Here is a 121,896-nt window from a genome sequence, read left to right as displayed (position 1 = left end):
GCTTGAGTATATTATCAGACAAAAGCATGGATATGTCAGTGTCAACTGGAAGCTTGAGTGGATTAACAGAAAAAAAGATACACATGTCAGTATGAACTGGAAGCTGGAGTAGATTATCAGATAAAAGCAACCATATGTCAGTATGAACTGGAAGCTTGAGTAGATTATGAGACACAAACATGCATGTGTCAGTGTGAACTGGAAGCTTGAGCAGATTATCAGCCAAAAGCATGCATGTGTCAGTATGAACAGGAAGCTTGAGTAGATTAACAGACAAAAGCAAGCATATGTCAGTATGAACTGGAAGCATGAGTAGATTATCAGATAAAAACATGCCTATGTCCGTATGAACTGAAAGCTTGAGTAGAATATCAGCCAAAAGCATGCATATGTCAGAATGAAGTGGAAGCTTGAGTAGATTATCAGCCAAAAGCATGCATATGTCAGTATGAACTGGAAGCTTGAGTAGATTACACTGGTCAACAGTGAAATCATTACTGACTTGAAAAGGCCCTAATCTGTAGTATTTTGGTGTGCCGAACACGAATATAACCGTGAAAAATTTGTATTGGCTCTCGTTTTGAAGATATTCATATACCTCATTTTCTATGTTTCACTGTGTAAATTTCTCCAGTAGGACTGCAGCAACATCCGGAATAATGATGTAACATTGCATAATACCATCATGCTCACATCATCCACAGTTGATTGCATCATTTTCTGATGCAATGCAATACTAATGCCATGCGGCTGCTGAAGTAAGTTGACGTCAGCAGTGTACTATACATGTGTAGGCCTATTATACTAATGCCAGGCGGCTGCTGAAGCTGACGTAAGCAGTGTACTATATAAAGCCCAATCAGATAGGTTCAGCATTTAAAATATTTTAGACGTTGTGCGAGACAGTTCAAGCTACTGTTACATAAAACTTATTATTTTATCCATTTACGTACAATAAAGAACAGTAATGCCTCGAAAGTGTGTTAATACCGCGGACAATTTTTGCTATATTTGTGGGGAAGTGACATTTGCCAACCAGAAGAAAAGTATCAATTCTCAAGTGAAGAAGGCATATCATCTTTACTTCGGATGCAAGGTTGGTGACCAAGACAAGCCTTGGGCTCCGCATATATGCTGTGCTACATGTACAACACAGCTTTCACAGTGGTTGAATTGCAAAAGGTCATCAATGCCGTTTGCAGTCCCAATGGTGTGGAGAGAGCCAAGCAACCACCTAAATGACTGTTACTTCTGCTTGGTTCCTCCTCTTTCCGGCGGAATAACGAAGCGAAAGAAGTCGAGAATAGTCTACCCAAACATTCCGTCTGCATTGAGACCAGTTCCACATGGTGAGGGACTTCCTATTCCAGAACCTCCAGCAGAATATTCTCTTGATTCATCTGACGAAGACAAAGGTGAGTCGACCTGTTCTTCTCCTGGTCCATCAGCATGCAGTGATCCAGATTTTCACTGTGGTGCATCATCAACCCCACACAGAATAACACAGGAAGAACTAAATGACCTGATTCGTGATTTGGACTTATCAAAGAACAAGGCAGAATTGCTAGGATCAAGACTCCAACAATGGAATCTTCTAGAAGAAGATGTCACAATTACTGCATATCGAAAGCGCCACCAGCAATTGGAGCCTTTCTTCAGAAAGGAAAGTAATCTGATATTCTGTTCCGATATTGAGGGCCTCATGAATGCTTTAAAAATCACTCATGACCCACAAGAATGGAGACTATTTGTGGACTCTTCGAAACTGAGTCTCAAGGCTGTGCTTTTGCACAATGGAAACATTCTTCCATCTATTCCAGTAGCGTATGCTGTCCACATGAAAGAGACATACGATAACTTAAGGCAGCTACTGAATTCCATTGAGTATAACAAGTACAGCTGGCACCTCTGTGGTGATTTGAAGGTAGTTGCCCTTTTAATGGGACTGCAGCAAGGATATACAAAATACATGTGTTTCTTATGCGAGTGGGATAGCCGAGCAAGGGAAATGCACTACATGAGGAAGGAATGGACTCACAGGCAGAATGTAGCCATTGGAGAGAAGAATATCCAACACCCAGCTCTGGTTGAGGCTCAGAAAATCTTGCTACCACCCCTTCACATCAAACTAGGTTTGATGAAGAACTTCGTGAAAGCCATTGACTGGACTTTGCCAGCATTCCGATACCTGCATGAAAAATTCCCTCGACTCAGCGAAGCAAAGATTAAAGAGGGAGTTTTTGTGGGTCCTCAGATTCGAGAGCTTTTCAAAGATGACCGGTTCAACAACTTGCTGGAAGGTGACGCGAAACAAGCATGGAATGCTTTTCGCCTAGTTTCTACAAACTTCCTCGGAAATGTTAGGGCAGAAAACTATAAGGAACTAGTAGAAGACATGTTGATGAAGTATAAGAAACTTGGCTGCAATATGTCTCTAAAGATTCACTTCCTTCATTCCCATTTGGATTTCTTTCCTAGCAACTGTGGTATTGTTAGTGATGAACACGGCGAACGTTTTCATCAAGATAACGCAACAATGGAACAAAGATACCAGGGAAAATGGTCCACTACAATGCTGGCTGACTACTGCTGGATACTCCTCAGAGATGCTCCCGAACAGCTGTACAAGAGACAGGCGAAGAAATCTAAGATGTAGTCAATGACTTGCTTTTTATAGGTAGGCTATTACAGTTGACCTTTTACTATTGGAATGCATTTCGTTATGTAAACATTAATTTCTTGCAGATTACAAAAAAAACTAGAGCCAATTTTGCAATTTGACTGTCATATTCGTGTTCAGCACATAAAAATTGATAAGAATTGACTAATTTTATTTCAGTAACATGACTTTTGTAAAAATTTGTTGTCCAGTGTTATCAGAAAATAGCTTGCATATGTCAGTGTGAACTGGAAGCTTGAGTAGATTATCAGACGTATGCATGCATATGTCAGTATGAACTGGAAGCTTGAGCAGATCATCAGCCAAAAGCATGCAAATGTCAGTATGAAATGGAAGCTTGAGTAGATCATCAGCCAAAAGCATGGATATGTCAGTATGAATTGGAAGCTTGAGTAGATTATCAGACACAAGCATGCATATGTCAGTGTGAACTGGAAGCTGCAGTAGATTATCAGATAAAAGCATGCATATGTCAGTATGAACTGGAAGCTTGAGTAGATTATCAGACACAAGCATGCATGTGTCAGTATGAACTGGAAGCTTGAGTAAATTATCAGCCAAAAGCATGCATGTGTCAGTATGAACAGGAAGCTTGAGTAGATTAACAGACAAAAGCAAGCATATGTCAGTATGAACTGGAAACCTGAGTAGATTATCAGATAAAAACATGCCTATGTCCGTATGAACTGAAAGCTTGAGTAGATTATCAGCCAAAAGCAAGCATATGTCAGAATGAACTGGAAGCTTGAGTAGATTATCAGCCAAAAGCATGAATATGTAAGTGTGAACTGGAAGCTTGAGGAGATTATCAGCCAAAAGCATGCATATGTCAGAATGAACTGGAAGCTTGAGTAGATTATCAGCCAAAAGCATGCAGATGTCAGTGTGAACTGGAAGCTTGAGTAGATTATCAGACATAAGCATGCATGTGTCAGTATGAACTGGAAGCTTGAGTAGATTATCAGCCAAAAGCATGCATATGTCAGTATGAACTGGAAGCTTGAGTAGATTATCAGCCAAAAGCATGCATATGTCAGTATGAACTGGAAGCTTGAGTAGATTATCAGCCAAAAGCATGTATATGTCAGTATGAACTGGAATCTTGAGTAGATCATCAGCCAAAAGCATGAATATGTCAGTGTGAACTGGAAGCTTGAGTACATCAACAGACGAAAGCATGCATATATCAGTGTGAACTGGAAGTTTGTGTAGATTAACAGATAAATTCATGCATATGTCAGTATGAACTGGAAGCTTGAGTAGATTAGCAGCCAATAGCATGCATATGTGAGTATGAATTGGAATCTTGAGTAGAATATCAGACGTATGTATGCATATGTCAGTATGAACTGGAAGCTTGAGTAGATTATCAGACAAAAGCATACATATGTCAGTATGAACTGGAAGCTTGAGTAGATTATCACCCAAAAGCATGCATATGTCAGTATGAACTTGAAGCTTGAGTAGATTATCAGAAAAAAGCTTGCACATGTCAGTGTGAACTGGAAGCTTGAGTAGATTATCAGACGTATGCATGCATATGACAGTATGAACTGGAAGCTTGAATAGATAATCAGCCAAAAGCATGCAAATGTCAGTATGAAATGGAAGCTTGAGTAGATCATCAGCCAAAAGCATGGATATGTCAGTATGAACTGGAGGCTTGAGTAGATTATCAGACACAAGCATGCATCTGTCAGTGTGAACTGGAAGCTTGAGTTGATCATAAGCCAAAAGCAAGTATATGTCAGTATCAACTGGAAGCTTGAGTAGATCATCAGCCAAAAGCATGGATATGTCAGTATGAACTGGAAGCTTGAATAGATTATCAGCCAAAGGCATGCATATGTCAGTATGAACTGGAAGCTTGAGTTGATCATAAGCCAAAAGCATGTATATGTCAGTATGAACAGGAAGCTTGAGTAGATTATCAGCCAAAAGCATGAATATGTCAGTGTGAACTGGAAGCTTGAGTAGATTATCAGCCAAAAGCATGCATATCTCAATATGAACTGGAGTCATGAGTAGATTATCAGCCAAAAGCATGCATATGTCAGTATGAACTGGAAGCTTGAGTAGATTATCAGTCAAAAGCATGAATACGTCAGTGTGAACTGGAAGCTTGAGTAGATTATCAGCCAAAAGCATGCATATGTCAGTATGAACTGGAAGCTTGAGTAGATTATCAGCCAGAAGCATGCATACGTCAGTATGACTTGGAAGCTTGAATAGATTATCAGCCAAAAGCATGCATATGTCAGTATGAACTGGAAGCTTGAGTAGATTATCAGAAAAAAGCTTGCATATGTCAGTGTGAAGTGGAAGCTTGAGTAGATTATCAGACGTATGCATGCATATGTAAGTATGAACTGGAAGCTTGAGTAGATCATCAGCCAAAAGCATGGATATGTCAGTATGAACTGGAAGCTTGAGTTGATTATCAGACAGAAGCATGCATATGACAGTGTGAACTGGAAGCTTGAGTTGATCATAAGCCAAAAGCATGTATATGTCAGTATCAACTGGAAGCTTGAGTAGATTAACAGAAAAAATGATGCATATGTCCGTATGAACTGAAAGCTTGAGTAGATTATCATCCAAAAGCATGCATATGTCAGAATGAACTGGAAGCTTGAGTTGATTATCAGCCAAAAGCATGAATATGTCAGTGTGAACTGGAAGCTTGAGTAGATTATCAGCCAAAAGCATGCATATGTCAGAATGAACTGGAAGCTTGAGTAGATTATCAGCCAAAAGCATGCATATATCAGTGTGAACTGAAAGCTTGAGTAGATTATCAGCCAAAGACATGCAGAAGTCAGTGTGAATTGGACGCTTGAGTAGATTATCAGACATAAGCATGCATGTGTCAGTATGAACTGGAAGCTTGAGTAGATTATCAGCCAAAAGCATGCATATGTCAGTATGAACAGGAATCTTGAGTAGATTGTCAGCCAAAAGCATGTATATGTCAGTATGAACTGGAAGCCTGAGTAGATCATCAGCCAAAAGCATGAATATGTCAATGTGAACTGGAAGCTTGAGTACATCAACAGACAAAAGCATGCATATATCAGTGTGAACTGGAAGCTTGAGTAGATTAACAGAGAAATTCATGCATATGTCAGTATGAACTGGAAGCTTGAGTAGATTAGCAGCCAATAGCATGCATATGTGAGTATGAATTGGAATCTTGAGTAGATTATCAGACGTATGTATGCATATGTCAGTATGAACTGGAAGCTTGAGTAGATTATCAGCCAAAAGCATACATATGTCAGTATGAACTGGAAGCTTGAGTAGATTATCAGCCAAAAGCATGCATATGTCAGTATGACTTAGAAGCTTGAGAAGATTATCAACCAAAAGCATGCATATGTCAGTATGAACTGGAAGCTTGAGTAGATTATCAGAAAAAAGCTTGCATATGTCAGTGTGAACTGGAAGCTTGAGTAGATCATCAGCCAAAAGCATGCAAATGTCAGTATGAACTGGAAGCTTGAGTAGATCATCAGCCAAAGTCATGGATATGTCTTTTGAACTAGAATCTTGAGTAGATTATCAGACACAAGCATGCATATGTCAGTGTGAACTGGAAGCTTGAGTAGATTATCACACGTATGGATGCATATGTCAGTATGAACTTGAAGCTTGAGTAGATCATCAGCCAAAAGCATGCAAATGTCACTATGAACTGGAAGCTTGAGTAGATCACCAGCCAAAGGCATGGATATGTCTTTTGAACTAGAATCTTGAGTAGATTATCAGACACAAGCATGCATATGTCAGTGTGAACTGGAAGCTTGAGTTGATTATAAGCCAAAAGCATGTATATGTCAGTATGAACTGGAAGCATGAGTAGATCATCAGCCAAAAGTATGGATATCAGTATGAACTGGAAGCTTGAGTAGATTATCAGCCAAAAGCAAGCATATGTCAGTATGAACTGGAAGCTTGAGTTGATCATAAGCCAAAGGCATGTATATGTCAGTATGAACTGGAAGCTTGAGTAGATTATCAGACCTAAGCATGCATGTGTCAATATGAACTATAAGCTTGAGTAGATTATCAGCCAAAAGCATGCATATATCAGTATGAACTGGAAGCTTGAGTAGATTATCAGACAAAAGCATGCATATGTCAGTATGAACAGGAAGCTTGAGTAGATTATCAGCCAAAAGCATGCATATGTGAGTATGAACTGGAAGCTTGAGTAAATTAACAGCCAAAAGCATCCATATGTCAGTATGAACTGGAAGCTTGAGTAGATTATCAGCCAAAAGCATGAATACGTCAGTGTGAACTGGAAGCTTGAGTAGATTATCAGCCAAAGGCATGCATATGTCAGTGTGAACTGGAAGCTTGAGTAGATCATCAGCCAAAAGCATGCAAATGTCTTTATGAACTGGAAGCTTGAGTTGATTATCAGACACAAGCATGCATATGTCAGTGTGAACTGGAAGGTCGAGTAGATTATCAGCCAAAAGCATGAATATGTAAGTGTGAACTGGAAGCTTGAGTAGATTATCAGCCAAAAGTATGGATATGTCAGTATGAACTGGAAGCTTGAGTTGATGATGAGCCAAAAGCATGCATATGTCAGTATGAACTGGAAGCTTGAGTAGATTATCAGACCTAAGCATGCATATGTCTGTATGAACTGGAAGCTTGAGTAGTTTATCAAACAAAAGCATGTATATGTCAGTGTGAACTGGAAGCTTGAGTAGATTATCAGACAAAAGCATGCATATGTCAGTGTGAACTGGAAGCTTGAGTAGATTATCAGCCAAAAGCATGAATACTTCAGTGTGAACTGGAAGCTTGAGTAGATCATCAGCCAAAAGCATGCATATGTCAGTATGAACTGGAAGGTTGAGTAGATTATCAGCCAAAAGCATGCACATATCAGTATGAACTGGAAGCTTCCGTGGATTATCAGCCAAAAGCATGAATACGTCAGTGTGAACTGGAAGCTTGAGCAGATCATCAGCCAAAAGCATGCATCTGTCAGTATGAACATGAAGCTTGAGTAGATTATCAGCCAAAAGCATGCATATGTCAGTATGAACTGGAATCTTGAGTAGATCATCAGCCAAGAGCATGCATAAGTCAGTATCAGCTGGAAGCTTGAGTAGATTATCAGCCGAAGGCATGTATATGTCAGTATGAACTGGAAGCTTGAGTAGATTATCAGCCAAAAGCATGAATACGTCAGTGTGAACTGGAAGCTTGAGTAGATTATCAGCCAAAAGCATGCATATGTCAGTATGAACTGGAAGCTGGAGTAGATTATCAGCTAAAAGCATGCATATGTTAGTATGAACAGGAAGCTTGAGTAGATTATCAGCCAAAAGCATGCATATGTCAGTATCAACTGGAAGCTTGAGTAGATTATTGTTCTGGAGGATTAAGAGGATATCATTGTATAGTTTACATTCAAAGAAACAGTGGTAGGCTTTCTAACTTAATCCCGAGTAACTAAGCAACGGATTTGTCAACTATTTTGTAAAAGACAAAAGGGCACTTCAGAATTTAAACTGTTTCTTGAAGGACATCTCTGGACCTCATTGTGGGCAACAGCTGATGGAATAATGCTATTTAAAAAGACCGGTGTCCTGTGATTGACCATTTTAAAAACGGTTGAAATCGGATGTCCATCAGCTTATGTACTGTTGAATTGTTCGCTAGAAACCCTGGCTGATAAGTAAGTTTGTTTTCCGTAAAAAAATGAAAGAAATGCGTAAATAAAATGTTTTCAAAAATCTTTCTCTCGCAACGAATAAACACCAATCTCCATTCTTGAAAATAGGTATTGCACTTACATTTTCCATATGGTAGCTAATCAAATTTGAAGAGCTAGTAAAGGGAAGTATAAGGGGTTTAATTATGGAATTTGAGACTCTCACGAGTAGTCCTTGACTGATAAGATCTGGCCCGGCTGCCTTAACAAGTGGCATTGACATGATAACGTCATATATCTCTTATTCTCTAATTTGTACATAGTCAAACGTTCTGTAAGTACAATACAGTTGTGAAGGTAGGACAAAGTCTTGTTATCAGTGGTTAGTGCTAAATAGAGCAGGGAGAGAACGCAATAACAAAGTAAGAGAACAATGAAGTGTGCAACAAAGTAAGGGAAGTAGCAAAAAAAAAAAAAAAAAAAAATACAAAACAAAGGAACTCCGTTCCCAGAGCACTACACTCCTGCATGTCATCAGTGATGGAGTCTGATGCAAAGTAGTCATTCAGATAGGTTGCTTTTACAAGATCCTCTAAATTCAATTGGTGTGAACCATTTACTTTTTATACAAGCTGAGCATAATCGAAAATTGTAATTTATTCCTTTATTCATAAATATAAAACTATTCTTGTATTGTTTCGATTTTGAAGAAGTAAAGTTTAAAGTTTCAATCTTCTATGGAGCTTTTTCTTTTTCTTTCTTTTTAACATTATTCACTTCATTTCTTAGTTATTCTGAATATATATATATATATATATATATATATATATATATATATATATATATATATATATTATATATATGTATATGTATATGTATATATATATATATATATATATATATATATATATATATATATATATATATATATATATATATATATATATATGTATATATATGTATGTATGCATATATATATATATATATATATATATATATATATATATATATATATATATATATATATATATATATATATATATATATATATATATATATATATATATATATATATATATTATAACATAGCATTTCAATTCGTCACTATAAATCTTCGTCACTATAAATCGACAAAGGTTGTGGTTTAGCGTTAATTTTCCTTTGTACCCCAAGCGAGGAAAACATGGTCGCCTAATGTTAAATTCCTGTTTAGTCCTATTGTGCGCAGGCACTTTTGACACATGATTCCCCCGTCATGCCCCACTACACTACTTAGGACATTGGAAGGGTTTCAGGTGTGTTCATGAACATATGTATAGACAACTGAGGTTAAGAAAGTACGATTAATTTGCTAAAAGAATGAACGAACAGTGGACATTACAAAATACACTGAACTGATACTCGTCTGGCTAAGGGGCGGAGGACAATATGCACAAATACACCATAAAAACAAAATAAAAGACGTAAAGAAGAGACTATATTTCATTAAAATGAACACGAACTTGATTTATTGAAGCATGAAGTGTAGTTGGTTTCTCTGAGAAAAAGTGCATTCAAAAAGTTCAGTTTTAAAGGAAAATAAGTGTTTCCGATAATGATATGATCTTTTTGACACTATTTCTATGTATACATGTCTCACCATATTTATATTACATCTACACCAATGGGTTTTTAGTTGATATGTGTTCAAAATTTTAAGTATTTAGACGTGTCCCTTTGAAAAATTGTCATGTCGAGAGGTGTGTTTGTTTCCAAAATTGATTGTTACAAATATAAAAAGTTATAAAAACGAACATTTAAAAAATAAAATGCCTACATTTAGTAAATGCAGACATAATGACAATAAAGATGTATGTATCAAAATCATATGTCATCATTCTGAAAGTACCAGGTCTGTTTCCAATAGCTGATTGCACTTGGTTTATTAATCGTACCGCCAACGAGTTTCATTTACATTCCTCTATCTATAGTGTACCGTCTGCACGTTTATAGTGTATGCAAATCACGTGACTCTGCGCTGCGGCTTAGTTACAACTTCATTAGCTGCTTGGATTGCAAACAAGACATAAGCTTGAATATAAACAACTAACAAAATAGCGGATACAGCAAGATTATTCTATAATAGGTAAGTGTATCAGCGTGGTATTATGATACTTTAGTTTTGAAAACATATCTGCTAACCCATTATTTTCCTTGTCTAGGTGTCGAATATAGGACATTGTTGTTGTTGCTGCTGCTGTTGTAGGGTTTGACGACATTTTTCAGCACAAGATGGGATATACATGTCGGCCAGTATCAGTGGTGGAGGAAGAACCCGGGAAAGAACGACCGACCCACGAGAAGCTACTGGCAAGCTATCTCATGTATTAAACCAGGGACGACATTGCAAATTTTTAACGGGGGGTGGGTGGGTTTCGAAACTTGATTGGGGGGAAACAAAATTTGAAGGGGTGGGGGGACAAAACTTGACGGGCTTGTTAATTTTCGTATATAAGCAACAGCAATTTTACCTTTTACTGCTCCCCCAATGACGTCCCTGGTACCCACATTGGCCGAGCAGGAGACTCAAACCCACGCAGACAGAGTTGAGACGGCAGTTTTCCGTAACGGTAAGCGCTTTAGATCACTCGGCCACTCGGCCCCCCCCCCCCCAAGTAGTACTTCGTACTATTCTGCGTAACGATGCGTAATTGCGATAAACGAAATCGTTTTCATAGGTCAATTCATTTCAAGAAAGTTTACCAGCTTTGAGTTTAGGAAGTTATATTTTTACAGTGTAGACAATACTCCATATTTCTGTTCTTAATGACCTGAATATGTGTCATCATAAAGGTTTGCCATCTGACCTTCAGGTTGTGACCCAGACTCGCTAACGTACGTCCCCCATTACTTAAAATCTACAGGGTGTTTAGTATTTATATATTAAAATTATACAAAGAGATATATACCGTAGAATTATACTCCATAATGCAATTTTCCAATTTTGCAAAAGTTGTCCCTAAATGCACCTGGTTGCCAACTTGTCAACTTTCATAATAAACTATTTCTTTACGATTGTGATCTTTGTTGATCATAGCTGAATACTACCTAACATATTAGTGGGTCATTTCTAAGTGAACGTATATACATAACTCCTGGAGGAATTATTCTTGTATTGTTTTTTTAACACAGTGTACGCAGACCTCCATAAGTATCGTAAAACGAATAATGAGTTGGTATAGAACGATTCACATGATCAGGTGTGAATCATTCGCTTTAAAGTAATTTTACTGCGTTATACGTTATTAACAAACAAACTTCATTATATGTTATTAACAAAACAATAAACAACCTTAACAACATTATGTTTGCCAAAAAAAGTCAAACAATCAGTTGTTCTCGGATAATAATACTAGCCTAAATGTGGCGGTTAATTTACGACAAGGACAGCCAATATGAAATCACAACGGGCACGTAGAAGAACAGCAATACCTATATGGCTGCTACGGTTACTGGCACGTGTAGTAGTTTCAAAGCATGTAATGTTTATCGAAATGAAAATAAATTTGACAGATACCCACGTTCCACTAAAATACAACCAGGATTCGACGTCGTCGCTGCCAAAAATATACAGTGTATGACAGGAATCAGAACACAATTAATTTTGCTATATATTCTCCATATTTGTTTCTCAGTCCTGAACTTTCCTTTGTGTCCAAATGATAATAAATCAAATCCCATTCTAAAGCACATTCAAAGATGAACTCATGGTGAAAGTTCTTGTCGTAGATTATCCGGCACTTTTATGAGAGGCACGACAATAAACACAGCACCGTACAATGGGTGTCAGATTTCACTACCGGATCATCATCAGAGGCTCATTACTCACTGTGCACTGTCGCCAAAATACAAACAGACAATCACACCATAATCTTCAAATTCTAAAGAATCAACAATTACTTTTCAATCAACAGCAAAATATGCCTAAATCTAACTCTTGCATCACCACCAAAAGAAGACAGGAAAAATGCTCTAAAATAGACTGGGAGTACATTCATGGGTATTGATCCGGAACTAATAATTGTGATCTGATTCCATCAGCTCTCCTCAGCACACAGATCAGTTAGGCCAGGACCTCCAACAAATAAATATTATGATAAATGAATCCATAACGCTACATGCCAGAGATATTCTGATGCCTTCAAATCGACACCGAGTCCTTCACAGAGTAATTATATGACATCCGTGAGAAATGATGACAAACAGAAAAGGCTTCTCTCCTCAACAAAATACGAATGAAATTAGTGCACAGGAGCTTAGTAACTTTGTCCAAGGTATCATATGGTATGCGAAACATAAATACAAAGGACCATAATAAATTGAGAATGGAAAAAAAATCACAACCGTTCTTGTAATGGAAACTTCTTATAAAGTAAACAAAAGCCAATACAAAAAGATAGTCATAACTTGTTAGGATTATATTATCTCATTAAAATAGAAACAAATTATCAATGGTTTTCCAATTACGAATAAATAACAAAGAAGCAGAATCATCAAAGTTCTTTTATATATAAAAAACATCAATTTAATTCTCTAAGATATAAAATAAGAACTTAAAAGCAGACGTCTAAAAGACGAGGTCAGCGGGCCGCACGCGGACCGTGGAGTTATTTCCCGCGACCATCAACGACACCAGGAATTTTGTAGAATAATTAATAATGCAATCAGTTTTCTTTACAGTAAGCCAGTCTTGATAAAACTTTGATTGTTACATCGTTTACGTCTCGTTTCCAACATTCAACAAATGTCAGTGATGCAGCCCTCGGGCCAGTGTACTGGTCGTCACGTGGCCCATGTGGTTATTTGAGACTGAGACTACTGCTTAAGAGGAACATACCTTATTGTGAATTAAAACCAAATGATTAAATCTTATGTCACAAGTACAAAAGTGTAGAGTGTTTTGAGATAATTCCAGTATTGAATGTGCTATTGTGTCAGTAGTCTCGTATTTGCTGACGTGCCAACAATCTTGTTGTTACAACAATATTGAAATCTAATGGACATGGATTAAGTGAAAATACCGAACACAATGTGAATGAGTAAAAAATGTTTGTTTTTTTTAATAGTAGCTTTAACAATTTTCAGTCATATCGCTACGATATCTGCAGTGTAACAGTTTATAGTGATATCTAGCACTGGAACATCATGTCGAAGACATGTAGCATGATGTCCCACCCAGTCACATTATCGTGACACCAGGCCGACCTGTCCTAACACTAACATCTTAATGCTGAGCACTAAGCCTTAGGTATAAATCGGCCGGGTTCGAACATCAGATTCAGACTCTCTAACCACTAGACTACCGGTGCGGTCACAATGTTAAGAACATAAAGTTATAATAATGAAGAACGAGTCTCAAAATTCAACATACATATTAATGCAACATTTAAATGGAAAATATCATAATTAAAACAACAAACACGAATGCCATAAAAATGTATTGCCTTACACACAATAACACTAACACAAAACATGAAATTAGACCCTGCCATTCACGAAATGATATAATATTAACGTTGTCATACCTAGTTAATGCGTTCTGTATTCACCATGCCGTGATCACGTTATAAATGAAAGATAAGTGTGGTTCATGACGATGTTCGTTCATCGTTGTCGATGAGGACCATTCAGTGTCATCGATTCACTGAGAAGAGTCTGTTGCTGTGGGGACATAGATGTTCAAGCTGCTGACTGGGAGTTGCCGAACTGCTGTTCCTGGATTTGCGCAGATCACGTTTCTCATCTGCGTCCACCCTACTTTCTGCTCAAAGGCTATCGCACTGGCACTGACTGGACTGCGCCAAGCAGATCAGTTAGCAGCGACATTCTCCCAGCTGTCAGGATCAATGCCTAAGTTCTTCAGCGAGGCCTTGAGGGTGTCCTTGTACCTCTTTTTTGACCACCGTGAGATCTCTTGCCTTACTGTAGCTCTCCGTTGAAGACTGTCTTAGGTATGCGTTCTACCGGAATGCGAACATAATGGCCAGCCCATCGGAGTTGTGCCTTGCATAGCATGGTGTGGATGCTTGTATTGCCGGCTTGAGTGAGCACCTCTGTGTTCGGTACCTTGTCCTGCCATCTGATTTTCAGTAGTTTTCTTAGTGAGTCATATGGAACTGGCTCAGTTATTTATCATTGCGGCTATGCAAAGTCCAGATCTCACAAACATTGAAGAGGGTGGCGAGAACAACAACTGTGTATACTTTGTGTTTGGTGACAAGCTTGATGCCTCTCCTATCCCAGACATTTGAGCGGAGTCTGCCAATTGATACGCTGGCTTTGGCAATCCTGGTGTTGACTTCATCGTCTATGTGGACTGCTTGTGAGACGGTGCTCCCGACGTATGTGAACCTGTCTACATTTTGTAGCTTTTAGCCATTGACAGTGATGGGTGGTTTCGGGTAATCTTCTCCAGGAGCTGGCTGATGCAGACCTCGGTTTTGCTGGTAGAGATGCTGAGTCCAAAGTTGGTGCACGCTGTGGTTAAAAGATCCATGTGCATGCCTGCCTCAATGCTTGAGTTGGGGCACAGTCGAGGGCACATATAATCATGTGTGATTCATGTAAGCATATACATTGACAACATTCTAAATTCACAGTTCAAGATTTTAAATGCAAATTTCAAACTTCACATCCTTTGAACGAACTCCTACGTCCGAATTCCGGTTACTTCGCAGCGTTGTTTCGTTGCCAAGCTATTTGCTTTGCTGCTTAATATGTAGCCATGTTGCCCTGTTGCTATCCATGTTGCTTCGTTTCTATATATGAGGCAATGCGGCCATTCATGTTGCCATTTTGCAAGATCAAAATTATATATAGAATAGGAGACAACACTGTCTTTTTAATACTGCCTTTAAGGTGGCCTCAGCATGTTTTGCTAAAAGGATTAAAAATATTACCTTATTTAGTTACCGATGATCAAGCTGGTTTTATGACTGGTAGATCTATTTGTGAAAATACAAGAGTAGTGTACGATGTAATATTTTACAATGACAAACATAACGTACCAGGTATGCTACAACATATTGAATTCGAAAAGGCTTAACATTCTCTTGAATGGGAACTTTTATCTAAAGTACTATTTTTTTAAAACTTCCCTAATTCAATTATATAATGGGTTCAATCATTTTATCACAATATAAAATCGTGTGTAACTGTTTATGTGTATATATCATCTTGGTTTTATATATAGAGAGGATACCGAGAAGGCGATCCCCTTTCACCTATTTTCCTTTTACTTTGTGCAAATATACTGTCATTTGTGTATAGTGTATACATTATGGTGGACAGATGATAACTTCCCAATATTAGGCATTATCTTCTTCCCAGATTTAAGTCACATGATAAATATTAATTATAATAGGAAATTAAATGACATCAAAATACTATTGACTCACTAGTCGAAGAGAATACTTACTCCCTATGGGAAAATTATTATGATAAAACCACTTGCTTTATAAAAATTAAATCATCCTGAATAGTTCATTGAAAAATTAAATAGTTAAATCTACAAGTATCTGTGACAAATGTCAGTTGACAAGATCAAAAGAAAAGTAATAAATACAGGTTATTAAGAGGGTTGACTTTGCAATGATTGATTTAAAAAGTTTCATGTGCTTTATAAACATTCTAAAAACATTCTGGTTCGGAAGAATACTTACCAAAAGTACAAAATGGAACAAACTAATGTGTCACTGTTTTAATCTTTTGTAGGAATTTAACACGTTTTGTATCAATTATACAGAAATGAAGATATAAAATGTTGATAATATACTTTAGAAGGATGCTTTTATTTCTTATATCGAATACTCTAAAAAGTTTATTCCAAAGACTTTTCGGATTTTTACACTGAAGCTCTAATGTATAATGAAAATATTAAGGTCGGAGGGTCCTTATTTTTGTAGCAAAAGTATTTTAGGAAGGTCTACGCAACTTATTCTACCAAACCAGATGGATTGGACAATGTATTTTGCCTTAACATTCAAAATTACAAAATATTATGGTCTATTTGGTTTCATAATAAATTACTGCATATAGTTGCAACCACACTTTTCTAGAAACAATTGGAATAGTAAATAATTGTTCATTTTGTATGGATTCACACAAAATATTCATCTCTTTGGGGACAGTACAACTATAAAACAGTTTTGGAATGATTTAAGCATGTGGATTAAAAACAACATCAGTTTCCTGCATACCTTTGTCGATTACAAGAATATATGTCAGTATGCTGGAAGCAGACAATTTAATCTAATGTCATATTGCTGATATCTAATAAATAATATATAATATGCGCCATGAAAGGAAACCTCCATCGCAACCTTTTTCTTTTAAAAAAGATACTACATTTGTGAGATGGAATTAGACAAAAGAAACAACCAGCTGGAATGATTTGAAACTGAATGGCACAGATGTATTATCTAAGTAGTATAACACAGTCTGTTTCTGTCTATTGTTTGAAATCTTTAAGATATGTGTATGACAATCAGTCTATGCATCTACAATCTTGAACTATATCTTGGTTATACATTTGTACATATCTTCTGAAACTAGTTTTATAAGATTTCTATTTATACATATGATATAGCCCTGTTTCTTAATCTTGTCTGCTTCACACTTTTTTTTCTTTTCTTTCGTACATCGTATCGTGTTTTCTTTCTTCAAGCTATCCTTGTTTCTTCTTTTACATTGTCCCCTTTTAATAGCTCAAAATCTAGCTGTTTGAAGCCATTTTACAGGAGACAAGACATATGTAGAAAAAGTGTTATGAAATGTTTTTTGATCATTGCCTAAGAAAAGGTGTCAATCCTAACGATGTTGATAAGTCTACATTCTTGGGGAGACTGAACGAGAGGTAACGGGAGCGATTAACCCTTATTTTTCTTGGTATGCATCAGTGCTTTAATCATGCCCATTCATGGGATCGCATCTTTGCTGATGACTGCCCCTTAAAACCTGTAAGAAGGAAAGACAGAGCTTTCTGTTTCTGGATGAACGAATTCTAGTTTTTATAGTATATATATATATATATATATATATATATATATATATATATATATATATATATATATATATATATATATATATATATATATATATAATACTACATTCTAGAGATGCATATATACAGCCTTTGTATTTCAAATACACGTAATACATATAATATTACACTTTTCCTTCTAACTTACCAACTTCAAACATTTGTATACTTTCAAATTTTAGAATACAATACAGATAATTAGATCTTGACTGTATTCCTGATAGACAAAGAATATACAATTCAAAAGTTGCAATATAATGCAACAATCGTTTTGAAGAAATGTAATTTACTAAAATTAAAAGTAGAATACTAATTTGTAATAGGTTACTAAGACGTTATTCTCTATTATTTAAATAATATTTTATTTCCACATTAAATCTAAACATGAAGTTGGAAGGGAATTCGCCTTTTCCAATAATACGTACCATAAATACCAATGTATATAAATTACTTGAAACAATTAATCATTCGATTACAATATAAAATATGAAACGCGTGAATCATCTAGCTTATTTATCCATTAGGAATTTAGGAACTTGCCTGTTCAGCAGCTTCCCACCAAACCACTGACCTTTGGATTCAAGAGAAATGTATTTGATGGGTTTTTGCACTTGCTCGTAAAGCGTAATCTTTATTAAAATAGTATGCAGTTGTAGTACAGAAATATATGAAATTAATCTCAGTACATTTAGTGGAAAATTACTTTCAGTATAATTTAATGAAAATAAACTTTGAATACAATATGTAGAAAATTTCAATCTTATTACTTTTACTAAAAGGTTCTGTCCCAATAATACCCACTTGGTCATTTGAGCCGAGTGCTCGAGGCTGGATAGAGGAAAAATTACATTCATAAAATAAGGTAAAAGGTGAACGATAAAAAATACAATGATAATAACATTGTTAAGATAGTCATTAAAATTCAGAAATGCCATGAATAAAACCCAAACATTTCGAGACATTCAGTATAGCTGGAAAAAATAATACAACGATCAAAATGTTTTAAGATATATAATAAAATTCTACGTAATCCAATTCAACGAATAGTCTTGTCAAATAATTATAACACAAATATCAGGATGCAGTTCTTGTTATCTTTAGTTTTCTTTTTGTATGTTCGTTTACTCTATGTTTATGTTGATATAACATCAGCAGAACATATTTACGGGTGACTACGGTTATTATTTTGCTTCAGCATGTGTGGTGATATGAATTCTCATTCTTCAGAACAGAATTGGTAAGCCGATATTGAGTTTATCTACATATTGCCTACATAATATCAACACAGAAATACCAGTAACATCGAAGTAAAAATGTTTATGAAGAAAATGGCATTATAATTTAGTATGAGTCAAAAGTAAGGAAAGTAAATATTTTAATGTTGGACTAGTCATACTCTAATAACCACGACTCTGTTCACTTGTAATGAAACCTTGACCTGTGCGTGTATGAAATAGAAATCGTATTTAAACTAACCCAAGAGCATTACGTGAAATACCATTATCATGGTGCAACCGTGAAATGGGCGTGTATTACTGACGTTACCTATGACTTATGAAAGAGAAGGTATCGCCGTATTCATTTCAAACACATATGACTCAGAAGTTGGTCGTATGTTGGCCAGTAGATGTTGATGTCTTATGAGAGCCAGGAAACATTCAGAAATCTCGGTGTTGAGCAATTACTCCGACACTCTGACTATCTTATCATTTCGGCATACATATATAATGGACAACACGACAACATTGATGGATGTTGCCAAACCAGGGAAGGAAGCACCTCCTCTGACTTGTTTGAAGGCATTAGAGCCGTTTCTATGGCGTTATCGCCGAGACACAGTACCATAAGGTACATGTTCATATGACTCATATGAAACACGCGAGAGAAAAACCTCATTGAAATTATCGAACCCCATTGGGCTGACAAAATAAAACAGCATCTGCGTCAATATGTTTGAGACAACTATGCTGAAATTACAATTCTAAGATAAGTAAATAAGGTAAGACTTTGTTAAAGGTAGCGAAACATACATATGCTGGTTTCAAACATCAGTAAGAACAATTTTGATGAAATGTTCAGTCTATGGAATGCTAATTAAAGTCAGTAAGTTCATTCACACTCTCTGTAGTATAAACCTTAGCAACTGCAATGAATGTTACTGTAGTTGGTATATACAAAGTTATTGTTACTAAATATAACAAACAACAGAAATTAGAATAGTTTTTTATTACAAATTTTGAAATTGACGCACTGTTTAATTTTGTATTTCAAGAAATAAAATAAGGTATAACAAAACTTACCTGTGTGAAAATTACCACAATCCAGAAATATTCATCCTATGAAACGAATTGTATATTAAATAATAAACAATACACGTATTGTCTGTAATACTGAAAGAGTTTAGAATGTATAAAGTTCAAGTCGCTATCACTGGAAAGTAAACTGTCAATGCGGCTGTCGTTCACTTTGGGCCTGGAGGAGATGTCGCTGTTAGACCCGTGGAAATCTCTGTTTATGGAATTGATAGATGTATTTTCAGCCTGGGTTACAGGTAGCTCGAATTCAGGACTTGGCTAGGTACTGTATGCATTTGACATATCAGTGATTTAAGTGTTACTGCAAGAAGAATTCTCACCGGCAGTGTATACGCTTTATGCAGGAAATTCTCTCAGATGTAATTGTATTCGTTCTCGTTGTGATATTCCTGATGCTGATGTTTCAGAACAGACCTTTCTTGTGGGGGAAAAGTACGAAAGTCAGAGAAGAGTTGTTTTGTCTTTATGGAGTGGCAACTTTATTCACGATATATTCGTCCACCAATTATTATGAAATGCGGTACTTCTTATGAGGAAATGTTTTTCTCATAACCTAAGAACAGGTGTCAGTCCTAACGGTGTAGCTAAGTCTACATTCTTAGAGAGACTGAACGAGAGTTAACGGGAGCGATTGAACTCTTATTTTTCTTGGTATGCATCCGTGCTTTAATCGTGCCTGATCACGGGATCGCATCTTTGCTGACGACTGCCTCTTATACGTGTAAGGAAAGACAGAGCCTTCTGATTCTCGATGGAAGAATTTTATTAAACTTATATATATATATATATATATATATATATATATATATATATATATATATATATATATATATATATATATAATAAACAACACCAACACGTAGAATGTGTGACCGGTTTCGCTTTAATGCTTCATCAGACTTAGTCTATGTGTTGGTGTTGTTTATTTTATAATTTATCAAGAAAACCTTGACAACACCATGGCATCAACATATGATCCACGAATTAGCAATAGAACGACTTATTTAAAAACGACAATGGAAAAATTAGCGGAGAGACAGATGAAAAATGGATTACACGCACACTTTCTTGAAAATTGTCTGGAAGACAATCTTGTGCGAAAGGAATTGCGTTTGAAATTAAAAGTTCAAATTGGGAATGATACAGCATCAAAGAAGTTCCAAGAATCTATTGACTCCCTTTTGGAAAAGGTCTCTTTGGAAATATGTGAGAGACTAAAAGAAGAACATCAGAGGAGAGTGATCAAGATAGGCAAGGAACTAGAAGAACATAGGGATGAACTAAAAACTTTGATAAAAGGAAATACAGGCATTTTTGATGAAGAACTTTTAAAAAAAACTGAATCCAAAAAAGACGAACTTTTATCAAATCAACTTAAAAAGTTACAAATTTACAGAGAGAAAAAACAATTTTCCTGGACAATGAGAAACATCGGCATCGAAAATAACGAGAGGAAAATCAAAAAGAGATAATCAACAACCTACACAACAACCAAATAAATCAGCAGATGAAATTGACTTCATCAATGTAAAAAAGAAACGTGTAGTAACTAAAAATCACACACGGAATAACCAACAACCAAGACATGAAAAGGAAATGAAACAAGCATCACCAAGAGCAAGAATTACCTATCAACCAAATCACATTGAAAAAATAATAGATCCATTCGAAATAATTGCAAAAATGATCAAGCAAAAAACTTAACAGCCCCAGGCACACAAAAGGCGACCTATGCAGATGCAGTAAAAAATGGGGCGAAGAAAACTACACAAGAATCCAACAGAACCGTTATTGCAACAATACAAAGTCTAATGGAAACCCTCAAGGATCTGTTGAAAACTACAAAAACAGAAGAAAGAATAGGAGATTCATTAGAATACAAAACAAGAACAGATGGAGGAAAGAAAAGAAAAGAAAAAAGGAAATCGAAAGAGGAAAAGAAACTGTGTTAAACCTTTCTAAACGAATTCTAACTAATAGTGATTACATTCTTCTAGGTAAGGGATTATCATATTGTCCGAGAACCAAAGTGCATGATAATATTAATTTAGCAGAAACATTTTTCAAATACACAAGATCGTTAAAATTAAAAGAATTTTTCTCACAATCATGTACATCTTGACAATATGAAAATAGTTTTCATCTACAAAATAAGCCCTTTTACAATAAAAAAGAATCAACATTTACACCTTCTAGTGGACGAGATATTTATCTCGATTTTTATATTGAAGCAACTAAACAAGAAATTTTAAATAGCAGTCCTAAAAGAAAACATTTTACAAACATATCTAAAGAAGAACTAAATTCTTTACGTAGCTTATCGCAAGATGAAAGTATTATTATTAAAAAAGCGGATAAGTCTAGCACCATAGTAATAAAGAATAAGGAGGATTATATTAAAGAAGTAGAAAGACAATTAAATGAAGAAGAATATTACACAAAACTTTCCCATAATCCTTCTGAAGAAACGAAAGAAAAAAGAAGCCAATGAATTAATCAAATCTCTGTACACAATTGTTCCATATATGATGAACTAGATATCTTCCCAAATAAAATACGCACACCTCAGTTTTATATTTTACAAAAAATACATAAAACGGTTGATAAGTCACTACCTTTAGGATATCCAGGTAGACCCATTATTTCTACATACAACTCAATTACAAATAATATATCGCAATATATTGATCACATTTTACAACCACTAATGAAATCACTACCTTCATACGTCAAAGGTACTTTTGATTTCATTACCAAATTGAAATCTTTACCGAAACTAACTGAAAATTCATTCCTTGTTACACTTGATGTGGTTTCACTCAAAAAGAAAATACCACATAATGATGGTATCGAAACGTGTAAATATTATCTTGAAGAAAACGAATATACATATAAACTATCAAAAGAACATATTTGTGATTTGAAAAAACTTGTGCTCGAAAATAACATTTTTCAATTTGGTAATACAAACTATCTCCAAAAAATGGGAACAGCAATGGGTAGTCCTATGGCACCTGCTTATGCATCTTTATTTATGGGATAATTAGAAAATGATTTTCTAAATAAATGCCTCTTAAAACCGGATGTATGGTTAAGGCTTTTAGACGATATCTTTATGATTTGGAGTTATTCATTAGAAGACCTTTATTACTTTATAGACTATATATATATATATATATATATATATATATATATATATATATATATATATATATATATATATATATATATATATATATATATATATATATATATATATATATGTATATTCTAGAGAGACATGCATAAAGCCTTTGCATTTCAAATACACGAACATGTAAGATTACACTTTTCCTTCGAGCTTACCAACTTCTTAGATTTGTATAATTGCTGCCATTTAGAATATAATGCAGATAATTAGATCTCGACTAAATTCATAATAACCAAAGATTAAAAAATTAGTTGCGATATAATGGAATAGTCGTTTTGAAGAAATGTATTTTACTAAAATTAAAAAATAGGATACTAATTTGGAATAGGTAACGAAGACATTTTTCTTCATTACTTGAAGAAATTTTATTTCCAAATTAAATCTTAAATAAGACTGGTATCGAATTCGGATTTTCCAATAAAATATAACGTAAATACAAATGGATATACAATCTTTGAAACAATTAAATATTCCATTACAATATAAAATATGAAGAACTCACACAAATTTTGCAAAAATATAAAGTCTAGATTGAACATTACCGTGGTAAAAATATCAATATGAAAAAGTCCTTATAGTTTAAAGAAGGTTACGAACACAGACAATTCTTACCAGTAAGGAATGACATAGTCTTTTGATTTTCGATGAGAGATTTAATTTTGAGCAAGCTTGCTCTCAATTTAAACGTAGTACTTGTATTCGCTCATTTAGAATCAGAACAAGTTTCTCGTCATTTAAATTTGGTGGGAAACGCGTGAATCATTATGCTTACTCATCCATTAGCGAATTAGGAATTTACCTGTTCAGCAGCTTCCCACCAAATTTAAATTGCTGACCTTTGGATACAAGAGATATGTATTTTATATGTTTTTTTGCATTTGCTTGTAAAGTACAATCTTTATTAAAATAATATATATATATATATATATATATATATATATATATATATATATATATATATATATATATATATATATATATATATATATATATATATATATAATTAATCTCAATATAGTTTAATGGAAAATTACACTCAGTATAATTTAATGAAAAATTACTTTTAACACAATATGGAGAAAATTTGAATCTTAATACTTTAACTTATAAAAATATGTCTTAATAAAAGGATTTGTAAGGCAGTCCGTAGGATGTCACCCCCCCCACCCATGGCACGGGAAATATTAAAAAATCCTGATATTATCAACGAGCTGTACAGTTATAAGGCAGCATTAGCTTAATTTGTTGCTGAGAGCACTAGTGTATCCCATTTACAATATCTAATTCGTTCATGGCCGTGTCCATAGTGTAGAACATATACACATGCAACATTGATGCAAAAGTCATGAATTATGGGTCCGGTAAATACGATCCCATTCATGATTGTGTAATATTCTGATATAATCAATGCAGTTGATATTTATTAAGAAACAATGGCTCAGTAGCCTGTTCTAATATGTAATCTACGTTTTACAATATTAGTTGTTCAAGGCCTAAAACCACAGCTCCACAAGAACATTGATCCATAAGTCATGCATAAGGAATCTGTTAGAAACGACCTAGTATGGGATATAATTGTGTTACTATCACATCTACCTTGTATTTTCAAGTTATTCTGACTTGTGCTATATAATGCAATGTTAAAGTCTGTTTTCTAGTTACGGTATGTAACTTAACAGAACGATTATATTCGCGATAATGTTGTATGTATTAAGGAAGAGAAGGTGTTACGTCAAGTACTCTTAGATTCTTGTCAGATACAAACTCACTTCTGAACCTGATTATCGCCTTGCACAGTAGTCCAGATACTATAATTTGTATAAAATAATCAACTCAGTTTTATAGTACATAACGTCATTACGTGCTGTTTATACATGACCGTGCCATTTGTGGTATACGGATTCGGATATTATATTTTCAGCTGACTGATTGTGACTGATAGGTGATTAATTGAATGGTGACTGGTGAAAGCTGAGTGTAGTGCTGAAGGAGTGAAGGAGGGGCGGAGAGATAGCTATGCTGTTTCTCCGTATATGCACCGTATTGTAGGTGGTTTTTATTATAGCCGTGGTACTAATTTGGGTTGCGTTATACCCAATGTGCTGCTGTCGCGGGTTGACGTTGGCCCCGAAGAAGATAACGGCCAACACGTGGCGAAGAACCAAAGCTTCTAGACCAATGGGGTCTACAGAGAACAAGAGATTATACGGATCTTTAGGCAGACCAGGAGGGGCAGACATTTTACGGTGGCTTCTCGACCATTCGATAGAGCGTTGGGGCTGAACAGACCTTCCGGATTCGTGTTTGACTCCGCAAAATATATGTCCCTGTGTTTCATATCGTTTTTCACTATTGGAGTGTCATATTTCATTATCTGAGTGAACTATATCATTTTCGTGTGGAAATTGTCAATGTTTGCGTGAATCATTCTTTTATCTTCTATAGTTTGTGTGGAATTACTTTGAATCATTAGTTATTGTATCTTTTTACTATTTAAGATATTTTCTTGCATTTCAGTTCACATTTCATTTAAATCGCAAAACATTATCAGGTTCGTGCATATTTTGTTACATATCCAATTTTTGGATTTTGATGGCGAACGAATCAAACGGTCTTTTTCATTAAATCTTTTCATAAATAACATTGTATTATTGTCACCATCAACATTATTCTATTATAATCCGCACCAGACCCGGTTATTTTGTTTCACTTGCAATCATTTTCAAGTTATCGAAATCAGTTATGTTCCGTTTTACGAATATCACATGAACTTTGCATATGCTGTTCGTTTATTCGTTTCTATCTCTCAAATTTAATTCGTGTTAAACATAATTCTGGAGAAATTATGCCTGGAATATTTTATGTTTTAACTTCGACAGAAAAAAATTAAAGTGTTAAAGACCCTATACCTGTGAAGAACATTCATCCTCCTACCACTGGACATAATGGTAGAAGTTGTCTCCCTTCTCAACGCCCTGCTTTACGGGTTTATAGTGGTACTGCTGTGGAGGTTCATTCGGGCTTTGATTGAGTACAAGCGCGTGCTAGACGTAACCAGGAACATTCCAAAACTGAAGTGCCATCATCCATTATGGGGAGACATCATTATGGTGAGTTTTTAAACACATCCTGTTGGGTGGACTTAAAATTATTACCAATTAAATTTTTCAATCTTTCATGATGGATTATGAAGTTACAGATATGCTAATTTCAATATCACACTCGCTGAAGTTTTATTCAAGCACTAAAATTCTGCAAGGGATCAAAATTGTAACGTTGATTATACTGGTCATAATACAGATAATTTTCAATAAATCAAAGAAAAAATCGAACTAAAAAAAAATAATATGAAGAAAGGCAATCATGACTATTGCCATCAAATAGGATGGAAGAAGGTTGAAATAAAAATTTAATTCTGAAGAAAATATGTTTGATTTTATGTTTTCTTCCACTTAGTTTATTCCAATAGTTTAATTGATTCATTTTCTGACTTCAAAGCTGACTACCAATAGTATTTTTATTGCATGAGATTTCAAGGGGTTGGTCCGCTGAAGTTTTGTTTAATCTGTCATGTTTTGTTTTATGTCACTGACAATGATAATGAAATAGGTAATCAATAAATTGTATAAAAACATATATTTTAAACAGAAACAACAACAGCGGTGAAAATAACTGTCATTTATTTGCATTTTGCCAGATGAAAGATATGCGTGATTATCACAATTGGCTGATGGAGGACGTGCAGAGGACTGGGGTCAAATGGCACGTGCTGTGGGTGTTATTCGTTTATCCGGTCTACAGCGTAGCACACCCTGACACCATAAAGGCAATTTTGAAATCCTCCACCTCAAAGACCAAGGGGACTGGTGGCGCATACACAATTCTGGAGCCATGGCTGGGTAAGAATAACGTTCACACTCATACTGACTGTAGAATTTAGCGAAATTGCTATCCTTACTGTTCTCGTGATGCAACCCTAATCTCGCGTAGCTTGTATCGGGATGCTCGTGACAAGCACGTGGTAACCGGATTCAGCAATTTGCCATTCATGTAATTGACGTGCCACAGTTTAGATTAATGATGACTATTTCACGAAAATGAAGTATCAATCATTAATAATTATTTTTAAAAAATATTTGGTTAATTTATAACAAAAAACGTTAAGCGAATGGGTGAAAAAATGAAATGGAAACAAGAAAATCTTTGTCGACATTATTTGTCTTTTTGTTGGAGGAAGAACGCGAGAAGACCATGGGAAAAACCACCGACCCACGGGAGCTACTGGCAAGCTTTCTGGATTTCCAGCGTTAGTCTGTTCCAGGCTCAAATTCACGAGGGCAGATGCGTGATGTATGAGTGAGCTGTAAATGGTCAGCACCTTAGATCAGTCTCCCCACCCGAAAAAGTCTGAGTTTTAGAGTTGCATTGCTTGTCTTTTGCTCTGATGAGTCTCGCTAAAAATAAAGGAAAAATGGATTCTCTGGACTGTTATTTCCTTTTCTCAGTGTGAATCCCAGACTTAGTTCTGTTTTCTTACAAAGGCTTGTTGGTACGCATGTCTTTCTTTGTTAGTTTAGCTCTTCGATATTTCGATCACGGCTGAGGCTGATACAGTATTATCAACATCTGATACCATGTTAAAAGTTTAAATAGTTTGGTAAAAATTAACCTCCAGACAAACTAGCAATCACATGTATCAGTCAAGTTTGAATTTTATTCTCTGGTTGGTTTTCCGTTTCCAGTCTAATGACATCTGTTATCACATGGATGCTACGCGTAACATACCGGGTAACTACATACAGTGTAATATTTTTTTATATGTCAATGTGTTAACATGTCTCTGATTGGTCCAAATTGTTTTAGAAGTGTGCATCTTGTTTTCACGCGTACGAATAGAAAGGCGCCTCATCTGAGCCGGAATTTAATAAATGTCGAAATTCATATCTTCTTATTTCTATCCAAAGTCTTTTCACTAAAAGTAAAAACTTTGTTATAAACAGAATTTCAAATGGGTGATGATTCAATATTGAATTTATATAACTCTTTGAACAATTTCCAGCCTTTGTTCGCCAGGGCTTACAAAAGATGGAAATTATTAAACTCATTTCATCGATTCAATATTAAATCAGTATCAGTTGGGGATCCTTTAGGTTTGATCTCATCTATACAGTTGCATTTCCATGTAAACTTCATTGATTTTACTCTATGGTCAGTGTAAATTTTAATTATTTTACTCATTGGTCCGTGTAAATCTGAATAATCGATAGTCTGATCTCTACAATACTGTTGGTTCGTCGTGTAAACTAATAATGTTATTTAGTTAGAAGCTGGTAGGTCAATTATTAAGCTACATTTTTCACCAAGAATGTGCGCATCATATTTTAGTTATTCCATCCCAATCGGCACCTTCAACTAGTGCAATAATTATATACAGACGTCAAATTGAATGTTTACCATTAATTTAGGAAGAACAAGAGATTTATTTCAATCACTGTTCAGATTGTCACCGTCAGGCAACTCAATCAAAACGTGGAGGACAAAATAATGTTTTCTTAATCAGCAATCCAAATTTTAATGATCTTAACTTGAATTATTTGAATACACAGTATATCATATGAATGCATGAGTAATGTTGCTATGTGTATCCTGAATATAGATGTTGTGTTGTGACGATGCGATGTGTATCCTGAATATAGATGTTGTGTTGTGACGATGCGATGTGTATCCTGAATATAGATGTTGTGTTGTGACAATGCGATGTGTATCCTGAATATAGAGATTGTGTTGTGACGATGCTGTGTGTATCCTGAATATAGATGTTGTGTTGTGACGGTGCGATGTGTATCCTGAATATAGATGTTGTGTTGTGACGATGCGATGTGTATCCTGAATATAGATGTTGTGTTGTGACGGTGCGATGTGTATCCTGAATATAGATGTTGTGTTGTGACGATGCGATGTGTATCCTGAATATAGATGTTGTGTTGTGACGATGCGATGTGTATCCTGAATATAGATGTTGTGTTGTGACGATGCGATGTGTATCCTGAATATAGATATTGTGTTGTGACGATGCGATGTGTATCCTGAATATAGATGTTGTGTTGTGACGATGCTGTGTGTATCCTGAATATAGATGTTGTGTTGTGACGGTGCGATGTGTATCCTGAATATAGATGTGTTGTGACGGTGCGATGTGTATCCTGAATATAGATGTTGTGTTGTGACGGTGCGATGTGTATCCTGAATATAGATGTTGTGTTGTGACGATGCGATGTGTATCCTGAATACAGATATTGTGTTGTGACGATGCGATGTGTATCCTGAATATAGATGTTGTGTTGTGACGAGGCGATGTGTATCCTGAATATAAATGTTGTCTTGTGACGATGCGATGTGTATCCTGAATACAGATATTGTGTTGTATTCACGTTTTCTACAAAATATAGATATTTTGATTGAACATCGTTGTGTTTATTTACGGGATGAAATCGCACGTATCCAAACAAATCGGTTAGGAAAAAATATGATGCTAACGCGATCTCGCGATAGATAATGTTAAACGTTTATTGTAACCAACATGCATGTTGACGAACATTTCCTCATGTTCGTAGCGACTTTTGATGGCTAGTTTTACGTTGAAGTTTGAGGACCGCTCCAGTGGCCTAATGTTTGCAGTGTCCACCTCGGATGTGGGAGGTCATGGGTTCATGCCCATGCCGAGTCTTAGCAAAGATTGGTACAACAGCGGCCTCTTTAGGCACGCAGCATTAAAAGGTTAGTGTTAGGATTTGTCGGCCTGGTGTTAGGATAATGTAACTGGGTGGGACATCATGCTACACGTCTGCGGCATGATGCCTCAGTGCTAGACATCACTATAAACTGCCACACTGCAGACATGGTATCGATATGACTGAAACATCGCTAAAGCTACGTTAAAAATTCAAATCATACACACACGTTGAACTTTGGATAACAAACAGATATACATGTTTGTCTTGAAGGGCAACACATTGTGTCGTCTCGTATATAAAGTGTTTTTGCTGCTGAGTAACAGTAATTTATTCAGTTAAAATGTGGATATGTTCGATTACGAGTACAGATGAGTGTCTGATCTTGAAACAATGTACGTTTGGTAGTAATGTCCTGATTCGTTTTCGTTTCCAAGGCAATGGACTTATAACGATTCTCGGAGGTCCAAAGTGGGAGCGGAACAGACGTTTGTTGACTCCTGCCTTCCATTTTGACATTCTGCGGCCTTATGTAATTGAATACAACCATGTGGCGGATATCTTACTGGTAATGCAAACGATTAGTCGGTGGTGATTGATGATTAAGATGATGATAATGAGGATGGTGATGATCATGGTGATGATGATGGTTGTGATATTTTTGATGAATATGTGATGTTCCTTTTCCTCCTTCTACACATCTTGTACATCTTTTGCTTCTTCATTGTGTAATATTTATTCCATCCTACTTGATAAAAATGAACAACTAAACTGAGCCTTTATCAGCTGCTTCTTAGCATAACTAGTGACGGGCGATGTTTTAACAGGCCCTATAATAAATAAAATTTGTGACATGCGATATTTTTCTCGTCGTACAAGAATCACGAATGGTGTTGGGCGATATTTTTTCCCCCTGTACTATAAAAATCGAAGCAAATGCTCATCTTACGGTAAGTTAGAATGAAAAGAGCAAAGGTATCTTGAACCTATCAGGAACCGCTCCGGTGGCCTAGTGGTTAGAGCGTTCACGTCTGGAGGTCGCGGGTACGAATCCCGGCCGAGTCTTACCAAAGACTTAATTAAATTATACTAACAGCTGCCTCGCTAGGCGCTCAGCATGAATAAGCTGGTGTTAGGACTGGTCGGCCTGGTGTCAGGATAATGCGACTGGGTGGGACATCATACTACATGTCTGTGGCAAGATGACCCAGTGTCAGACATCACTATAAACTGTAACAATGTAGACATGGTAGCGATATGACTGAAACATTGTTAAAATTACTTTAAAAATCCAAAGTACACACACACACACACACACACGCACGCACGCACGTACACACACACACACACACACACACACACACACACACACACACACACACACACACACTGTAAAGGGTCTTGTAGACTACCTTAGGTTGGGGTGGGGTTCTCCCAGTATTATCTTTAATTATTACAGAAGACCCACCCTGGCTCGTTTCTGTTAGAAATTGAAGTAGTGATATAGATGCAAAGCTCCGTGCCCCCAGTCAGCGATGCCGACAGTTAAATTACTGAATACACAAAAGGTGAAATTCAAATAAACAACAAATGTAATGACATTCAATTACAGATAGCCCTTCCTCAAATGAAGTTCAATATTCAAAACCCTATCACTCGTCTTTCATTCGACCAAGTGACGGCCTATTTCATCATCTGACTTAGTGTGATAGATTTTCCTCTTGTCCTGTGTTTCTACTCATCAGTATTATTTCTTGACTGGTACCCAGTACCCTTTCAGTCCAACAACCACGTCTTTCACCCTTCCACTTCCTCCACTTCCGTTATCTCCTTTTCTTGTCTCACAGAGACTCGGGATCAACTGTACCAGGGTATTTCCCTTCTCTGTCTCCTACAGCTCATCCTGTCCCTAAAAGCTTCCTGTCCGAAGCTCCTTTGTAATTCCCAGAATAACAATGTTTCCCGCCAATTTCGAATGACGTCGGAGTAGCTTATAACTTACTTATGTAATTCCCGCAAGATGGTTTAGCGACTACTGACGTTTAGTTTCAAGACACTAGATTTAAAGTAGCGATTCCAATGGTGGCCACGCCTTGCTGAATTCCGAGTGGATGTCGATTCACCCATGTTCTACACAATTAGCAAACATTGCCCCTCCCCGGCAGTCTGTCAAGGGTGGATTTACGACCCTCACTTGATGTTCCTTTGAGCCCAACATCGGCAATGCATACCACTTACCTGTGAATCACACGCAACATAATAAGGCGCCAGTAACAAATTCCTATGGCCATGTTATATACAATTGGCTTCCCATCCGTCTTTTTGATGTCGGCTTACACTCGCAACATTTATGCAGCGAATAATTAGCCCCAGGGTCTAGCATATATTTGTTGCAATCTGGCTATTGTTCCTCACTTATAACGTGACACACACACACACACACACACACACACACACACACACACATTCATCCTGTTAGTTCTTATGACCTTTTTGTTTTGAGAATGAGAGATACATTAATTCATAACTTGCTGTCTCCCTCGCTGTGTGTGTTTGTGTGTGTACGAAATGCATACATTGTATCATTAATTGTTCTAGTCTAATGGTAATTAATAAACAAGTAGCTTAATCTCCGGCTAAACATAAACAACAGCATTATCAAGAAGGGCCGTAGACATGGAACGATTGAACCATAGACCCACTAGGACACGAGTATCGTCATTGACGTAAATCAATGAAGCTGGCTTGTAGCTACGGCATCATTTGAAAATCATCTCTGATTCAAAGTCTTTTGCAAATAGAAATACATTTTAAAATTATTTTAGCAACGGTTTGTTGCCATATTGGTGGTAATTTTTTTTAGATTCTATTGCCTTTGGTCTAACCGAAAATTATGTTCGTTTCAGAACAAACTTGCAAGTGCTTGTAAAACAGGACAAAGCATAGAGATATGTAGTCATGTGACACTTGCAACATTGGATACGTTACTTCGCTGCGCTCTTTCTTATGAAGGGAATATTCAGGATCAAGGGTAACAGTTAATTTGTTTTACAATTTTTTAACAAAAAATCATTTTGATTCTACACATTTCAAGTATACAGTTTTAAGTTTTGCAGGTCACATACCAGAAATTCTTATCTGATGGTCTGTCGAAAATCATACTGACAAGCGTTTACAGGTCACAGACCAGAAATACTTATGTCGTCTGTCCTACTTATTTTAGCACAAGTTTGATATTGATGCTCCTCCTACTCTGAAGATTAACTTGAAACTTTATTTACATATTTACCACATTGCTAAGTTGGTCCTAAATGAAAATGGTACTTCTCGGAACGCCGAAACGATCGACATATCAGCCATCTTGAAAATCTTGTTTAACCTATTTCAGTAGTGAAGGTGGACGATATAGCCTTAATATAAAATACAATACAGACCCATCTGGAACTATACAGCCTCAGCCTTTTGAGCACACTCTGAGACGATATAGCCTCAATGAGAAAAGGCTGGGTTTTGTATATGGACAATATGAATGGAACACGTGGGTGACGTCACGGTACTGGACATTGGCAACAATGTTGCAAGGGTCTGACTTGAATAAACGCTACTCCAGGTAGAGACAAATGCATTAGAGATCTATATATATATATATATATATATATATATATATATATATATATATATATATATATATATATATATATATATATATATATATGGATTGGTGAACATCAGTCTATCACATCTTTGATATAAAATCGACTAAAAACTGTTTTAGGCAAGAGAGCAATTTTTGAGGCAAAGATAAAATATAAAATCGACTAAAACAAAGTTTGTAGGCAAGAAATAAAATCTTTCCGAGGCAATGGACTAGCCCTGAAAAGGGCCTTTGGTATTTTTGTTAACATCATTCCGTTACCATAGAGGGTATCGCATTGGTCTTCTCTTCCTCAAACTTCTTCTGACTTTTGGACCGTAACTGAGGACTCTCTTCAGACAGCCTTGTCTCTCCACACAGATCCTTCTTTTCCAAACGCTCGTATCGGTGATCTTGATGATTGTCCATGGTGATTTGACATACATGGGTAAGTCCGTGCGGAACAGCATCGACGATACGAGGGTAGATGATTCAGCGTTAGTCCACATCTTGTGACGAGAACATGTGAATAGAATGAAGTGAAGCGGGGTTATTTGTAGTGGAAGAGCGGATCGAAACGGATTGAGTTTTTTCACTAATCCAAACGCGCGTTACAAAATTCAGTCACAATGCGGAGTCTTTCTTGTAACCCAAGAGAAAAAGATCTTCCTGAGCCAAACAACACAACCCTATGCCTTGGCCGTGGCAAATGTTTAAGGCAGTTAAAGCTGATTACGTCCCGTTCCTGAGTTATTTTTGTGTGGAAAAAACAAGCACCCAACGGTCCTTTCCAGGGCCAACCACTTCTCTCGAAAAGAGTATTTCAATTGCCAAAATCAATCAAAACTCAAAATCCCTTTTTTGCCCCATGGTGAACGTGTGTGAATGCGTGAGTGTAGGTCCTTTTTCTAAAAATTCAAAACCAAGAGACATTTACGTTTTCTATCAATTCTGTTATGGTATAAATATTGCAATCCAATTCACAACACAACACTTCAAAAAGTTCATTGACTTCTTCTTTGTTTTATTGTTCACTCTCTGTGTTTTTTGAAGTTCTTCACTTTTACAGGTTTTTCCTCCTCTTCACTTTCGTGTCGTATCCTTTTCTTCTCTCTCTCTTCTTTCTGGGACAGTCTGGGTTATTTCTTTTTGGAGGATACCTCTTCTTCCTGTTCGGAACCCTTCTCTTCCTCTTGTTCCTGTTGTTTCTTAGGGCAGTCTGAAGACCAATGTCCTTTCTCTTAACAATGATTACAGGTATCTTCACTTTTGTAACTTTTGACACCTGTCTTGCTTTTTTGACAGTCTGGACATCCTGTAGCCCAATCCCATTTCTTTTGACAGATATAGTCAGTATCTTGATTTTTATCTCTAAAGGAGGGTGAGTAGTCAGTCGTCTTGTCTGAAGAAATCTTTCGTATGACACATCGCAAAGTTCTGATCAGAAGGTCGATCTGTCCAGGCTCTTCCATCTTTCTGGTCGGTTTGAGAGTGAAATGAATACTGAGAGGGAATACACTGACCATTTATACAGGGATGACACTGGCCTGACATTGATATAGGGACCCATAGCGTTTAAAATGTAGTCATTTGACTTCTTGCTGTCTAAATGAAACGATCGCATCATTTCGTGGAGAAAGGAGAAGAAAGTAAAAAACAGAAACGTGACGTATCACCTCGCACAGTAGTTGAAGTCTTGGCTCAAATGCATTTCAGCGATTTTGAAGATGTCATGAAAAGGCTCATAATCCAGACCCAGAGAGACTACATCAAACTAAAGTTCACCACCACTAGTAAACCCGGAAAAGTACTACCACATTCGAGAAAATTTAGAACTACGACTTATATTTTCATGGTGAAGTTTCATGATTTCAAGTCCGACATACCGCTGGAGAAAGCAGAGGGGTTCATCACCGATGTATGTGGAAAGTTTCAAGCTGGTGGACCAACTGAACCCACGGGACAGTTTATACGAAAGATGAAAGAGTGTCACCTGTTTATTGTACCACGCCGACGAGTAGATTGGGGAAGAAATCAAGTACTTGGACTTATTTTCGCTGTATTCTTACGTGTGCAAATATTTTCACTTTTCTGCATGGCACCCTCAATTGATGACTGAACACATCAACCTGGACAACATTCGGCAACAGGAAGGATTGATTAAGTGCAAAATCGTGCCTCTCAACGACTTGTACCATCCAGTTTTATCTGACCATAGCCAAGGAAAACTGATGTTTACCTTATGCCGTACTTGTGCCGAAACGTGCAACCAAGACCGATCTTGTCAGCACACTCAGGAAGAACGTGCCTTGGCGGGAATGTAGGTCAGCGTGGAATTGTGTAAAGCTCTGGCTCTGGACCTGGATTACCAGTGTTTAGAAGTGGAATTTACCACATTCCTTAGACAGAAAAATACTACAAGGGTGACCAAGCTCAGAAAAGCATTTTTTGTAGACTACGTGGATGCTTTTTTGAAACTAAAACAAGAAGCCAGTGGCTAACCGTCCTGGTGCCACACTCCCGAAGACCAAAGGAAATTCAAAGATAAATACTGTGAGCAGGAAGGCATCATTTTAAACCACGTGCAAAGAAACGAAGGAAGGGGATCGTTTTGTAAAGTGATGTTAAATTGCTTGTGGGGCAAAATGACACAACGATCGTGTTTACCCAAGACAGATTATTTGTCCAAACCTTCCCGCTACGTCCACATGATTCATGACAAAACCAAATACACGAAACACGTGTACGTCCTTATTTAGGACCAATCTTAGTGAATTACGAAGAAGAACTGCGGCTTTCGTGACAGCCTTTGCTCGCTTAAAATTGTGCGAAGTTTTAGAACTGTTAGGAGATCGTGTGCTGTATTTTGTCACGGACAGTTGCATCTACATTGATCGCCTGGGTCAACGTTACCCTAAAATTGAGGAGACCATTTGGAAGCCTGTACGGACGCGCACCCCGATGATAAGATTCAAAGGTTTTGCTAAATGTGGTCCTAAAAATTACGGCTTCAAATATAGGGACAAACAAGAAGTGCACGCCGAGTGTAAATTGAAAGGTTTGACTCTCAATTATCGCACCAGTCGAATGGTAACATTTGGTATGCTAAAAGAAGCCTTTCATTCGGCAGAGGATGAAAACTTTAAAATAACCACCTACGAACCGCACAAGATTATACATTTGCCCACACACCAAATCGTCAGTTGGCCTTTAGAAAAAGTCCATCAAGTCGTGTACCAGAAGCGAGTGAGGCTTCCCAATCACTTCACTTTCCCGTATGGATATGCCGGTATAAAATAATGGTTCCAAGAGGATAGCCACCAACAAGAAGGGTGACTTCGACAGAGCAGGAATCGAGTGAAAGACCCACTGAGAACTCCAAGCTCAAACCATTCCATTTTCCTGTCTGAGTATTGTGATTATGCCTGTCGATTGGAAACGTTAAAAAAGAGGCTATTCAAATTGCCAATTGATGTATATGTGGAGTAGTGTAATTATAAACACTCAATCATTTCCTGATACGTGTGTATGTGTATGTGTGTGTGTGTGTGTGTGTGTGTTTGCGTTCGCATACATTTGTGTGGATAATAGAGTTTGTGTTTGTATGCGTTCGAATACGTTTGTGTGGATATTATATTTGGGGTTTGCTTTGTTTCCTTCCCGTGTGTGGATAATATATTTGTTTTTTCCTCTTCTCGTTTGTGGATAGTATATTTGTTCTTTTATCCTTCCCGTTGTGGATAGTAGATTTGGGGGTTTGTATGCGTGTGCTTATGTCGTGTGGATAGTAGATTTTGGGTTAGTTTTGTCTCCTTCCCGTTTGTGGATAGTTTATTTAGGGTTTGTATACGTGCGCGTACGTTGTGTGGATATTATAGTTGTTTTTTTTCTCCTTTTCCCGTGTGTGGATAGTATATTTGTTTTTTTTTCTTCTCCCGTGTGTGAATAGTGAATTGGGATTTGTATACTTGCGCGTACATTGTGTTGATGGTAAATATTGTGGTTTATTCCCTTCTGTTCTTTGTGGATAGAAGATAATATGTGAAGTTATTGTAAAGGATGTTTTTGTTTAGGTCCGTGCTTGACACAGTCATATAAAGTCGAGCGGTAGTCATTCGCGCCATTCAACATTGAACCACATTGAATAGATGCAGAAGTTACAAGACGTTCTCGACAGTTTGGGGATTATAGAGGAAATGTTGATAAAACTGAACGTTTATTACTATTACACTATTACATTCCTCATTGAGTTAAGATGGAGATAAACAGCTTGAGGAAGTGTAATGATATGTTAAGAGATCTTCTTAAAGAAGAAAACGAGAAAGACGATGAAGATGACAAAAAGAGGATGAGAGAATGGAATAATAAAAAAGAAGGCAATGAATGGAAGAAAGAAGAGGAGAAGAAAAATAGAATGAGAAAAAAAGAAAAAGAAAAAGTAAACAGCGGTAACAAAACTTAGATGGTGGAGGGAAAGAAGAAACTAGAAGAACAAGAAGAAGAAGAACCCCAAAGACCCTTTTCAGGGCCACTTAATTGCCTCGAAAAGATTTTATTTCTTGCTAAAAATGTTTTTAGTCGATTTTATAATTCTTTTATCTTTGCCTTCAAAACATTTTCTCTCTTGTCTAATTTTTTAAAAGTCGATTTTATATTTTAGGTATGAGCATCAATCTATGTCAATGTGTAATAGATGTACATGTCTATAGCTCTGCTGTATTTGTCTCTACAAGAGTAGCGTGTATTCGGGTCAGACCCTTGCAACCCTGTTGCCAATGTTCAGTACGGTGACGTCACCCACCTGTTGCATTCCCGTTATCCATATACAAAACCCAACCTTTTGCCACTGAGGCTATATAGTCCCAAGGTGTGCTAAAAGATGCTGAGGCTGGTGGGGGGGAATCTGTAATGTATTTTCCCACGGAGGCTATATCATCCCCTTCACTATTTCTATATCCTAACTCTATGGTCATATAAACATGGAGTTTCACTAAAACAGTGCTTGAGCAGCAGGGCGGGCGAATCCTACAACTTTTAGAAGCCCCCAAATGCCGAAATAAGCCCTTTAAAAAATCGCGAGGACGCTTCATTGTCGCCGTCGTTTGCTGACTTTTGTTGTCTTTGCCCCCCCCCCGCTGCTATGAATGAAAAATTTTGTCTAACCCGACTCGATACCGTGTTCGAGGATCATGCAAATTAAAAATTACTATACCAAATAATGGTACATGCGGAATCTTACACAGCTAGACTATCTAGAGAGCTAGAAGAGGCACTTAAGAAATATATTCCTGTAAAGGAGAAGTTTAAAAAAGATGTGCAATCGCAACAGGAAGCACAAGTTGAGTTTGCAACTGAAGCAAAAAAATTATTTAAACCTGTCACTGCGATTACTGAAAAGGTTTTAGCTGCTATTAGGGGACCAGAGGAAGAAGGAGAAAGTCTTATTCAAGCATTAAGAAAACCCACTGCCACTGTTAAAAAACCTCTTACAAAAAATATAAAGATTAGAGAAAGATTTACTGAAGCAGCAGCAGAGGGGGCGAATCGGACATTTTGTCCAAACGTTATTTTGCTTAATTATTACTTTCTGCACTCAGCGGATCCGGTGTCGTCAGCGCCTGGTAAAAAAAAAACGACGTCGTCGTCGAGGGGATCGTCCGGACGTCATTTGGTTTAATTAATACCTTCTGCGCGCCGATCCCAGCGTCGTCAGCGCCTGGTAAGCACAGCGACGACCGCGTCGATGTCATCGCCCCCTCTGCTGCTATGATCTTACAAACAGAGTGATCACTAACTCCTCCTCTTGTAGGTCAATTAGGTTATTTGACTGATCGGTAATTCTAAAATTAATTCTCGTTAAAAACCGATCATGGCATCGCATATAGACCGGATTAATCGGACTCTCAATGATCAAAAATCCCGGAGGGGCTGTTGGTGAAAATGAATAAAGGATATACCCCTGTTGAGCCTGATCTGATTGCTTGGTATCCACCTGGTAACTCCCTTCGATAACATCGCACACTAGATTAATCGCTATCACCGATGCAATATTTACGTTGTATGGAGCAATATGCCTACCACCATCTCCGTTATCGTATCTGAGGATAGTTGATGGGGGGGCGTCCGCGGGTGGATTCTTAGGCCATCCTAGTATGGTTCTTATTGAACTGTTATAAATATCAACCATATACCCAGGTGTGCTTATTTCAATCGTCGACGATAACGTCGGTTCATGAACCGTAATAGCGATTTTTGATTCTTTTCCTGTGATCGATTTTATCCTGCGTTGAAATTCCTTATTGATTTGTTCTATTTGGTATGACCCAGTTGGTATTGTAACCTCCTCCCAGTCTGGGGTCCCATCGGGTTTATTTGTCCGTGCAAAAACCAGCGAGTTATTAGGTTGTTGTCCGTTAAATGCGTCCGCTCGAATATTAGGCCAACTGTGATATACTCGCAATTTTGCCAGCGCTATTTCCTTCACTGGAACCGGCGACGGGAAGTTCACACTGAATTCTGGCTTCGTTGACGTTATTGATATCATATTTGTTTGTACCGGAGTGGTGTTCTCCGCGATCCGCTGAAGTAATTGAGACCCTTCGGGGTTCAGCGACATTATTATTATTCGTTGTCTTTAGTGTCTAATTTCAACAACCAGGTGGTTCCGGCTTCCAGTTGAAAATCCTCGATTTTTGACATCGCGGAGCTATACAACTGGACCATCGTGGAGAATTCAACATCGGATACGAACAAATTATCAATCGATAACGAGATCAACCCGGATAATTTCGAGTACGCGTCGGATATTATTTGATGTTTTACTGTATACTCGTTGAGTTTTTTCTGAAAACACGATGATATCTTTCTAGTGATTGCGTTGGCGACTTCAGCAACTGTTGTCATCGCGGAGATAGCGATTGGAACAGCGATCGGGGCTATCGTGGTCACCGTGGATAAAATAACACCGGCGCCAGCTACTATACCCGACACCGAGTACACGACCGCGTCGATGGTGGTTATTTTTCTGCGGTATTTTTTTATTTTTGCGCGGTATTGTTCGGAAAGCGTTTTCAAATTCGCGGAGAATTCTTTTGCGGTATCGAATCGATATTGATGTGACGTCGGTGATACCTCTGATTCAATTACCCTGGTGGTCATTTTATTCTAATAGAGCTAGTGTTTTTAATTACTTAAATTCGCTACAAATTCCACATACCATGTGATGTTTGCCCGGGCTAAATTTCCATCAACGGCATAAATTGTAAACTGTTCAGTTGCGTTCTTGTCTATAATTGTTGATATTGTATTGTTAAACCCGGATGAACTCGACGATAATATATTAAACTGCATCATTGAAACCAGTGTCAATCGATAAATGCCCTTAACAGTTGCGGTAGTATTTACTGTATTCTGTGTAGGAGTCCAATCGAATGATCCATGCCGAATTGTGTATACTGTGTTGATGATGTTCTCATGAGGGATTTTTATTTTTTCGAATTGCTCTGCTACTCTCGGTAGTCCGTCTTTAATCGCTTCAACATCAGTTCCGATTATTTCTATTCTCCGCAAATTCGCGTCTATATTATTCTTGTTCGCTGCAACCCTAGTAATGAGTATATCTATTTCCTGTATATGCGCGTCCACATTTTTTTTGTTCGCTGCAACCTTAGTAATGAGTGTATCTATTTCCCGTGTATGCGCGTCCACATCTTTTTTGTTCGCTGCAACCTTAGTAATGAGTGTATCTATTTCCCGTGTATGCGCGTCCACATCTTTTTTGTTCGCTGCAACATCAGTTTTGACTGTTTCTATTCTCCATTCATGCGCGTCTATATTATTCTTGTTCGCCACAATATCAGTTTTGATCGTTCCTATTCTCTGTTCATGCACGTCTATACCTTTTTTATTCGCTACAATATCAGTTTTGATTGTTTCTATTTCCCCTGTATGCGCGTCTATATTTCTTTTGTTCGCTGCAACATCAAGTTCGATTGTTTCTATTTCCCCTGTATGCGCGTCTATATTCCTTTTGTTCGCTGCAACATCAGTTTTGATTGTTTTTATTTCCTGTCCATACACGTCTATATTTCTTTTGCTCGTTGCAACATCAGTTTTGATCGTTCCTATTTCCCCTCTATACACGTCTACACCCTTTTTGTTCGCTTCAATATCAGCTCTGATTGTCATTATGTCCTGTGTATGCGCGTCTATATTCCTTTTGTTCGCTACAATATCAGTTTTGATCGTTCCTATTTCCCCTGTATGCGAGTCTACATTATTTATGATCGTTGCAACATTAGCGCCGATTATTTCTATTTCCCGTTCATGCACGTCTACACTCCCTTTGTTCGCTGCAACATCAGTTTTGATTGTTTTTATTTCCTGTCCATACGCAGTGATATCATTTATAGTTGTTGTGATTTCATCCAGCTTGGTATTTTTTTTACCAAAGAATTTATCAAAGTTGTCATCGATCCTGTTAACATTTTTTCGTAACGTGTAAAATTGGCCCGACAGCGTTGTAAACTCCGAAATAGTATTTTTTATTGTTGCAAGATTCGGTTCGGTTACCGTCGGGGTCCCGAAAAAACTAGCGGTAGTGAGTTGTATATTGGTGACAGATTTTTTCACCTGCGCGTCAAGTTCGGTCACCGATCTATTCAACCTTATAAAACCGTCTTTGACTAATGTTATCGTCGACAGATGTTCACCCGGCTTGAGTCGTCCGTCGCTGGTATACAGCGCGATAGTGTCCTCGGCGGCATCACGCCGTCGTGTTAAAACGTCATCCAGCGACACATTACTGGATTTCAATTTACCCTGGCGGTCTTGAAATACAACTATTTCACCTGGGTCAACACTTGTTAAATTCAACGTATCAGCGATTTCATCCTCGATTAGTTTTTTTATGTCATCGGTGGCGGGCGTTTCCATGGATCCTTTCAGCGCCGAAATAGGTCGTCCCCAAATATCAATCATCGTTATTGTAAAAAAAAACAGCGTTTCTAATTAACCCGCCGGGCCTCTACGACCCCACTAGTGTATTCGTTTACAACCACATGAGGTGTTTTTCGCGATGATGAAATCGCCGCGAGTACGTTCAATACCTCACGGCCGCATATCGGCGGGTCGCTTAACTGCTGTGTTGGCAGCGTGGAATAAAAAACCCGGGCTGAACACGCCCGGATATACCGCATGAACTCTTTCGGCGGAGCTAACCCGTATGAATCAAAATAGACGATCGCACGCGGATCAATCGCGTACGCAACCCAATGAGTTCCCGCTCCGGAGGACCCATCGAGGTTAATTATGCCGGTTTCAATATTCCTTGGTGCCGCCGGTAATTGATCCCTCATAAAAACACCTCTGAAGTTTTTTATCGCTAGCGCGTTTGCGGCGTCTATTAAATCAAAATTAGACATGGGAGTCATTGACTCCTGAGTCAATAAACGGTTCCCGGTAGTCTTAGACCCTTTCCCGAGTACCATGAATACGGGGTCCCCGGTAGTCTTAGACCCTTTCCGGCTACGGGTCGTTTTTTTTTATAGCCTTTCCCGGTTGCCTTCTTCAATGCCATTCCCGCCGCGGTACCAACGGCCCCCAACGCCGCCGCCTTAGCCACTGCTGGTGCGGCCGCGGCAATCAACGCTGGAATCGCAGCTAACAGCGGAAATATCCCACCGGTCTTTTCCATGTTTTTAATCGCTGCGGCTGAGAAGGTTACTTGAACACCCTTTTTATTCTTCATCGCATCATTGAAATGTTTTATTTGACGCGCCGTCAACGATATCTTATGATTACCACCCGCCATCTGTGACGGCTTCAGCGTTATTGTGGTCCCGCATTGTTTAGCCGACTTTGATCGTAATTTCTTGACTTGACCATCAGTCAACTCTACACTGACGACACTATACGACATTTTATTGTAAACGTGTTTGTGCTTTCAATTACATGTTTTCCACTGGCGCATCAACGATTCTCATTCGTCCACCAACGCCTTCTAGCAGCATTGATTTATCGCTGAGAATGACAGCAACCGCTCTATAATTAACACCACCCGGGGCTATACGAGCTCGGAAGTGTATATCAACGACGGATTGTCTCGTTAAATCAAGATGTTCCAACGAAAAATAATAAATCGGATACAGCTTTTTAAAATCAAGTTGCGATATTTGCAAACCGGTGTCGACGTTTTGATCACGACCCATATATGACAGCAATCGATGGTACACACGTGCGACATGGTTGTCGCCGTAATTAAGCTGTATATCCTCGGATGGTTCCTGTTGTCCGTTTATTCTCAGCGAAACATCCCTGACTCCTAATTGATCAAATATCATATGGCTGCGTTCTTGATTACCCAATCGTTCCCTATTCTGTAGCGCTATGAATATATGACGCGGGGCTGAAACACCCTGTTTTGATGCCAAGTGCCATGTAAACGTATCGGCGACGTTATCCTCTTTAGCATCAGTTGTTACCGCTAGCCAACTCAACAACGATTTTCCTCCCTGTTCCATAAATGCTAACAATCGTGCTTCCGTGGTAACTGATGGAGTCAGCACCGGCATCCACAATGCCATTTTAGTTAAAATGACTTTACCGGCAGCGACGCCAGCAGCACGCCATATTGCATTGTTATCATCGCCCCTTCGCGTTAGCGCGATTGTATGCTTGGCCCCATAGATAACCCTCCTGACATTTCTGCAGAATCCAAATATGTGATGGAGTGGAATCACGCATGAAAACTGCCGGCGTGGTCTTTTTAGCATCGACATTCGTGCTGCGAATCCCATATTGTAATTATCGTTAAGACTTTTTATAACAGTGAAATCAGCGTCCGGTTTTGCTCTGCGGTCTGGATTGGCTGCTTCAGCCTGATCACCTGCGATATCTTTTTTCGTCAGCACGTTAACGTACTGAAAATGATCAGCGTTATCGGCGGAGTCCTTTGCGAACATCATAGATGGGCCCGCCGATCTTGTATAATCATCCGAGTATCTCGCTAACCCAATTATCGTTGTTGCAACATCAACCTCGCGTTCTATTGATTCAATTTCTCGCCCGTCAATAAGATATCTGGCGCTCTCAAATAACGCCATGATACCGTTGTTGACGAAACCAACTCGAACATGATTGTCATCTGCGTATGGTGCATTATCGGCGGCATTTGTCACGAGTTCTCCCTCAATTTCGATAAACGCTTCACATGGCAGAAAGTATCTACTGGTATCTTGGACTTGAAGTTCAATTCGCGATCGTAGGTCAGGTTGCGCTGCATAATAAGAATAATATTGATAATCGCGGACAGAATCATCCCTGCGCACTGGGGCATCCATATCAAACGCGGGATCAGCGGTTCGCGCAAACATTTCTATTATTTATCATGTTGATGTTTTCAATTGCGATTTTTTCGTCGTAAATTCTTTGAATTCTGTTTAAGACCACTCTCCCGCTATTGCGTTTATGGGCGCGTTGGTGGATGACTGAGCCGCCAACGACTCTAATTTTTCTTCCACGGCGTTATTTATTACTTTACTGACATTCGCAGGCATCACTGTCGTTGATGGCATCACCGGTGGTTTCTGTTTTTTTCTCCTCACCAACGACATTAGTTTGTCCTTTGCTGCAGAAAGCGCCTTTCCGGCAACGTCTCCAATAGCACTAACACCCTTATCACGAATAACATCAATAGCCTTCATTCCTAATTGTTTGGTTAACGGCGCTACTTTTGGAGCCATTCTTGTAAATAACCCCGCAATGGTGCTACCGAGACCATCTCCATAGTACGCGCGGTAAACAGGCAATCGCGAGTTTACCACGTAGACGAGTACTGGTTTATCGTGGTTGTAGTGTATGATCATCTTTATTATAAAACACCGGTTTTTCAATTAGTGATTGTGATCACCAGTGATTGTGATCACCACCCCCTTCCCACCGCCGTGTGGAAAACCGGAATAAATTTTATCAAAATTTCCTTGGGTTTTTGCCCTCGATAAAAATCCGGTTTTTTTCCGGTTTTTTCTTGATTTCTAGTCATTTTTGGTTGCCTATAGTCGTTTTTTTTCGATTTTTTAGCAAAAACATCGATTTTCTCTAAATGATTTCCTGGGGTTTTTGCCCTCGAAAAATGGCAAAAAACGGTCAAAAAATGGCAAAAAATGGCAAAAAACGGTCAAAAAATGGCAAAAAACGGCCAGAATTAACAAAAACGTTTTAATCATCCACGAGTTCGTCTATGAGCGTTCGATACGCACTAACGTCCATGATACCGCCCGTAAATAACCGCTTGCAAATATCAGCGGCCTCATTGATTATTTCCGGAGAGTTATTTCCGGCTCGTTTTCCTCCGATTAGTACCTCTAGCCGTGATATATCACTGAGAACACTGTTAGGACAGGTAACGCCGTAGGATTCTTTACCAACAGAGTATCCTTTTCCTTTTTTTGGTATTCTACTTTTTACTTTATTGTGGAATGCGTCGTAATCGGGGCCATCACCACGTAGTAATGCACTCTTGTGTTTATTCGCTAAATACACCATTCTTGTCCAATCCCTTAACGACTTTATATTTTTCTCGTAGCCGCTATTGATATGCCTATCTCGTAAATTCTTAGCAAAATTGTTGGCGGCAAAATCAATTAATTCTTCATCGCTGAAGGCCCTGATTTGATCTATTATGCCCTTCTTGAGTATATTACTGGGTATATTCCTCTCTCTCTCTTTTTCTTCCGGTATTTCTTCCGATGTTTCTTCCGGTATTTCTTCTTCTGGTTCTCTTGCGGTAGCACCTAGTTCTTCTTCGTCGGCCATTGTAACATAAGGTTCTTGTGGTTCGGTTATAGCGAGTGGTGGTGGCCTCCGTGTTGTGGCAGTCGCTATTTTTGCAGGGAGTGTTTCTAAAGACCTTTTTGTTTGTTCGGTCTGAGCCGCTATCTTTTCAAGCGCATCGAGGACGGGTACAGTTGCCGCCGTAACATCTTTGGTCGCTTTAGTTACCGGGGCAAAGAGTTGTTCGCTTCCAACAGTAAAATCGGTTTGTAGTTGCTGCCGCGTTTGAAGTTGTTCTCGGACCCTGTCTCGTAACGGTATGAACTTTTTAAGCGCCGCTAGTCGCTCTCTGGCTAGCCGAGTAGTAAGTGATTCGCCTACCATTATTGCAATTGCGAAGCAATTTCTAATTTCTCGCCGGAGTTTTCGTCTATAATCCTTCTAATGTTTTTGATCTTACTAGAAATCTCCCGGCGTCGTTCATAAACACGTCCGAGTTTTTTTCGTATTATTTCAACGGCAGTGAATAGTCCAATGAATGCATTTGCGTCATTGTGGTACAAGTTTTCATTGATCGTATGTTGTAATCGTTTTATAAAAAAGTACTCGCGGGCCAGGGTAAAACGCCCCCGTTTCGATTGTTCGTTAATAATCTCATAATCGGATAATATTTTTTCACTGTCGAGACCATCAGATAATTCAATTCCTTGATTTTTTAATTTTGAAATCTCGGCTAATATATTATTGATGTCTTCGATATTCATTATTCCTATAAAACATCTTGTTTTTAAATAAAAAAAATGAAACCCCCGCGTATCAATTCCGAAGGTGTTTAATAATTCGTTTTCTTCCGGAATGGACAATTTATTGTCATGGCGACTTCGTCAGCGCCATAGGCGCCGGTGACTTCGTATCTACATATGAAAATCGAATTCTATGCCCGGTCTTTTTTGAGATTGCTGTTTGATATACTCGTTCTGCTACTTTTCGTATTGAGGCGATACAAATGCCAAAGTATCTACTGGCTTCATTCATCGACTGAAATATTTTTTCCTCGTGAGTTGTTGTATCAAATGACTTTACGGGTTTTGCTTTCTTTGGGTATTTACCGGATTGGCCTTTTTTGGTATTTTGACTCTGCGAGACAGCTTGCAAGTTTATAAGAGAATTATCAGTCTTATTAATATGATCAATCACAAGTCCATTTTCGATTAATCCGTTGAATACCTCAAATACCGCCCTATGAACATGGTACTTCTTCTTTCCGGCACCAAACATCAGATACCCCTGATTACTTACGGTACCAACCGGCTTCTTCAGTTTGCGGTTTCTAACAATGCCGTCGCGAGATGCCTCGTAATTGACGAGCACAGGATGCGGCTGAAATTCTTGGTCCATTTGTATAATAATACTATTTGTCTAATTTATTATTTGGTTTAATTATAAATCTTTCAACGTAGTCTTGGGGGGTTTTGATGACGAAGTCAGCGGTAGGGTCAATGACGGCGTTTTTAATTCGCTTGTCATAATAGCGTTTTAGTTCCCTGTATCGCTTTCCGCCACAATTGATACACAACTGCGATTTTCCTCTTACACCGACGTGGCAAACCAAGCACGGTAGGGGGCCAAGAGAGCCATTACGAACGCTTTGTAAATGATATCCGCAGAATTCACCTCTACATGATTTATTGCACGGGGTTGTCGACCCAATCATGAACCATTTGCATTTATTCATTATACTATATTCTTTCATTTAAATACTTGTTTTAATTATATGGATGAGTTCGAGAGATTAGCAGTAATTAAGCCCCGGAAAAATATTAAGTTCAATCTCGATAGAGTCCTCAAGGACACACCAAAAGCGTTAATAAACGATAGAACCCTGTTGAATAAAATACGCGATTGTATCAATGAATTCAAGCGTGATGGTGCATCTCATAGTTGGTCAACATTTCGAATTGATGGCGTTGTTGATGCTACCATGAACGACAACCGCGCAGCAACGATAATATCACAACTTGACGGTAAAAGGTATTTCTTCAGAGCAAAATTCATTGTCCGGGTGGAATCAGGCGATTGGATCATACGTGATAAATTTGAACCAGTTCTCAGCGACAAGAAAACAGTCATTGTCAGCCGCGACTCCAAGCCGGGGTTGTTAACCGGAATTGACAGACCATACTATGAACGAGCGTATCCTGAAACAGCAGTTGTTTATGGAATATACCCGTTAAATAAGAAACCTGATATCGGAAAACTGAAACCAATGAAACAGTCAACTGGGATAAATTGTGTAGCAGAACGAATAATAGAGCATTTTACAAATGCATGTCGAGGAAACAAATTGACTGATTTACGACGTAGCAAAATCAACCAGTGGGAACTAACCGTAAAAGAGCGTGGAGCAACCATCAGCGACATAGCGAGATTAGAAACGTCGTTGAGATTTCCAATAACCGTTACAACAATAACCGGTGAAGTATTATACGAATCGAAGTATAAATCGAAGGGAGCCCCAATCAAAATTATTGATCATAACGAACACGCATGGACGCCCGCGATCACGATATTTCCACGGGATAGAACAGTAAAGTATATACCCGAAGAATTCCTGGGAGAACAATTCTCCAAGGACGGTTTTCTCGCGGAGAGGAAACTATTTGATGCTATTGCCTACTTGTGTAAAAACGACCCTGTATCAGTGTGGTTACTTCGCAGCGCTGAAAACGATGCGGATACCTTTGATCAGTTTGTAAGACCAAACGGCGAATTATATCGCACTGAAGCATTTCACAACAAGATGAAAAAAACCGCCATAGAATTTGAGGAGCATGATGAACAACTGCTAACAAATTGTTTTACGATTCCATCGGTTGTAGCTCATGTTGCAGCAAGGAAAAATGCGTGGAGACCAACGCGCAAGGAATTTCTGCCGGATGTACAATCCAGTTGTTTGGAATACTATCACGGTGGACTATGGAACACTGAATACAACCGCGACGCTATGATCTCGGTTGATATGGTTGCCTGTTATCCAGCGAGTTTTCTCGGGTATGGATCCGCCGCTGAGTATTTCAAACGATTTGGACACCCCAGACATGAAATGACTCGTGTTGCTATTAATGGACCACTGCCTGATTTTGATTTAACCGGATTCGCTCGCATAGTATCATTTGAATTCGCGGCAGGACTTCATCGCTGTTGCTATATTTGGATCGGTAGACACATGGCTGAAAAGAAGTGGCTGCCAATAGCGCTGCTACGGTATATGATTGATTGTAAAATGCTAATTTCGTTGATTGTCAGTGACGCGATTATATCATACCGAGCGCAAACTGAAGTCTGGTTACCAGAACCGGAGCGTCTAGATAGCATAATTGACGAGTCCAGAAAGCACATTGATGCCGACGAGGAATATATCATCGAATGGTCCAGGAGGGTATTCAACCAACGAAACCACGAGGCAAAAGATCTCGGTAGAAGAATAATTGGTAAGTTCACACAAGGTGGAAAAAACTGCGATTACAAACGATATTGCTCACGGCTGATTATAGATGACGCAGAATATGATTTCGTAATCAAGGACGCAGTGGCAAAAAATAAATACGTGAATTGCAAAACAGCTTTCTTGTCCAATGGAACAAAGTTGGGTACAGTTGTTACTTACAGCGATGGAGACAGCCCGGCATACCCGCATTTGAGGGCGTCTATGCTGGGTTATGCCGCTATTAATTTATTCTCGATGATAAATAGATTTCCTGACACCGCGGTTAGAGTAGCCGTTGATTCGTTTTATGTTGACGTAGCGTATAAGGAAAACGTAGCTGGGTTTACTAGTCCGGACGAGAGTTGGGGTACATGGAGAATTAAAAATGAAATACGACGCGATTATTCCCCGTCAGCAGATGTCACCGTTGAAAACAATTACCTACGCGGTGATAAATTATCAGAATGGTCCGATGCACCACCGTGTTCTGATCCAATTTGTAGACACAAAACAGTTTATTTAAGCGGCTGTGGCGGGTCAGGAAAGACGACTCGGGCAATTGAATTATTCCGAACGCGGGTAAGTATGATCGTGCTTACACCGACCCATAGACTAGCGCGAGAAATAAAACAACGAAATGTTGACGCCGTTACTTATCATAGCTTTTTTCGATACAGCGGTGGTGAGTGGACTCCTGATCGAATGGGTGAAAAATTTATTCCCGACATTATCATCTGGGATGAGATATGTACTGTTTCGTTAGATACTTTACAAATGTTTCTTGAGTGGTTGCTGCGCGCGAATACAGCGGTAATCATGTGTGGCGACCATGGTCAACCACCACCATTTGTCGGCGAGGGTCCACATGATTGGTTGAGCGGGTTCGTGGACTATTATGAAGAAACCGATACTGATTACCGAGCACTTGATGAACAACTGCGCGGGGTTAAAAAATTAATCAGATTACAGCCGGATAGAATTCAATGTGAAATAATCCGCGAGGTGATTCCGGAAACGCCGTTGAATGAATTCTGGGAAACATGGAGACCAAACGATTTGATTGTAGCGAGTAGAAAGATAGTCAGAGACACACTTCAGCGGAAGTTGTTTACGTTGCATAAGGAAAAGTTTCCAACGCGTCCAGTGCCGTTATGTTATAGACCCGCGGACACACGGCGGCAAAATATTGAAGTTGAAATTCCAGGCCGGACAGAAAAACAAATTCTCGTGCTGAATGATATCGTGCTCGTTGATATCAGCGTCGTCGAGGACGCGCTACGTGCTGATAAATCCCCGTGGACGCTAGGATACGCAACAACAATACATTCCTCGCAGGGACTAACCATCACTGACACAATTGTTTGGATGGTTGATAATCGCATCGAATGGTCGAATCTAGTCTATCTTGCAGTTTCCCGAGTACGGAGAATAAATCAACTTCGAAGAATTGTTATTGACGAAGCCACCGACGAAGCCGGCGACAAAGTCACCATCGATGCAAGCGTCATTGATAGAAAACTCTCGGGTTACCGCCAACAGGATAAAAAAAAACAGCGGCGTTTTGATATTGATGCCGAATTAATAATCTCGCTACGACAACAACAGAATAATCACTGCGCGAGTTGCAATTGTATAATGAGTTGGCGTTATTCGGATAAAGACGCTCGCCAATTTACCGTGGATAGGATCGATAACAGTCTCGGTCATGTCAAAAACAATGTGAGGTTGACCTGTCTTGAGTGCAATAGACGCAACGGCGCTAGTTAAGACCACGTGGGGGCAATTGAGTATCGTTAGGTATCACTTGTAGTTGCTCGCGTGTAAATCCGCGCTGAGGAGCAGTTGAATCCAGTCTATAGATCGGTGGTCTACCAGTTGATCGTGTTATCGTTGATATGTTATGTGTGGTAACACTCCAAATAGGATCAGTAGCTCTTTTTTTACCGCCTTCAAGCTCTCCTGGTTCATATAGATATCTAACAGTGACATCGCCAAGAATCGGCTTGGAAACGCTATTTATTTTTGATTTTCCGGGTATATACTCGTATTTAATCGCGTCGCTGGGTTTTATGTTGATTGCTCGGGTAATCTCGTTATTTAACGCTGCAATTACACCTGGCAACCTTTTAACCCATTCACGAGATCGTTTTTCTTGGATGAATTCCTTCGCGTATTGATATCCAAATAACCGTTCAGCGAGAGTCCGATTGAATCGTTCAACAATTGCCTGATCACGATGTAGCGCAGTATGACCTCGTCGTATCGCGACGCTATGATGTTTCAGCGTTGATAAAACAGCGCCGCGAAATTCACTACCAGGATCAACTTGTAATAGATTTGGCCAGCGCAGAGGGCCTCTTCGATAAATTCTTTCAAACGCAGCGGCTACTTCAGTTGCTGACTTTGTTTTTAACGGCTCCGCTTGTTTGTATCGACTCGCAACATCAACTACGGTTAGCGCGTATTTGTAACCGTTGTCATGCGGCAAAAATAGTATATCAGTCTGATGAACCTCATTAGGTACGCTGACATCAAAGCGCGAGAAGTTGATTTGTTTAGGCGGTGGTAGATAGATTTGCCATATAGCCTGTTTGGATAACCAATTAGCCGCAGTGGTCTTTGTTACCTTTGCAGCGCTTGCAAGCTTACCAATTGCGGCCTTCCCCTTCCAGTATCCTCTCGGAGAATAATAGATGGATTCCATGTTGTTATTATAAACGCTATCGTTTTCAATTACCAGCGCCAGAAGCTCCGCTTCCAATCATTAATTTACCTTTCATAGCCGATTTTACCAACCATGAGGCCAATTTTTCTTTGACGGATTTGTCAGGAATAGCATTTAACGCGTGAATTAATTTTACGTCCGCGATATGACGCTGTTGCAGATCGCTACTTTTGTAGTAGGCAACATCATGAGCATGACACGCCTTATCGATAGCGTTTATTGGATACTCACCGGGTTTGGGCTGATTTTGATCATCGAGTCTGATATCTAATCGTGTTCCGGGGCCACAGTAGCTATATCCTGGGAGGTGTTTTTCTCCTGGATACTTTGCCCACGGTGTTCCGGGGAGTTTTGCCAATTTGGCTGCGATGTCACCTCCTCGCTTTTTTTTAAAACATCTCCCGGTCTAATAGAAATAAATCTAAATTTCTTTGTACCGCATTGTACACACTTGCCAGTAAGGGCCGATCTGTTATTTCTTGTCGTAGCGGTTGTCATATCATTTGTGCCAGTACGTACTCTACACTTCACACAATATAGATCCATAATTTATGTATAGAGATATGAATATAATTGATTTTTCGGCGACTAAAACAAGAGAACCAGTTAAGCATGTTGCAGCGTTACCAAACTCGATCCGAATGATTATCATCGGACCATCTGGATCCGGCAAGACGCAATTGTTACTTAATTTAATAATGAGATGGATGAAGTGGGATAAGTTGTATTTGGTTGCTCCTAGCGTAGATGATCAACGATGCTACGAGGTGTTGAAAGATTTCAACGAGAATGCATCAGCGATCGCTAAAAAAAATGTTATTGAGTTTATTACGGATATCAATGATGCACCGGGTATTGATGATATTGATGGCGACGTTAACAATCTAGTCGTGTACGATGATGTTATGTTAGACAATCAAAAAAACCCAGCTAGGATATTTTCCAGAGGCAGGCATAAAAACACTGACGTGATATATGTCACTCAACGATACACTCAGATTCCAAAAGTAATTAGAGACAACTGTAATATTCTTGCTGTGTTCAACGGCGTTGATACACACACGCTACGAAATATTTGGCAGACATGGTGTGGCGGTGACATGGACTTTAATGGTTTTCGAAACTTTTTTAGTCATGCTCAGTCGACCCCACATGGATTTGTAACGATAAATTTACATGATCCTCGGACACGATATCGTATCGGACTTGACCAAATATTCGGTTAGTTGTAAATAATTTTCATTGTAAATAACCACTTAGCAGCAGAGGGGGCGATGACATCGACGCGGTCGTCGCTGTGCTTACCAGGCGCTGACGACGCTGGGATCGGCGCGCAGAAGGTATTAATTAAACCAAATGACGTCCGGACGATCCCCTCGACGACGACGTCGTTTTTTTTTTACCAGGCGCTGACGACACCGGATCCGCTGAGTGCAGAAAGTAATAATTAAGCAAAATAACGTTTGGACAAAATGTCCGATTCGCCCCCTCTGCTGCTGAAGCGGGTATAGAAGAAATTAGAAAATATAACACAGAATCTGCCCCTGATGCAATTTTCTTTGGTGAATTCGCCGCCGATAATTATCAGCGCAAAGATTTATTTTTAAAACCCGAATTTGTTAAAAGTGTAAACCGTAGTACGTGGAGTGATTGGTTGTATAAAATAAGGATGTTGAAAAGATAGATAAAAAGTTTTGATTATCGAATTTATTTACGTGCGGTGGACAAATATAATACTGATTTAAAGACACGACAAGAACAGCAAAAAACACAACGACAACAGCAAATAGCGGAGAGAAAAGAACAACAAAAAATAACACGAGAACAAAAACAAAAAGAAAAGGCTGAAAAAAACCACCAAAGAAAAACATCAGAAAGATCCTCCGCCGTTGCAAGAAGTTGAGGAATCTCCTCCGCCAAAACGTAGACGCAGATCTTTCACTTCCTCCGCCTCTGCAACAGATAGAAGAAGAAACACGAGTAAAAAGAACTGAGAGGATGCGAGACTCAAACCTTGCGTCTCCAGAGGGAGAAGTAGCTGTTGTGTCACCTGCAGACATCTTTACTGATAATACTCTTACAAGTTTTGCTGACGAGGATAAATTAGTTGATATAGCTGCATATGGTTATGACTCAAGGAAAAATTATGTAAAACCTAAATATGTTGAATTCGTGGGAAAAAAAAAGATTGGATTCCTTTGGTATATTTTGCTTCCAAAAACGCACCAATTAATCATGATGATTCCAAATATATAGATTTTAAAACGCGAGTTTTCTCCCGCATTTCAAGTAGGCGTTCTATAAGTAAGTTAAAAAAAGATTCTACCTTTACTGGCAGTAGTTTGGGAATTACTTGCCCTAATAATATTTTTAATGACGTTTCGCGGTTAGAAGTTCTCATAGGAGGAAGACGCGCTGGAAACAACTCACCAGAGATAATTAATGAAGCCGCTGATATTTTTCGGCGATTATTTCAAGGTGGTGTCATGGATGCTAGTATTTACCAAGAACTCATTGATGAACTCGTTGACGATTACAGCGATTAAACAGTAGTAAATAACGTAATATGGTCATATACAACAGACACTATATACCCGTGCAGGTCAGAGCAGTAAACTCACGGTTACCAGTATATAGAGCAACTTATGGAGACGGACTTGGCGATGTGGTTCAGGGTTTATTTGCGGGATTAGCACCAAAAATTGGTCCTCTTGCAAAACAGTTATCAATGAAAGCCATTAATGTTATTGGTGAAAACGCTCCTGATGCAATTGTTAGTGCTGATGGTAAGGTACTCTCGGCAATCAAAGAAAGACTAACGCGACTAATGCGTAAACCTCAAAGAGGTTCACCACCACCGGTGAAATTACCAATCACCAAAATTATGGCCGCGGATGTCAGCAAGGTGATAAATCAAGCTGCAAATCAGAAACTAGCGGCGTTGATAGATCAGGAATCTGACGAGAAATATCACAGCAAATTTGATAGCAGGAAGTGGACTTCGTGTGCGACGAAGATAATTACCATTTGGAAAAATACGCAATAGTATAAAATGGTCAAGCGCATATCCGACCCAGCATTTAATATGGATGAGCCGGTTCAAAAAGATAACTCAGTGCGTGATTATCAATTTTATTCCTATGACGCACGAGAACCAAATCAACGAGGGCGTATCGAACTTCAAGTTCATGATACAAGTGGATATTTCCTGCCAGCTGAGGCGTTTATTGAAGTAGAAGGTGAACTTGTAAAAGCGGATAATATTGCATACGATCCCAATTTACGAGTTGGGTTTGTCAATAATGGAATTATGGCACTGTTTAGTAGCGCCACATATATGATTGATGGAAAAAATATCGAATCGATTCAAAATGATGATGTTGCCACGACAATAATTGGTTTCGCGAGATATTTTGACGACTATACAAGATCAGCTGGTCCGTCAATGATTTTGCTAAAGATATTACCGACAGCGCCGATCATATTCAATATATTATAGGAACACCCAAAAAAAACTCTAACGCTGCTAATGACGCAGATATGGAGCAGGTAGTTATGAGTGCTAACGCGACTTACAACTTAGGATTTGCATCACGCCAAGCAATGTTGTCAGGAGCAAGAAGAAATTTTTCGTGCGCGATTCCACTCTCTCACATCTTCGGATTTTGCAGAGATGTTAGAAAGGTTATCTTTGGAGTTAAACACACAGTTGTGCTTGTAAGAAAAACTGATGACAATGATGCGATCTGGCGAGGAGCTGGTGTTGTTGCTGATGGTGGTGGTGATGCTGCTCTTGCTGGTATGGTAAAAATAACAAAACTTTCACTGTGGATACCGGTATTAGCTCCATTGGTCACAGAAGAAGCGCGATTACTCTCTTTTATGAATCAAGGTGGTAAATTATTGCTGTCGTGGCTTATAGTAACCACAGACGCTAACCAAAGTTCCGTCAGAGGTTTATTTACTTGGCATATAGCATCACAACAGGGTGTTTCTGCGCCACGACATATTTTTATTGCGCTGCAAAATAAAACCCGATTGAGCAATCAGAAACAATCTCATATGATATTTGACAAACTCGACGTTACCGATGTTTCGTTGAGAATAAACGGACATACAACAAGAACCGTCCGAAGATATACCATTATGTTTTACACATAATCATGTGGCGCGCATATAATCGCTGGCTGACCTTTCTGGCGCGTAATATAAATATAGATACTGGGACGCAAATATCACAGTTTGATTTTACAAATTTGTATCCGATTTATTACTTTTCGTTGGAGCATCTTGATTTATCCAAACAATCTGTCGTTGATATACACTTCCGAGCTCATATTAATGACCCGCCAGCTGGTGCCGACGCTGGTTACAGAGCAATCGCGGTCATTCTCAGTGACAAAGCAATGTTACTTGAAGGCACTAGTGGTCGAATGAGTCATTGATGCACCAGTAGAAAACATGTAACATTGTTAAAACAATGTGTAACAATTAGATCAATCTCGTATTAAGTAAAATGTCATACAGTCATGTTAATGTCACTCTGATTCCTGGTCAGGTAAGAAATTACAATCAAAAAACGCGAGCACATGTGGGGTAACGATAACACTAAAAAATGATCAAATTACTGGCGGTGTAAACAAATTATTGCTGACTAAAACACAACTTAATCATTTCAATAAAGCAAAGCAAGCAAAAACTGGGGTTCAACTTAGTTTTGCTCCAAGAGCCGTCAAGGACATGATTAAAACCGGTGGTATATTTCCCCTTCTCGCCGTGATACCAGCACTGATAGCTGCTGCTGCCCCAGCTGTCGCTAAGGCCGCCGCGTTAGGAGCTGTTGGAACAGCTGCCGAAATGGCACCGAAGAAAGCAACTGGAAAAGGATACAAAAAAAGTACGCGGGTTAAGACTTCCAGGAACTCCACCATCATGGTACCCAAAACGGTTTTAAAAGCACAAAGTGTTTTCGCACCGATGTCAAATTTTGATTTACTCGATGCTGTTAAACAATTAAATATAAAAAATTTCAGAGTCGTCTTCATGCGAAATCAGTTACCACAACAACCAAACAATCCTGAAACCGGAATTATTAATCTCGATAACAGTAACGGTCCAGGAACTCATTGGGATGCTTACGCGATATATCCACGTGGAATTATCTATTTTGATTCGTACGGGTTAGCACCGCCAGTTGAATTCCTCAATTATACAAAAGACATCCCCCTGTCAAAGACAGGGACAAAAGTTTGGTATTCAACGCTACCAACACAAACACTAACCGATCCACCAATATGTGGTCAACAAGTATTAAATGTTCTCACCGCGATATCAAAATCAATCAAACCACCTCACAAAGTCGTGCACGAGTATACCACGGGTCAATTTAAACAGTTTCCTATCAAATAATGGTTGATATTTACGGAAGATGTCTTCTCAACAGAAAAGTGTAGCGCACCAATATAGATTTATCAAAATAGGCGACCAAGGATGAAATCGATAATCTTTTAAGTCTGACCGGGATTGATCCAGATGAGATTGTCATTTTTCAGGACCGACACGGAAAACTAAAAAACTAGCGATATCAAATGGCATGAAATAATTCGTAGGGTTATTGGAGCTACTTCGGGTAACATCCCTGCGTTCACTGATAGCGGAAAAATCAGAGATTCGCTGATATCAATTGCGGCACTAAGAGATGATACACAGAAAGCTGCAGGGGAACGCGTAAAAAAGACCGGCGACACAACGACAGGTTAACTCAGCATGAACGGTAACAAAATAGTGGTTTTAAGAGATCCAACATCCCCGAAAGATGCCGCAAACAAACAATATGTTGACGCGCTATTTGCAACCGTCGGAGACATACTCGCTACTCGTTTAAGAAATACCGGCGACACAATGAAAGGTGAACTCAATCTCAACGGAAATAAAATAACCGTGTTAGCGGATCCAACATCTGACAAAGATGCCGCGATGAAAAAGTTTGTTGACGCCATTGATGGTAAATTATCCATGTTGCGGGCTGAATATGATGTTCACATAAACCCGTTTTCAAGACTTCGTAGAAACTTTCAAAAAACTGATGAGACCATAGATAAATTCTTTGGCTTCCCGCTCGCCGTTGACATGAAACTTTCTGATAACAAAACTAACACTGACACCATCAAACAAACACAACAGAATATCGTAGCGGCGATTCCTGAGATCGTTAACAAAACCAGTTTGATTAAAGTCCCCACTGGAGTTACTCCCGGGCATATTGCCAACATAGTATACTCGATATCATCTGGATTTGCAACATGGTCTAAACAAAATAATACTATCAAATATACAGCAACAGTCACTGGAGTGTATAGACTGTCTGTGTTCAGTGCCGCTAAATTTGAAATCTTCACAACATATCCCTGGAGACATTCCACCGACAAGTTTTCCGGGGTTGTGACTATCATATTAAACAAGGGAGCCGAAGAAACATGTATACTGGAATCCGCCGACAAGAAATTAACCGCAACATCTTACTGGTGATGTTTGGAATTTGTAGCTGAAACGCCTCAATTGGTTACTGCGTAAAATAATAACATGGCATTAATGAAGTCAACAATGGCGGCATCAACGACAACACTGCATGCTCAGCAATATAGATATGATCAAGTACGCGAATGGCAGAGTTAAAAAATACCATTAACGAATGCACAGCAAAGGTAAAAAAATACAAACGGCGTGTAATCATCCTAGACACAATAGTGTATTCAGTATCAGCGTTAGTTGTATCCACAGGAGTATTATTATCAGCGCTAACAACAGTGACAACTGCAATCGCAATCACAGTTACAGTTTCATCATCAACCGCCATCGCAGGTGTTTTTAATATAATCGCGAAAAAAAAAATCCTCATGTGCGAGCACAAAATTGCACGATTATATCATACAACTAAACACATCCACGAGCGCCTACTCGAAATTGTCATCGCTGATATCATCAAGCCTAAACGACGAAACAATATCAGATTCCGAATTCGCGCTAATGGCTAGCGCATACGAAGACTATACTAAACATTTAAAAACAACAAAGATAAATAACAATGTCGGAATTACTTCATCGAGCTCTGCTCGATATAGCCACAAAAACAAGCCAAAAACGAAATTCTTTGATAACAGTAACCTCGACTAAACCAGATTTCAGTATTAATTTTCCAACTGCAATTCCAGTAAACGAAATCGCGTTAGCACAATTACGAACATATCACAGCTGGCCCAATATCAGATCAAAATCGTTCGGTGGATTACCAGCAAATAATTCGCTTGTGTTTGCAAATAAAAATAAAGAAGATGGTACACCAGACTGGAATGTCATTGGGTTACCAACCGGGTCTTATCAAATCGAAGAAATCAATGAAGAGTTACAACGTCGAATAAAAAATATCACAGGAAAAGAATCCAAAATAACAATAACTGTTCATGAGCCAACGCTGTCTTCTGCCATCGAAATAAGCACCCCACACTACGCCGTGGATATATATCAGAGTTCGATCAGAACAGTGTTAGGATGGCCTGAAATTCCACCACCGGCACCACCAATACCACCAGCGCCTGTAAAGTCTGATTATGTCACTGACAATAAGTCATATCACGAAATCGCCCCGGTGTACTTAAATTTTATAAATGCTCTAATACAAGGACCGGCATTACGTGCCCATCTTCAGGTTTTACCCGAAATTTTTGAAATCAGATGGGAATTTTTTATCTCAGAAGAGGGGCCTGCACATATAACTTTATCTATGATTAATAATGCTTTTAAATTTATTGATCAAGAACATGAAAAACAAGTACAGCTGCTACGACAACTTTTTCAAGAACATCTTTTTGACACATCGCTACGCAGTGAAATTATCGCGCGTATAGAAGTATTAAATCAGCTCGCATTCGATATGGAATATTTCAATCAGCGATTAATTGAAGTGGTAGTAGATTAAGTTGACAAATCTCAACAAGAATTTTTAAGCTTTTTTAAAATAACAGAGGCAAATCTACCAAATTTTAAACTTCTCTGGTATAAAGTACCCGAGCTAAAAAAATCCGTCAATGATCTAATTAATGAGTTCTTTGATGACATACTTGCACAACACAGACGAACACTACCGGATCCAACTATTCTCCGGAACAACAATGACCCCGAAGGGCAAGGCCGACATGTATCTCCGGGCATCGTAAATATAACCGAAGTGGTCGCCGTCAACCTTGCATATGATGTAATCGATGGTAGCTACAGCACCGACCCGACATTATCAAATCAAGTCCAGCTAGGATTTGTCCTTTATTCATTAACCCCGAAAGATGTACCACCTGGATTTCTAATCGTGCAAGAGCCAATCAATCCAGTCTATCTACGATGTCATAATCCGTGGCTGACCAGAATAAATTTCAAACTAACAGATCAGTCTGGCCACCTTCTTGATTTTCGAAATGAAACACTACATATTAATTTACTTGTGAAATCGTAAAAATCTTACGATTATTCAGTCTTAGAACAGTAAAAATATTTTATTTATATATATTTCATACACATCGACTAATTTCTCAATTCTGATAGGATATTTAGTAGTAAAAATCATAGAAATCGACCGATTTGTTAATTCTGATAGGATGTTTACCAGTAAAAAACATAGAAATCGTCGGATTTGCTAATTCTGATAGGGTGTTTGCTAGTAAAAATCATAGAAATCGACTGAAATTCACAAGCAAGTATAATAATTTTATTTTTGTGCAAGCAACAGTAAAATATTTTATTTATATATATTTTGTACACATCGAGCGATTTGCTAATTTTGATAGGGTAATTAGGGTAATTACTAGTAAAAATCATGAAAATCGACCAATTTCTCAATTCTGATAGGGTAATTACTAGTAAAAATCATGAAAATTGACCAATTTGCTAATTTTGATAGGGTGTTTACTAGTAAAAATCATGCGAATTCAGCAAAAAGTATATATATATATATATATATATATATATATATATATATATATATATATATATATATATATATATATATATATATATATATATATATATATATATATATATTACTGACAATTAATCAAGCGAGTAACTATATAATGTACCAACATGTGAAGGTTTTTATACACGACAAGCAAGTACTTGAAAACTACATCAAAAAACATATTCACACAGTTTCTAGTCGGCCCAGTTGATTTAGTTATTGATGTGTACGGTAACGAAGACTTCTTATTGACCCAATCACAGCTGGATAAACTACAGCAAGAACGTATTTGTATGATCAGGTGTAATAAAGATCAAATTCTAAATTACGCGTACTCTTGCATTCAATCCGATCGACTAAGGGAAATATTATTGAACTGACGAGGAAGTAAAAACACTTCGTCACCTTGACAAGGAAGTAAAAAAATAATTATCACTTTTTTTTACTTCCTTATCAAAGCGATTTCATTTCCAAGTACTTGATTTTATCAAAGCGAGGTATTTACTTCCTTGACTTCGTTACTCATACGATTTTTAGCAGTCTTACACGGGTATTTATAACCTTCTTTGTTTCATATTCTTGGGCTAATTCCAACCTAATTTTTTTCAATTGCACAAGATAACGGAACAAATTCATTTAATTGTGCTTCTTCTACTGTAGCCAGCGACTTATATAAATTCGTCTGGATCATCTTTATTAATCGGTACTGAGCAGGCAAAATATAACGCCCCATATTCAGCTTCATGTAGTGTTTCAAAATCAGACATGATTTTTTCAGGATTTAGTTCATCGGATATATTAAATCCGCGCTCTTCTAATTTTTTAATAGCAACAATCACATCATTGATATTTTCGTAATTCATATATATATATATATATATATATATATATATATATATATATATATATATATATATATATATATATATATATATATATATATATATATATATATATATAAAAGAAAAAATAAACAGTAACTATTGATGAGCGGTTATCAATCATAGTTCTTGCACTGGCCTATGTGTTTCACGAGGTCCTTTCAGACTTGAGATTTTTTATCTTTGAGATATTTATCTCAGTCTTACAGAACCTTTCTGATGGTTTCTCGGCATCCTCGTAATTTTATTTTTGGCCTCATTCTTTCTGACCCATGTGACGTAGAGCTTTCTGCATCCAATGTTACTGTTTATTTTTGGAGGTCTGTGTACATACCCCCGAAGATCAAAATCCCAGGGGTGAAAAACACACCCCCACGATTCGACGTGAGGAGATATTTACACGAGGGCCCTGCTGGAGCCCCTCAGAATTATTATAAAACCCTAAATGGGCACCGTCGACAGTGTGTCCGTGACGAGACTCGAACCGCTGACATTTGATAAAGTCGGGACGAGAGTAAAACGCTTTACAACTGCACCACGGTCTCATCTAATAATACAGGATTTAAAAATTATCATATAGGTAACTATTGACAAACAGTTAACTGCTTAATTTAAATTTAAATTCTGAAATCCAGTTGGATCTAAATTTTAACACATCTTATGAAAAATAACACTTACCTGTACTGACAATTGTTGATTTTATCAAACGCGGAAGTGTTAATGCGAAAATAGACTGTGGCGCAGAAGTGTATACAATTGACTGTAAAAAAAACAACTGTGTACAGTTCTGCCCGCTGGATAAATTTACCTGTATTGCACAGTCTCAGGGACAATCACCTTGACAAAGTCACCTTGACTTTATCAAGGGGGGATAATTGTATCATTGACTTTTGCACAGTCGCTGTAGAGTTATCTCCGTTATCTGCATCTACATAAGAAAATATGATCCAGCTATCAAAATGAAAATGATGATTTGATTATATTTTCTGCAACACGTTGGACCGAACGCGGATCAAAACCGAAATACTTGCCAGCCGCGTACATTGACTTAAATATTTTCTCTTCACGGGCACTTATGTTGAAAGATCTGACAACTTTCCTTGTAACGCTCCTAAATTTACCGGTACCTCCTCGTGCAGAATTCTCGCGTTGTGTGATGGCTTGTAGATTAGATAGTTCATTATTAAGTTTCTGTCCATCAACGTGATCAATCACAAGACCGCCTTTGATCTCTCCAAAGAAACACTCGAACACGAAACGATGACAGAGATAGTTTTTATTCCCAGCGTTGAAACTTAGATAACCAGAACTATTAACAACACCAACTGGTTTTTTCAATCTACAATTTCTGACTATTCCACTACTTGACGCTTCGTAATTATTGATGATGGGGTGTGGGACAAATTCTTGATTCACTGTACAATAGTAATGTCATTTGTCTCATTTATAATTTGTCTAATTTATAATTTGTCTGAGAACTTAGTTAAATAATCGCGCTCACTTTTTAACGCATCATCGTTATTTTTTTGGTTATAATATCTTTTAAGTTCACAGTATCTCTTTCCCTCGCAACTTGCACATAACTGTGTTTTATCTCTGACCCCAACACCACATCGCAGACATGGTATTGGTCCTAAACTCCCTCTTCGGATGCTTTGGGAATGTTCCCCGCAGAATTCTTTTCTGCAGGATTTATTACAAGGAGTTACAGATCCAACATTAAGCCATTTGCACTGATTCATTATATATATATATATATATATATATATATATATATATATATATATATATATATATATATATATATATATATATATATATATATATATATATATATATATATATATATATATAATATTTCTTATTTAAATGTTTGTCTTAAATATAATATGGAGGAGTTTGAAAGATCATCTGCAATCAAACCCTGGAAAGCTTCTAGATTCGATCTTGACAGACTAACCCCTGACTCGCGGAGACGATCCCTGACTGATCTGTTTGATATTATCAGGAATGCCAAAAAAGAATTTCCTAATGATGGAGCATCTCACATATGGTCTACATTCAAAATTATACGCGACATTGACGTCGTCGACGAAGTCATTGATGCTACAATTAATGATGCACGGGCAAAAACAATTATCGATTACCTTAATCAGAAATATTTTTTCAGAATAAAGTTTGTTGTGCAAGCAGATTCCGATACGTGGATTATCCGTGATAAAAATGACCCTGTCCTTGCTAACGGAAAAACCGTTCTGTTAAGTAAAGATTCCAAACCAGGAATGTTGACTGGGATTGATAAGCCATATTACGCTCGAGCGTATCCTGTAACAGCGGTCATTTATGGAATCTATCCGATAAAAACATCAAAAATGAATAAACTTGCCCCAATGAGATTTTCATCCTTGACAAAGCTAAATTGTGTAGCCGAGCGAGTAATGGAACATTTCGAAAATGCGATGCGCGGAAACGGTCTAACTGATCTAAGACGTTCCAAGATAGCAGCGTGGGCTGAAAAAGTCAAGGATACAGGAGCATCAATAAACGATGTTGCCGAGCTAGAAAAAGCACTAAGATTTCCCATAACCATAACAACGATAACAGAGGGAGTATTATACAAATCGAAATATAATCGGAACGGAGCTCCAATAAATATCATTGATCATAACGCTCACGCTTGGACTAACGCAGTTACGATATTTCCGTGGGATCGTGTTGTGAAATATTACCCGCCAGCTGGTAAAAATATGTTTGATTTTATTAAACAGATAAGCAAAAACGACCCTGTGTCGATGTGGTTGTTTAAAAGTTCCGAATATGGCGAGTATGATCAATTTGAAAGATCTAACGGTGAATTATACCGGACAGAATCTCTGTAACAAGAAATGAAAAAACTCGCAGAGAAATATTCAGAAAACACTGAGCAGTTATTAACTAATTGTTTTACAGTTCCATCAGTTGCTGCCCATGCTGCCAGAGGGAGAAATTCATGGAAGCCAACCCGAAGTGAGTTTCTTGAAGATATACAATTGAGTTGTGTCGAGTATGGACATGGCGGTTTGTGGAATACCAAGTATGACCGCAGCGAGATGATTTCTGTAGACATGATTGAGTGTTATCCGGGAAGCTTTCTTGGGATGGACGAGTGTAGTGGATATTTTAAAAGATTTGGACATCCCACGAACTCGATGACGCGAGTTGCTATAAATGGTCCTTTACCCGATTTTGACTTGACAGGACTTGCTCGTGTAACGTCCTTTGCGCTAGCTGAAAAACTTCATCCGTGCTGTTATATTTGCTTTGACAGACACTAAGGTGAAAGCGCTGGGCACCAATAGTGTTATTGCGATATATGCTTGACAGCCGAATACTGGTATCGTTGACTGTCAGTGAAGCGATTATATCATATCGACCGCAGTCTTTGGTTTGGTTACCAACAACCGAGCGTATCAGTCTCAATGAAGTCATTCAGGAATATGCACGAGAGTGTCCAAATACTCCTGCTGATGTCATTAACAATAACGCTCCTAATATTCTTAAGATTAAACTCAGCAATAGTGAAAAAAACAGCAAAAGATCTCGGTAGAAGAATAATCGGTAAGTTTACTCAAGGTGGCGCATATGATCATAAACGACATCACTTACGATTGATTATGAATGATGCTGAATTAAATTTTATAATTGCTGATGCCGCTGCGAGAAATATATTTTGTAATCGGGATGACGCTTACTTGTCTGACGGAACACGGTTGGGCATAATTGTTAGTTTCATTAATGGAGAATCACTTCAGTACACACATTTAAGATCTTCGATGCTGGCTTATGTTTCTATAAATTTGCTATCAATGATAAATAGATTTCCCGACACTGCAGTTAGAGTTGCAACGGATTCATTTTACTTGAATAAAAGATACTCAGAATTATTGGCTCGTTTTACAAGCAATGATGAATCGTGGAGTTCGTGGAGAATAAAAAAGGAAATGTTACATTGTTATTGTGAATCCGCTGATGTTGCGGTTAAGGATAATTATTGCAAATCAGAATTATCAGAAATGTCTTCTGCATCGTCTGTGAATGATCCAATCACTAGACACAAAACCGTTTATTTGAACCGTCCGGGAATTTGTGGTAAGACAACTCGAGCGATTGAATTATTTCGGAATTCTGATTTAATTGTGCTAACACCTACACACAGACTCGCCAGGGAAATGAAACAACGAGGAGTAAATTCTTGTACTTATCACAGCTTTTTCAAATACAGCGCTGGTGTGTGGACTCCAGATCGAATGGGAACAAAATACATTCCGCGGATTATTATTTGGGATGAAGTGTGCACAGTGCCGTTAGAAACATTAAAATTGTTCCTGGATTGGCTGCTAACAAAAAATACTGCAGTAGTTATGTGCGGCGATCACGGTCAGCCACCTCCTTTTGTTGGTCGATCTCCGCATTTGTGATTAAAAGATTTCGTTGATTGTTATGAAGAAGTGTCTGATGATTATAGATCTCTTGATGCAACGTTGAAGGAATTTAAAACATTAATCAGATTACAACCGAATAAAATTCAACGTGAAATTATGCGTAAAATAATTTCAGAGACTTCAATGAGCGACTTTCTGCAAACGTGGAGACCAAACGATTTGATAGTGGCAAGTAGAAAGATAGTCAGAGACACACTTCAACAGCAGTTATTTCAATTACAACGGGAGAAATTTCCAATGTTGCCAGTGCCATTGTGTTATAGACCAGGTGATACGCGGTTACAAAATATCGACGTTGATATTCCTGGGAAAACAAAGAAACAGAATTTAGTATTAAATGATGTTGTTGCAGTTGATATCAATGTTGTTGAAGATGCACTAAAAATGAACAAATCCCCGTGGACGCTAGGATACGCAATGACAATTCATTCGTCTCAAGGATTGACTATTCTGATACAGTTGTTTGGATCGTTGATGATCGCATCGAATGGTCAAATTTAGTTTACTTAGCTGTGTCCAGAGTCAGAAGAATATCTCTATTGCGGAGAATTGTCTTGGAAGAGTCAGTAGCTGATGACAAAAGTCAAGTCGATATAATAAGAAAAAGATTAACTGGTTATAAACAGAGTGACAAAAAAAGTAATCGCGATTTTGATCTCGATGTTGAATTTATCATGACACTGAAACAACAATAGAATAATCACTGTGCGAGCTGTAATTGTATAATGTTGTGGTGTTACACTAATAAAAATCCAAGACAATTCACCTTAGATAGAAAAGATAATGGTCGCGGTCATACACGACAAAATGTGATGCTGACATGTCTTGAGTGTAATCGAAGTCGTGGTGCTGGCTAGTTAAGTGATTTGGGCGGCAATTGTGTGTCTTCGGGAATTACTTGTAATTGTTCACGTGTGAATCCACGTTGAGGAGCAGTTGAATCCAGCCTGTAGATTGCTGGTCTACCAGTAGATCCAGTTATGTTAGATATCTTGTGTGTGGTGATTTCTCCAGATAGGATCAATCGTTCTTTTTTACCACCGTCAAGTTCACCTGGTTCATATCAATATCTCACAGTGACATTGCCCAGTATTGGTTGTGCTGAAAAATCACGTCGTACGGGTATATGCTTTTTGGTAATTGCGCTAATAGGTTTCTTGTTGGTTATTCGAGTTATTTCATTATTTAATGCAGCTATCACGCTTGGTAATCTTGCAACCCATTCACGCGATCTCTTGTCCTGAATGAATTCCTTCGCGTATTGATATCCAAATAACCGCTCAGCAAGTGTTCGATTAAATCGTTCAACAATTGCCTGATCACGGTGAATTTCAGTATGTCCTCGTCTAATGTTGACATTATGTTGCTTCATCAGCGATGATACTGCACCCTGAAATTCTTTGCCAGGATCAACTTGTAACAACTGTGGCCATTGTAGAGATCCTCGTTGATAAATTTGTTCAAAAGCAGAAGCAACCTCAGACGCTGTTTTAGTTGTTAACGGTTCTGCATCTTTGTATCTACTTGCAACATCAACTACAGTTAACGCGTATTGATATGTTATTTGACGTCTTCGGATTTTAATATTATCATGTGTCAGAAATAATATATCAGCCTGATGAACTTCATTTGTCACACTAACATCAAAATGTGCAAAGTGAATTTGTTTAGGCGGTGGTTGGTAAATTTGCCATATTGCCTGTTTGGATATCCACTTTTTAGCAGTATCACGTGTGACTTTTGCTGCACTGGCAAGTTTACTAATTGTTGCGCTACCCCTCCAGTATCCTCTTGGGGAATAATAAGTCGACTCCATTATAATTAATTACCAGCACCTAATACAAGCTTAGATTTCATTGCCTATTTTATTAACCAACTAGATAACCTCTCCTTGAAAGATTTGTCAGTAATAGAATTTAACGCATGAATTAATTTCACATCCGCGAGATGCCTATCTTGTAGATATTTACTTTTATAAGCTACATCATGCGCATGACACGCTTTATCGATAGCATTTATCGGATACTCACCTGGTTTTGGTCGATCTTGGTCATCAAGTCTGATATCAAGTCTGGTTCCAGGACCACAATAATTATACCCTGGTAGATGTTTTTCTTCTGCGTATTTAGCCCACGGAGCCCCTGGTAATTTTCCTAACTTGGCGGCAATATCACCTCCTCGTTTTTTTTTTTACTTGGCGCTGACGGAGTCAGGGAGATAAATCTGAACTTTTTTATACCGCCTCGCTCACACTTGCCCGTAACCGCGGATCTATTATTTTTTGTTGTAATAGTTGTTAGATCACTTGTTGGCGTGCGCGCCCTGCATTTCACACAATACAAATCCATATTTATTTTATATTATATCTAATGGAAATTACTGATTTTTCTGCAACAAGGAAACGAGAACCAGTTAAGCATCACGCATCGCTACCAAATTCTGTTCGTATGATTATAATTGGACCATCTGGGAGTGGTAAGACACAGTTGTTACTTAATTTAATAATGAAGTAGATGAAGTGGGACAAGTTGTATTTGGTAGCACCAAGTGTAGACGATCAACGATGCTACGAAGTGTTAAGAGATTTTAATGAAAGCGCAAAATCATTAAATGAAAACGAAGATGATATTGTTGAATTTATAACTGACATTAATGAAGCGCCAAGTATTGATGGTATTGATGGATTTATTAATAATTTAGTCGTGTATGATGATGTGATGTTGGATAAACAGTCAAATCCTGCCAGGATATATTCCAGAGGCAGGCACAAAAACACAGATGTGATTTATGTAACCCAGCGATATACACAAATTCCTAAAGTGATCAGAGATAACTGTAATATTCTTGCTGTGTTTAACGGAGTTGATACACACACATTACGAAATATTCATCAGACTTGGTGCAGTGGTGATATGGATATCAATAAGTTTAGAAATTTATTTAGTCATGCCTAGTCAACACCGCACGGATTTATCACGATAAATTTACATGATCCTCGAACACGGTATCGAGTCGGGTTAGATACGATTTTTGGATAATTTTTCGTACCTCGATAAGGATCTTAATTTTCGAAAAAGGACGCAGGAAGCAGCAGGGCGGGCAACGACAACAAAGGGCAGCAACGACGGCGACAATTGCGTTTACAATGAAGCGTCATCGCGGTTTTATAAAGGGCTTATTTCGGCATTTGGGGGCTTCTAAACGTTGTAGGATTCGCCCGCCCTGCTGCTGCTTGTGATGTTCAGTCCATCTACTGTCTAAAATGGCCGTCACAAAGGCAATCTTCAAGATCTTGTTTTCGCTTCTTTTCCAGAACGGAAATTCATATTGACAGGGGATTGAAGACAGACGACTTATTATGATGCTAATTGGTCATAATGTTATCAATTTAATTTCCAATATAGTCGGAAAAGCAGCCATATTGAAAGTTTTGTTATTGCTCTCCTCCCGAATTAATGGTTGAATCAAAATAGGGTTTCAGTAAAAGACTTATTATGATGTCTAATTGGTCCTTAATGAAAATTGGGTTAATCTGATATAAAATTTGGCCGCCACATTGGTCATTTAATTTTTATTGTTATAACAACAGCTCCTGAATAATATGTAATATTTCCTTGGAATGTTTGCCAGAAGACTTCGTATGATGTCTAGTTGGTCCTGAATGAAAATGTGGTACCCTTATGTTATCCTATATGGCTACCACAGCGGCCATCTTGAAAATCTTGTCATTGTTGATCCTCCTTAATTAAAACTAATACTGCCGTGTGGCTTCACCAGAAAACTTCTTATGATGTTTAGTTCGTACGAAATTAAAATGGCGCGGATCTGATGTCCATTGACCCGTGTACAATTACTTTTACCATTACTCCTCCTGAATGGATAGTCGTATCAATATGCTGTGTTACTAAGCAACGTTTTGTGCTGTATAATTGGTCCTAACGGTACCATTCAAACGTTTAGTATGAATGCAACGGTGACTATCTTGGAATATTGTTATCACAAGTTCTCCGTGGATGAAAGTTTATATCGGTATAGATTCTTTCACTCAGTCACTTTCTAGTTGGAAGTTATAGAAAATGGTGCAAATCTGATCTATAAGGTGGCAGCCAAACTGGTCATCTTGAAAATCTTGTTATCGCTACTTCTCCTGGATAGCAGGTTTTATCGACATTGTACTTTCACTAAAGACTTCCTATGATGTTTAGTTAGCACTAAATGGTGCCAACTCGATATAGAATATGGCCACCATGGCATCTGTCTTGAAAGTCTTGTTATCGCTGCTTCTCCCAGACGGCTGGTTTTATCAACATTTTACTTTAAATAAACACTTCCTGTGATGTTTAGTTAGCACTAAATAGAAATGGTGCCAACCCGATATAGAATAAGGCCACCATGGCATCCTTCCTGAAAATCTTGTTGGTGCTCCTTTGAAAAAGAAGTCCACATCAACATTGGGTTTCCACTAGAAGACTTCTTATCATGGCATATCTTTTTTCTATAAACTGTAGCATTACTTTTTAATTATCACAGATTACGTTCCTATATATTGTTGTGAATCTGACCGATCATGTTCCTATATATTGTTGTGTATTTGTGACAGATTATTTCCTATATATTGTTGTGTATTTGTGACAGATCATGTTCCTATATATTGATGTGTATTTGTGACAGATCATGTTCCTATATATTGTTGTGTATTTGTGACAGATCATGTTCCTATATATTGTTGTGTATTTGTGACAGATTATTTCCTATATATTGTTGTGTATTTGTGACAGATCATGTTCCTATATATTGATGTGTATTTGTGACAGATCATGTTCCTATATAATTTTGTGTATTTGTGACAGATTATGTTCCTATATATTGTTGTGTATTTGTGACAGCTCATGTTCCTATATATTGATATGTATTTGTGACAGATCATGTTCCTATGAAGTGTATTTATGACAGATTATGTTCCTATATATTGTAGGGATGACCATCCTTACGTCTCTGCAGTGAAAACGCTATCAATTCTTTCGGTTGAGAGATTTTTGTAAGTATCTAACATCGTTTTTCCCAAACTTAGTATCGTGTACACAATAATAGCATTAATAACATTTGCTTCCCACAACACTTGCAAGGTAATTATTTATAGCGTCTTTTCTATTTCATTGAATCTTAGCTCTCATTAAGTCTTTATAACGATTTACCTCAACCCCACACAAACCCAGCAACGTCAAATTTATTCTGCATTATGTTTCTCCTTAAAAACTTGTTGTTGTTCCTATTGTTATTATTATTGTTATTATTATTATTATTATTATTATTATTATTATTATTATTATAATTAGTATTATTATTGTTGTTGTTGCTGTTGTTCATATTATTATTATTATTATTGTTATTATTATTATTATTATTATTATTATTATTATTATTATTATTATTATTATTATTATAGGAACCCTTTTGTATATCCTGACTTTGTGTATTACTGGACGAAAAACGGGAAGACATTTCAGGAGTTATGTGACTACGTCCATGAATTTGCACAGAAGATAATACAATCTCGCAGAAAAGCACTGGTAATTTTAAACTGTTTTTTTCTTTCTTTCAGGATAGTAAGATCACTGAAAAAATGAAATAATTTCCATAATTTCATATGTATTTGTAGATAATATGTGTTTAAGAATAATCTATATTTTCAGTGTTCTCTGGCGTTCTCATCAAATTTGTTGCAGGTTGATCTGGTTCAGTTCTACCCTTACAAATTCGTGCGAATCAACTAAAGCGTTTCCAATGTAAGTTATCTTCATAGTTAGATGATTTAGAATGGAGGCGCTTCTATGAAATGTTTTAGATTTTTATCCTGTTTCTTTCCTCTGATTGAGTTACAAAAAATAATTTCGAATGGTCTGATCAATAAAATAAAATATGATACAGATTTTCTGACTTGTTTGTATGAGACCGCTCCGGTGGTCTAAGTGGTCGGAGCATCCGGCTTGGATGCGGGAGCTCGCGGGTTCGAACTCCCGCCGAGTCATACCAAAGACTTATAAAAAATTGTTCTATTCAGCATTAAGAGGTTAGTGTTAGGACTGGTCGGCCTGGCATCATGATAATGTGCCTTGGTGGGTGGGACATGATGTTACATGTCTGCGGTATGATGCCCCAGTGATAGACATCACTATGAACTGTCACACTGCAGACATCGTAGCGATGGGACTTTTGAAAAATTGTTAAATCAACGTTAAAAATCCACTTTATACATACATACATACATACATACATACATACATACATACATACATACATACATACATACATACATACATACATACATACATACATACGTACATCCATCCATCCATCCATCCATCCATCCATACATACATACATACATCATACATACATACATACATACATACATACATACATACATATACACACCAGAATATTGGAAATCTGGGACGAACAAAATACAAGGTAATGATTTGTTAAAGCTACATTACAAATCCAATTCAGACCGCGTCGGTGGCCTAGTGGCTAGAGCGTCCGCCTCGGAAGCGGGAGGTCGTGGGTTCGAACCCCGGCCGAGTCATACCAAAAACTTACAAAAATTGTACTAGGCGCTCAGCATTAAAATGTTAGTGTTTGTACTGGTGCCTGGTTAAAAGTGTACATGACTATTTCTACAGGAATGAAAGCTTGATAACCAAATCCAGAGAATTAAGTCGAAGAGGACTAGAAAAATACAACCATGCACAAATAAAATCATATTTTTGCAGACGGCACAATTTCTTTCAGATAATTATCAAAATTTGAATTTTAGTCACCCAGTAGCCTATATTTACTACTGTAACAATGAAATATCCGGGATATAATTTGCGCTTACTGAAATTTACATAAAAAAAACAGATGGCTATATGGCTCATCGATTTCTAGGACAGTCTTGGCATCCGTCCGTCTACGGGAGACGATGGCGTAGCTCCAAAGTAAACTGTTGTTTATCCTTCTTTCTAGCTCTCTTTTCAGCTTGTTTTATCTTTTATAATCAATGGAGAGTGAGCTAGAGATGTTAGACCCGAGGTATGTGAAGTTCTCGACAACTTCCAAGTTGTACCCATCGATGGTGACAGAGGGAGGGGAGTCTGCGTCCTGCGCCATGACATTAGTTTTCTTCAAACTGATGGTCAGTCCAAATTCCTTACAAGCATGGGAGAGGCGGCATACCAGCTGTTGAAGTCCATCTTCCGTGTGTGACGTCAAGGCTGCATCGTCGGCGAAGAGCAACTCACGGATGAGTACCTCTGTGACTTTAGTCTTAGCACGGAGACGGGCGATGTTGAACAGCTTGCCGTCAGCCTTGTTATGGATGTACACTCCCTCGCTGCAGTCCTTGAATGCATACTGGAGACGCATGGAGAAGAAGATGGCAAAGAGCGTCGGCGCAAGGACACAGCCTTGTTTGACTCCGCTGATGGCTGGGAATGCTTCAGATGTTGCGCCATTGAAACAGACTGTGCTGTGCATGTGCATGTTCTCGTGCATGATGACAGCAAGCAGACGTGGAGGGCAGCCAATCTTCTGCAGGAGTCTGAAGAGTTCACTCCGACTAACCAGATCAAACGCCTTCGTCAGGTCTATGACGGCAATGTAGAGGGGCATCTGCTGCTCGCGACACTTTCCCTGCAGCTGACGTAGTGAGAAGATCATGTCTACAGTTGACCTGCCGGCTCGAAATCCACACTGGGACTTTGAGTAGACGCGGGAGGCTAGGATCTGCAAGCGCGCCAAGGCAACACGGGTGAAAGATTTTCCGACGATGCTGAGGAGGGAGATGTCCCGGTAGTTGTTGCAGTTGCTAAGGTCTCCTTTGTTTTTGTACAAAGTGACGATGTTGGCGTCACGCATGTCCTGCGGGATGTATCCCTGTTCCTAGCAAAGGCAGAGGAGTATGTGTAGGGGCTGGAGCAGTGCTGGTTTTCCGCTCTTGAGGACTTCAGAGGGAATGCCGTCGCTTCCAGGAGCCTTACCACAGGCAAGGCAGTCGATGGCTTTTCCGAGCTGTGTGTGGGCTGTGTGTCTAGCTCCTCCATGACAGGCAGGGCTGGAATGGCATCCAGGGCAGTTCCAGTGACATTGTTTTGGGTTGCATATAGCTCGAGAAAGTGCTCAACCCATCGCTGCAGTTGTTTCCTTTGGTCTGTGATGACTTCGCCCGTCTTGGACTTGAGGTGGGGGGGGGCGGTCTTGTAGCTGGGGGGCCTGTCGCCTTTTTGATACCCTCGTACATTCCTCTTGCATCCCCGGTGTTAGCAGCTGTCTGTATACTGTTGCAAAGGTTCAGGCAGTAGGTGATGGCATAGCGGCGGTCGGTCTTCTGGGCGTTGTTCCTTGCAATCCTGAGGACTTGTAGTGTTCTGGGGCTAGCTGCAGCCTTGTATGCCAGGAGGGCTTTCCTCTTTGTTTCAGTCACGGGCTCCATCTCCCCCTAGTTTGCCTCATACCAGTCGACATTCTTTCGCTCCCTCTTCCTGCAAGCTGTGATGTTTGAATTGTACACAGAGTCACGGATATGGGACCACTTGGAGTTAATGGTGTCATCACGTGTCACTTTGGTGAGGACTTCCTTTAGTTTGCTGATGAACTGATGTGTTTTCTCTGGGTCGCTTGCACAGCCGGTGTTGTTGCGTGGGTGACCCTTCTTCTTGGCGTGGTGCAGCTTCTTAGGTAATATTCGCACCTTGCTGGCCACGAGGGAATGGTCCGTGTTGCAATCGGCACTGTGGTATCTGCGGGTGAGGAGGACACTGGCCAGTTGTGCACGCCTGGTGATGACGAGGTCTAACTGGTGCCAGTGGCGTGAACGTGGGTGTCTCCACGACACATGGTGGATCTCCTTGCATTTGAAGAAAGTGTTGGTCACACATAGGCTGTGGGAGCAGCACATCTCCAGCAGTCGCTGACCATTCTCGTTGATCTTGCCCCTTCCGTAAAAGCCGAGACAGGTGGACCAGGCCTCATGGTCAGCTCCCACTCTAGCATTGAAGTCTCCTAGTAAGTAAAGGCTTTCATTGTTGGGGATGCTGGATATTGCCTGATCCAGAGCCTCATAAAACTTGTCTTTCTCCTCGTGAGTGGAGCAGAGGGTTGGGGTGTACACGCTAAAGATGTTGACCGGGCCTAAGGATGTTGACAGCCGGAGGGCAAGGATTCTCTCAGTACCTGATGATGGAGGTTCAATGAAGGCGATTAGTGTGTTCTTTACGGCAAAGCCTGCACCATGCTGCCTAGGTTCATCCGAGGGTTTTCCCTGCCAAAAGAACGTGTAATTGGCTTCCCTGATGGTGCCGCTGTCAGCCAGTCGGGTGTCCTAGAGGCAGGCAATGTCGATGTTCAGTCGTGAGAGTTCTGTCAATAACGGCAGTCTTTCGTGCATCGTCGATCTGCTGTAGGTCAGGTTCAATGAAGGCGATTAGCGTGTTCTTTACGGCAAAGCCTACACCATGCTGCCTAGGTTCATCCGAGGGTTTTCCCTGCCAAAAGAACGTGTAATTGGCTTCCCTGATGGTGCCGCTGTCAGCCAGTCGGGTCTCCTGGAGGCAGGTAATGTCGATGTTCAGTTGTGAGAGTTCTCTGTCAATGACGGCAGTCTTTCGTGCGTCGTCGATCTGCTGTAGGTCAACGGCCAATCCAGGACACATGGTCCTGATGTTCCAGGTTGCAAAACGAAGAGTTGGAATTTTCTTCTTTCTTTTTTTAGTCTTTCCTGGTGCGGAGTTTTGTGGCCCACTTGTCGAGATGGTTCTCTAAGCTCCACACACCCAGTGAAGCAGGCAGGCCATGGCGGACAGCACCTTACTGACCGGGAGATGCCCAGCTTGAGGCGGGCGGTAGCTGTCCAGTGAGACCTGGTGATCTCTCCCACCGTCAAAAGTAACCCCTGGCGCCAAGCTCTACGCCAATCGAGCTTTGACTTAGAACCGGTAAACTGCTACTTCTCGTGTTGTGCTGAAGCCGTACGACGACGCTGGAGTGTCCTCTCCAGTGGAGCTATGAAGCCTGGGCGGTGTGGTATGGAGAATCAGCTGATGTCCATGCAGCAGATCCCCCCTCTGCACGCAGCTGGTGGGCCCAAGGGAACGACGAATGCCGATACACCTTGGCACCAACGGCGTCTCAGGATTTGCCGGAATGACGTTGAAGTCAATGTCAGACCGCCGTAGGGACTCCGTCTCCAGATTTTCTGTCGGGGTTTACTCCCTTAGCCTTTCCCATGAGTGGGTATAGCCACAAGGCAGCAGATGTTTGGAATCGGTGTTTTCCTTCTCCTTCTAGGACAATACATAGTTCACATTACTTTCGCCTGTGAGCTGAACTAGTTTCCGGTCGCCATTTTGTGGGTCAATCTCATCAAGTTGAAGACTTGCGGCCAAGCCTAACGATGAAATCTGATTTAATTTTCAAGGAATCAGTTCTTAAATAGAGATGGCTTGAAAGTCAAGCTAAAGTACAAAGATGGACTGGAAAAACTAGTGTTGGAAAGATAAGAATCAAAGCTAAGCTTAATGGGTGGAATTGGTCCGTATGAAATGGACGAAGGAAAAATGACGAGTGACGTCCAGTGCCTTCCGGAGATAACCTATATTGACATTTTAAATTATTTGGTAAACACGAAATGTGCTTACACGTTAGAAGATTTTAAAGCTTAGAAATCACTTGAAGCTTACAACCAGTTTGTCAATTGTTGGGTCAAAGACGTCCTTGCAGTCTAAGTGAGCAACAAGGCGTTGGTAACTGCGAAGGTGAGTTTATATTCATTATTTGTTACTTCATACCATTTCGTATAGAGCATTACAAAAGTAGTTATTGTTATATCTATTTTATGGGGTCAATTTATGAAGTATTAAATTTCATTCTATCACTGACTCATAATAAGTGATTGTCATCCTTGTATATCTGGTAAATTTAGGGGTATTTTTTATCCATTGGGGTGGGTTTCTAGGGTTGGCAACGAAAAACATGGATTGAGGGGAGACCGTAAACACATATTTTTTTCTTATGCAGATGTTGCAAAAGTTTACATATGCACATATTTCATTTAGAAATGCTCAAAATAACCAAAGAACTGACTAAATTTCTCTCTGCATTTTTAGGTATGACATTCACAGCGTCTTAATGACACATCATTAAAGCCATGGATAATTGCAGCCAAAACGGGTATTGTTGAGGCACCCATTGTAATTGTATGGCTGGCCTTGGAGAGGCATGCAGTCATATCGGTACACTACTTTTCTACATTCAGCAGCTGTGCGCCTATAAAATGCAAAGCCAGTTACTCAGGAGAAAGCATACTGGTTACTACAGTCAAGCATTAACAAGGTCGGCTATGCAGAAATTTCTCAAACTGATTTCACGTCAGCTGAAAGTAAGAAAAGGAACCTGGAAAATGACATCTGTGGAACCACACATAACAAGGAACAAAATAATCCGAAGCCAACTGTCCCATATGTTCCTGCATCAACATATGCTGCATTCGATGAATTCACATCAAAGTTATTTTCGACCAAAACCAAACCTGTAGTGGTTTCAATCATGCCCAAGTATGCTAAACATTTTATTCCTACAGTAGCATGAACTAATCTTCCAAAGCCTCTCCGTGAACTCACAGATGTCATTAATGTTACTGCAGAACAGACAAAACATGCATAGAGGCTCACTCGTGGACAAGCTGAGTGTAAAAATTGGCACCGGCTAAGAACGGGAAGAATAACAGCATCAAGAATGAAAGTCGTGTGCACATCTTCCATTGATAAGCCATCGATTTCCACCATAAGAGACATATGCTACCTAGTGAAATTTTATAATAAGGCAACAAAGTAGGGATGCCAGCATAAAAAAGGCGCAGTTAATGCCTACACGAGCAAATTAGGGCCTCTCCATGATTTGGATTTGGATTATTAACATAGCTTTAACCGTTTTTCATTCATATCGCTGCAATGTGGCAGTTTATAGTGATGTCTAGCACTGGGGCATCATGCTGCAGACATGTAGCATGATGTCCCACCCGGTCACATTATCCTGACACCAAACCGACCAGACCTAACACTAACCTCTTAATGCTGAGCACCAAGCGAGGCAGCTGTTAGTGCCATTTTTGTAAGTCTTTGGTATGACTCGGCCGGGGTTCGATCCCACTACCTATCGCATCCGAAGAGGATGCTCTAACCACAAGGCCACCGGAGCGGTTCCTCTCCATGAAAGTCTCACAGTTATTGAATGTGGCCTCATAATCTACCGTGAACTACCTCATATCGGAGCATCTCCCGATGCTCTTGTTTCGTGTAATTGTTGCGGAGAGGGAATAGTGGAAGTGAAATGTTCATATTGTGTGAGAGATACTCAGATTAAAAATGTAAATATTTCATACCAGGTGCTAACACAAATCATTTTAAGTAATAAGAAATTTTGTGACTTTGTTATTTGGACAAAGAAGGACATATATGTGGAAAGGATTCTGCCAAACGCTGAACTATGGCAAGATATATAAGTAAGGTCAGTAGCATTCTTTGTTCACGTTTTACTGTCTGAACTGACAGGAAAATTATTCACCCGACCACAGTCCGCAGGCACTGAACCTATTGCACAAATGGAAAGGAAGCTGCATGCATCTATGTTGCAACCCTGTCACCAGCAATGATGGACAGACTGTGTCTGGAAATAACACTGACCTAATTTGTTTATGTCAAGTGCCCTGTGAAAACTGCAGATTGAAATGGCTTCACATTAGGTGCATTAAAATGACCAGAGCACCAAAAGGATCATATTATTGTCCAGAATGTCGTCCAGTGTATGGCAGTAAAGCAAACAAGCCTAAAACGTGTTAGAATACCATTTTCAGGACATTTGCATGTAAAAAAAACCCATGATTTAATATACAAGCACATTGTGTTTCTTGTACAGTATGACAGTGTCATTGGGGGTGGTAGATATTGTGTTGAGTGTACAGTGCTATCTAGCACCTTTTTTAATTTTCATGCATGCTTATATATTAATTAAAAGCGAGTAACTCATTCCTCTGTACAAATGTGCTTTCTATTCTATTTGTATTCTATATATCTTGCTTATTCTATAGCACACATTACAGAGTAGTCATAACAAGATTTTCATGACGACTTCTGTGACAACCATATTGGCTGTCCGAGAAGCAATGTTTCATGAGAACCAATCAGTCCATTGAATGAATATGTGCCTAACATTCAGTGACAATCCCACAGCTTGTTTAGGACGAGTGGCATAAACCAACTAATGGTAACAGATTGATTGACTATCCATAAGATCTTCTCATCTATAACCAGCAAAACTAAACTAAAGAGTTATTGACAAATATTTAATGTTGACATAATTTTGTAAGAATGTTTCACATACAATAACAAATACTAAACGTCATATACATGTAATAACTCTATGATTATTTCACAGATCCTAACTGTTCTAATGGAACAACTGACTCGCACATATTTGTAAGGTAACATGCAACACTAACAATTTTGTCGGCAATTGGAAATTCTCCTTTGTCATTCATGAGGAAATCGATTGGGCACTTTCATTAAAAAATGGTAAACGTATTTCGTAGCAGGCCAAATACACGTTCCACATGAATTCGCAAGTGTGCAATTTTTCTACTATTTTCTATATTAATAGGAGACAATTGTGATTTCCCCTTTGTACAACATGGGGTAATAACTTTAGCACAGTACATTCCAATACTGTCTGAAATATTAAATCCCCTGTCTGCTAACATAATATCCAGGCAATAACTTAGATAAAAATCCAGTTTTCATTTATGTGTCACTTGCCCTACCGCCTCATGCTTTTAAAAGAATAGAAATAGATCTCTGAGGTGTTGTGCTTGTATGATGACCAAGTCTGAGCTCGCCCCATTAGGCTTTTAGGTCTCTACACAAATTTCAAAACAGTCAATAATGACGGCCACTTTTCGACAAAAGTCTTTCCTAAATTCTATGGGCATGGTAAGCTGAAGCTGCTCCCTCTCAGGCCAATACAGAAGAGGTTTTAATGTAATATATAAAACATGAATAACATTTAAAAATGTCCTTGACACGTTTGATGTTGATAGCTGAAATCTATATGCAATATCTTGCAATGTCCTTGACACGGTTGATGTTGATAGCTGAAATCTATATGCAATATCTTGCAAGGGAGGGTTGAGCTTAAGTCTCATTAGTGTCATTATCATTTTTTCAAACTCCCCAACTTCTAGTCCTCTACTGGTTATAATGTATGGAGTAACAAATTCAACCAGGGTCATGTAGCTCTGAATTCCAGTGTAATATTTAACTTTATCTTCATTATCACAAAATGATTCCTGATTCATTTTGTAGCTGTTTAATTTATCTTTCAGCAATGTATTTTCAGTAATCAGGTGTTACATTTCACTGTCAACTACACTCTGGCTAACGGAGTTAGTCTTTGGTGTTAGATCTTGATCAGGTTCCATCTTTCCCTTGACTGTAAAAGAACAAATAGAATTGACCCTGTGATCAGCAGATTCATCCCCTTCCTGGGCAAGATATGTTTCATGAAAATGCTGCAAATCCAGCAACACTTTAGCTATGTCATATTCTTCGCTGGTCTACTGTCTGTGTTGCATTCGGTTTTACCTGTAATTTACCTGTAATTTAGAAATGTTTAAGCCTGAAGCTCTATCAAATAGAATATATGAGATTACAACCAGGGGCGTATTGCGGTGGGAAGGGCGTTCCCTTCTCACTCTAGAATTACACCACTGATTCTACAACATATCAACTTTTTTTTAAATACACATTTAAGGAAATTATAGGAAAGGCAGCTGTTTGTTTTATAAAGGAGTAGTATGGTATTTTAAATATTAACAACGTAATTATTATGAGAAAAGTAAAACCTTAGTAAATACATATTATGAAAAATATTTCTTATTCGGATATGAATATAATGTACTTTATTAAACTGAGTGACATTGGTCAAACTGAGGAAATGATACAATATATAAACTATGTTGACATGCTAATGACTGATCAGTTTGATCATATCTGTTTCCACTATTTTCATTTTCTTCTTGGGTTTCAAGTCACCAAGTTTAAGGGTGGGAGGCCAATCTGGATCTGATGGATTATACGAGTCTGCAGGTTTTCCTGAAAAGAAAACGAAACAAAACTTAGTAAATAATTCAAAGTGACTAGATACATTATATGTGGTATTGGTTAAAACTTAGTTGGAATCGTGAATACACATTTGAATTATCAGCATAAATTTTGTTAGAACAACACTGGTAAGAACTGTAGTTCACATGCACTTCAAGATTTAAAACAAAGCGAAACCGGACACAAATTACTACGTTTCTGTGATATATATATATATATATATATATATATATATATATATATATATATATATATATATATATATATATATATATATATATATATATATATATATATATATATATATATATATATTATTACTACTGATATTAATAATGATACTAATATGTACAACATACCATGAAAGTACCTTTAATAAAGTGGTCTGAGCAGATTTTTTAATGCTTCGAAGGTAGGTCGTTTCTGTTTATGTTGGCCAACCATGTCCGTCGTCGCCCATCACTTAAAGCCTTAAAATTTCCTCACAACAGGTATAGTGTAAAAACTACGTTTCACAGAATCATCTGCACGGTTTGTACAACCTTTAACCCAGCATGTATTAACCATTGTACGACTGCAAATTCTATTCAGTGATGAACAGCCACGCAAAACAAAATCATTGACCCACAAAATGGAGGATGACCTTACATCTGCATCAAGTTGAAGTAAACTAGTTGAAATATACAAAACGTTTAAGCTTTTATTCCTGTAGAAAAAGTAATTTAATATTTTGTAACCTCATAAATTTTTCTGGTTTTTTGTGTGTCTTGTCTCTGTTTTGTGTTTGCCTTTAAAAAAAGACTTATTTTGCATCGAAGGCACTCAGGCTAGTTAGAAACTATAGTCCCATTTGTTTGTACCCCACTACCGATTTCAATAACGGAAATATTTAATGTGATAAAATGTGCACAGAACTTAATCAATTCATTCATTTATGTATATTTTCTAACCTGAATGTGACCATCGTGGCCCTAACACCAGCATTCTCTGCGCCTTTCATACTTAACGGACTTTCCATACTAACACGGCGCCATGGTGGATACACTATAGGCGAATTGATCTCCTCAGATAACATTGTGACGTTTTTCATCCTATTCGGTAACTGCCGGATATTTCCGTAAATTACCATAATGTTGATAGTTTAAAGTTATATCCCTTTGCACACATAAAAATTACATTGCTTTTTAAATCCACGTGAAAGGCAAATGTGTTGCCATTCTTTTCATTTGCTTGGTTCGACATTTTAAATTTTGGAAACAGACGACATAGTATATGTCTTCTATGTACATATATTTTCATCGTGCATACACCCCTTCGCTGAAAATGGACTTGTTTAGGAACTGGAAATGGCCGGTGAACAGGGTAGTCTTTTACCCTAAAAACTTACGATTGGAATGAAACACGCAGACGATAAGGAGTTAGAGTTCCACCTGGGCATAATCAGGTTTCAAATTATAGATCAATAAATGAGCTGACTAAGCTCTGTGTATCTTTTTCTCATTTGTGCTTTTCGTTTTTTAAATCTATAGGAGAGTACGAAGAAATGAGGAGGTATATTCAGACTATAGTTTTGTGCTCTTCGTTGTCAATTTATTGCATTTATCTTAATCAATCCCTGACATAATACCTGATTCCTTGCTGGATCCAATGCATCTTGAAAGGACTGTGATTTGTAATATATATATATATATATATATATATATATATATATATATATATATATATATATATATATATATTTCTTTCTAGAATGCAATCAACTTTTGTCAAAATCAGTCATTGGTCTAAGATCGTTTCTGTGTGACTTGGCACAATCTCTTTGCAGGCCGAGAACCCGGATCAAGTGAAGGAAAGACGTCTGGACTTCCTGGACGTTTTGTTGACAGCACGTGACGAGAACGGACAGGGAATGACTGATGAGGAGATACGACAGGAAGTGGACACCTTCATGTTTGCAGGCAAGATAAATTTATATGGTGACATATTAAACAAGATATAAATTATCGTATGTATCCCAAATAGAAAAAGATCGTCTGTCGAATTATTGCTGATACTCTAAGTTTTAAAATAATGGTTTGGTTTTGTGGGGTTTGGTGCCAGTTTTCAGCACAGGATAAGCTATATATGGCACCAGCGTATTTAGTGGAAGGAATACCACGGGAAGAACCACCGACTCATGGAAGCTATTAGCATCCTTTGTCACATACCCACTTTGGTCGAGCTGGGGCTAGAACTCACGCGGATAGAAGTGAGTAGTCCGATAAATCAACCCCCAAATCTGTGTCGATGTCGATGGACAATATGTGGGTCTGATGGCACCTGTTCATTAAAAAATATTTTGCTGCATGCAAATCATTTCGGAACAAACCTGCGTACAATTTGGACACATACCAATAATTGGTTACAGTCATATCGGGCGCAAAATTCAAAATGGCTACATGACAGATGGTGGTGCTATTCCACGTGGATTAACAAGTCACCAAATATAGAATTTGTTTTGGAAATATAATGTACATGTCACCAAACGAACCATTCAGCTGACGGTATCTCCACAGACATGAGAAATACGGGTAAGTATATAAAATGTATACCGATGTGTGCAGCTATAATTGTCTGTAGATAATTGCAGCTTTTAATGAATAGGACGACATCAGCCCCTACCTGAAAATCAATATCATCACCGATGTGGGGCTGATTTGCCTGTCTACTGTCTAAAAGTGAAATGTGTAACTGATCTGTAAAAATGTGATGCTCTGACTACTTAGCCACTCGAGGCTTTCTTTAAAAGAATGGCGAACACAGATTCAATGAGGTGCTCTGTATACGCCTTTCCATTAAAGTAAAGGGCGCTTATATATTTGTACCACGTGACATTCCGCCATCACGGTACGGATATCATCCAGCCATTTCAACAGGAACTGTATTCGTACACATTTAAAGTGAATGCCATTTATTTGCACAAGTATTTCAACTAACAGTGAATCTCTTTGGAAGGATATTTGGTGTACGGTGTACCCTGATGTTTCATGGTTCTTATTTACTCCTTTCTCCATATAATAATCGTCTGATTAGTCGGATTATTTTTCTAAATCATGCAGTAATTCTTGAATGAATTTTTTCCCTCCACAATAAAGATTTTCTCCACATCAGTAAATTCAGCTGCAGTAAGCCATCATTTTCATATTTTCACTTTCATTTATGCATTTTTACTTTCACTAAGTCTCTAAATCAATTTTTCGTATATATTAAGTAAGTATGGAAGATAAAGTATATATAAATACACAGTAAGTAAAGAAATAATGACAATAATGAATGATTCAATCAGTAAACAAAATTAAGTTCGATGCATTCTTGAATGAGTTTTACAAATGAGCTGAAGACGTACAAAATATAAATTATTTTGAATGTCAAATATTTTAGTATATTCACATTAATAAAAGAAAAAGTTTACTGCACAATGAAACATATAAATCAGTGCTTAACGTTCATCTTGACTGAATTTAAAAATGTTCAATGTAAAAGGTGCCGTTCACTACGTAGTGTAATGTTCATTTAACTGAAATTACTAAGCACGGGGGAAAAAGAACAGATGGTGGATACATTTGCGACAATTACTAAGCACGGGGAAAGCGAACAGAAGGCGATATATTTATGACAATTACTAAGCACGGGGAAAACGAACAGATTGTGGCTACATTTATGACAATTGCTAAGCACGGAGAAAAAGAAAGGAGTGTAGGTACATTTGTGACAACTTCTAAGCACGGGGAAAATGAACAGATGACGATACATTTATGATAATTACTAAGCACGGGGAAAACGAACAGATGGTGGATACATTTGTGACAGTTGCTAAGCACGGAGAAAACGAACAGATGGTTGATACATTTATGACAATTACTAAGCACGGCGAAAAAGAACAGATGGTGGATACATTTGTGACAGTTACTAAGCACGGGGGAAAAGAACAGATGGTGAATATATTTGTGACAATTACTAAGCACGGGGAAAAAGATGGTATATGCATTTGTGACATATACATCTATATCATCTTAATTTGTTTTATACACTTGTCATAAGCCCGGGCTTATTTTGTTATGGTGTTGTCCTTCGGATGTTGCAAATTTTGTGTCCACCCATTAAAACTTGGGTTTTCCAGTATCTACAGACATTACACTTTGTGGATAGCTTGCATTTTTTATATAAGGAAGAACTGTGACAGTTTCCAGGTAAAATGTCCAAGGTCTGTATGTCTTACAAAAGATTTTTTTTTGTATAATAATATTAATTCTGCATTACAGACTTGGAACAAACTTTGTGGGTGGCTTATGTCTATGATGATATTGAAAAAAGAAGGAATTTTTAAGAAGTGCATTTTGTTCAGATTTTAATGTGCAGATAATTCTCAAGTTTGCTATGCTATAAAAAAGTATAAAAACATATGTTTATTGTGCTTAAAATGGGAAACGTTCCTAAACAAACTTCGACATATTTTTCTCATTTTTGGGCGGATAATCTGCCAAATTGCATAATTCCTCTAAGTTAAAACTCGAAGATTTAATTTAAATAAATTTCCCGATTTCATGTGAGATAACGGGACAATCTGATTATTGCAAAAGTTTACTATAAGATGACTTTTAAGAATACGGACAATGAATTTAATAAACGCAAGGTCTTGATTAAAGTGTAATTGTCTGTTTACATCTGTTGAGTACAAAATCAATATTTTTCTGCAGAAATAATGTTTATTCTTATAGTAATAACGAAATTCAAATTTGTTTGAAGTTTGCTGTTTTAGCTCTGCTAGCCCATTATCGCATATTTGATATTGGTTTCCTCCTAAACTACGTGGAAGATTGCCATAAAACTTTGCACACACATTCGTCCCAAGGTCTAGTTAGTACGTAATGAAAACGGCGTTCCTCAAACTTCCACTATTGTCATAACGGACCCCTTGAAAATTGTGTTATGACTACTCTTCCTGAATGGACAGTAATATCAACAAGGGGGTTTCACCTAAAGATTTCTTATGGCGTCTAGCTGGTCCTGAATGAAATGGTGCCGCTCTGACATTCAATATTACCGTCAAGACAGTCACCTTAAAGGTCGTGGTATCGCTTCGCCCTGAATGGAAAGTTCAATCGACATGGGATATTAACCATAGTACATATTATCATCTATAGTTGATCCTAAATGGTTCCGCACAGACGCCATCTTGGAAATCTTGTTACCACTACCCCTCCTGATTGGATTATTTTTATTTTTGTGGGGTATAATGCCATTTTTCAGTACATGGCAACCAATATATCTGATGGCGGAAGATCCTGGGAAAACCCATGGAAACAACAACCGACCCAGGGAAGCTACTGGCAAGCTTTATTGCATACCACCGAGACTCGAACTCGTGCAGACAAAGGTGAGATATGTGAGTGTTCGGTAAAGGCATGCGCTTTAGACCGCTTAGCCACCAAAGCGCCCTTTACTCCTTCTGAATGGATGTTCAAATCATTATGGTGTTATCGGGAAAAGACTTTAGATGGAGTCGGCTTAGTCCGAAATGAAAACTGTGCCAAAGTGGCGGGCAAATGGCCCTATGACAGTTATTTTGAAAATCTTATCTCTACTCCTCTTGAAACGCAATTCGTATTAACAATAGGTTTTAGCCCGAAACCTTCTTATTCTGCCTATCTGATTTTAAATCAAAATGCTTCTGCTTAGAGATCCAGTATGGCCACCACAGCAGCCATATTGAAAATCTTGTTATTCCTACTCCTTCACTAACTCTCTTGAATGGATGGTGATATCAAAACAAGGTTGTCGCTAAAAACGTGTCCTGTTTGGTGCCATATTTTCATTGATTATAGCTGCCACAGTGGCTAATGTGAAACAGCGGTGTGGAGTTGGGGGGTGAACAGACCAAAACTGCAGACCAAAATAAAGCTTCCTACGGAGGGTGAAAAATACAAGTGTCAATAACACTAAAGCGAGGGAGGCGAACGAACCAGAATTTCAGACCGAAATAAAGAATGATTCTGTCAAGAAACAACTATAATCGCATCAGGAGCCTCATGTGGAATTTGCAGAAGGTGCAGAACAGTTATTTAAACCAGTTATAAAGGCTACTGGAGGTCATCTTCCCACGTTGGAGCAAAGCGCTACTAAGTCAACTGGGAAAATCGCAGAAAGAACTAAAAAGGCCCCCAAAAAAAGATTCTACATGAGCTTCCGGCTGACATAGCTGTTGCTGCTGAATCACTAAGAAATAATTGACAGTACTGATAATCTTTGTTTTGATGTAGCCGATATAAACGATCTTATACTAGTATCAGAACTAAAACCAGCTTGGAAGATTTACGTGCGTCTGCTGTGCATAGTTTTGATCAAAGAGAGAAAAAAAAAAACAATTAAAACCCGAGTACACTGATGATGCTGTAGGTTGTGACAACTGGCACAAATGGATATTTCGCATACACTACGTAGTTGATCAGGCCCGAAGTAATGATACAACATTTGTTGCCTTTAATAATGGAAGAAATAAATATCTCAAACAATTACAACAAACACATTTAATATTACAACAACCACATCCAGTATTACAACAACTAGGCAAACAATCCAGAAAGGTCTTTCCACTGGCAGTGTAATTTAAAAAAATATGAAAAAATCCGTTTCCCGATACGTTTGGTTCCAATAACGTTCTTGCTGATGTGGACAGACTAGAAAGTCTAATTTGCTGAAGACGAGCCGGCAATAATTACCCAAAAATCATTAATGAAGCAGCTGCAAAATGTCATAGATTATTTGCAGGAAATATCATGGACATTAATGTTTATTGGCCCCTCATTGATGAAATCGTTGATGATTACCGTAGTGATTGAGGGTATGCAATTCGATCAGTAACAAGAAAATAAGATGATTATACATAATGCTCAACGTCGACCGATCATGATTATGGTAATAAATTTGCGATCATCGACATATAAAGTTACCTACGGAGATGGACTCGGGGATATTGTTCAGGGTCTATTCAGAAGGATAGCCTCAAAAGCAATACCGATTGCAAAGCAGCAAGGAATAAAAGCTGTTGACGTTGTTCGTGATACAGGTATTGATACTATTGGTGATGTTGCTAATAAAGCATTCCCAGCAATAAAAGATAGACTAGCGCAATTCATACGATGAAAACTTTAGCCAGTAGAATTATTCAGCACTGTAGTTATGCCTGCAAATGTTAGTAAAATAAGAAAGCTGCAAATAAAAAAACTAGCAGAGTTTGCTGGTGAAAGATAAACAGATATAACTGCGAGTCTGATAGCAGGAAGTGGTCTTCGTGTTAGATGATAGTAAATATAATCAAATGTTTAAGCGTGTATCTAATCCAGCATTTGACATTTACGCACCAGTCCTTAAAGATGAATCCTTGATCGATTATCATTATTATTCTTATGATGCGCGTGTACCCGACTCGCGTGGAAGAATCGAATTACAAAATAAAGATACAAGTAGATATTTCCTGCCCGCTGAAGCATTCATTGAATTCGAAGGTAGACGTTTGAAAGCAGGTGATACAGCGTACGGAATTGGTGATCGAGTTGGTTTTGTCAACAACGGAGTTATGGCGCTATTTAACAGTACCATGTATAGCATCGACGGACGAAAGTTTGAATCATGCTTAGAAAACGTCAACGTAGACACGACGATACTTGGCTTTGCAGAAAAGTAACAATGAATACAGCTGAAACTAAAGTTGCATCAAGGAATGAAAACTACAACTTAGGATTCGCATCAAGTCGCTCTTTTTTATGGATCAGGGTGGGAATCTACGTTGTCATGGTTGACGATGACCACAGTCAGTATGCAAAGTAATGTTGCTGGGTTATTATGTGGGCAGATGGCATCACAGCAGGAGTGTCAGCACCACGACATACATTCATCGCGTTTCAGGAAAATGCCAGAGTAAATTTGCAGATACGAAATCAATTGATATTTTGAATTGCTTTGGGTTAGTGAAGTTTGTTTGAGGATAAATGGACATCAAGAACCTTCTGGAGATATATTATTGAATTTTGAACTCAATCATGTTGCACTTAATTATCATCGGCTGATGACATTTATGGAGCGTCATCAAAATGTGGATTCTGGTTTGCGGATATCTTAGCGGTATTTCACAACATTATATCCGATCTATTATTTCCCACTGGAACACTTGGATTTGTTCAGACAATCAATCTATGACATACATTTTGAGCCCTTGCAGCACGAGTACCTACTGCCAAACCTGGTCCACCAGCTATTCTTGGTGGTTATAGAGTAATCGCTGTTATACTCTCAGACAAAACAATGATGTTTAAAGGCGTTTGTAGATGAATGAGAGTCAGTGATGCCCTAGTAGAAAACATGTAATTAAATCGCTCATGATTATACAATATCATCGTATTAGTGTTACTCTGATTCCTGGCGAGATTAAAAAGATACAATAAGTATCAAAAAGGAATTGTGGAACTGACAGAACGTTAACTCAGGCACTTCAGTGACTTCAAACGATCACCGACTGGTGTTAGACTTAATCTTTCTGCGGGTGCTATTAAAGACACTGTCAAGACGGGTGGATATTTCCACTTCTTGCAGCTTTATCAGCATTGATAGCTGCTGCAGCTCCAGCTGTTACAAAAGCAGTTTCACTTGGTGCTGTTGGAACTGCTGCTGGGATGGCATTAAAGAAAGCAACAGACCAAGGACCAAAGACTTCAAAATAGGGCGGTCCGTTCACGGATTGGGTCTAAGACAGCCAGGAACCCATCATTGCTGGTATGGCTAATCCACGAAAAAAAGTCTCATGCTTCTCGTTTCCAATTTTAATTTACTTGCTGCTGTTAAGAAATTAAATATAAAAAACGTTAGAGGTATTTTCATGCGTGATTATTTACCAGAGAAATCAAATATCCATGAAACTGATATCATTAATCTAGATGGAAGGCTTGGTCCAGGCACCCATTGGGTTGCATACGTGATTGATCCTAGTGGAGTTGTTTATTTTGATTGGTAAGGACTGGCACCACTGAATGAATTTTTAAAATATGTTAGCAACATCCAAAGTAAAGGGACTATCACAACCTCAATGAGGAGTAAGTGTTATAAGATACGACGAACCAGCTGGCTATTTGTGGACGTTTGTAAACGGGAGCCAGTGCTTAAACCTATTGCTAAATTTCGTAGAGATGGAACAACAGATATATTATTGGAAATTAAAACGTCATTATGTTATGAACATACACTTCGTTTCGTCGACGTTAAAGTTTTACTTAATTATATTATTATTTAGTATAATGCGAGTATAGATGAGCTATGCAAGAAATGTGTCATGTAGGAAATAGAATATCTCAGTGAGGAAATTATTTCACAGACAAAACACAGAAATCGAGGATGATCTTGAATCCTCCATCGTAAACTTGTACATTCTGTTATTAATTCAACCGATACATACGCCAATTATTATACCGACGATGGTATCTAACACTCAATCAAACAAGAGGTTTTAAAGGTAATATCAGTATCTGAGGTTGATTTACCAACATTTAAAATTTACCGAAATCTTGTCAAAATCAGCGATATCATCGATGAATACTTTCCATAAACTATCGCTACATGGAGAAAAGTGCCCCACTGGCAGATATCATGAAGCACAACAATGATCCATACGGTGGAGGTCGTCATATTACATTGGGGATACTAAACATTACATCAACGATTGCAGTCTTGTGTATGGTGCAATCTATGACAGCTATCACGTTGACCTTGAAGAATCCAGTCAAACAAAACAGGGATATTTGTTATACACATTCACCCCTCAAGCTTCGCATGGATTCTTCATTTTGATGGAGTAGTTAATCCGGTTTATCTGAGATGTCATAATCCGCTGTTATCAAGGATACATTTCAAATTTACTGACCAGCGTTGATACTTGCTTGATTCAGGAGGACATTTTCTGAATATACATTTGTACGTACGCTTATGAGTTCGTAGAACGTCAGCATCATCGGAGAACTTCACGTTCATAAGATCGTCATCATGACAGAGTTGGTTGATTTGTTTACTGTGTAAAACCGGCTTGGTGTATAATTTTAAAAGTTCTACTGAAAGCGGCCACCACCATCACCAATTAACACAGAAGAAAGGAACAGGAAAACAAGAGCAAAGAAATAATACTAAGACGAGGAAACGATTAGCAGCCCGCCAAGCCGTGAACAAAGGAAGTGCACAGAACAAAGGAACTCTCAAATAAAGGAACGATAGGAACACGTAACAGAAAACAAAGGAACAAAGGGGAGACTTGGAGCGGAGGTGCAGACTGGGCATTAGGACAAAAGCAAAAGATAAGTCATCATTCAATGCTAGACGCAATTTAAGTAGAAGAATGCAGACTAGGTCCAAACAAATGGTTATATTCAATCCAAACACGCAAACACAAGCCACCCGACAACTCTATCAACAAATCAGTAAAAATAATGGATGTATCACAACTCCAAACAGCACAAATAAAGCATGTAAAACAAGCAAGATTAACGCAAGTCGTACCAACAACAGCAAACTCCAATTCAACCAACATCACACTGGGACCCCAAATTCTGGTCACAAACACTGACCAAACAAACCACAAACCAGCAGATATAACTAACACCCCCACCCCACCAACAGAAACTACCATAAATACAAAACTACACTTCAGGGAACAATATAAATACAAAGCCAATACTATCGCAAATCCTCTTGAAGGAAGAGGAAAAACCACACACAAATGAAGATATAGACATCACTATTCCAAACCTAACAAATGAATTTGACAGTAACCTACTTACCTTAAACTCCCCACACTTAGACCACATAACTATAACCAGCACCCCAAAATTCACCAAAAATGAAATAACCAATCCTAAAAACAAGCAAACAAACCAACAACAGGAAATCAAGCATAAAACAATATATCAAAACATTAGGAAAAAAACTATACACTCAAGCCAAACTCCTGGACCATCTGGGATAACAACCACAAGGGAACCACCAACAGATGGGAACAAATCCAATGAATTAGACACAAAGAAACTACCTAGCAGCATTACTGATAAGGCAACCCTCAGACCCCAAACAACCCAAAACCCCCAAAACACATACCTAGGTAAAGGCAAGGGCCCGCTAAAACCCCAAAACAACCAAACAAAACCCCACAAGTAAGGTTAACTCAAAACAGGAAATAAAACAACGACAGAACCCCCAAAACAAAATTCACGATTATCATCCCCACTAGCCAACCATTCAAATGTAAGGGACCTTTATGGACCCACAAATTGAGGCCAAACTATCAGGGTTCCTTGAACCCATAAAAGCCTGGGGGAGGTGGCACCATTCCCTTCCTCAGGAACAACTAGCAGGCTGCGGTGCAGTCAGAAAAGGTGGCAAATGCACAATTTTGCACTCAATTAAACTAAAAAACAACAACAATAACAGAGTCAAGGAAAGTTTAAAAAAGTCTTATGTTTCTGAATTTGTTGGTGGTTATGTTACGCAAATTATTTTTGTGGTATTATGTGTGTACCAACAAGTACGAGCTTTTGTGTTGCACAAAGATGTACTTGAAAGTGTCGTCAGAACAATTCTGACACTTCCCCAGACACAAATATTTAGTGTTAATATACTTATTGATGAATACGGCGATGATTAATTTTTGTTAATGCAGGAACAGTTAAATGAGCTGCAGTGAGAACATATTTTTGTGGCTGTATGCGATATTAATCAATTATGAATTATGCACATGTTTGACTTAAACGGTTCAAGTTGCAGGAAATCTTTTTGGGGTTCAGTTAAAACTACCCAATTTTCCGACAAAAACAATACTATAAACACTGCCAACAATACGATGTGTTACAACTTTCACTTTCCCTTTGCTTAGCTGTTACAACTTTCACTTTCACAATCCGTTACCCGTGACAGTGTCACTGCTTTCACTTTGTTTACAACCACTTTCACTTTCACAATGAATCGTTTCACGATCAGACATAATCTGTGTTTACTGTCGCACACGTGAATTTACAATCTTGTTTGTTTCCTATAAGCATAATAATTCTGATCTATCTTTTTCGATCGCGTGTGAGAAAGAACCGAATTGTTCAACTTGTGTGTCATCGACAAAAGCTACTGACCGAATCATAGCCATTAATTTTATAAACCTGTTTTCGGTTAGTAATGGTTATCTACCTTCGTATCTTCGACCTTGTAGTGTCTCAAAATCATTTGTGATTTTTTTTAGTATCAAGTTCATCAGAAAATTTGATATCATCTTCATTTTTCAGTCTCAGAAATAATATTGATATTTTCCAAATTCGTTACATAATAAATATATTTAAATTAAATGTGTGTGCAAATTTACATACCTACTGTATATATAATCTTAACTCTAAGGACGGCACATACACATATTATTTATAACATTATATACATACTTATTTACAGTATATATAATTTTACGTCCAACCGGCATCTGTATGTATCGGTGCTATTATTAGCGTATACACAACCCCCAGTGAATCCCTAGATTGATAAACAATATTCTAGCAGGTCCAAAGGGCGATTCGAGCGACCAGATATCCGATGTCTAGTCATCCAGTTAGCACAGATCGATGACCATGTTGGATTTCAGACTGGATTTCAGACGGCACATACACATTATTGTAGCATATCTAATTGGGGTAGTTCGATCTCAAGTGTTTTACAATGTTTCATGTTTTATACCTCTATCTTGACTCACTTACAGTGCTAAAGTTCTAATTGACCAATCGTTGTCAGTGACATTGCCCCATGAGACAAACTCAGAACCGTGCTTTGCGAGATTTCATTCTCAGACATTCTTACTTACAGTGCTGAACTTATCTCTGTATTTACATACATATACGCACACTACCACACCAACATATTTCTGCACGCCCTCCACTGATCAACCCAATAACACCCAGCACGTGGTGACATGATGGGAAGGTGTACTTTTATGTGTTGAATGATGGGCATTTGGGAGAAAAGTGCTTCAGAAACTCCATAAGGTGTTTGATATCCGAAAATCCGAAAGTAGCCCAACTCGCTGGTTTTCTTTTTTTTTTTATTAATAACTATCCCTGATAAAGTCGGGAGAACGCAAGAAACCTGATATATTCAGAAAAATAAGGATAATGGTTTTTAAAAAGCCAACAAAACAATAATTGTGTATTATTGCAAAACACATGCTCGCTAGTATATCTAACTGCGCTGACTGAGTTATTTCCCCTGCTTTTATCAGGGACTGAATTATTGTCTTACGATATGAGTGTTTTTTGTTGTACTATACTGAAATATTACTATTCGTTGTTTGAATGTCGATTTGATTACATGTTGTATCGAAGACTTTTTTATATATTAAAACACCAACCACCAAATAATTCATTTTTTAGCGAATGTGATTGTAAAATACAAGCGAGATTATTCGCAATTTCTCTACGTATCCTTGACAGAGATGTTTCTCCCTGATTATATTACAGAGTAAAATTAAAGAGTGTGTGACAGGAGTGAAATGCTGAAATAGTATGCGTTGTTTGTATTTCTTTGAAAATGCTGATTTTGTTATATTATTTGCGACATTGTATATTGAATATGTGCAAATATCAAAATGTTTGCCAGCTGCACATATCGATGAAAATATTATTTTTATGTCTGTCTCTACTTTCACAGATTTAACTGCATTTGCGCAAGTAGTACTACCGCCAATATTTCCAAATTTGCAATTCTGACTTTGTTAAACAACCTGCAAATTACACAAAGCATTATTGGGTTTTTGGATGTTAATATGATCAATTACAAGACCGTTTTCGATCAGTCCATGAACACATTCATACATAAATTTATGACAAAGATATCTTTTTTCCCAGCAGTAAATCTAAGATAACCAGCATTATAAACCGAATCAACTGGGATTTGTCGTCTACAGTTCCTAATTAAACCATCACCAGATGCTTCATAATTTTTAATGATGGGATGTGTTACAGATTTGCCTCGTTCCATTTTTATAGTAACTATTATTTGTTTAAATTGGTATCTTGTGCTAGCGTGAAAATTTAGCAAGATAACATCTAGCGTTTATTTCTAAGAGATTCATCGTTGATACTGAGGCCGACGCCGGCTTTTTGTAAAATCATACTACCGTTTTAAAACTCTGTGTTTTCTGCCTCCACCATCTACACATTACTGTGTTTTCCCCGGACTCTTTTGCTACATTTTAAACATGGTTTCCATCATTGACTCTCTCGCTGCACGCTTTGTAGGTTGTATGGAGAAAAAACATTTACACAAGCCCGATTGTAAGGAGTTGTGAGCCAATCATCAACCACTTTCAGTTATTTTTTGCTCGATTCATTAGATTCATTATATTTTAATTAAAGTTATTTTAAATATAAATTTTCCTTAAATTTAATATGGAAGAATTTACGAGATTATCTGCGATTAAACCTTATCAAAAGAGATTCTATCTTGTCAGAATGTGCCACCAAGTTGGCAATTCGACCGAATTAACTTCAACAAACATGACATCGCTTATGCCGAGGCAATCGTCTAATCAGATTCTAATCAATAGTATTCGTGAAGCCAAGAAAGAGTTTAGCAGCGAGGGTGCTGCTCATGTGTGGTCAACATTCAAAATCATGCGCGACGTTGATGCTGCAATGAATAACCAGCGATCAACGATGTTGCCGAGCTTGAAAAGAAATAAAATCTTCCGGTAAGGTGGAAGACAATAAACGGCGAGATTTTGTACATAAACATAAAGAAAAGGAGCTTCATATAAATCATTGATCATAACGCGCACGCTTGGTCGACCGATGTAACGATATTTCCACAAGAACTGTTAAATTGTATAATGGTCATATATTTGATTTTATAAATAAAATTAGCAAGAGCGATCCTGTATCTATGTGGTTGTTTCAAAATTCCGAATGTAAAAATTACGATCAGGTTGTACGACCTAGCGGAGACATTTATCAATCTGAGTCACTGCACGATGAAATGAAAAATCTTGCGTTGAAATATATCGATGATGCTGAACAATTATTCAATACTTGTTTCACTATTTCGTCAGATGCTTCCCACGCTGCTCAGGAGAAATATTCCTGGTCACCAACAAAATCGATTTGCAGAAACGTGTCGAATACAGACACGGCATGTTGTGGAATAATAAATACAATTACAAGGATGTTATCCCAGGTAATATGGCAGCATGTTATCCTGGACGTTTTCTTGGAATGGGGGAGTGTGCTGAATATTTTAAGAAATATGGACATCCAGCTCACGAAATGACAAGAATTTCGATACTCTGACATCTACCAGATTTGAATGTAACTGGATTTGCATGCATTGAATCGTTTTCGCTCACGGAAAATTTCCATCCGATTGTTTATGTTTGGTTTGGTCGTCAATTCGGCGAACGCGGTTGGGTTCCAACAGTGCTATTTCGATACATGCTTGATACTGGGATGCTAGTGTTATTGGTTGTAAGTGAAGCAATAATATCGTATCGTCCACAGAAACAAATCTGCTTACCTAAATCCCCTGAAGTTGTCAGGGTCAAGCACGAGGCTGAGAAAACTATTCTTGATATAATCTTTGTTCGTAATCCAGATGAATTTGAACACAAAACTAAACTTGCAAAATATGTTGGAAGCAAAATAATTTGTAAATTTACGACAGGAGGATCAGATGATCATAAACGACATTGCACAAGATTAATTATCGACGATGCCGAACTAGATTTATAATTGCTGACACAACATAGAAAGGAACATTTATAAGTCGAAATAATGCTTACTTGCCAGACGAAATACGCCTAGGTACAATTGTGAGCAACATTGATGGTGCATTACTACAGTTTACTCATTTAAGAACTTCGATATTAGCTTATGACTCTATAAATTTATTATATATGATAAACATATTTCCTAATACCGCAGTTAGAGTTGCCACAGATTCATTTTACATGAATAAAATCATGCATGATTTTCAAAGATTGGTAGCATTGCATAATGAGGCGAGTGGAGAAAAAAAAAGCGAGAAAAATACTTAGTTATTCTGAATCAGCTGACGTTGAATCTAGGGATATATAAAATAAAAATAGTCAAATGTCAGCGTAGTCATCAGCACCGTCTGTGTACGACCATGTAGCTAGACATAAAACTGTTTATTGTAACGGGTATGGTAGTTCTGGTAAAACAACTCATGCGATTGAATTATTTCTGAACAGTTGTTCAGGGAATTTTGATATGGTTGTTTTGAAGCCTACACATAGACTCACCAGAGAAATGAGTGAACAATGAGTGAAATTTCAAACGTATCAGAGTTTCTTTAGATGGAAAGGAAATGCATGGACTACTGAACGAATGGGTGAAGAATAGATCCCCAAGACCATTATTTGGGATGAAATATGCACGGTGTCGCTAGATGTGTCCAAAATATTTCTTGATTAGCTATTGACTCAGAATACTGATGAGGTCATGTGCCATGATCATGGTCAACCACCACCTATTGTTGGATAATCTCCGCACGAGATTCCAAGACGGCTGACAGAGTCAGGGGTAGAACCAAGGAAACAAAACCTCGTTCTTAATGATATTGTTTTGGTTCCTGTGAGTGTTACTGAGAGCGCGTTAACGATGGATAAATCTCCATGGATATGCTATAACGATTTATTCGTCGCAAAAATTAACTATTTCGGATACAGATATTTGGATTGTTGATGAATGGTCAAATTTAGTTTATCTAGCAGTATTTCGAGTCAGAAGAATGTCTCAGCTGCAGAGGGCTTTTCTTGAATTTATTCAGGATAACTGCAATATTGTGAATAATAATCAAACTCAGGAAATTAACGACGATATAATAAGGAACAAAATAGCGATGTGGCAACAAAGAAATAAACTAGACTTTGATCTTGATATTAAATTTATAATGACGCTGTAAAAACAACAAAACAATCATTGTGCGAGATGCAACACAATACTGTTGTGGAAGTATTTGAATAATAATCCAAGACAATTAACCCTGGATAGATTTAGTAGTAGTCTCGGCAATACACACGAAAATGTGATGCTGACCTGTCTTGAGTCTAATCGACGTTGAGGGGCTGGTGTCCTGCCTTCACAGAAGTGAAAGCGGAGGTAACTGAGTATCTTCAGTAATTATTTGTAATTGTTCACGTACAAATCCACGTTGAGAGCAGTTGAATCTAGTTTGTAGATTGCAGATTTACCTGAGGATCTTACCACGCTGAAAATTGTATGTGTGGTTACATTCCAGACTGGATCAGTTGCTTTTTTTGCCACCTTCAAGTTCACCAGGTTCATTTAAATATCTGACAGTCACATTATCTAGTACTGGTTGTTTTGAGAAAGATTCGTGTCGTTGTACTGATATGTTTTTCTTTGTGATTGCATTTATATGTTTCATAGAAATTACACGAGTAATTTCATTTTTCAGCGGAGCTATCACACTTGTTAGTCTTGCAATCCATTCACGAGATCTCTTATCCGCCTAAACTTTATACAAGGATATGTCCTGCGTATACTGATATCCAGACAAAATCGCTCAGCAAGTGTTTGATTAAATCACTCAAATATTTTCTGATCATGATGAATTGTGGTGTGCCCTCGTCTGATTTTGACGTTATGCTGTTTCATCACCGACGTTACCACACCAAGAAATGCTTTGCCAGGACCAACCTGTAGCATATGTGGCCATCGTATATCACCACGTTGTTACATTCGTTCAAACGCAAATGCAACTTCAGCTGCTGTTTAAGTTGACAACTGCTCTGCTTCTTTATATCTGCTTGCAACGTCAAAACAGTCAACACGTATTTGCATCTGCACGATTGATGTCTACCAGTTTTAATAGTATCATGCGGTAAAACCAAAATATGTGCCCAATGAACCTCATTGGGAGTGTTGACATCAAAATGTGCCTACTGAAATTGTTTAGGAGGTGGTATATACATTTGCCATATTGCATGTCGTGCTAACCAATCTGCATCAACATAATGTGCGACACCTGCCGCATCCGCAATTTTACTAGTCGATGCTCTTCCCCTCCAATATCCTCTTGGGCTATCATAAATTTACTCAATAATAATAATAATAATAATAATAATAATAATAATGATAATAATAATGATAATAATAATAAAAGAATCGGCCAACTGATAGCCTGCCCCGAGCACTAGCTTACCTTTCAACGCAGATCTTACCAAAAAGATTCTCTCAAATTTATTTTTACCGACCTTAACGTGGATATCAACTATACGTCTGCAATATGTCGTTGTTGCAAATCTGGATTTTTATACGTGACATCACGTACGTGGAACGTTTGATCAATCGCATTTATTGGATAATTTCAAGGTCTTGGTTGGTCTCGTTCGTCAAGTCTGATATCAAGTCGTGTTTCCAGGACCACACTAATTTTATCCAGGAAGATTCTACTCACCAGGATAGTTAGCCCAGGTAATTTTCCTAGTGAAGCAGCGATATATCCGCCTGTTGAACGAGAGATAAATTTGTATTTGCTTGTACCACATTTCACACACTTGCCTGTGCTCTTTTATTTTAATCCGATGCTGGGAGGTGGATGCTCTGCATCGAACTCAATATCAAATCATATAATAATTATATTTCTAAAACATGGATATGATTGATTTCTCAGCTACTTGAAAGCTAGAGCCAGTCAAGCATCACGCAGCGCTACCAAATTATATCAGAGGAATTAAAAAAGGTCTGGTAAGACGTAAATGTTACTTAACATAATAATAAGATGGTTCAAGCCGGATAAGTTATATTTAATGGCACGATCTGTTAATGATCAGAGATGTTATGACGTGCTTAAAGATTTTAATGAAGAAGCGGAGTCGTCGGACGAAGACGACAATGATATTATTAACTTTATCACCGACGTTGGCGATGCGCCATCCATAGATGATCTTGATGGTAGTATTAACAATCTCTTAGTATACGATGATGTGATGATAGACAAACAATTAAATCCAGCTCGGATATTTTCTCGAGGCAGATACAAAAACACAGATATTATATATGTTACTCATCGATATGTGCAAAAACCTAAAGTGATCAGAGATAAACGCAATCGTCTGGTTGTTTTAATGGAGTCGATACCCACACACTAGAAACATCCACAAGACATGGTTTTCAGGGGACATGGATACGATTAAGTTAAAAAAATATCTTCTCGCATGTGCAAGCTACTCCACACGGATTTATTACGAAAAATATACTTGATCCTAAGTCGCGATATCGATTAGGTCACGATACAATATTTGGTTGAGATACCTGACCGCGTTTTTTTACACACACATGGGGGGACCGAGGTAGATATATTTGACACACAAAAAAGTAACGGCTAGAAGCCTCAGTTACGCTTGTAGTTTTTTATCCTCCGTGACAAGCTTTATTTCCCTCTGAAATTCTGGCCCGTTCGCCCTTCTCGCTTTAGCATGATTGACGCTAATATTTTTTCACACTCCGTAGGAAGCTTTTGTTTGGTCTGGTTTGTTTCAGATTAGCCACTGTGGCAGCAATACTAGATGCAATAATGGCACAAAATAGGTCACCATTTTAGCGAAAACCTCATTTTGATATCACCATCCATTCAAGAGAATTAGTGAAGGAGTAGGAGTAGCTTCATTTCGATCTAAAATTTTGGTCTGTTCACCCAACCCAACCTCCCAACCCCGCTGCTAAAACTCTTATTGCTCAAGAATATCAGAGACGTTTCCAACACTCAATAAATGGTCTTATTTTTAAATCCTGGAAATTATTTTCAGGCAGTAGATCATCAATGCCTTCGAGGGACTCTTGCTTAATTCCGTTTCTGAATAATCAGGCACTCATGTAATCGGTATTCCGAAACAGTTCCATTATAACGTACAAATCTAATGACATCTAGTGGGACCTCGGTCTCAATTTCAATAAATCATAAGTCTGAGACTTCGGTCTCGATTTCAATAAATCTAAGTCTTAGACCTCTGTCTCAATTTTAATAAATTACAATAACTGTAAACATCCTGGAATATTTTTTATCTTATTTGGTATTTGTATGTACGAAAAACAAGCTGCGATATGGTAAAGATTTTGAGATACTAAGATTCAAAATTACAAGTCTATTCTAAGCCGTCTGATTCCAACAATTGATGTTCCATTGTATTTTACAGCATATTGTTTTGATGACTCTTAAGTTAAAATATTTTAATGTTTTAAATCGAAATACATTGTAATCTATAATTGTGTAGGTCATGAGACAACGAGCTCAGCCATCTACTGGGGAATTTACGCTCTCGGAAAATACCCTTCGGTACAAGAGAAAGTGTACGAAGAAATTGCATCTATTATGGGAGAGAAAGCGACACTTGATTGGTAAGGAAAGTGCAATTCCTTTCATAATCCTGTCATACCAACGTCCTCCCACCATAAAAAAATAAAAATAAATAAAACATAAAATAGCCCACTAACTAGATGAAATGTAATCTAATAAAAGATCGAAGTAAGCTAACTTTAAAAAAAGGCGAAATTGCAAATAAACCGTTCAGTATTCAAAACATTTGGGTCACGGAAGTTAATCATTGGTGGTAACTTTTCGCTAGCTTCATTAACATGTACTCCGGGAGAGACGTGTCTTCTAAGAGATTCTGATATTCTGAACAACATCATAGATCTACAAATGCCAAATACAAAATATGGCTAATTTATAATTTCTTAGGGGTTACTGAATTACTGAATTTTTAATCATATATGACTGTATGTATGTATGTCTCTCTCTTTCTCTCATATATATATATATATATATATATATATATATATATATATATATATATATATATATATATATATATATATTGACAAAGGCAAATCAATTTATGTGAACAATTGAAGGTGAAGGTAAACGTTCAAATATCATAACTCGCATGAAAAACCACTGTGTGTTCTTTTATAAGGGACGGCTTGCAGCAACTGCGGTACCTGAACTTGGTGATCAAGGAAAACATGCGGATGTTCAGCACAGTACCACTGATTACTCGTCGGTTAGATGTGCCTACCGTGGTGGAGGGTGTTAAGCTCCCAGCAGGGTCCCGTATTGACATCAATATTGACGCCGTCAATCATCGTCCGGATATATGGCACGACCCCATGGTAAGGACGAGATGGAGGTGGAGGGTATGGAAGGGTGACATATTAGACATATTAGATTTCCCAGCTTTGGTTGATAGTGATAGTCATCTGTTGACGTGTTTAGCCATCACATGGTGGCCGCAGGGCGAACTGTATGGTAAGGGGAAATGATATTGGATGGAAGATGACAAAAAGGAAGGGGAGGAGGGTGCTGGAGGGATCATGCTTAGTTTTGGGGAGGGGTAACCGTGGTGAACTTTACTTAAGTTCTTTGTGACTGCTCCGGTGGCCTAGTGGTTAGAGCGTCCGCCTCGGATGCGGGAGGTTGTGGGTTCGATTCGATTCCAGGCCGAGTCATACCAAATATTATAATAACCAAAATGATGCCATTTAATCTCCCATCTAGGCTTACTAACAGCTGGTTACCGCTCCGGTGGCCTAGTGGTTAGAGCATCAGCCACAGATGCGGGAGATAGCGGGTTCGAACCCAGGCTGAGTCATACCAAAAATGGTACTAACAGCTACCTCGCTTGGCACTCAGCATTAAGAGGTTAGTGTTAGTACTGGTCAGCCTGGTGTCAGGATAATGTGGGACATTATGCTATATGTCTGCAGCATGATACCCAAGTGCTAGACATCACTATAACTGCCACACTGCAGACATCGTAGCGATATTACTGAAAAATTGTTAAAAGCTACATTAAAAATCGAAATCTCAAACGCACACACACACACACACACACACACACACACACTACAGATGTAGATCAGAAATATTTTGTGCACCATACATTATGCGATTTTGTTAAGTTTAATGATACGATCAGCATTTGTTTTAAGCTGCCACAGTTTATGCATTCCTTCACGATACCATTATTGATATTATCAGCTGTTATTTGCTGCTACTATATTGCCCTTCATGATCTTTTTGAAATGGTCTCGCAGTGTAGAAGAAACAATACTATAAACAAAACAAAGTACATGTACAATGAATATTTCCCTTGATTGCATTGAAATTGTCAGACATAAACACTGAATGAATTTGAACTCCATTCTTATAATATTAACAACATAACTAATAAAGAAGTAAATCTTGTCAGACAGATAGAGCTTTAATTACGTAATAATCGCGCGCACACACACACACACACAAACACACACACACACACACACACACACACACACTGCTGTCTGGCTTTTCTGCGCATCTAAGATTTCCTTCACCAGTATTGGTACAAAACGCTTACCGAATGTGACCAATTTACGAAAATAAATTACTGCAGTGCTTACCATTTGAAAAGCGGCAGTTGTCACCAGAGCATTCTGTTCAAAATAATACTAATTTTGGACAAATGAGCAACTACCCCGGTGTTTTAATGACTCGCGATATCATTTTATTCTGCGCATGGCTTTGAAAAGATGAAATGTTAATACGCCGGGCAATGACAGTGAAACAAATTCCTTTGAACTATTTATGCTTACATTTCAGCGGGGGTGGGGGTGGGGGGGAGGGGCTAGTGGCCATGTGGTCTAAAGAGAACACCGTTACGGATTATTACCATCTCGCCTCTGTCTGCGTGTGTTCGAGTCTTGGGTTCGGCCAATGTGGGTATGTGAGAAAGGTTGCCAGTACCTTCTCGTGGGCTGGTGGTTCTTTCCTGGGTTTTCCCTCCACTGTTTATACTGTGCTGAAAAATGGTTTTAAACCCTATAACAACAGCGTTTCAGCCCAAACACTTGGTCAGGTGTATAGATAGTTTTATGATATTCAACGTAGTAATACCACTAAATGACAAGAGGTATTAAGCGAACTTAACAGCTGTCGTAAAAAAAAAATAGTTTATGTTCAACATTTTATAAATAGAAGAACAATACTGAATACAGAGGCGTAGCTATGATATTTTGCGCCCGGGGACGAACTATAAAATTGGCGCCCCAGCCCCCTCCCCGTTTAATCACATTTTTGAATATTACCCTTGTTTACTTATTATAATGTAACGTTGTAAGCCTCATTTTGGCGTCCCTGTACCTTGGCGCCCGGGGACATATGTACCCCCTGACCCCCCCCCCCCCAGCTACGCCTTTGACTGAATATGATGTAATGTGTTTACAACGTCTCGTGGTTGGAAAAAATTTACTACAGAATTTAGAAACAGGCTATAAAGAGGGAATTCCGTTCGAGTGGCAACTTGGATAGCAGACAATAAAGTTGGCGTGGGACAACTTTTTGCAAAATAAGAAACCCGGATTAAGATGCAGTATTATTCTATGGTAATAATTTATATCTTTTCAATAATGTATTAATTTAATGATTCTAAAGGTTTTTCTGGGAGATAAGAATCTCATGGAGCGGGTCTTCATATTGACATTTAGAAATCACATTTTCATACACATTTAGAATAGAAATGTCGGATATTTTTGTACACTTTATGATATCACTTTCCTATACATTTACGTGTATTTCAAGGACTATAGACCTGAAAGGTTTGAAGAAGCGAAAATAGAAGACCCATACAGTTACATTCCATTCTCCATGGGATCAAGGTATAATTGACTGTATATGTTTGTGTATGTAGTTTACTATTTTTCGAGAAAAAAACCCAACAATTGTCACCATTTAAGTTTTTAAAAGTCCACAAGGGTTTATTCAAACAACAAGAACATTCCAAAATCAGTTTTGATGTCTCGAGTAGACTTTGGGAGAGTTATGCATTAAAACTCTTCTTGTTCGGGTATATAGCTGTGTATTATGGTATAACGACACGCCTGCTTTGTACTGTCTCAATGATGTCAAATGAAATGTATGTATATAATTGTGTATTAGGGTTTAACGGCACATGTGCTATGTATTGTCTCAATGGTGCCCAATGCAATGTATGTATATAGCTGTGTATCACGTACTCTGTATTGTTTCAATTAACGGCATGTCTGATCAGTACTGTCTCAATGGTGGCGTTTAAAGATTGCATGTAGCTATGTATTATGGTTTAAAGCCGCGTTTACACAATACTGTCTCAATGGTGCCAATTAAAAATATGTATGAAGTGATGTATTTGGGTTGAAGGGCACCTGTGCTTTACTGCCTCTAGAGCCGATTAAAGCATATAGGTTATGCATGCATTAAAATTTAACGTCAGGTCAGCCTTATGTGTTTACTAAAATGAACGGTCACGGTCAAACTATTTTCTGGCAAAGTATCGAGTTCCTAGTAAATAGATCTACATTATTTTGACATATAATGAAATTAAAAAATATGTATATTTTTGAAACTTACAAACAATTAAATCAGATATAAATCAAACGAAATGTACATAACAAGTCTCAAAGAATGGTAGTCAATACACCTGAGATAAACATGTTCCAATGTGGGTAGATTCTGGGAGGGTTTGTACTCTGGCTGTGGTGTACCCTTCAGGAGGTATTAATGGGTAAGGTACGTGTGTCCCATCGCTATCTACACAGTATTTCCTCCTCTTTGCAGTTTTCGTTCTGAATGCCAGATCCCAATGATGGGGTTGTTCTTCTAGCGTTTTTCTGTTTAGTTTTCATTCCAAATAGTTTTCTAAGAAGGAAGAATAGGCCTATTTATGTTATACTGAATGATGTATATGGAATATTCCATTTGGAATTAGGTCATTGCAGGGCAGCTTTGCATGCTTAATCAGCATATTAAAAACAATGGAACTAAGCAGGCAACGTTACAGACTTACTTTACTTGACTGTTTGAACAAATCATATTTATGTGACTGTTTATATTAACGGCTTGTCAAATTTAGCATTTTGCAAGGCTTTTAGTGTGGAAAGTGAATCTGAAAAGATTTAGAAATTTGTTTTTTTTAGAAGTTTCAATGTAGTTAAAATTTTTGAATATAACTGCAGTTTCTGTGTTAAACATGCACGCTTCATGCAGTAACTGGCAGTTTCATCCTGTAACCGGCTGCTTCATCCTGTAACCGGCTGCTTCATCATGTAAATGGCTGCTTCATCAACTAACCGGCTGATTGCTCAGGTAACCGGCTGAATATAGTTCCGTGTGGTGTTGCAGAAAAAGAAGATTACTGGATTAGAGTATTAACTCAGAATTTTTCCTCCACCTTCATTCATTCTTGTCGGTATGTCAGTGTATCTAATTTTCTTTAAAAACCTGGAAGGAAAAAAGAAAAAACTGTTACAGTGATATGCGAACAGAGTGCATTGAATTCCAAACAATGGAGACACTATCCAAAACAATAAGAAATGCTTGGAGATGAGCTTAGGACCGATACGTATTAAATATGATAGAATCATGACATGGAAAGCCGATAAGATAAAAGAACGACATGGAAAGCTTATATGAGAGAAGTATGACATGGAAATCCTATATAAATGAAGGTAGACATGAAAATGCTTTATAATAAAAGTATGATGGAAATTAAACATTAAAAAAGCAGTATTTCAAACCTCTACGTGAAATTCAATTTTATTTCGCCGATATAATTTCAGAAATTGCATAGGGAAGAACTTCGCTTTGAACGAACAGAGGGTGATTCTTGCTCGCATCGTGCAGAGGTATGGAATAAATATTTCTACTACAAATTAATCTTTTGATTTTAACAATCGTACCGTCTGCCTAAACGCTTGATATATGCATTGACAAACCTACACAAAAAACGGACAATTAAATCCTAAATGTTCCAGATCCTGAGAAAGAAAAAAAAGAAAAATAAGCAAATAAAAAAATTAGGATTTTAGTTGTCCGTTTTTGTGTAGGTTTGTCAATGCAAACCTAGATTGAATTTTTCCCCCAGAACTTCTGTTTCAGTATCGTCATTCTTGATTTACTTCATATTTGTACTATTGTTAATGTATTGTGGACACATTCAAATGTGTTTGGTTCAAGCTTGTTTTTTATCACCTATATTGTCGAAGTCATTTACCTGATTCATGGCACGTTTGGTATATTATGCCATTATATATTTATACTTTTTGACTACTACTTATCTCCCTTTGTACTGACCCTTTCTGGAGCAATAGGACCAAAAACATGATGGATACACATTTAAGGTAAAGTATTGTTCATTACTGATATGTCTATAATCCATTTATCAATTAAGGTCTGATATGTCTATAATCCATTTACCAATTAATGTCTGATATGTCTATAATCCATTTACAAATTAATGTCTTGTTTGGAAACTAAAATCATCACATACTGATATTCTCGAAGTATCAGTAATGTATCTCGATTCTGTCCATGGATGGGGTCTCAGTACAACGCATTCTTCTTGTTTACGCCTCTGGGTGGGGCTTATCTGTACCAGTATTGCCTTTAGATTTTGTCCCTGGATGGGTCCATGGGGTCAATAATTTTAATAGTGACACCTGTTTTATTTAAAACGTTTTCATTACTCTTGTTTCCATATCTAATTCACTTCATTTTCAGAATTTAACATCATAAGATACTTGGTCTTTAGGAGAATACTGCTTCTGCTCCTGGGTCATGTTCCTGGGTCATGGGATTAGTATATAGGATGCCTTTTGGTTAAAATTTTGATTCCTCCATTATGCTTTAATTAAATTTGTATACAATATACTATAAGTTCGGAATATAATGTGATCCCACGTTCCATTTTAACCCCAGACTGTGTTGTTTCTTGAGTTATGTCCCTGGATGCGAATAGGGTGTCAAGAAGTAGGACACATTTTCTAAACATTTAAATCCGTTCTCACTCAATCCTCTTGTCATATTTTAGTTAGTATGTTGTATGATTCCATACGTCTCTCTTTCTGTACATCACCGTTGCCTCGGGTTTATCTCCTGGGGTGGGAAATGTGGTCAAGAAGAATGACACCACGTGATTGGTTGTATTATTATTATTATTATTATTATTATTATTAATGCGAATTTGCTTGTGGAGTATAAGCCATCATGTTCTCTCTTGGAATAGCCTTGAAATGTGCAGGTGGGTCAAAATGTTTGACAATTTATTATTTATGGTTGTTTTATTTGGTATCCAGTTTACACCTCTCTGTGGAATGTATAAAGACATCGCATTCTTCCCTTATTCTCGTTGCATTCCTTCGCTTGGGTTCTGCCTGCGGGCCCATGGGGACGAATGGTTATACCCTTTGAGACATGATGGCTTATCTTGTGGACTTATGTATTTCTTAAAGTAAATTTGTTATTTTAGCGCGATTAGATTTTAAAGAACTGTAAGTGTGCATTATTTGTGAACCGATAGTTTCCAATTCGTTGCTAGCCACCAAAGCAGATCCATGTTTATTTCCTTTTCATCCTGGTGTATTAATATCAGAGAATTCAGTAAAATTGCAAAAATCATTAAACTCAGCACTGATATATGTATGGTAAACCACAATCCATAACCCTTGCAGTACTAGTATCTATGTCATAACTCATAACCCTTGCAGTACTGGTATCTGTATTATGATCCCTAACCCACAGTGCTAGTATATATGTCATAACCCATGATCCATGCAGTACTAGTATCTGTTTCATGACCCATAACCCTTGCAGTACTAGTATCTGTATCATGATCCATAACCCATACAGTCCTAGTATCTATGTCATAACCCATGATCCAGGCAGTACTAGTATATGTTTTATGACCCATGACCCACGCAGTACTAGTATCTGTTCCATGACCCATAACCCTTGCAGTACTAGTATCTGTGTCATAAATCATAACCCTTGCAGTACCAGTATTTGTATCATGATCCATAACCCATGCAGTACTAGTATCTGTTTCATGACCCATAACCCATACAGTGCTAGTATCTATGTCATTACCCATGATCCAGGCAGTACTAGTATATGTTTCATGACCCATAATCCATACAGTGCTAGTATATATGTCATAGCCCATGACCCACGCAGTACTAATATCTGTATCATGACCCATAACCCTTGCAGTACTAGTATCTGTTTCATGACCCATAACCCATACAGTGCTAGTATCTATGTCGTAACCCATGATCCAGGCAGTACTAGTATATGTTTCATGACCCATAACCCATACAGTGCTAGTATATATGTCATAGCCCATGATCCATGCTGTACTAGTATCTGTTTCATGACCCATAACCCTTGCAGTACTAGTATCTATGTCATAACTCATAACCCTTGCAGTACCAGTATTTGTATCATGATCCATAACCCATGCAGTACTAGTATCTGTTTCATGACCCATAACCCATAGTGCTAGTATCTATGTTATAACCCATGATCCAGGCAGTACTAGTATATGTTTCATGACCCATAACCCATACAGTGCTAGTATATATGTCATAGCCCATGACCCACGCAGTACTAATATCTGTATCATGACCCATGACCCATGCAGCACTAGTATATATGATAACCATGCGATACTAGTAGGTATAGTATAACCCATAACCCATGCAGTACTAGTATTTATGTCATAACCTGTTACCCAAACAGTACTTACACGTAAGACATTTTGTATGGAAAATATCAATGAGTTTTTTTCTTTTTCTGATTAATACTGCACGACCATGGGAGTGCCAGTATTGAGTTCATAATTTCCCATACAAATGCAGTAACCTTTTCATTATATACTGATTTTCTTATTCTACCTAAGGCTTAATTATTTAAAAAAATACACTACAAGAAAAAAAGTAATTGAATTTATGCTGTATTCTAAAACAAATAGACAATCGTAGATTCTCAAATACGCAATAACAATATGAATGCGCACATAGCACCGCCCAGCGACATTTGAACTTGATCGCGAGGTTGACATCAACTTAAAAATGAGTTGTTGTTTTGAGCAGGAAGGGACGTATTTTGACTTATCTGCAATTGTGTTTTTGTTCTGTCATTGAATGTTTGGAATCATAATGTGGAAAAAATGTGAACTCTTTTTATTGTAATTATCAAAAAGACGCCATGGAATATCATGTTCATTTCATTCTGAGATGAGTGCAGTAAGGTGAATTGCAGTACATTTTTGGAGTATGTAATCAAGTTTTAGAACCCTTGACATAGCTCATGTAATTCAGACTTGCAAAACTAATAAAGTACATTTTGAGGAAATTCTGGATGTAAAACTCTACGTATATTTTTGCCATCAAAAGAAGACACGTTTATGCCTTATCACTTGCATACTATTTGTATCATAACCCATACAGTACTTGTATTTGTATCATAACCCATAACCCATACAATACTGGTATGTGTATCATAACCCATAAAGCATGTAGTACTATTATCTATATCATAACCCATACGGTACTAGTATCTGTATTATACCCCATACATTAATACTATCTATATCATAACCCATACAGTACTAGTATCTGTAGTATAACCCATACAGTACTAGTATATGTATCATAACCCATACATTACTAGTATCTGTATTATACCCCATACAGTACTCGTATCTGTGTCATAACCCATAGCCCATACATTACTACTATCTGTATAATAACCCATGCAGTACTAGTATCTGTATTATACCCCATACAGTACTAGTATCTGTAGTATAACCCATACAGTACTAGTATATGTAGTATAACCCATACATTACTAGTATCTGTATTATACCCCATACAGTACTAGTATCTGTATCATAACCCATAGCCCATACATTACTACTATCTATATCATAACCCATACAGTACTAGTATCTGTATCATAACCCATACAGTACTAGTATATGTATCATAACCCATACATTACTAGTATCTGTATTATACCCCATACAGTACTAGTATCTGTATCATAACCCATAGCCCATACATTACTACTATCTGTATCATAACCCATGCAGTACTAGTATCTGTATCATAACCCATACAGTACTAGTATCTGTATTATACCCCATACAGTACTAGTATCTGTATCATAACCCATACAGTACTAGTATCTGTAGTATAACCCATACAGTACTAGTATATGTAGTATAACCCATACATTACTAGTATCTGTATTATACCCCATACAGTACTAGTATCTGTATCATAACCCATAGCCCATACATTACTACTATCTATATCATAACCCATACAGTACTAGTATCTGTAGTATAACCCATACAGTACTAGTATATGTATCATAACCCATACAGTACTAGTATCTGTATTATACCCCATACAGTACTAGTATCTGTATCATAACCCATACAGTACTAGTATATGTAGTATAACCCATACATTACTAGTATCTGTATCATAACCCATACAGTACTAGTATCTGTATCATAGCCCATACAGTACTAGTATCTGTATCATAACCCATGCAGTACTAGTATCTGTATCATAACCCATACAGTACTAGTATATGTATCATAACCCATACAGTACTAGTATATGTAGTATAACCCATACATTACTAGTATCTGTATCATAACCCATACAGTACTAGTATCTGTATCATAGCCCATACAGTACTAGTATCTGTATCATAACCCATGCAGTACTAGTATCTGTATCATAACCCATGCAGTACTAGTATCTGTATCATAACCCATACAGTACTAGTATATGTAGTATAACCCATACAGTACTAGTATCTGTATCATAACCCATACAGTACTAGTATCTGTATTATACCCCATACAGTACTAGTATCTGTATCATAACCCATAGCCCATACATTACTACTATCTGTATCATAACCCATGCAGTACTAGTATCTGTATTATACCCCATACAGTACTAGTATCTGTATCATAACCCATAGCCCATACATTACTACTATCTGTATCATAACCCATGCAGTACTGTTATCTGCATCATAAACAATAACAAGTATATGTATCATAATCCATTATCTATGAAGTTTTAAAAAAATAATATAAGCTGCTTTAACTTCTGCGCATTATTTTAGGTTCAGAATAAATATCGACCCGACTCATGAAGTGGAGCGTTTGCCGGAACTCATCATGAAGGCAAAAACTGGGATCCGAGTTTTTCTGGAGGAGCGCACAAAGCAGTCGTGATCCATGCAGACCCGATTGTTATTATGTCCGTTTTTGATCCAAGACTTATTTAGTTTTGCAGAGATACTGTATGTCAATTTATTGACTAAATATGTACCTGCTGAATATAAATTATTAGTAAGTATTAGGAGTGTACCTATAAAGGAAATATGCGAGCTTCCTGGCAATTATATACATATAAAGAACTTTGGTTACTGTTTAATGTAATAAAAGACAAAAATGATTTGTATCTTAGAAGTAGAAATGCTTGCTCATATTACATAATATTGTTTGTTTATGGTACAACATGCAAATTCCTTTGGTCATATTAAATAATATTGTTTGCTTATGGTACAACATGCAAATTCCTTTGGTCATATTAAATAATATTGTTTGCTTATGGTACAACATGCAAATTCCTTTGGTCATATTAAATAATATTGTTTGCTTATGGTACAACATGCAAATTCCTTTGGTCATATTAAATAATATTGTTTGCTTATGGTACAACATGCAAATTCCTTTGGTAATATTAAATAATATTGTTTGCTTATGGTACAGCATGCAAATTCCTTTGGTCATATTAAATAATATTGTTTGCTTATGGTACAACATGCATATTATGGTTCATATTAAATATTAGTTTTTGCTTATGATACAATCTACACATTTCTTTGTTCATACTAACAAATATTTTGTGCTTATGGTACAACATATATATTTTTGGGTCATATTAAATAATATTGTTTGCTTAAGGTATAATACGCATATTTATTTTGTCAAATTAAATAATATGGTTTGTTTATAGCACAATTGTTTGCTTATGGTACAACAAACATATTTCTTTGGTCATATTTAAGGACGGACGGTCTAGTTAGATATACCAAACATAACTGTTGACGACTTTTATACGTAAAGAATTTACCTATCTTAGAAATAATGAATACAAAATGTGTCGTCATTTAACTACCGCTTTATGACTGCTTAATTTAGATAAGATGGCGACTTAGTAACATAAATCATTGTTGAAATTCTTTATTCTGACCCGTGATAAATGAAAATGAAGAAAAGAATATTAAATAACGTCTTGTAAAGCGAAATTTACAATATTTAATCATCTGTGAAGAATAATTTCTTGGTTTTAGTAATATCATAAAATGCACTTCCTACGTTCAAGTAGTTCTTACTATGATTATAATTAGTCCGAGGGCTGCAATAAAGGAAGAGGATGCGAAAAGGAGCAGAAATTGTTGGAAATATAGACATTTGTTCTTCCAAGAGATTTATTTTTCCATATAGCAAGTAAAATCCGTTGTTTTCAACGTTAAAATAAAATGAACATCCACTGTAAGTGTTTTTATTATTTGGATAAAAGAACGTTTTATTCTATCCATAACGTTAAACAAGTAGACCAACATTAATATTTTACTCGTATCGACGATATTGTAATCATTTTATCATTCAAACTATATAATATCGCCGATTATATTATGTTAAGATTCTAGTTTTCCTACATCAAATGGATATTAAACCTAGGATATATCTCTAACAGATCGATCGATATTCTGACGGTCCAGCACACATTACGTTTTAACAGATGTCGTAATTTCAGTCAATTGATGTCGTTACAAAAGGATGTGTTATATCGTCGTTACAATTTTATTTATGTTGAATATTTTTATATATAGTGATTTATTAAGGCCAAAATACCCATTTAAATTTTGTTCGGGTTGCATTGCAAAAAGTGTCAAACTAAAAGAGCACAGTTTTGCATATTTACGTATAGTACAGGTGCACTTTCAATTCGATGAATAGGATCTACTCTGACTCCTCGGAACAGATGGACATACAACAGTAAAATCCGAATCGAGGGTAGATGTATTTGTGGCACATGTAAGTGTCGCAAAAACACTATCAAATGTCTTAAGTGACATTAACGTACTATGTCCAGCGTAGTCATCAGTAAATATCATATTTGACATTAGTGGTGAGACTTTTTCCAGTAATTCTGAAACTGCGCGACCAGTAAATTGAATAATTTGTAACATTTACTGTCGGTGCTGCAACGTATCGGTCACAAATTGCAAGAATAACTGCCGATCATGTACAGTTTCAACAGTATATGTTCTATTGTTTAAGATATACATTGTTTCATTCCGCAAGATGTTTGTCATCATAACTCCTTCTTTGTGGAGAGGCATGGTGGCTTAATGTTTAGCGTGCCGGTTTCATGACGGAAATGAAGCTGGTTCGAGTTTTTCCATTTTACCAGTCTGGTCAGCTACTGTGGCGTGCCCTTGTCCAAGACGCTTTGCTCTAGTTGCCTCGGTACTAAAACATCCATTGGTGTTGCTGTACCGTTAATGAACAACCAAACCAAATCCTTTGTGGAGATAATGGATTACATCCCTTGTCTATTTTTATTTTATTTTTAGTGCAGATTCATTAGTACGTGTATTCTTAGCTTTCATTCTCGTGCGATATTTGACAGGGATAATTAGGATACATGAATCCATTCATATGTATATCTCTTAATTTATATCCATCTTTATATCTGTCTACCTACTTACCTGCTAATTGATACACCCATCTGTATATCTATCCGACTATCTATCAATACATCTGACTCCCTTTTCGCCTGTCCATATATCTATTATTTCCGTTTCTATTTATATTTTGTCAATTCTTATATGCCTGTCTATTAATATAAGTTCTTTTCAAGAATTTGAATAAGTATAGTGACTGGCAGACTGGAATGTTTAAAAGTCTTCAATACTGACAGACGGATCGACAGCAGCTGCAAAGGTTGAAATTTGTCTTTGTTTTGAATCAATGAGATACATTTAGTCTCATCAGTCGATTTATTTCTCTGTCTGTCTTTCTGTATATCCTATATGTCTTCTTGTTTATCCTATATATCTTCCTGTCTGTTTTCGTGTCAATACTGTCTTCCTGTCTATATATCTGTATTTATGTCAGAACCTGTCTATATATTTTCCTGTCTAGTATGTCTTCCTGTCTATCTATATGTCTTCCTATCTGTCTTCCTGTCTATATGTCATCCTGTCTATCCTATATGTCTTCCTGTCTATCATGTATGTCCTCCTGTCCATCTGTCTTCCCGTCTATCCTAGTTATCGTACCGTCTTTCTTCATGTATATCCTGTCTTTCTGTCTATCTGGTTGCCTTCCTGGCTATCATATCTGTATTCCTGTCTATTATATCTGTCTTCCTGCCTATCCTATATGTCTGTCTTCCAGTCTATCCTATCTATCATCTTGTCTGTTATATCTGTATTCTTGTATATCTGTCTTCCTATCCTATACGTTTTCCTGTCTGTCTGTTTTCCTGTCTATATATTTTCCTGTCAATCCTATCTACCCATCTATCTGTATTCCTGTCTATCCTATCTGTCTTCCTATCTATCCTATCTGTCTTATCTTTGAATGCACACATTTGTCAGCATAATAGTACACATAGTGACTAAACATGATTGTAGTAATGGCATACAAATTGTTTTCTTATGGAATTTATTTTAAAAAATTCTTGTATACACTTGTCAGAAATGGATAAAATAATAAAACATGGCAGCCCGCAAATTTATCTGACCTAAAAAGATAGCAAAAGGAAATACCTGTAACCAGGTTGAACGACGTTGGATATCTCTTAAACCTTGGGTAATTGTTATAATTTTCTTTTTCTATTGCAATCGTTAGATCGGTAAGTGCGAACTTTTAGAGATTCAGAGGGTTTTACTTTTTCCATTGGGACATGGAAGATAATTTTGCCATATGGCCTGTCGTGACAACCAGTATGCGGCTACAGCTCATGTGACACCTGCGTAATCGGCGAATTTCTTTTTTTGCTGCTGTACGCCTCCATTATCCTTTTGGACAATAGTAAACCAACTCCATTATGTAACTGTTGACATTAAATTGCGCGCTTGCAATACTATTTTACCTATCATCGCCAATCTTATTAACCAATTGGTGAATGATTCTCGTATGTTTTATTCTTTATCGAATTCAGCGTGTGAATCAACATGACATCCCCGATATCTCGTTGTTGTAGATCTGGGTTTTTATACGGGACATCATGAATATGGCACGCTTGATCAATCGCATTTACCAGAAAATCGCATTATTTTGGTTGAATTTTTTGTTCAATTTAAATATCAAGGCGAATCCCAGGCCCACAAAAATATATCCTGGATGATGTTTGTCCTCATTATACTTAATCCATGGCGTTCCAGGTATTTTCCCGAGTGATTAGCAATATCGCCACCATGGATCGCTGAGTGATCCAACGTCACAAACTTATATTTTTGTGTGCCGAATTTTAAACATTTACCTGTAAGTGCCGGCGTGTTATTTCTGAACGTAGTTGTTCTCAGAAATTTTGTACCAGTGAGGTCTAGTTGACCAAAAAAAAAATGGCGCTGCTTGTGACAAAGAAATACCATGCTGATTTGGGGATCAATATGTCTTACAGTCAAAGCTACTGTGACTAGATGAGGAAACTTTGTTTTGCACACTAGGAGGAAAATTAAATGCTGGTCAGGCATTTATTGTGCTATATACTTTACGTTTGGTTAAGCAGTAACAAGTAATTGTTCATATGCATTTTGCTGATTTCAAATAATTGCCTTTTAGGCAATCAAAAATACATTGTAATTCTTTCATTTATTGGTGTGGTCACACTCAGTCCCCATCACAGAGAGGACCCACAATGAACATAATTTTGATAAGATTTTATTGAATTTAGAATTAGAGTTTTGTATACCGCCCTATGCTAGTGTTGCAATAGCTCTATAACCCTGGCTGGTTTCCGAGCTATAATTACAAGGGTGAATCTTGCCAGGGATCTATATTGTTCAATGTATGTTATATGCACATGCTATAGTGTATTGTATGTTATCTATGCGTCTTGTTTGGACTTGCATGCTAGTCCAGTTCTCATCTTTAAGTTATCTTTAGTTATATTAGAACCAACCTAATTATTTCATATTACTTCATGATTATATTTTATTGTAGACAATGCTTAGAACTTCAACTGTGATTTTGAATTCATAAGGAAAGAGCATTCGAGCGGGTTATAGAAAGAAAGAAGAATTTGTTGTTGGCAGGAGTGATATGTATATTTTCTTAAAAGTGTTTTAGATTTTAAATATGCAGTTAAATAGACTGAACTTTTATGATGAAATAAAATAAAGGTTTGGATTACATTTAAAAAAAGTAATGCACATTTATATCTACTGGTCATATGCTCAAGAGCTGACCCATTCATGACGATGTTCCAGCAGAGGTATCTCCCTCAAATGCCTTGGACAGCCTTGCTCTTTCCTTGTCAAACTGACAATCTAAACTTGCTCTACAAATGGGACTGTGAAGCACATGCTTGAGTAGGATAGAAAGCATATTTATTTCATGAAACATTTAGCAATGAGGTCTACGGTAAAAAATTTGGTACCATGAAACATGTACCTATAGGAAACAAAAGTCTCGCTGTGTATCTATAAAAATACATACATGTGGGTGTCATTTATAAATTGTACTTGTTTAATGTCCTATCAAAAATGGATATTGATCATTTTGGGTCAAATATGTGTAGGCTTTAACAATAAAATCTACGAAATCGTCAGAAACAATACGTTGACTTTGAATGCGGCTTTTGATAACAATAGCTATGACAGACAAAGAGTTGTATAGCTAGAGTGCATTTTATCAGTGAAGTCAGATCTAAGGTTTGCATACCTTATATAAACTGTAACCATACGTTTTGTAAATCATGTCATGAACAAGAATAGAGAACTGTTGTTTACGTCTCAAGGAAGTCGCTTCAATTCTTGTAGATATAGGATATTCTGGTATGAGCAATTTTAGGTAATTTATTATAGATATGGTCTTCCATCTTGCTTTTCTTTTTACTGTCATACAGTAAGTGTCCACTTTAGCACACTTTCTTTTCTTCAAATTACTCGTGCATTTTTTTTAAAGATAAGTACGTTTGAATTCCCTTTTGTAGAACAAACATCACTACCATCAGACAAGGGCAGTTTCTTGAAGTCAGTATTTCCCATTTCCCTTTCATAAACTTATTTATAACATTTATTTCTGTGCAACTGTATCTTTAAGAATTGCCTCATATAAGTCAAAACTTTCCTGAGTGGTAACCAAATTAGTTATATATTGCCCATTCCTTCCATTCATTTCCATACTGTTTTTCAAACATTTTGTCCCATCACAAGAATCCATAATAGCATGAGATCATATTGACATGTTTACTGAAGGCTGCACTCCACAATCCGGCATTCTAGAGAACATGAACTGTCATTATAAGGCAGCCTCCTCATCTCAGAGAACATTACATTACTCTTACGGTCTCAGAAATGTATCTATTCATTTTTTTGGATAATTGAATTACATTTAGATTAATACATGTTTTAATTAACTAATTTACTTTACACGGATAATATGTTATTTCAGAAAGAAAAACAGCAAACTTTATGTATTTCATTCAGTGATCTCCTTTACTTTATAAATGACATTTCAAGAAATAAAAGCTAATGATTTCAGTACTTGTTTAGAAAAATAAAGAGCATTTAGTGTAAAATATATTACCATCCAATCTTGATGCAAATGTAAGTGCAACTGATTTAATAATTTCATACATTAAAATTTAAAAAGTTTAAAAATGGATGCAGAGTTTCATATTGATTGTGCTTGTGGGCCTAATTTAAGCCAAGTATTGATAACATTTTACGGGTAGGACCAATATAAATGATGTACATCTATATTATCTAAATTATTCACCCTTTCCTCAATGCTCAATATTTCACCTCAAGTTTTGGTGCGTGTAAGAGAAGTAATAGTTGAGGTGCCATTGGACTCTCATTGGACACATGGGGCACTGCCTCCACATATTGGTCAAAGGTAAGGTTATCAGTCTTAATCTTCTCAGGTTTCTCTATGTTGCTGTTGTCTATTTAGATTCCATTATTATAGGCTACATGTCTCTCTTATATGCACTCTTTTCTTCTGTTTTAACTTCATTAAATGCAAACATCCACAGCAAGGAATATCCTTCTTGTACCTTTGTGGTCTCAACAGTTTTGTTTCAAAGACCTCCTTGACCCATTGATCGACAAGTTACCAATTGTACCTTGCAGCTTGGTAATGTTCTACATCTAATCAAACAATGAAAAGTGGAAATCGTCTGTGATTAGTGTAACTGGACACGCGTTAATTCTTGTTCACCATCTCTTCTTGCAGTAGCAAATGTCTTCCTCCTTGAAGAGAGGTCTTTCTCAGCTTTTACAATCAAAGGGTTATAGGCCTGCCCATTAGAACACGCTTAAATACTCCAAAGGTTATAAGCCTGCCCATTCGAACACACTTAAATACTCCAAAGGTTATAGACCTGCCCATTCGAACACACTTAAATACTCCAAAGGTTATAGGCCTGCCCATTCGAACACACTTAAATACTCCAAAGGTTATAGGCCTGCCCATTAGAACACACTTAAATTGTCCAAAGGTTATAGGTCTGCCCATTCGAACACACTTATATTCTCAAAAGGTTTAGAGCCGAACTTAGTGAATGCTATAAAAAATACTTCGATCTTCAGACTGTTATCATGATCATTGAAACCAATTTGGAACCTTTCATTTGTTTTGTGGGCCTTGAAAAATAACACATTCTATTAGCATATTATAAACCTTTGAATTAAACCGCCCTAGAAGAAACTCTTATGCTTAAACAATATATCTTCTAACTGTTGTGTCATTGCAGAGATAAACCAAACTGAATGAGTGACAGAGTAGGGGTTGATTGTGTTTACTTGTTTTGTCAACCAAGGTTTCTTGCAACAAAAAAGATATCATCAGTAATTTCATACCCGGTAGTGATCCTCAGTCTCCGCTGCATCTGTCTTGGGATGATCAGGATAGACGTCTTTGCCCAACGGGAGCCCTGGGAGTCTATGTATCGATTGCTAAACGGAGAAGGAAGGCTCAGAAAGTTTTTTGTTCTCCCCATAAGGGCGTCAGCTGATATTTCAGCATATGCTGTCTCCAGGATGCTTTGGCTGCACCATTCACCATTGTGGAGCTGCTGGATCTCATACATGAGGATACAAACCCGTGAAATAAGAACTGTCTCTACTTCCTACCTTAATTATTCATCTTTGTACTATATTATAAAGGCTGTAGTTTAGTATTTACGCACAGCCAACTCTTTTTACCTTTGGTTATTAGCAAATCAACATCAAGGTATATTTTCTCTGGAACCTATAATTGCTGCACAATCATTGACCTAGACTACTGCTGCACAGTAGCAATTTAGTGATGGGAATATATTGTTCAGTAATTTTTCCACATTTTCCTCCTTTCCAGCCCTTGCCAACATCGTTATTGACAAGTTTACAATATGCCAGGTAACTGGCATTACAGGACTTCGACTCTAGTTTTGTCGGGGAATAAAAGTAATTTTAATTATGTAAAACCTCTCATAATTGTCCTCCCTGTTATGATATATTTTATTAGGATACGCTAAACTGCATGGGCTGATGAGAGACATTGAACTGGGTCGATGCACATATTCGTAGAAATTAAAAAAAAAACATGGAGTTGGTGCATTTAGCATTGACCAGGTATTTCCAATGCCGAAAGGTAAAGCTTGATAAAAGTGGCAGGTAAGGTATCACAGAATCACATTTTGTTTTACTCCCCACTTCCACTCACCAAACACGTGCTTGTCCCAGATCCATTTTATCTCAGTTATGTTTTGCTTAAGGTTGATGAATGCTGACAAAAAATCACATTGACTTGCCTGAATTTTCAGGCCATTTAAGCAATTGGTTGCTGAGATAAGGGAG

The 121,896-nt window shown here is 37.7% G+C and overlaps 1 protein-coding gene and 1 pseudogene across 2 annotated transcripts; one reads left to right on the top strand and one right to left on the bottom strand.

The window, feature by feature from the left end:
• Positions 1–10,364: 10,364 nt before the first annotated feature.
• Positions 10,365–114,371, top strand: LOC149782617 (ultra-long-chain fatty acid omega-hydroxylase-like). Of its 2 annotated transcripts, none has more exons than XM_089934101.1 (13): positions 10,365–10,485; positions 25,824–26,054; positions 26,642–26,843; positions 30,113–30,243; positions 32,582–32,706; positions 71,634–71,696; positions 72,105–72,228; positions 83,675–83,807; positions 102,203–102,326; positions 102,905–103,100; positions 105,547–105,623; positions 107,562–107,627; positions 112,930–114,371. In XM_089934101.1, exons 2-13 carry the CDS (start codon positions 25,890–25,892, stop codon positions 113,039–113,041), a joined length of 1,518 nt encoding a protein of 505 aa, XP_089790227.1. In that variant the 5' UTR covers positions 10,365–10,485; positions 25,824–25,889; the 3' UTR covers positions 113,042–114,371. The 2 variants fall into 2 exon arrangements, with proteins under 2 accessions (XP_089790227.1, XP_089790228.1); XM_089934102.1 differs by lacking the exon at positions 10,365–10,485 and adding an exon at positions 10,951–10,969.
• LOC149782618 (uncharacterized) lies at positions 80,094–82,019 on the bottom strand (annotated as a pseudogene).
• Positions 114,372–121,896: the final 7,525 nt, after the last annotated feature.

Source organism: Sinohyriopsis cumingii, chromosome 15, assembly GCF_028554795.1.
Source record: "Sinohyriopsis cumingii isolate HCF-2022 chromosome 15, ASM2855479v2, whole genome shotgun sequence".
Lineage (NCBI taxonomy): Eukaryota > Metazoa > Mollusca > Bivalvia > Unionida > Unionidae > Sinohyriopsis > Sinohyriopsis cumingii.
The sequence above is the reverse complement of the archived record's forward strand: the minus strand, read 5'-3'. Positions and strand labels throughout refer to the sequence as shown.

Excerpts from the sequence above, each read along its gene's own strand:
- LOC149782617 (XM_089934101.1), top strand. The coding sequence starts at position 25,890 with ATGGTAGAAGTTGTCTCCCTTCTCAACGCCCTGCTTTACGGGTTTATA. Across the intron at positions 26,844-30,112 it reads AATTCTGGAGCCATGGCTGG|GCAATGGACTTATAACGATT; the intron begins GTAAGAATAACG and ends TTCGTTTCCAAG. Across the intron at positions 71,697-72,104 it reads CTTTCGGTTGAGAGATTTTT|GAACCCTTTTGTATATCCTG; the intron begins GTAAGTATCTAA and ends TTATTATTATAG.